This window comes from Caretta caretta, chromosome 6, assembly GCF_965140235.1.
Source record: "Caretta caretta isolate rCarCar2 chromosome 6, rCarCar1.hap1, whole genome shotgun sequence".
Taxonomy (NCBI): domain Eukaryota; kingdom Metazoa; phylum Chordata; order Testudines; family Cheloniidae; genus Caretta; species Caretta caretta.
Window position 1 is genome coordinate 102,956,205 of NC_134211.1, and position 144,179 is coordinate 103,100,383.

Below are 144,179 nucleotides of genomic sequence, written 5' to 3' on the forward strand. Positions count from 1 at the left end.
TTTTTATTAGGCAAGTTAGAGATACTTATTTGAATTTATTCACACTTCCCCCATATATGATACCACTGAGCCTAACAGACAGAAAATGCCAATAGTTTTAACCCTTTTTTGGGCAGCTGTAACATTTTACTAGTTTCATTGCTTGGCTCTACCACAAAGTTACTACTTCACCACTTTTCCCTGAAACCAAAAACGTAACAAGTTCCTGGTTCCCATTCGTAGGCATCCTGCAGCCTCCTAGTCTAAGAGCTGTTGGGGATTAGAGTGTGTAGAGTTGAAAGGTGAGGTCCAGCACAGAAGTCGCATTGTGGGTTCGTCATTAAGGCAAGAGAGGGCGGTTTCGGTACTAAGCATCTGGTATGGGGACTACAGATAGGCACATCAAGATTTTGGCTGATGCAGTGCATGTATCCATGGCTAGGAAGCACTGGTGAAGAGGACGTAACTGGAACCCCGCTAAATACAAGTTGTGGACAATAGCCACAATTTTAGAAATCATAAGGCACTATATTGTTAAACAATTGTAGTTAGTATAGGTGACATTAGAAAAGCCCTTAAAATGTACTTATTTCATTCTGTTTTTCTGTTTCCCTTTGATGCATATAGATTCTCAGCTACTCAAATGACAAGACACAGAAACTTATAATTACATTTTTATTTAAAATAAAAATTAATTATGGTGCCTTTTTAAATAGGGTACTGCACAATCTGTATATGCAACACAGTTTTTGGTACAGAACATACTTATTGAGCAATATCCTTAAATTCTAAATATACATTAATGGCTTGTTTGAGAAACATGACAACATTAATTCTGATTTTTTTCTCTTTAGTCATTTACCACCGATACAGATTTCCCATAAACAATATTTGTTTTCATCTGTACATGTGGTACACAGTCAAGAAGGCAGATCTCAGAATATTTACATTCATGCATTAATTTTAACACATTATCTTTGCAGTATAAAATCATATTTTTGTTTGTACAGATGCAGGGAGTATTGTAAATATATATATTTATAATAGGTCTGATTTTTCCATTGTCTTACACTATGCATAGTAATTTATACCTCTACAAAGTGAGTGTAAAATGCCACCAAATCAGAACAATAGGTTTCTACCCACTTTGCATAGTGTAAATGACAACACAGAGTGCAAGGCTGTGGAGAATCAGGTCTGTACATGTATATTCTATACCTTAAACCGATAGAACTGTCCATCCTTTATAGTCTGTTTTTGCAGCTTCTAAGCAGGGTCTGGGCTCTATGCTAGTCATGTGTTTGTTGTGTCTGAGTTAGCAAGGGACTAAGCACCTTCAACTCTCTTGATGTTAGTGAGGGTTGGGTGCTCAGCAGTTTGCAGGATCAGACCCTTTAGAGCTGGTCTCAGCTATGAGTCTTCTAATTGCAAATATTTATTTAAAATTAGATTTAAAAGGAAAAATCATAGTTAATTCATTTTATCGTCTCAGACATAAAATATTCAGGTAGTTTATGTGCAAGTCTGACCATGATTAGAGGTTAAAGCTATAGTCACTAAGTAAAGTCTTGTCTTAGTAACAGAGGAATGCAAATCTAGAAACTCGTAACTCTCTGAGCCAGATCCTCAGCTAGCGTAAATCACCCTGAGTTCACATCATGAGCCAGATCCTCATCTGGTGTATCTAGCTGTACAGGGCCTTTCAACACTTTATCATTCTAGAGGCTAAAAATATACTTTAAATCCTGTGAATTTCTATTTTGAATCGCCAATTCCTGCTCTACAGGGTCACTGTTTTAGCGCAACGCTTATCTCTCAAGGCTGCTCTATTCCTTTTATATTTAATTAAATGGGTAATAAGGGAACACACAAGCCCCTTTTATTGAAGCTTTGCAGTCTTAAACAAAACCCTGAACTCAACAGAAAGCTTCAGAAGTTGTCCCCCAAGGCATCACCTCACTGGCCTCTCTTTTCTGAAGATTGGAATCCACTTCCAGTATATTTCTCCCAGTGCCCCTCTCAAGATCCCCTTACATTTTGCGGCAATGTATTCAATTGCAGGTGGGAAAGTCAGGACTCTAAAAGCAGAATTATCCCTGCAGAATTTTCTACCTATTCCAAAAGCAAGATCCGTGAATGTTCAGAGTAAAGTCTCTTTGGTAAAGCAGAGAGGAGAAATTGCTTATTTTAACTGTTGCTGTCCTAACTTGGCCAGCAACCAATGAAAGAATTTTAGATGTGTTTGCTTTTTAAATGCATTGAGGTGCACATTCAGCAATAACAGATCAATATTATGGTGAACAACAATTTACAATTCATGAGCCTTAGTATGCTCATTGAAACTGTCCACAAATCTGGCTACTACTTAGCTCCTATACAGTGCTTGTCATTATATATCTCAAGACACTGTCGTAAGGAAAGCAAGTACCGTTATTCCCTCGGGGGAAACTGAGGCACAGAGAGGCAAAGTGACTTGCCAAAAATTACACTGCAGGTCCGCAGCACAACTGACAATAAAACCCAGGTCTCCAAAGTCCCTGTCCAGTGCTCTTTCCATTGAAACATGCTGCCTCTCCATTTTGTGTTCACTGTTCAGGTCACACATTCCACTATAAATAATTTAGGGAGCATGGGTTAAATTTTGATTGTATTTTAGGTCATGGGTCAGATTCTCTTTCCATTGAAATCAATGAGATTAGGATTAAGCCCATATGGCCTGTGCTTAGATTTTTTGCAAAAACATACATTTTAATAGACGTAGTGATCTGCAAACCCCTTTTTTAATCTTGGCCTTACAGAGCATGTCTTTAAAGCTTTACTAGGAAATAAAGAAAATCAGCGAGCATTAAGATAAGGTGCTAATGGGGAGTCTGGACCATGATCATACTATATACTGTCAGCTATGCATGCAACCAGTCTCAAACTATGGCACAGTTATATGATTTTTTTTAAAAAAAAATTAAAAAGACAAAACATAATTAACTACACCAAATATTCTTATGCATTGAGAAACCCTGGAAAGACAGTAACATGTTTTTATTATAGTACTTAGGGGGTGATTGCCTTAGGCAATGAATATTTGGGACCGTAGATTCAAATTGTAAATTCTGTTATTGTTGTTTCCACCTAAAAATATATCAGTGTATTTTATGCAAGCATACAATATAAATACAGCAGGGAAATATATGATCATATTCTTGGGGTGAAGGATTACTTATTTCTTTTCACTTTTGCATTTGCATTCACTCCACCTCAAGAAAGACTTGACATTTAAAAAATAATATTCATGTACCTAAATTGCTATATAGGGATGACAGGCTGAAAAAATAATCACATAACTCCATAGATTCCTCAGCAACGGTATATAGCAGCGTTTTGTTTCGTCAGTGAAAGGATACATATATTTACATATACCCTATCCATTCAGTAGGTAATAGAAAACTAGAGATGGGTCTGAAACAAAATTCTTGACCTGAGTACCCTGGAACTTTACTGGGGAAGGGCTTCAGAATCCAAATTTCACAGCGTCCCCGAAACCATGAGACATGGAAAAGCCTCAAACAATGGGGTGTTGGAAATCCAGATCCAAGTTTTGCAGCTCAGGCCCATCCTTATGTAAAACTAAAAATATCAACATGTTTCAGTACTGACATATTTTAATGCCAACGTGCAGTTACTTTATTCAGTGAGACTGCAATGGCTTGTTTTGAGTTTTTCAAAGACACAGAGACAAAGTATTATTGAAGCTTTGACAGCAAGACGAGAAGCTGGAGTGTGGTATAACTTTCTTTTCACTGCATTGATACTTTCAGCACAGTGATAAATGGAGACATACCAATTGAATGACAAAAATAATATTTCCAAACATCCTATGTCAGAAGGTCGGGGTGGGCAATACTGTAGACAAAACACTGGCCTTTACCCTAGGGGATTACTGATTAAGTCTAACCTGAGATCCTAAGTGAAATGAGTCTGATGGATTCAGCTTCACTTTTAATAATCTGCAATCCATGTCACAAAAAGGTACAACACAAAGCTATCACATAGAATTTGGCACAATTGGCAGTCTCTACTCAGGAAATGCAGAGGACTGAGCCAACAGGGGCACACCGATTTACTAGTCACTAGTAAATAGTCCTCTAAGTCAGGCCTACAAAGTCCTTGGTGGGCCAGCTCAGGAAATGCGAAACCTTCAGGAAATGACACTTGTTTTCTGCCCCAGCAGTTGATCAGCGGATAGATAAGGAGGACTTCAGTTTCCAGTGCTGCTAGTCCTTTCAACATGATCAAGCCCAAATATTCACTCCAAACTGTAAACAAAATCCTTTCTAGAGGGATTCTCTGATGGTTCTGTGTGATGCAAATATAGTAAATGTGCAGAACTTCACAGAGGAGGAGAAATTTAGAACTTGTTTAAAGCTAGGAGATAAAGGATATGTTGGGGAAAATAGAGGCTGATTATGAAGTAACTGTGTTCAAAGCACCTTTTAATATTATCTTATCTTTAATAAGCTATGCTAACTGCCAATTATCATACTTTGACTTCTTTTGTTTGAAAAGTCTTCAGCCATGGAAATTGCATAGTCACCAGACTGCAGCTGTATTTCCTGGGTTAACTCACAAGTTCATGCAATTTTTGGTTGCTCGGTGGATTAACGGAAAACCCTTTCCTTCTAATAACAAAATAATAGTTAATTGAGACTATGAAGCTTCTAGCTTGTAAAAGAAAACACTGCACAAGCTGGAGAAGCACGCAGGTGAAGACTTCCACCCTCTGAATCTCAGACCCATTTATAATAAATTGCTGCCACTCTGACATATCACCTTCACATCAAAGGACCCAATTTAAGCAGCTCTTTGTGGATAATCAAAAATAAAAGGGGGGGGGGAACAGAAGCTGGAGGCATCATGATGTTGCTTTCAACAGATGTGGCATGCAGTGATTATGCCTTTGTGAGGTCTTTTTTTCTGGGTAGCCCTGATTGGCAAGTTTATCTTCCCTTTGACAATCAGCAAGGCTGAAGAGCAGTCTGCTTTTCTTCTCTGAATAACTGATACGTGCACTGTTCCTGAAATGAAGTCCATGGCCACAGAGCTTCTTTCATTTCCTTATTTCACCCACCTTGCATACTTTGTGTGTGTGCTTTTAAAGTTTAACACCTCCCATGTCTTGTGGGGGTCCTGGAGATTATACCACTGCATTATCAACTGTTTTGTTGTTCTGGGAGGACGTCATTGCATATTCAGCTCGACTGGTTCCATTCTCTTCTTTTCTCAGTGGTTTCCTTGCGTGATCACAAGTTCAAGGACAAATGGGGAAGGGGAGAAGAAAGGACAGAGAAACATCTTCATTATGAATATAGACTGAAAACAAGGACATTTCAGAAATGTCCTAGGCTAATAATTAGAATGTTTTCTAGACAACAAAATGTTTCATTTTACCCCTTTCTGAATATAGGTCAAATCAGAAATTGTTTTCCTCCAATCTTCTGCTCACCCTAGAACGTGTTGATTCAGTTACTTATGTTGTATCATAGGCTCTTTGGCTTTTCAGTCCCAATCAGTATTTAACTATGTGAGCGAATTTGCTTGCTGGAAAGACAGCCTTTGGGAAAAGAATTCATGATTTGGCTAGCAAGCAGATACATCCTGGGCAGGGGCATTGCAAGTTTTCTCAAACCCCCGCCACCACAGTGCTTCAAATTTGTCCTGGAGAGAGTGCATCTTGGGTTGAGAAAGTAGCTCTGTCTCCATGCTTGTTCAATCCTTGGCCTCTCTCTTGAAAGCACCAAGTAATGCAAACTGTGATGATGGAGAAACAGGTCCATGAGGAACTGAGTTTCAACTCATTTAACATAACCCACTGAATAGTCATAATGTGGCAGTTTTCAGTTGGTAACTAAATGGGTTAGATTTGAACCAGCGACTTGAAGATGAAAAGTTGTGCATACTGTGAGCCATTCCATCTGGTCAGGCTCACAGTTGAACCTGCCATTCTTTTTACCACTGTCATTAGCTGGTAACAGTCTACAACCTTCAGCTCTGGTAGTGGCGCACTTCCAGAAATGTGCTGCAGGGGTAGAAATCTCTACCAATAAGTAACTGAAACAACCACAAAGGAAACGCATCACTGTTCTGTCTTTCAGAGGGTCCCTGCAGAGATAGACTTGAGCACAAGGTTCATATCTGAACATTTTCCATCATGTAGGATAACCATCTGTGAGGCATCCTACCTCCCCCACGAATCCTCTCCTCCCAAGTGGTATACCCTTCATGTAAATATGAATGTTAAAGGTACATCATACAGCAAGGGCAAAAGCACTAGTGGTTTTCATAAAGATGTTGGCTTTTAGCTTAAGGCACTTCTACTTGTGTTGTATGGCCAAGAAGACTAGAGGAGCAAACATAATATACCATTAAAGTATCTGGTATTGTTTTGAGATGGTTTTGCACCATCACCTCCCTATTTCTCTCTTCCTCCCTTTTTGCTTTCTGATCTCCTTCACTACCATCTCATGTTCACTATCCCCGCTCTTCCTTATTTTTTTAAGTGTGAAGCCTATATAGAGCTGGCCTATCTATCTTAAAACTTTCAATGGGAAATTCAGAAAGACCTACCTTCCAGTGGGTGAGACCTCTCCAACATCAGTTGAACAGAGAGGTCCACAGAGACACTTGATGACTAGCCCTAATACACACTTAAACGTGTTTCTAAGAGCTTGAAAATAATGGAATGGGATGGCATCAAAGTCATGATGGCTTTCTCCTGTGATGGCATCCTATTTTCCCTCATGACTGCTTTAGGGTTAACATTAGTTAACATTCAATAATTAGCTATATTATTGAATATCAATGATATAGCAATTTGAGGCTTGTATACAATTGTAGTTGATAAAATAATACTTGGTCAGTCATTTTGTTGTGAGAATAATATTTAAAAATAGTAACTGAAACCATGAATTCACACTACTGTGGGTCTTTTGGGTAATGTTGATTGCTAATTTAGCTCTTGAATCACAGAGGTCTGAGTATCCCTGTGCTATAGCACTGTTATTTACACACTGCCACCTCAGTACTACTTTTCACGGGGTAGGTGCTCCAGAATTAGTGAGGGTGTAAGTGGGGAACTTTTCACACCCATGATACTCACTCACTGGCAGGAGAAACAGAAGGTTCTCTAACAAGTGGTTTGCATCTCTTTTAAAGTGCAATTTACTACACACACAACGTTGATGTGTAGCAAATCAATCAGTGTACTCATCATAGGGAACAGTGTCAAATAAAATGTACATGCAGCTCCGCATAGCTTAAAGCAGGTGACTATGGCTCCCAGTACATGCGTGCAATGATGCTTCAAAGTCAGAGTCCATAATAACCTCTCCACCATGTCTGCTTTAATGTGCATATATCCTAAAATTAAGAGAGCATCAGAACAGCCATTTAATGGATACACTTCACATGTTTATAGAATCTAATGTTAAATAAAAGCTTAACATTGAATGGTAAATCATGTTTGTCAGATAAATATACATCCTCTTCTGTGCTAGTTCTCTGCAACACTGAAATGCAACCACAACAATGCAATGCAAGTGGTATTTTTATGTTCTTTCTTCAGCAAATTTCTTAAAGGAAAAGCATTTGGGACACTTGATCTTAGCGAACCAGTGAAAATAGTTTGCCTGTTTTACAAAACCCTTTAGGCCAGATCCTCAACTGGTGTGCATTTGGCATAGCTCCACTCACTGTCTTCAGCAGAGCTATCTTGATTTTATACAGTGGATAGTCTGGCCCTATTTATCTCGTTGTGACATGGTTTTGAATGGGTGTGTAAGACCTCCTGGACAAAAAGAATAAAGGATCAGTGGATTATTAATTTAAACAAGAGATTATCATGCCCTGCAATATTTGCCACAAGTAGGTTTATTAAAACTTCAAGAGGATGGGACCACCTAGAAATGGGAATAAAAGTTTAGTTCAGAATGGCAACATGTAATTAATTTACAAATTTAGGGCCCAAACTTGTGAGATGCTCAGCTGCCTGAATTCTCTGTACATTGAAGCACCTTCGGGCCCAGTGCTGAAGAGGCTCTATGTCTGGAATTCATAGCAGCTACAAGGGTCAGGCTCTAAAATTCAATATTTCCCTAATACTTCAAAAAAATTTTTTTACTGTAGAACCACAAAAATGGAGTTTTCAGGGCCTCTGTGATGTGAAAGCAGGTTTTATTTCTATTGAGTTCAGCATACAGGAGTAAAAAAAAAAAAAATGCAGTAGTATTTCAGTGTGTCACAATTCCAAAATATGGTTGCTTAAAAAACTATTTAATATGAATAGAAATATTCTCTCTCTCTTTTTTTCCCCCTTTTTTTGAGAGATGTGGATAAAAGTAAGAGCCAGCATAAGTGGCTTTCTGCTACCTTGCTTCCACCCCTCCACTCAGCCCTGGAGGCAGCTGGGGGGTCACTTCAGGCCATAGAACAAATTCAAGCAACCTCAATAATGACCCATTTAGGGTCTGTTCTGTTAGCCCAGGATAGCTGAAGAAAAGCATATTTGAACCCCCATGTGGGCTTTGGGCCAGGAACTGGTGGAGTAAACCTGGCAAGGCTTTCCCTTGCCAGTGGAATCCCAAACTGTCAGCACCATGCCCTTTGTGCTCTTGGTGCTGTACAAAGGGGGCAGAGCGAAGTCGAGGATCAGGACCTTAATGAAAACTGTTGCCATGAGGAGAGAAGGGCAAGGGATCGAACATTCCTCTGCAGTGTTAGAAAACCAAGTATAGAAGAGCACTGTGCTAACACATAGCAAGTAAACAGTGAAGTCTATAGACTCCCAAACCAGTCTGCTATCAATGGCCAAAGTGAAGTGAATGGAATGGAAAAAGTAAGCAAACAGCCCCACTAGTGAAAAGTACATATGATTTTTCATTTTCTTTCAATACTAACAATAAAGGTGTTGTAAATAACACACTAATGTGCATTGGACTTAATTCTCCTCACAGCAATTTTAGGGTGGAGCTGCTAACTTCAATGAAGACACTAGCGACAGACATTGGTATAAAGGAAAGAATCAAGTCTATAATTTGTAATTTTTGCCAGGCCTCTTTAAATAAAATGATATGCCATAGGGGGAAGAAAATGGAGTAGATAAATACAAGCATGAAGAGAACGGTTCTACAGGTAGCCCATATAAACTAGAATTGGAAATCGTAATTCTGGGTTGTCTGTTTCTCCTTTGTTCCTAGTTATACATTTCTTTCTTTCTTTAAGGAATGTGTCTCCACCTTCTCATCAGAATCTCTGTGTTACCTGTCAGGCATCAAACGGAAAAGTAAGGAAAGAGACAGTATCAGGAAATTAAATGATCATTTATATACAAGCACTTCAAATAATTAAAACTTCCTGCCTGGATCTAGAGAGAGAGAGAAAAAAATGACTTTCATAGGAATTATGCAAAATAAAAGCATTCACTACTTTGACTGCTATGCTGCAAGTCTAGAGAAGCTGACAGTTTTGTTATGGGCCTGCTTTAAAAAATCCTGATTTAGCAGAAGCAGGACAGGAACGGAGGAATAAGTATTATACTATTAGTTAATTATGTTACTTTTATTGTACAATCTCTCTCATTTCATATCAGTGACCTGTACATTTATAATAAGTTTAAAGAAAACAAAAGAGAAGCCATCTAAATTTCAGCAAAGACAAACAGTTTGAGTGCTGGATGTGAAAGCAATCATCCAATGTGCATGAACTGATAAAGACTGATGGTGAGAAGTGAATTTTCATAAAATCATAAAAATGATCTGTGAATTACAGGACCAGCTGATGAAAGAACTTTACTGACCAAAGACAGTTATTTTCTGTGACAACAGTAAAACCTAGAACCTTTAGCTGCAAAAATCTCAGATCTCTTCCATTACAGCTAAAGGAATTTGTGCCAGCTGTAGTAATATTAGGATGTACATGTAGGGCAACCATATTTCAATTTTTTTTTAAAAAAAAGACACTTTTCTGGCAACATTTTTCAAAATTATTAAATCCTCAAGTGATCAGCATTCTGGCTTCTTCTTTTGATCTGTTTCATGGGAGTCAGAAAGCTCCATCTGGAGCAAAAGAGCAGATCCAAAAAAGACTGACCTCAGCTTCTGCATCCACACTGCACTTTCTCGCTATGCTTCTGATGACAGAGAACTGGCAAGTACCTGCTCTCTATCTCCCCCACACCCCCAGGGGCTAGAGCAGGAGGTTTGCACCGACTTGGCTGGCTCACTAACTCACCACACTCATATTGCAATGTGTGAGCTTAGGCCTTGAATAATGGTTAGTGTAAAACACACACTTGCTATGTGATGAGCGTAAAAGAGGCTGCACAAAACATTTTATATCAGTACTATCATTCATTTGTAGTTTATAAAAAAATCTGAACATTCTGATTGAAGAAATTAAAAAAAACCCAGGATATTTTAGAAATTCTTGGGCCATGATATGGAAACCTGGGACTGTGGAGTAACACTGGAAGGTATGGTCTTTTTACTTACTTGCTTTTTAGGCCTCCAGCCACTAGAGGAAAACCGCCACATATATTAGAGCCGATTTGAACTTCCTTCCAGTGGAGGGCAGTGTTGATACACAAAAGCCCATACCTTACTTTTATTGAGAACTTCATAGATTCCAAGGCCAGAAGGGACCAGTGTGATAATCTAGTCTGACCTCCAATATAACACAGGCCAGGGACCCTCCCACAACTAACTCCTTTTGTAATAGAGCATATCTTTTTCTAAAAAGACAAATCCAATACCCATTTAAATATTGCCAGAGATGGAGAATCCACCATGATTCTCGGTAAATTATCTCATTCACTTCAGGATTTGGCTCTCTTATTAGTATGTTTGGTAGCTTAGAAAGCTTTGGGAAGTCAGATTTCATCTGTGCTGCTGGAATTTCTTTTACAATATATGTCTTGATCTTGGGGCTTCAGGCATTCACTGGCATTACAGGGAGTTTCTCTTCGGAGCAGCTGATGCCAAGGAATGAGAAGGGCAGATGTACTATAATTTTACCACCTCTCTGGTGACTCTAAGACATCTTCAATGCTTCAGGCTCTGTAGAACAATCCTGGAGGTGTTATACTAGGTCTTATGCCAAAAACTTGTGATTAGGTAGATGTGGCAAGGGGATAGGGTGTTTCATGCAGAGAATTATACATTAGTGAGACAGATTTACACACACAAGTCTTCCACTAATGCAGCATTTGTAAAATGCTGGAACATGAACAGTTCCACCATGTAAAAATACTGCACTGTATATACACAGGGTTGTGTTACATGAAACTGCAGACTTTGTGAAGGTCTTTGGAGAGAAATCGAGCCAAGTGTGAAGGAGATTTTATGAAACACTAACGTCTTTTTATTAAATGTTATAGTTAATGACCACTTAGGTGTCAGCAATATGCACCCACAGATCAACAACTGAGGTCTTAAGGTGTAACAGTCATACTATTAATTACGCTTAGGAAGTGGTTACCGGCTTAATCACCTCCCACTTTCAAAGAAAATGCTCTACAATTGCCATAAAAAGCACCTGCAGCTGTGCAAGTTTCAGAAGCACGCTCAGTACTGTTCAATTTTTTGTCAATGCCCAATCTTCTGAATTTCCCAAGGCTTTTGTACATATTCCAAGCAGTTCACTTGCCCAATTAGGCAAGCCAAGATGTTCTAGAGATTTAGGATTCTGTACCTAAAAAATAATGTTGTCCCAGTATTTATCATTGCAATATATCACCCTGTTAGTTTACTCTCAAATTAGAATGAAAATAGGAAAAAAAAAAAGGATGATCTATGAGGAAAGATTGAAAAAAATGGCTTTGTTTAGTCTGGAGAAGAGAAGACTGAGGGGGACATGAGAACAGTTTTCAAGTACATACAAGGTTGTTACAAGGAGGAGTTAGAAAAGTTCTTGTTAACCTCTGAGGATAGGACAAGAAGCAATGGGCTTCAATTGCAGCAAGGGAGGTTTAGATTGGACATTAAGAAAAACTTCCTAACTCGCCGGGTAGTTAAGAACTGGAACAAATTGCCTAGGGAGCTTGTGGAAACTCCATAACTGGAGATTTTAAACAGCTGGTTAGACTCACACCTGTCAAGAATGGTCTAGTTATTACATAGTCCTGCCTCGAGTGTAGGGGACTGGACTAGATGACCTACTGAGCTCCTTTCCAGTCCTACAACTTCTATGATTCTATGACATTACCTGTATGATTTAGATGGGTGTACATTTCAGCTACATTCTGTTTTGGACCATGTGGCTTGAGTTCTGAGTTACTTACATTAAGGCCCCTTTACACACTCTGGCAGTGTAAAAGGGGCTTTCAAATGGGCATAAAAGTAATATACACCCACTTTAAAGCACCTTTAAACTGCCAGAATAGGGAAAAGGGGTCTTTGTGTGTAAGAGAATTTGTTTTTAATTTTATAAATTTTATCTTGTTTAAATCTGATTTCAGACGTCACCACACTTGAGTCATTAATGACGATACATTTGGCCTGATTCTCTGGTGTAATATCAGTGGAAATCAGGAGTGACTTTACTAAAGTCAGTAGAGTTACACTGGTGTAAGAGGAGAATCAGTTCCATCAATGCAATCTTAAGGAAAATGATCACATTCTCATCCTAACTAGTAAAAATCTATTACCAAAATTGGTATATGCGGTATATTCCAGCAGGTAGTTTGTAGGTAATATTTACACTGATTCTGATCTCAATTTTACAGTGTACAGTAACACCCCTATTTTACAAACTAATTGGGGATGAAGGAATTCATAAAACTGAATATCTCATAATGATGATAGGTAGGATGCATAAATTACAGTATGGTACACTGCATCACTTAATTTTTGTTCAAACCATGGCAAATCAATTTCTAATGCATCAAAGACATCAGAATGTGAAAGGATGTTGACTTGTTCTTCGCCATCACTTTTCCTATGTGACATTTTGTTCCCTCCTAAAATGTTTCATATAACTGATTGTTCGTAAGATTGATGTTTGTAAAATTGAGGTTCTGAGGACCTTCAGAATTGCATGCCCCTATTCTATTAGGCTGTGAGGAAACACATTTTCATACCATTGCAAGTCACGTTGGTATCAATGGGCTTTGGATTAGGCCCCACCTGCCTTATTTCTTAGGGCAGGCTGTTCTACTCTGTTTGAACCCTAGAGCCTTCACACATTTTCAAATCGCCAGCATTTCACACTGACCTCTGCCCTCTCTGAAGGATGTTCTTAGATGGCCAATTTCTAGGGTAAATTTTAGCAGGCCCTGAAGGCTTCTGGGCTATTTCCACTTTTGGAGGCATCACACTCTTCAGAAGTGGCCAAATCTCCCCTTCCTGTGCAAAGACTGAATATGCACCCAGAGGCTCTCTCAGGGAACAAAATACTCTTAGCTGAGCTGAGCTGCTCTTCAGCTGTTCATCAGCATTTACAAGTTCCCTGACCTTGTGTTCAAAGGTGTCAGAGAGTATAAAATGTGATTGTCTAAGCTCTTCCTTTACAGATCTATCTAGTCCAGTCCACTGAAATCAATGGGTGTGCCTGAAGGGAAGTTCTGGCCTGTTTAAATTACAAATAACATTCTGAAACCTAAAATAAATTAAAGGGATGGGGATCTTATTCTTACTCCATTGTAAATCCAGAGTAACTCCACAGACTTCAATGGAGTTGATCAGAATGTAGTGTGGTGTGACAGCACAATCTCGACCAGCCAGCCAGAGATAATTCAATCATATTCCCTACTACCACTAAGTATTCTCCCTTTAAAACTAGTGATTTAACTTCTGTTCCTTGCTTACTGTCCACAGGATACCAGCCTTTAGAAAGAAAGGAGGCATTATCATAATACTGGATTACTTAATAAAGCCAATTTCATTAAAAAAATACTCATAGCAACCCAACCTAATCCGATCCCACTCCTTTCACCTCCTAATTAAAAAAAAGCCCCTCTAAAGAGAACTCAGAAAGGAATTTCTGACTAGAGAGATTTGATATACAGCATTATACCTCAGTTGTTTTCGGTGCAGAACACATCTTTGATAGATTTTTATGACAGTAGAGACTAACTGTATGGGCCTAAGCTAAAAAATGAACTCCGTTTGTTGACCATTCCACATGGTAAAAAGTCACTAAATAAAAAAATCAGAAGTCTCTACTAAGGGAATCTGAATGAAATAAGCTTGAGCAGTGAATTATGCTACATTATGTGCCTAAGGCAGGGCAGCCTCTCTGGAACAGAAATGAAACATAAGCTTCACAAACAACACTGAAATCTAAAGGGATCCCACATTGCAATTTTATTTATCTTTTTGGAAAAGGCTGGGCAAAACCACCACTCATCACTGGGAAGAAAGATGATCTTGTGACTAGGGCACAGGATACTTGGATTCTATTCCCAGCTCTGCTATAGACTTCTGATGTGACCATGGGCAAGTCATTATTATCGCTGTATGGTAGCACCTGAACAATCTAACAATTCAAATAGACAAGACAGACCAAGAATGCGGGAAAGTGTCCCAAATTTAATAAAGAAGGGACCGAGAGATTAAGGTACTTGCCCCAGGGTAGATAGGAAACGTGTGGTAAAGCAAAGAATTCAACCCAAATCTCCTGTGTCTCAGTGCAGTGCCTTAACCACAAGCTCATCCTTCTTTCTCAAATCCTTTACTCTGTCAGTTTCTTCAACTATTAATTAGTGATGATGGTTTTCATTCATGCTGGTGCAACATAGCTTGTGGCAAGTCTGACTGGAGCAGGAATGTAGTGAAGAAAACTCCCTGTAGCATCTTAACCTCAGTCTTACTGAAGCTGAGTCTCAGCTACCTAGGTCTCATCCGACCCCTAATCTCAGCCAGACATTGGATGAATCACTCAACTGCACCATCTGGATCTTACGAAATAGAGATGACTGACGTCTGCATACTGAAGACACCATCTCCCCAGTGGTCTTGCATACATGTTGAACAGGTAGCAGAAAAGAGTTTTTGGTGTTCCCCATGTGCGAGATCCCATGGGGCCGACAAGCACAAATTTGGTGTTTCATCTGCAATACCGGAGGCAGCATTGACAGCTGGGCTCACTAAAGTCGGAGCCATGGTGTGCATGTAGTGGTGGAAGAGGCTTTATGAGAAAACAAGCCCAACCCCAGATTCTGATTGTGTGTACTCACTGTTTTGGACCAGGCAAGACTAGTGGCCAGTATCCCGAGCCCAGGAAGGTCTCACTGCCATGCCCAAGCCTGTTGCTGGACACGGTTTGATTCTTCAAATATAAAACTTAGGCGAAACATCAAAATAAAAGCAGTTCCTCTGCCAATCTTGTTCTACAACTCCCAGAGGCTTTTCCCCTTGCTTATCTCAGTGCTGGAATGAGGACACACCAGCCTTGCTCCAGGGTATACTGCTGGAACGTATCTCTCTCCTGCAGCTCTGCTCACTGGGCTCTTGTAGCCCTTAATAGGGATCACCTTACCCCTTCTTAGCTGGGGCTGATAACGGAACAGGGATGGCTGGCCCCAGACTTCCTGCCCCTTGAAGGGCAGACCACCCTGTTACACATACTCACACAACCATAGCAGGTTCCTAACTCCCTGATCTCTGCAGGCAAATGTCGGTTTTGTGGGTGCAATTAGTTGTATGCACAACAATAGGTGCACATACACACACAAGCCAACTTGAAGGTACTGACAATTTTGCCCTACGTGTCAGTAATATGGAAACTCCATTACATTATGCGTTAGAGTGCAAGTGAGAGTGCAAAATGAGAACCCTTCTCATTCTGTTCCTGTAACATTTTCAGCCCCTTCCCTCCCGTGGTATAGATTGAACAATGGCTACTGTTATTTATTATTTAGTAATTATACAGTGCTTTTCATCTTCAAAGAGCTTTACAAACATTTACTAATTACATCTGAAAAATAAGCTTTACACAGACCATTACAACTTACCAGTATTAATTGGTGCTTTGCTCATTTCTTGGATTTATGTGGGTGGGGCACATGAAAATGTGGGTTGTACAAGCTCGGAGAACAGGCTTTTTCTGCTCAGTGAAAGTAAGCACAGTAAAGGCTATTTATAAGCACTTTGTTGTTCTTTCTTTTCTTTTTCAAAAAGGTGATTTATTTTTATTTTTGCAAGGGTGGAAACTACAGGGAATTGTGGTCACTCTGTACAGAAAATAGTCATTAGTATTTAAGTTCCGGAGCTTTGCTCCTCTTTATGGACCAAACACATCAATTAGCTTATTGCCTATGTTTCCCAGGCCCTGGTCCCTTCTCAGTGGGCAATGGAATGCCATGGGAGTTACATATGTGCATCCAGAGGCCTAGATCTCTCAGAAATACAGAACTAACTGATACCTCAAGGATCACAGTTGTGCTGGGAATGGGAACAAAGTACAGTGACCAAATGGCATTGTCTGGAAGCACTATGCCTGCCTATGCTGGAAGCACTATGCCTGTGCTGCATTCCACAATCTCAGTTAGGATTGAGCTAAGGATCAGACCTTACTGTATCTTAAAAAGTATAGCACTCTGCCTTCCCCAGTTGCTGCCATCCCAGTGCTGTCTACAGGGGCAGACTCCTTCTATATCCCCATGGCCATTCAGGACTGATGGCAATGCTATGACAACAGCCGAAATCCTGAAGCCCTTATTCAGGGTTTACTCAGTCCTTCTTCAAGCAAAAATTCCCTCTGAAGTCAATAGTTTTCTTCAGGAAGGATTTAGTACAAACCAGTGCCAATCTGCAAGGAAACTAAAAACAAAAACATGGAAGGAGAAAATTTAAGCTTGTTAAATAACTCAGCCTTTCTGACCAGGAGGAATACTTGGCATTTTGGGAGCAAACTCACTCTTACACCAGCTTTACAACAGTGGAACTCCATTGACTTCCATGGAGTTAGAATCATAGAACCATAGGGTTAGAAGGGACCCGTAAGGGTCATCTAGTCTAACCCCTTGCCAAGATGCAGAATTTGTTGTATCTAAACCATCCAAGACAGCTGGCTATCCAGCCTCCTTTTGAAAACCTCCAGTGAAGGAGCTTCCACAACCTCCCTAGGCAGTCTGATATAAATGAGTTACTTCTCATTGACATCAGTATAGGAAGAGAACTGGGCCCATGAATCTAGAGCCTGCTCTCACCCAGTCTGGTGTAAATCTGAAGTAACTCCTTTGGAGCCAGTGGTGTAACTGAGGATTTACATCACTGTGACTGGGTGCAAAATGTAGCCTGTAGTGTAGAAAGGTTATGGGGAGTTCAAAGGATTAACAGCTAGACAATCTGTGAACTTCTAGGTTACTGGTCTGAATCCAGCCCAGGTGGGTATCAAGAGTTTGGGGCTGGCAGTCTGGCAGTTGTTTGGGGGTCTGTATAAATGAGTTGCCTTTTCAGTGCTTATACGTCTACCTCAAACCTTTTCTCTCTACTTAGACCCAGCTGAGCAGAGAGGCAGAGGACTGGATAAACACGGAGGTTTTGCTTCATCTCACATACAGAGTTGGTTCTTTCAGATCAGGAGTAAAACACTTTGGCCGGGGGTAATGTGGTGAACCCTGCAGTTCCAATGCCCATTATTATTATTATTATTATTATTAATTATTTGTATAGTGTAGCATGTAGGAGCTCCAGTGTGCTAAGCACTGTACTAACACATAACAAAAACAGTCGTGGCCCCAAAGAATTTATAATCTGCCATGCTGTTTCTCTGGTTGGAGAGAGCTTCAGTCTTTAAGGGATTTCAGACCAGCATTTTTCAACAGCACAAAACCCACTTAAAATGTTTATAGACAAGCATAGTAGACAATGTGTGTGGAAGAATTTGGTTGCACTCAATCATGATGCTGTTAGAATAGATACAAGTGGGGAGGGGCACAGGGTTCTTCATGTCACAGCAAATGAACAGCAAACGGGGCTTAGCTTTTTGTTATTGTTCCCTAAGAAAATGGCCATCCTTCATACCGCTGCCTCAAAAAGCAGACATCAAAGAGGGGAACTCCATTATTTCCCTATCTGAGCCACTTCACATGATTAGTTTATTGCAAAGGCCCAGAATGGGAAATGACCTTTTCCCCATTCTTGCCTTTTTCTGGCTAACACACAGTTGGTTCCAGAGTCTTTACTCCTTTTGTTAGCACTTTACCCCATCACAGGGATTTAGCGTGAAGTGTGGCTGTTGTGTGATATAAGGACAGTGAAGCTCCACAAATGCTTTTTGACATGGCCATTTAATACTCTTCAGAGCCATTCAAAATGGAGCTGATGCTCCAGTTGAATATACCAATGTAAATCGGGAATAAATATATGTAACTCAGTGGAGTGATACTAGTCTAAAACTGATATAAGTGTATGGAGAATCACGGCAAATGTTAGCATACTCAAGCTACCTCCATCACAACTCTGCCAATACAGCATGTCTACTCGTCTTCTCCAGGATCGCTATCAGCTGTTAGCAATACACTGTAACACTGTAAAACAGTTAGCAGTACATACTGTAGAGGGGAAGGAAGATGGGGTAACAAAAATAAGATCATGTGGCTACGTAGGTAGCTACTGTACAATTTGATGGTTGTTGTGGGTTCCAAATCATCGTAATTCCACAACCCATATATTGGCCAGGCAGAACTGCAGCCTTTGTGCTTGGGGGATCACATGGGCTCCTTTTCTCTTGGTGCTCTCAAAGGAACAGTGGGCGTGAGGTGACACTCTGGCTTCACACACCTTATGCACTGGCCAGTATAACCAGTCAGCAGCGTAAGGGGGGAGTAAAGTAAGTTGATCCTATAAAGGGATGTAACAGCAGGCCTGCAGAGGCTGTGTTCCCCGTGGGGCAGTATGGCTCCATACCACCCATTACTAGGGACTATCTCTAAACAATGCCATTGGGGTCTTTATCAGCACATTTTGGTTTAAACTGGGATATGTGTAAATTAAGAGGATCCTAGTGTCCTTGCAAATATGACTCTATTCCTGCCCTTGTAAAAAGCACAGGACCTGACTGTAGTTAATAGACCTGCGCAGATGTAAAAGCAGCATCACTGAGAGGAAATTCAGGCCCATGGTATTCCACAGCATGGTCCTGATTTTCAGACCTTCTAAGCATCTACATCTTCAGTTGAAATCAGTGGGAGCTGCAGTTGCTCAGGCCCTTGAGAAATCAGGCCCCAGTGGCTTCATTCCAGATGTTCTGTACCTCTTCAGTGGCAAAAAAACCCAGCTATTAAACCAGCTTAAGTGGCTCTCTCAAGATTCCTCTGTGTAAGGGGAATCCCTGGGTGGTGGAGAACCAAAGTGGTCATTCTGTGTCATGCTCTTCCCATCTCAAGGAGTATTCCTGGGAGAAAGAAAGTATGTCTAGAGTATCCCAGCACCTCAGTGATCATTGACTGCTGGAGCAGGATGCTGCCTGTAATGAAGAGTAGCTCTGAATCTGCTGAAATTATACCAGGGACTGGACTGAACCCAGGATCAGGGAAAGATCAGGCTAAACACCATCTTGGCTCTTCCTACAAACAGTGCTGAGTGCTCAACTGTGCCAGTACTCTCAACCCCAAGTGTTCAAAAATCATTGGGGCCTCAAAACGCCTGAGATTGGCTTAAAAACGAGATTATTACAAAAATAAGATACTGGGGTCTTATTTGCCTTCTGATTTTGGAGTCTTTAGGGTACGCTCATGTCATGATATCAAGGTTTCTCCACAATCATGAGGGCTACAAACTTACTTTAAAAAAAAAAAAGAAAGACCCTATTCTCATATATTAACATGACTCCTGGAGAAACACCATTTGTGGTCCCTAGGTAAAATTATGAGAGTTGGCAACACTCCCTATTATCCTCAAAACATTACTATGATCCCGAGTCTCCACTTAACTACAGTGGTGCAAACTGGGAATACAGTGGATACCACTTAATAGCAACCCTGATATTAACAGCTTCCAATTAATAGCAACGTTTTGCATGGACCCAATCCCATCCCATTGTCCTGAATGTTCATGGGATTTTGATATTGGCATCGGCATGTGGCTTATTGAAAACTTTTGTTTAGAAAAAAGGCTGCGGCTGCAGGCAAGTTTGCAGGGCTTCAGCCAGGGAAGGACGCGCTGGAATGTAAGTGCTTGGCAGCGCTTCCTGCTATTGATGCAGCTCTGCAAATTTTCTGCGCCTGGGGACCACATAGGAGGTAAGGGTCTGGTGGCTCATATCACCGCCTCACTGGGGAGCCCCAGCTGGCGTCCCAACTCCGCCAGCTGGGAAGGGAGGCTGCAGTCAGGGCTGCAGGTGGGATGCCAGGGCTTTCCATGGCAAGCAAGGGTGCTCCCGGAGCCGCACGGTACCTCTTCTCACTGCTGCCCCACCCACAGTCTCCCCTCCCAGCTTGTAGGGAGCGGTACCAGGCAGCTTCGCAGGCTCCCAGTCCCTACTGCCCCCCTTCCCACAGCCTCCCCTCCCTGTGGAAAGCCCTGGCATCTGGGCTGCGGTCCCACTCCCCACTGCTGCCCTGACTGCAGGCAGGTTTGTGAGGTGCAGAGAAGCCATGTCCCAGCACTTCCTTTCCTGGCTGCAGCCCCACAAACCTGCCTTCTGCTTATCGGCAGCTGCTGGATAATAGCAACTTTTTACTGGCAACTGCGGCATTCATAATAAGTGGAATCTACCATGATTCCAGTGAAGCCAACATAATTACACCAGCATAGAACTAGCATAAATTGAGCATCACATCCTCATCTTGCAGTATTGGTCCTTCTGCATTTGGTCCAAGTACCATCTAGTCCTGCAGCATTTTTTATAAGGATGCTGGGTGGACACAGCGTTCTGCACATGCCTGTATTCTCATCTAATGTACAACTGCACAGTACAGTGAAAAATGTCATATTCTTTAGTGCTAATGGCACAAAGTTAATGAGCCACAGAACTGACCATAATGGTCTATAGATTTCTATTGGCTTCTCAGTCAATACGCTGTAAATTAGAAGTCAACAACTGAACAACATTTTAATGGAAAATCAATTGTACGATATGTGGGGCATTCCTCTGATGTTACAAAAACTGGGAAAGGCTTTCTGTAATTTGCTGTCATTCTGGGTTATGGGGAAACAAAGTGACATTTTCCTTTTCATGGCAGCACTCTTTCTCCTCAACCGGATGTTTGTGTAAGTTTGTGTAATCTTAAAGGAGACAAATAGAAGATGGAACCTACTCCCCCCGCCCCCTTTACAGCTGTGCAGAAATGCAGTGTTTATACAAGTTCCAGACTGACAGTCCTGGAGGACAGAGTCCAGTGCTGATCCACAGAACAAATACTGTGTGGGCATCAGCAGAGCCAACTTTCCCACACAGGACTGCTGATGTGCTTCAAACTCTACCATCTGTAGGGGTGAAAGGATTTTTCATTTCCTATGCCTATTCAATCCTTAATCTGTCCAATGAAACTGCTAACAAGTGGTAGCAGTGATTTTTGATGAGACAGTCACTTATCCACTGGGACTCAAACTCATGTCACATAGACCATTAAACAGCCATCAGATGGTACCAACTTTCAGTACGTGCAGACTAACACCCTGTTGTGCCACTGAAGTCAATAGAATGGGTCTCATGGAGTCCAGTGGGATTTGGATTAAGCCTTTAGTGCTCAGTTATGCAACACTTACTCTCGCAAGTAATCCCATGGAAGTCATTGCACAGTAGAGCCCACAGGCTGGACCTGAACTTAAAAGTTAAGAGCTAAGAAGTATTTATACCATTACCCAATGCCCTGAGATATCCAGTCCCCCTCACACACAGCTTTTATGTAAATTAAGGGTTGGATTCTGCCACTCTTATTCACAGTGGAATTAATGTGTCTACATGTGAAATATGATAAACGTAGGTTAGCTTAGCAAAGATGTGGGTCCGACGTGTTTTAATAGCCAAATTTCATGGATTGCTGGAAGTAAGGATAATTTTCCTTTTAGACAATACTCAATTTTAATTCAATTTGGTTAAATTCAGGTTCAGTAAATTTTGGTCAAAATGAAATAACACAACAAGAAGTGACCTGGGGAAGAGCTCTGAGTAGCTTGAAAGCTTGTCCCTTCTGCCAGTAGAAGTTGGTCCAATAAAAGATATTACCAAAATTACCTTGTCTTTCTCACATTTCTTCACAGGTAAAAATGACACTGCATGAGGTTTCAAGCCGAGAGTAAGACTGTTGTCCAGTTGTTCAGAATATTTAGTATGTGATCAGTGGGTCCACCACAAACCTCACTCCCAGGCGCAAGAGGAGACTAAATCCATAGTGAAGTGCTTAGAAATACAAGCCAAGCAACACATGCCTTGTCCTTTTTGCTGTGAATAAAGATGGCAGAGCACTCAGCCAATCCATTTATGATGCCCATAAAATTATAGATGAACTTTGTGTGGAAAACCCTGAGGTACTCAGGCTATAATATGTTTTCTAGGACTTACTGGTTTTTTGATTTTCTGGCCACTTCCAAATCCTTCCAAATTCCTTTTCCACTCCCTTTTCCTTCCAAATCCATCTCTGAGTCAAAGCATTACTCCCTGAGGAACTGCATTTTCTATGGGCTGACTCCCTTCCATGTTGGAGGGACCTAGTTTTGGGTTCTGGAAATGGGGTTCTGGGTGGCAGAGTACATTGAAGCTGCTTTCATAAAGGGTTTGTCTTCTGTTTGCACAATCTCCATCATCACAGTCCTATGTCCCAGTCTTCTAGCTAGATGAGTTAGCTTGAGCTTTTTCCACAGCTTGACTAATGATATTCCTGCATTGGCCACATTGTTGATTAATTGTAACCCTCTCATCAACCTACTAAAAGCTATTCTAATAGATGATACATATTTTTCCATTGCACTTTAGAATACATTCTGCCTCCAGTCTATGTCATTTACTCAGTCCAACCCATAATAAGCCGTGCTTTTCCTTTGAGTACCACTGGTTCATTTAGCTAAATGTAGAAAGGCAATTCAAGGTTCCCTTGATTATTTAGTACATCCTGAAGCCACCCTGTTAGGCCTGGGTACTGCAGCATGTAAGGTATTAAATGTCATATGTTGGATATTAGACCCTCTGGAATACCTAATTTATGAATTTTCTTGTTTGTCAGTTTAAATCTGACCAGTCACTTTATTTCAACGTAGTGTTTTCCTATATTAGAATATGATTTGAAGGTGAATGTGCCAGTTATTTAAGGAAATGCATATGTAAGTATTTACAGTATCTTTCCCCATGCTATGGAGCGTATATGTAACTGTTGTAGCTTAGCAAAGTTACAAGAATGAGCACAACAGCTGTTATGTGAATTTGTTAACCAACATGGGCCTGCTTTTTCCTGCTGACTTAGCAAGAGTATTTTTTGTCCGCAAACCCTTTGATATACAATTGAGATCAGAGTTATTCATCCTACCACAAATCCAGCAGACCCGAGAAGTCACTTCCCTGGGCAAAATGGGCTGCTGAAAGGTCATCTCAGAGAATGAGGTTGTGCTGTAGATTTTTAATACAGACTTTTCACACGCAGAAAAATAATCTGAAACATCTTCTAGAAAGTCCAATACCGGGAGCATCCAATGGCACAGAGACTTGGGATGTTCAGGTTGGCTATTCCCTTCATGTCTCAGGAGACAGCTGCTGTCTCTTAACTTTACATAAGAAGTCAACAGTACTTTTAAAAAAATTTATATAAATATCTTAGTCCTCTTATAGTGAGACAATGCCATACTAGTGAGTTACAGAATAGGATTATGTAATGCATCACCCTCCCTCCCTCATCTCATCTATTTACTTACCAAACAATATTTAATCCTCCTTACTTGTCTATTTCCCCTTTCCCCCCGCAATCTTTCTGTTGTACTATGGGCTAGGTGCTTACATTGCAAGGGAACGTAGAAATGATCTTAAGACCCAACAAGATCCTCAGATGATTTAAATGGGCATAGCTCCACTGGGTTCAATGAAGTTACATTGATTTACACCAACTGAGGATGTGGGCCACATAGTACTGCTTAGACAACAAGCTCACATTGAATATCTTGAGTTCAACCAGCAATTAGAGTAATACCAGGAGGGTCAAATGTCCATTGTCCCTCTCCCTGCATGCTAAGCTATTTACTGATTTTTCTTGGCTCATCTGCATTTACTAAACAGGATGCACCCATTCAAGGAAAAGGGAAAGAGTTACAGGACTTCCCAGAGACATACTAGAAAAATAACTACAAATGTTTTTGAATTTGAACTGTTCATTTTCTCAGATATGCTGGTACAGCTATTATAATACATTACTAATAATAACTGGCTGTGTGACTAGCTAGTCTCTTAAACGCTCCGTGCCTCAGTTTCCCCATCAGCAAAACGCATAGAATAACATCTATTACGTGTATTGTTCTGAGTTCTAACTAGTGTTCTGTACATTTTTTAGAAATTCCTGGATGAAAGATGTTACAGATTATGGCTGCTCTTGGTATGTGAGGGCCAGTCCTTAAATTTGGCCAGTTCTTAAATAATTTTCATGTGCCATTGAATAATTTCAGATGATAAATATCCTTCATTAAACAAAATATCTACCGCTCTGTCACCAAGAATATAAAAAGAAACTAATAGCAACATAACATTCCTGAGGTGTCCTTTCTGTCCAAAATATGACGGTGCTGCCACAAAATATATAACCGCATTACAAGCACGACACATCAGTGGTGCTCAGTGCATGCCAACAATACGTGCATATACAGATAGCGTACTGACAGCCAGTCATTAGGTGTTGAACATCACAATTTGCATGCACAGATATTATTTGCATGCACAAATATAAATTTCTCAGGTGCACAACTAGACTGTGAAAAACTCTGTGCAAGAAATCCAATCTGCACTCACAATTTTTGAGGCTGTTTTGAGGCCCCTTTGGAAATCTGTCGCATATATGTCCTTCTAAGCATATAATTTATCTGGCACATCTCGGTGGTGTTCTAAGCATTAAAGCTGATTGATAGATTTTGCCATTAGATCACATATGGAAATGAAAACAGAGGAACTGATTACAATCTCTGTTACGTCAAGTTTACACCGGTGTAACTCCACTGATTTTAATGGAAGCCAAGAGAGTGAGACAGCAACGTGCAGATTTGGCTCTGGCAATAAGTTTTCACGTGAAAAGCACTAATACACTGTTTTGTATGTTGTGAATTAAAAAGTTAAAACTGATGCTCTCATGAACTTCCAGCATTAAAAATAAACAAAACCAAGAGATGCAGTTTTGATCCATATTCAGTAAAAATGTTGTTGAGTTACTGCTGCACGGAGAATGGTCACTCCCCCACTTCTCCTCTCAAACACATGCAGACACCAGGCTGAGTTTGATTGAATCTGGCCCTTTGAAACTACCAAATGAGATTTAAGTCTCAATACAACAGGATTTTTCTTCTTTTTTCTGCTTTAAATATGATAATAAAGTGAGGGACTAATACAGTAGAACCAAGCGCTGTGCAAATAAATCTCTGTCCAAGCTTTCCTGCATATAACTTTTAATTCTTACTGCACCTGAGACCCATCTGACTCCTGTTATTTCATTGCTCAGCTTCCTCTTAGCACCAATACTGCTAACCATGTCAAACTGCATGGTACAGACAAACACGACATAGCAACCATTGATGGTGAAGGCTGTACAACTCACTTCACTTGTGGGCCCAACCAAATGGGAGCCCAAGATTCCAGAAGGTTCTTGCAGTAAGATTACTTGGAACAATGTCCACTGGAACTGCGACACTTGTGGGTCTGCCACTGACTTTTCCCTTTTTCACACTTTGAGAGAAATATAAATCTGTATTTTTAATTCATATTGGGCAGCACTGTGGCGACTGATCTCATGCCAGATAGGCTTTTTTATTAAGGAATCAGAGGTTAAATTGCTGTGGATGTTTTTTATGTAGACTTTTCTTTTTTTTCCCTGTAACTGATGGGCTAGCTAGAATTTTTTAATTTTGTGTTAATTGCACAAAACAAGGAACATATGGTGATGATGTAACCCACACACCTCCTGGGTGTGGTGTTCTGTCCCATCTAGTGGCACTGGGACCATTTAGAAAGAGAGTTAAATGAGTCTGCTGTACAGCCTTAGCTAACAGGAAGCTGGCTTTTAGCTCATGCTGTAGAGGCTTATGCACTAAGCTCCAGAGGTCCCCGGTTCAGTCCTCCCTGCTGACGACAGGCGTCTGTTGCCCTTACAATGGTAAGACTTATTAGTGTTTAATAGTAGTAGTAGTCCATATTTATATTGCCGTAATACCTAGATGCCCCAATCAGGACCAAGATTCTACTCTTCCTGGTGTTGTACAAACATGAAGACATGACCCGTCTCCCAAAGAGCTAACAATCTAGGAATGCTAGAGTGCCATAAGCATGTGCAAGATTTTAAAGAACATATGAAATGATAATAATACTTGACACTTGTACCCTTCAAATACTTTAATAAGCATCAGGTAATGCATCCCCATGACACCCCCGGGAAGTAGGTAAATTTTCTTATGCCTGTTCTACAGATGAGGAAATTGAGATGTTAAAGGCCAGATTGTTCCTAGTCCCAGTCCAAGTGCACAAGAGGAAGCAGTACAAGGAGCCTCTGCTCTTCCCAACTTGACTGTAGAGGGATCAGCTACACTGTGACAGGGAACAAAGGCCATGCTCTCTCTTAGCGCTAGTACAGGCTCTAGTTGCCTGAACTGGCATGAGGAGGGAAGCCCATAACAGGGTCACCCCGACATGCGCTGCTTCGGGTAACTTCTCCCGGTGTGCCTGGCTGCAGTGCATCCACTGCACAGCTACTCCCGTTCAACTCAGAGAGCCGACGGCTCACCCAAGCCTACAGAGAAAGTCAGTGTCAGAGCAAGGATTGGAACTTGAGTGGTTCTGATTTCTGTGCCTCTATCTGAAGAGAGCAGGTTCATACCCCAATGAATTCACAATCTAATTTAGCCACAGAAATATAGGATACATTGGTCAAATGAGAAAGGAAGCCATGCTGCACTACTGTTGGAAGACTTCCTGAAGACAGGTGGGTATGGGAATGAGACTGGTTGGTGCCCAAGAAGTGGGCTTCAGTTCCAGGTGTAGGCTGTGATGTTAAAGAAGGTGCCAAGTGAAGAGTAATGGAAGATGAATAATGATATATAGTGAGGAGGAAGGCTTGGAGGGACTAGCAGGTTTTGAAAGGCAAGTAGCACGTTTTTCATAACACAAAGACCAAGACAAAGCACATTTACAAAGTGTTACTAAGGACTGAAAAGACACTGCTAGGAACAGAGAACATATTAGAATGGAACCTGCCTCAGAGGGCCACCTAGGTTCATTCCCTTAAATTCCTTTTGCGTACCCAAAAATGTTGTGTTTCTCCTATCTTTCTCTGGACAGATGAGAGTAACTGAAACAGGAACAGGAAATACAGTTGGGGATTTCTCAGACTTTCCAAAAAACAAGCTGTTCAATCATAACAGATGAGTCTCCATGTTGAAAGTAATATCTTTTATTGGACCAACTTCTGTTGGTGGAAGGGACAAGCTTTCGAGCTCCACAGAGCTCTTCTTCAGCTCATATTTTGTCTCATTTCCTAGGGCTTACCAATAAATATTCCTGAAAAAGGATCAAGGCAACAACTATTGGGGAATATTGCCAACAGTTCTAGGTCATCCATTCAACATAATTTTTACTGAAAGGATTCATTACAGACGACAAATGCTCTAGTTACTCTGAAAAATATCCAATTTTGGTTAATGAGCTTCTCTTTTATAGACCTTCATCTCCCCTTTGAGCAGTTCTCAGCTTAGTGTTTGTCAATAATGTGATCATTAACATAAGACTCAGCAGCTAAACTAGCATTTGGCTCAGAGAAATGAAAACACCTGTCAGATCTTCCTGCAACAAGATGCACATAGGCTTTCCACTGACTTCTGGAGGCACGCAGCAGCTCTGAACTCAGGCTTGGTCTACACTACCAATTTATGTCAGTATAACTATGTCGCTCAGGGGTGTAGGTATGTCATCCCTGAGTGATGCAGTTATACTGACCTAACTCCCGGTGTAGATAGTGTTATGTTGATGGGAGGGCTTCTCCCATTGACATAGCTATCGCCTCTCGGGGAGGTGGAGTACCTACGCTGATGGAGAAGCTCTACAGTTGACGTAGGTAGCATCTTCACTAAGCACTACAGAGGTGTGGCTGCACCAGAACAGCACTGTAAGTGTAGCTAAGCCTTCAGTGCCGTGAACATCTTTTCTATACCCTCCCATCCACCAGGAGATAACTGCTCTGAAGAGAGATCCCTTGCTTGGTGAATGTAGAATTGGGGAGTTGCTTCTGCCTTGAGTGTATTTTACAACCGCAGCGTTTCTGCCAGTAATCATTCACAGAATATTTAGCATTATCTAGCCCAATTAAATGGGTGTTTGTGTGACACGGACACCTTATCCACTAAAATTGGACTGAGACCACCAATGCTTTTCAAATGAAGCCACTGAGCAGTCATGAGAGACCTAATAACTTTTAATCTATTGAGGTTGGGTTAGAACGATGCAAAACTTTTTACCAATTATCAATTCCATTAGCCATCCAGTCCTCTGCAAATTCTCATTCTAAAACAGTTCAGCTATTTAAACTGGAAGTTTTAAAAGTCCTTGAAATTGATAAATATACAGGTTTTGGCTGAACTATAAAAAGAAAAGTTGATTTCTGTATACTCACTAATAAAGTAAGTTAGCTACAGAACAATCCATTCTGCCCTCTGAATCCTCCCTTTGGCTGCAAGTTGTTACATTATTCTTCATTTCCTATCCTGATCTGCTGGATAGGTTTTTGTGGATGCTCTTAAAACTTGTACAACGTTCCAACACTGAGATGTCTGTACTTGGGCTGATTTTCCATCTGTTTTTTGATGGAACATTGGGTTTCTGACTAAATGAAATATCTCACAAAAGTATCTTCTTTCTGCAGAAAACTTCTATTTTTGTCAAAAAAACCCACCACTCACACACCTGAAAACTGATTTTTTTTTTCAGTTTCCATCCAAAAAAACAAAAAATTCCCATTCAGAAATGCTGCTGTAATGTTTCATGCTCCCATTATTCTCTACAGGCTGGGTCTCCCAGCCAGATCATATGTCTATGGCCAGTGACTCCACTGAGGCACCGTGATAGCTCAGTAAGAGGGAAGACTGTGGTTTTCCATGGGAGACATAATCCAGCCTGGGAGTCTAGCCCCTAGAGGAAAGCAGGAGCAGGAAGAGGAAGCACCATGAAGGCATTTCTGAATCTAAATTTTTGGTTTTAAACTGGAAGGTTTTGGCCAAAAATTTTCAACTTTTGATTTTTCACCAAAAACTCCACATTTTCCTTGGAAAATGAGACAAAAGTGATTTTTTTGGGGGTGGGTGAGGAGTGGTTTTTTTGTTTTCTAACTAGATCTAGTCTGTACCAGTGGCAGCTGGCATGGTAGAGACAGGTTGTACTAGTAGCAACTGAAATGGTTGCTGCATACAGTGTGTACATGGAATTAAATTAGGATACCCAGTTCTGCATTTGGGTCCCAAAGTGACAATTTGGAACCTAGAATTAGGGATAGTTTAAGAGCCCCAAATGAAGTATCTTAGGGTTTGAGTTGAAGGGTACTGTATCTGTCTAAGGGATTATTATTATTAGTGTTGGACAGTAACCTCAAATCTGAACACCTCTGCATTCTGGGGAAAATCTGAACAGGACTTGGATCCAGATTTGAACATGACAGCTGGCTCCTACCTCTGTGCTGGGCCAGACCAAAACCTAGATACATATCCCAGCACTCAAACTATGGACAAAGTTCCCATTCAAATCTGAACTTCACAGATTTTAATCATCCTCAGGACTGAATAGTTGTGCTTTGAACTTCATCGGTTACATAGGAAAAGAGTCAGGTTATAAAAACTTTATAATGAAAACACAGACAGGCTATTAATGGCAGTGATGTTACAGGATGAATTAGGGAAAGAAAACCAGGACACAAGATGACAGCCAAATATCTAAAAGCACTTTGAGGAGTAGGCTCAATCAGGGTGCTCACAGACTTACCTTTTTATGGCTTTGTAGCAAATGATGACAACTACAAAGAGGAACACTAGTGTGGTGCAGCATACTGCAATGATTATAACCAGGCCTGGCCACCAGGTTTCTTCAGTGGGGCAAAAGGTAGACTTGGGAGCTGTAAAAGATAATGTGAAAAACATACATGAGTTCCCCCGATAAGTAGTTTGTAATCAGATAGGCTTCATTCACCCTGAATATATAACTGCACCAGGACCTGAGACATGTACATAGAGGTTATTTCACATCTGGGACCAGTTTTCTGAGCAGTAAACTCTACTTGCTGTGTACTGGATGAATATTGCTTGAGAACCACATGGTGCAGCAAGTCATCAAGTGCTGGCCACAGTTCTTTGTGTTGCTCCATCATCGACCACATAGCATTCAGATACAAGGGGAAAGGCACAGCTCTGCTGCCAGACAGCAATGTCTTTTCTCTTGGTGATTGCCCATCTATGGCAGGATCAGTTTTAGTTTTATAGAGAAACATCATGCTGATAAGTTCAGGCTTTTAAACAAAATTAGGAAAGGTTTATCTGGGAGAAGTAGCAATACCTACAATCAGGGATGGAGCTGCTATCATATTAACCTTGGATGGAGGATGGTGAATTCGTTTAAAAGAACGCAGGAATTGTATTACAGTTACTAATAGCTTTTGGAGGACTTTACTCAATTTTTTTTCTACTGTACTGTCACTTTTTTAATACATTTAATTAATATCCATTAATTGATGTAGTGCTTATGAAAATGTAAATTAAAAGAAGAAAAGTGTATTGATTTCCAAGGGCTAGATTGTGCCCGTAGGCACTGCCCACAGCAAGGAGTAAACTGCACCAGGAGTAATCATGGGAGACATTTAACTCAGAGATAAAGCTCTGCGGTACATTCATTTCCCTTGTGGCTGGAGAGGATAGCAACATGCTGAAGGTCTATAGATGGGCTTGGCAGAATTTGATTTTTTTTTAAAAATAATTTTGTCAGACATCAGTGTTTATTTTTAAGCATTTTTTTTTCAATTTTTATCAATGTAAATTTTCACAATGGCACAAAATTGTGGGTTTTAATCATTGTTTCTGATTTTTATCAATTTAAATTGTTCACGGGAAATTATGGGCATGTTAGACAATAACTGTTTAATTATAGTAGATGTTGAGATTCAAAAAATCAAAACATTGTGGTCATTAAAACACAAATTGTCAACATCACATGTCAAAATATCCAAGTAAATATCCTTAAAACAAACTCTAAATTCTCAAATAGCCTTTTTCTTATTTTTCCAATCTGAAAATTTCAACCATTATCAATGGAAATATTTTTCCGACGGTTGGTGATATGTTGAAATCTGTTTTTACTGACATCTACTGATAAAAGTGTAATCCTTCAAACTATCTATAGGGCAGCAAATTATGAAATTAGGATTGGATATTTTTCTAAATGATCTGCTCTAGAAATTATTTTGGGGAAGTTTTATGGCTTGTGCTAGACAGGAGGTCAGACAAGATGTTCACAGTTGTCCTTTCTGGCTTTGGAAGCTATGTATCTATGACATCACCTGTGCCAACACAGCTGGGACTAGGAAGAGACCAGTGAACTCCTTGCACGTGTGACCTGACCAAGATATTTATTTATGTCTCCATAAATAAATATTAGCAGTACATCAGTCAATGGGAACATCTAGGTTTCCATTGTTCAGTTAAATAATAAAACGTAGCACCAGACACTTCTTAATGTCTTTTGAACGTGCTGATTTGATCTGGTGCATTTCACTCTCTGAGCCTAATATTGTATCAGCCACTGACATTTTACAAATGTGACTCAAACTCTTCCCTCAAAACTGTTGTGATCAGATTCTTTTGTAATGACATGATCTGTAGGACAGCTGGGCACATTCATCCTAAGAGGGCTGCAGAGAGATTCATAAGAAAGCCACTATGTGTAACAGAGAAATCAAAATGATAAAGTCAGCCTGGAAATCAAAGAAATGGTAAATCAAAGAAATCAAAATAATAAAGTCAGGCTGGTAACTCTACTGGTCAGTTCATCAACTGGTGCCACTGAGGAAGTGCTACCCTTACCACAGACAACAGATCTCCATTAATATTAATGCATAAAATTAATGGAGATCTGTTGTCTGTGGTAAGGGTAGCACTTCCTCAGTGGCATCAGTTGATGAAATACTTCACAAACATTAACTGTGAGATAAGTGAATATCATCTCTGTTTAACAGAAGAGAAAACTCAGATTTTTCTCCTCAGTTTAAGTAACTTGAAGAGCCCAGGGTTCCCAGCTCCCAGCCCAGCACTGAGTCTACTATATCATGCATCTTTCAATTTATGTCCTCAGCAGTTGAATTTATATTTTATTACCATAAATTCTATGGAACTAGTTCTCACTAAGCAGTGAACATGGGAGTTGTTGTGTCATGAGATGGGGTGGAAGTAAGCTTAAAATATTTTAAAACTATTTTTAATATTATTTATTATTTTATTGCACACCAAAGTGGACTGGGCATTTCAAAGGAGACATTGCAAGGTCTCAGCCTGAAGGAGCTTACAATCTAAGGGCCCCATTCTGCCACCACTGTGCAGTGCTTGCTGACGTGAGTAGCCCCACAAAACTCAGTAAATGCTACACAACATGAAAAAGGGGGGCAGGATTTGGTTTTTAGACGTGACATGATGAGTGAGAGTAACAAATAATATGGAGAGGGGATCCAGCAATATGAAAATGTGGTAACAAGGCTTAGCCAAGTGCCCATCCAACACACACATCTTGGTGGTTCCACTCTAGTATTATTAATATAGAAAAATACAGAAGATGAGATGAGATAGTGAATATTACTGCCAACACTGTGAATCATCATCTTCATATATTTATCAATGATAAGAACCATAGGAATTGCCATAATGGAGAAGACCGCTGGTTCATCTAGTCAGATTCCCTTTCTATGACAGTGGCCAGCCCCAGATGATTCAGAGCAACATGCAAGAAACCCTGCAGGACATCCACAAAAGAAAGCTTCTTCCTAGTCTCTATTAGTTAGAGGTCAATTTATGCCCTGAGGCATGAGAGTTTATATCCCTTCCAAAATTCTTTGGATTTTATTTTTTTAATCCTTACTATTACAATTCTGTTTCTCTTTAGAAATGACCAATCTTTTTCTGCTAAGCTCTTGGCCACAATGGTATTGTCTGTCTAGATTAGGTATTTATATGACTCCTGTTACTGTAGCATCTAAGCACCTCACAATCTTTAATGTATTTATCCTCACTACAACCTTGTAAGGTAGAGCAGTACTCTGATCCCCAAGTAACTTGCCCAAGATCACACAAAGTCTCTGGTGGAGCAGGGAATTGAATCCAGGTCTCCAGGGTCCAAGACTAGTGTCCTACTCATCATTCCTCAGGCTGTCACAGGCTAACTGCATGTTGTTGTGTGAAAAAGTATTTAATCAGTTTTGAATTTGCCACCTTTCAATTTCATTGAATGTCTCATTCCCTTCTCTTATTATGAGGAATGCTGAATAGAAATTCCTGATCTACCTTCTCACCTAAGTTTCCTCCAGGCGATCAAAGGCTGTGCAGATGAGGAGAGGCGTCTCTCCCTCAGCCCCAGTTCTAGCCCTGGAGCTGCGGCGGCCTGAGAGAGGCATCTCTCCCCGGCCCTGGGCTGCTGCTGTGAGACACGGCTGGCAGGAGTCTTCTCTCCCTGCTGCAGCCCTGGGGCAGCCTGCACCCCAAACCTCTCATCCCCAGCCCCACCCCAGAGCCCACACCTCCTCCCACACCCCAAACCCTCATTCCTGGCCCCACCCCAGAACCTGCACCCCCAGCCAGAGCCCTCACCCCCCTCACCTCAACCCACTGCCTAGCCCTGAGCCCCATCCCACACTCCCAACCCCTTGGCCCCACCCCCACCCCCACCCCCACCCCACATCACCTGCATATTGGTGCACATAACAAAATTCATTCTGCACATGGATGTAAAAAATGAGAGAGAACATTCATTATTTTGTATCTCTTTATCATGGCGCCCTCTTATTTGTCTCCTTCCTAAGGTAAGCAGTCCCAATCTTTACAGTGTCTCTTCATGACAGAGTTATTATGTTGGATCATATTAAAGAAGTTCTGTATTAAAATCACAAATGAGTTTGATTCCCCATAGTTTAAATTCCAGGGTATTACTAATTAAGAAGTCTCTTGGTTTTTGGTACTGTTTCTCTCCCTCTATGTGTGAAACTTGCAAGCTGCTAATTGTGTTAGTACTTTCTAAGACAGAGTCTGTTCTCAAAGCAATTCACAGAGAGAGAGACTCAAAGCAATACTCTAACAACAGAAACAACACCCAGAGACTCCCCACCCTTTTGTTGTATTAACAATTGTGATTAAAATAGAGATAGAGGATGTATGTGGATGGATGCTTGGTGTGGATAATAACTGAATGATCAGGGAGGTGCCAGCCTAAGAATCCAGTGTCCATCGGCTGAAGAAGGCGTCAAGTGGAAATAACCAGAGGACCCCCCGGAGGGCAGACTGGAATCCACCCAACAGCCTCAAGAATGGGAGAACCAAAGAACAAGATAACATCTTGGAGCCGTCAGGAATGTGCTATCTGCTGATTGATTCAGCAACAGCATGATGAAGCAATTCCCATAGACTGGCATAGGAAGAAATTCCTATAAAAATAGACTCTAAAAAGTGAGAACTTTGGGGGGGTCTGATTCTGCAAACCAACTTCCAGGAGCATCAGATGAGCATCTGACAAGGCCCTGCTCCCTCCTCATGTCCAGGCCACCTGGCCAGTGGCTTCGCATGAGCAACTCTAAGGCTGGTAACTATGATAACAACCTTGCAGAACCTGTGTGTGTATGTGTGTGTGTGTGTGTGTGTGTGTTTGTATGAATGAATGTGTGAATAAATATGAGATTGAATGGAATGTTATAACTAGAACTAACTGCTTACTATGATTCTTTCTGTATTCACAATAAATGTGGTATTTTGCCTTTTTCCCTTTAATAAGATCCTGCTGGTTTTTATTTTATTGGTACAACAATTTTCCATGTCTCTAAACATTCTCATTGTTCATTTCTGAATGGCCTTTGCTGTTTGTGCTATATCCTTTTTGAGATGGGGTGAACAGAACTGAACGCAGCATTCCAGATGAGAACATGCTTATTGATTCATGTAATTACACTGTACTGTTTTCACTATTATTCTGCATCTCATTCCTTATGTGTTTGAGGTTTTTGTTTGAGGAAAGGTCTTCATTGAGCAAAGGTCTTTTTTCTGAGCTGTTACAGTTAGTTTAGAACCCAGTAAGGTATATGATTACTTCAAATTATTGCTACCTAATTCCTACCAGCACTTTCAAATTAATCATAAAAATAAGCAATGGCTATTATTTGAACTCACATATGTTTTATTTTGTCATTAAAAGAATCAGTGAGCCAGATGCTATTCTCACACTGGTGCATATGTGAAAAGACTCCGTGGGACTCAGTACAGTCTCTTCACATTTACACCGCTCTAACTGGGAGCTGAATCTGGCCAAATATTCGAGGTAGTCTGAACAAAAACTTGGAGCCAAATACCCTAAAACTGTGAGAAAGGTGCCTGAGTAGGATCCCATAGGGCACGTCTACACAGTGAGCTGCAGCCCGCAGCAGTGAGTCTCGGAGCCCGGGTCAACAGACTTGGGCTTCTGCTACCACGCTAACAATAGCTGCAAAGATGTTGAGGCTCTGGCTGGAGCTCAGGCACTGAAACCGAGGGAGAGGGGTGAGCTCCAGCCTGAGTTGCAGCACCTACACAGCTATCTTTAGTGCAGCAGCTTGAGCCCCCATGAGCCCAAGTTGGGCCGCCTGGACTCTGTGACTTGCTGCCATGGCTTGACACTCGTTGTGTAGACGTACCCATACTGGTCTCACGCTGATGGAACCCCATTAACTACAGGGGAATTTATGGGCCTGATTCTCCTCTCATATCATTTTACATTAAATCAGAATCAGGATCCTAACTTTGTTGGTCCCAAAAGCTCAGGTCCAAAGACCTGAAAGTTTGGAACTGAATCTGCATCTGGACTTTGTGGCTCAGGCTCATCTCTAATTAATATTACACTCAAAATCTCCGCAGTATCCTTGATTCTTAAGTGGACAGAGAATCACTTTCAATTATATAAAGTGGCTCAGTCCTATTATCCAGAATTAGCTAAAACACACATTGCGGTAGGTCTTGCCATTCACCAATGCAAAATAAGTCAAGAAACTTGTGATACTCTCCCAAGTTGTATTCAATCATTCTGCACATTGGACCTGATTCTCCTCATAGTCCCAACAGTGTGAATTAGTCATTGGAGTCATACTGGTGTGAAAGAGGAACCAGACCCATCATCTGTGGGTTGGATCATCAGCTGTGAATGACAACTGCCTTAGTCATTCAAACCACAAATCATCAGTTGGAAAGTGCCCACCCAGCACTCTGGGGTGGGGTGGGGTGCTGCATGCTGCGCACCTGGCACTATGGGGTTGCGGGGGGTGGGGGAGGGGTGTGCACTGCCCGCTCAGGGCTGTGTGGCTGGAGGCGCTCAGGCAGCCCAGGTTGGGGGGAGGGGGACCTCTGGGCTTCGGCGGGGGAGGGAAGAGGGAGGGGAGGGGCCTCAGGTGGAAGTGGCGGGCTGGGCCGGGGGCTAGCCTCCCCGTGCCCGTGGTTCACCCAGGGGTACAGGCAAACAAGTTGTGTTTCAATATAGTCAATTGTAAAGTCACACATCTAGGAACAAAGAATATAAGTCATACCTACAGGATGGCGGGCTCTACCTTGGGAAGCAGTGACTACAAGAAGGATGTGGAAAAATTGGAAAGCGTCCAGTGGAGGGCAACAAAAATGATTAGGGGACTGGAACACATGACTTATGAGGAGAGACTGAGGGAACTGGGACTGTTTAGTCTGTGGAAGAGAAGAATGAGGGGGGATTTGATAGCTGCTTTCAACTACCTGAAAGGGGGTTCCAAAGAGGATGGATCTAGACTGTTCTCAGTGGTAGCAGATGACAGGACAAGGAGTAATGGTCTCAAGTTGCAGTGGGGGAGGTTTAGGTTGGATATTAGGAAAACCTTTTTTACTAGGAGGGTGGTGAAACACTGGAATGCGTTACCTAGGGAGGTGGTGGAATCTCTTTCCTTAGAAGTTTTTAAGGTCAGGCTTGACAAAGCCCTGGCTGGGATGATTTAGTTGGGGATTGGTCCTGCTTTGAGCAGGGGGTTGGACTAAATGAGCTCCTGAGGTCCCTTCCAACCCTGATATTCTATGATTCTACGATTCTATGACTCTTGACTTGGGGGTCAGGATGGATAATCATCTGAACATGAGATCCCAGTGCAAAGCTGTGGCTAAAAGGATTAACATGATCCCTAGATGGATAAACAGGAATATCGAGTAGGAATAGGGAGGTTATATTACCTCTGTATCTGGCACGGATGTAATGGCTACTGGAATACTATGTCCAGTTGCGTGACCACAATTCAAGAAAGATATTGAAAACTTAGAGAGGGTTCAGAGAAGAATCTTGAGAATTATTAAAGGAATAGAAAACATGCCTTATAGGGAGAGATTCAAGGAATTCCATCTGTTTAGCTTAGCAAAGAGAAGATTAAGGAGTAATTTGATCACAGTCTATAAGTACCTACATTGGAACAAGACATTTTTAAGAGGACATGTCCAATTTATCAGATGAAGGTATAATAAAATCCAGTGGGTGGACGGTGAAGCTAGATGAACTCAGACTAGAAATAAGACAGAAATGTTTAACAGTGAGGGTAGTTAACCTTTGGAACAACTTGCCATGGCTTCTCCGTCACTGGAGATTTTTAAACCAAGATTGGGTGTTTTTCTAAAATATATGCTTTAGTTCAACCATAGCTATAGGACTTGAAGCAGGAATTAATTCAATGAAGTCCTGTGGCCTGTGGTCACACTAGCTCAAGGGTGGGCAAACTTTTTGGCCCGAGAGCCACATCTGGGTATGGAAATTGTATGGTGGGCCATGAATGCTCATGAGATTGGGGTTTGGGGGGGGCGGGAGGGCTCCAGCTGGGGGGGCAGCCTCCGAGGTGGGCCTGGGGATGAGGGTTTGGGAGTGCAGGAGGGTGCTCCGGGCTGGGACCAAAGGGTTCGAGGGGGGGGAATCAGGGCTGGGGCAGGGGGTTGGGGCATGGGAGGGGGTCAGGCTCCAGGTGGCACTTATCTTAAGCAGCTCCCAGAAACAGTGGCATGTGCCCCAACTCCAGCTCCTACATGGAGGTGCGGCCAGGCGGGTCTGCGCACTGCCCTGTCCGTAGGCACCACCCCTGCGGTTCCCAGCCAATGGGAGCTGTGGAGGGCGGCGCTTGGGGTGGGGGCAGCGTGTAGAGCCCCCTGGCCGCCCCTATGCATAGGAGCTGGAGGAGGCGATGTGCTGCTGCTTCCAGGAGCCACGCGGAGTGGGGCAAGACCCCGACCCAACTCCCCGGCTGGAGCGGGGCCAACCCCAGACCCTGCTTCCTGGTGGGAGCTTGAGAGCCAGATTAAAACGTCTGGAGGGCCGGATGTGGCCCTTGGGCCATAGTTTGCCAACCTCTTCACTAGATGATAACAAAGGTCCCTTATGGCTTTAAAATCTATGAATCTATGAAATACAAAGTATTATTAGGTTTATTCTTCATGGCCAAATTCTGTTCTCAGTTACAGCAGCATAAATCCAAAGTAAACACACTGACTCAGTGGTATTACCTCAGATTTACATTGGTGTAACTGGATCGGGCCTTATGAAAACAAGCTTATAAAAATAAGTATAATTAGATCAAAGGAACTGTGCAAAATAGTTCACTGTCAGAAAAAGCACACACAAGTTCTTTGCTTGACCAAATTATCCTTGCAACTCCTTTTGTAGATCACTGCAAGGAAATGTTCCAAGCCTCAGCTCCAGTTCTAATTTTATACTCCCAGCCAGTGAGTAATTGTATTCATTTGGCTGCCACCAAAAATTAACACACCATGGAAGAATAACCCAGCTACAAAATGTTAGTATGAATGGTCAGTCTCAAACTCTTCTGTGATTATTAGAAGTTGCAGGTTGTCTTTGGAAAGGAAATTTCCACAGAATCACCATGAAGTTTCAATTTTTACTTAACAAACCTCAGAGTTGATTTATGACCTCAAATCCTTCCTAAACAGCTAGGAGCAGAAAGTCCCACCACAGCGTTGGAACAGTTTGTAGACGTGTCTTCTGGGTCAGAGTTAAAGTCATAGTATATGAGGTAAATTGTTACATGCCAATACTGTCCCTAATGGAATGTAGGTAGTTGTGAGGCTAACGGAATATTTATAAAAATTACCCTGACTGGTCATTACTATGCTTTATAATGCTTAGATTTTGTAACTCTAATGCTCCTGTTATTTGTTTTGCATGAGGGTTATACTGTATTCACTGTTACAACACTGACTATAAGCTAATTATGTTTGAGTGTGGGAATGTGCACTAAATGTGAATGTAATGTAATCAAACTTTAAGGAGGGAAGGAATACTATGTTCCCTGCGATGCAGAGGAGTACATGACTTTGAAGCTGTGCTCCATTCCAGGACTGCACAACTGTCATCAGTCTACTCATACACAAGACTAATGGAGGCAGTCACAGAATCAGAACACTGCTTATTCTCTGCCTGTCCGTTCTATTGCTCATGTTCTGAGGACACACCTATCCCAATAAAACAAAAGATGGGTCTGATCCTGAAAACAGATCCATATACCCAAACATCATGCCCACACAGAGTCCCATGAGATGCTCTCAGGACTACAGGTGTGAGCATATGGATCTTTTTACAGGATCAGACCCAAACAACTGGCAGGTGTGCACTGACATGATGTATAAAGGATGAATGTAGCCTCTTTTACCTCTTTACAACAAAAATGACTCCATGCCTTAAAGAGGAAGAATGCTTTCAGTGTAAATCAGAACTGATTGTTGTTTTAGTCTTGCTTTTATTTTGCTCTTACAGAAAAGTCAAGAGTGCTAGAATAGTCATCTCCAAGGAACATTTGCATATTTTTAGCAGTGTACATTCACTATGGGCTGAATCAGACAGTCTTTATGCCTGCAGAACTTCTATTGCCTGAGTAAGGATGGCCAGGTTTGGTCATATGCTTTCAATTAATATGCTTTGAATTATACTGTGTATATTTTGTTTAAAAGGCACTTTCATTTGCCTCTAAGGAACTGGAACATTTTCTTAGGCAGGTTGGAACTGAAAGGACCTGGTGTGGGATGATTTAGTTGGGGATTGGTCCTGCTTTGAGCAGGGGGTTGGACTAGATGACCTCCTGAGGTCCCTTCCAACCCTGATATTCTATGATATTCTATGATTCTATGATTTCCCCATTGCCAATACAGAGCAGGGGTTTGAAATCCCTTGTTGGTTTTTCTGCCGTATTGCCAAATAGCCTTGGTCAATTCACATAATCTGTCTGTTCCTTGGTATCCCTGTCTGTGAAGTGGGGATAAACAGTACCTTACAACAGGGATTGTCTGAATGTGATGGACTGAAGGTCAGATAACTGATGAATGCGATAATTGAGGGAGTTTTAAATATGACTGACAGATCCTGACGTGTCAGAATCTATGAGCCTGAGTCAAATCACAGGGATGTTAGGAGAAGTGATGTACAGAAAGGTGGATTTTGAACACTGAAATTCGGGACTGTTCTGAGTGGGGGGGGGAAGGGAGTTGGTTCATCTCATGATAGTGAAACGGAACAACTGTGAAAGTGGAATCCTGGTTTGAATTCAGAACGCCCTTTCCCAACCTAAAATTTGGGGAGGGGAAGGGAGTTTGTGTCCTTAGATTTAGCTCTGACTCGTCATACCCCCCTCTTGTATTCCACAGGGGTGTTCGAACTAAAGATATGACAGAGCCACAACATTCAGATCTGATGTTTGGGGAAGTTTAAGAGGTCAGGGACAAAGGGTCCAGGGTTCTAGTTTAGACTTCTCTCTAATTGTGAGAGTTATTTATAAAGCACAACTTCGATTCGGACAAAATGAGCCATATGAGTGCAAAATAACGTGTATAAATACATAGACACCAACAACAATACCCGTCCCTTGAAATACAATGATGAGTTTAGCCCATACTGTACATGGTCAAAGCCTTAAACTCTGTATCATCTTGACCTCAGATTTACTAATAGATATGCATTGTGGTTCCATCACTAATGCAGCTCTCTACATAATTTACAAAATATTGGCAGGCTGACACTGCTGCTCAGTAAGAACAATTTAGAATCCAAGTGAGTGTCCGTATCTTCTCAAGTCTGAATTACTGTCATTTTTTTACTTTGTGTATCTTCTGATCATATTAGCTCAAGGATTCTGTTTATCTAGAATGTCACAATTCATATCTTTACAGGTGTGCCAGGCTGGCTCAGTGAATCAGTCTCTCTCTAAACTCCTTACACTGGCTTCCTATAAAGTTTAGTCTTGAACAGGCTGGAAGAACTTCCACTGACTTTCAGATCCTTGAATAGACATAGGCCAGCATATATAAATGATGCCTTCTCATCATACACTCTTATGTACTCAGTAAAACTATGGTCAATTGGTTATTTAATCTGACCGGATTATAATCTCATGACAGTGGATGCCATACTTCTCTGTTAAATTGCTCTTTGTTGCACTTTTCTGTTAATTTGCACTTCCTATTACCTTTCAAAATGTTCAAGCCATGCTGGCATTTAAAACTAGTTTAAAGGAACAACATTTGCTAATGTTTATACCTGTTTAATTGCTGATCATTTTATAGGGTTGCACTCTTAACCAGCTGCATGGTGATTGGGTGGTCCCATTTGTATACGTGCAGCAGACTGCACCAACCAAATGTGTGCACACCATTTTGCATGTGTGCAAATCCCACATATCTGCATACAAATTGTTCATTTGTCTACCCAGCTGTCCTGTTGGCAGAGGTATGAAAGTTGCATACACAAAACTGGTCTCATGAAATCAGAAACCAGAGCAGCAAATGTCAGCCTTAGTGTTTATCCTATGGTTTCCTGACACACTTTCCAAATTTCTGCTCCCAGTTTGTTTGTTTTTAGCTACACTGCACATCTGCTGTAATTCCGTATATGTGAATGGGATTACTTTGATGTATGCTGATGTGAATGAATACCGAATTTGCCCTGGTGGTGTTATATTTAATAAAACTGGGGTGAGATCAGGATTAAATTGTAAGAGCCTGAACCATGGAGTGCAATGGAAAGACTCCCATTGATTTAAGTGGGCTTTGGGATCTAGGTCCTATAAATGTAATTTGTTGATGTAAGAAAGCACAAAAGAGAAGGAGAACTCCCCTGGTTAAGTGTTTACAATTCAAATTCTGCTGTTAAAAAGGCTGAATTCAGGACCAAGTCCGATTCTCATTTATACTTATGGTATAAAGTGATACAGAGGCACTGTTTCCAGGGGCAACACATGGGGCGGGCATGCAGGGTCACGTGGCTCCCCAGATTTCTACCAGGGTTTGCCGGCTGGGCTCCCTCCCTATGTGGCAGCTGCTGGAGCTGGCAAGCTGCATGCTGTGGTGGTGGGGAGAGGCAGCAGCAAACAGCTGGGAGCTGCAGGGAGGGGCTACTGAGGGTAAGGGGAAGGGCATTCCTGGGGTGTGTGACTCAAGCTGTTGGGGGGGCAAACCTTTAAATCGTGCCCCACCACTATCAGCAGGTACCAGTCATCTCTGGCTGCTGCTCCAGTGCAGCTGTGCTGCAGTAGCGTTTCCCTGTAGACACTCCCTATGCCAAAAGGAGGGGTTCTCCTGTTGGTGTTGATAATCTACCTCCCTGAGAGGTGGTAGCTAGCACTGTCTACATTGCGGTTAGATTGGTATAGCTATGTCTCTCGCTCCCCTGAGAGAAGTAGTTATACTGATGTAAATTCCTAGTGTCGACGAGGCCTTAGACTGCTGCATAACACTCGAGCAGTATAAAATAGCCTTAAGTAGGCCTCGGTAAATTAGCCTAGGTATAAATGAGAGTTAGGCCCCGAGTGTCTAAGAATAAAAGGCCTGATCCTCAGCTGGTGTAAACTGGCATAGCTCCATTAAGCCATACTGACTTATATCAGCTGAGGATCAGACCCAGAATATTTCATATTTCCATCTGTGGTATATAAACATTTGCAGAACTGTTTCCAAGGTGCAAAGTTCAGCTCTGGATCTAAACCTGAACTTACTCGAAGTTCTGGGCTGTTCAGATTCAGGTTTTTTATTTGGGTTTATTTAACCTCTTGTAATAATGGCAATGTTATAATATGTTCTGTGACTCAATGTTAGCTCAAGAGTCCTTGAGTTGTTTATTGTATTTTGTTATATGGAAACATTTAGAAATGTGGTTGGAAAGTTAATGTAATAAGAACATGTAGTATGTATCCAAATTTGCTGTTACAGAGAAAGTCAGCCAACACGGGGGAAAAAAAAGTTTCACAAAGTGCACTGGAATGAAATTTGTTGCAATTATAGATCTTCAAGTGTTACTTTTTAAAATAATGTGTGACAGCAGGAATATTACCCATGTTTTGCTTTGGAACCCATGAGCCTAAACTGTTTAGTTCATAAAATCTCACATTCCTTTCAAAGAAGGATTATACTGGGCTAAATCAAAGCTCAAGTAAACATTCACTTCCAAACCGAAAGCAGGCCATGGAAAACAATGCTAAAACTTTTCAAAATATACATATATATCTATATGTTTTAAGGCTAACCTCCTCCAAACACACACAAACAGAGTGGACTCCATTGTTCCTTCAACAAACAAATAAAAAGCCTATTAATCTTAGAGTTAAGTGTGCTCATTGAGGGGAACATCCCCCCCCCCCATTGTGTGTGTGTGTATCCAACTACTGTCAATAGTTTTGTAGCTTCTGTGTCATTCTGAATGACTCCAGAGGATTTAGTAAGGTTTTGTCCTACCTACAGTATATTTGAGAGGTACTTTCTCTTTCTCCTTTTTTTAATTTTTCTTTTCTTGCCAAAAGTGTTTTTATGTGGGCTGAAAAGTTGAAGAAAAATATTTCAAATATAAGCATTTAAATATACGTTTAAGATTATCCATTTTTAAGATACGAGTAATAAAATATTAATGGTTGTGCTTCAGTGTCTCTCTGGCAGGTCCAGGATGTCACCTCATCAACTTCGCTTCACAGTTCTTTCCCCCTTAGAATTCATCAGGCGACACTTGATCTGCTGAGAGAGACATGCAGAATCACCTCAGACTGAATACTAAAGGTGATGCTGATAATGGCACAAAGTTCTCAGCCAGGTTTGTTAGATTCCAATCCTCTTCACAGCCTGGCAGGTGACTGCCCTTGGATACAATTTGCAAATGGCAATAATAACCCATAGTATTTCTCTTCAAACCATTTTGAAAACACTGGCTAATTAATCCTAATGATATCAGTATGAGGCAGATAGTATCAATCCCCATTTTACATATGGGGAAACTGAGGGAAGAGATATTTAAATGACAAGTCTGAGTTCAAAAGGGGAGTGAGTGGAAGTCAGGACTATGGGGTGTCAAGAGTCAGGATTAGATCTCTTCTGTTCCTAGTGTTCAGCTTACTGTTCTCACTCTAAGAAACAGAATCATAGCAAAAGACAGCTCTGAATACTACAATAATATTAAGGGATGCCTCAAGGGCAATGAAATATGAATTTTTGAAAGACCTTTGACTGCAAGAGAATCTGCTCCCCTGCATCAAATGATAAAATATCCCCAATACAGAGAGATGGGCAAGTTGTGCAGACAAAAGACAGAATTCAAACAAAAAGCCATTCTTGAGTGTCTGTCATTATTAACATGAAGGACTGATTTGATGCGCCTGGCACAGGAATATAAAGTAGGTTTGGATGTAAGGGTGAATAAAAGACAATAAAATAAAAGTCCACACCAGACAGGTTCATATCCACTGAACCATGTCCAAACATCATGGCAAGGATTTCGGCAATTGTGAATCCTCAACATCATAGTGTCATAACTCTGCTCCCCAAGATTATATGATCAAGAACGTAGCAGTTGGGGAAGCAGCCAGCCCAGAGGAATCCTGCAAACCAGAAATATCACCATGCCATCAACATCCTGCCAGCTGTGCTCATCTCTGGGGTATGGATGCTACTGGGTGAGCTTAGCAACAAACAGGTTCAGATAAAATAAGAAGCAAACTACACTTGTCCCAAAATTAGAACCCAACCAAAGCCAAACTGTTGTGAGATTCAAAAAAGTTCATTTTTCTTTCTTTACTTTATCACACACCTCTGAACTTTCTGTAGATTTGGACTGAAGCCAAATCAGAAATCCCATGAGATAGACTATTCATACTATATATCCAACCCAACCATAGCCAGGAAGTAGCGGCAAGTTCACCAGAAAGTCTGCCCTGGTGAGATTTACAGCCTGATTTCTTGACCAGGAAATGTCCTGGTAATGCTTGTTTAAATACAACTGGTGGAAATTTGCAGGAGATACTTCTGTTTGTTACACTGTGCTTAGAGTTGCCACTTTTCTAATTGCTGGTAACTGGACGCCCAATGCCCTGCCCTTTCCCCGCCTCTTCCCCCAAGGGCCTTGCCCCTGTCCCATCTCTTTCCGTAAGGCCCCCGCTCCACCTTTTCCCTTGAGGCTCTCCCACTCCTCTGCCTCTTCCCCCAGTCCCTGCCCCATTCTCCACCTCTTCCCCCCAGGTCCCACCCATGTCGCTCGCTCCTCTCCCCCCTTCCCTGTTGCTTGCTGGACTGCCTTAAGGAGCCTGCCTGCAGGTAGGAGGCATCCCTGGATGAGCAGGGGCCAGCGTGGGTTAGTGACCCGGTGCCTCCACCCACCCAGCGGTAACCAGACTTTTGGTCTGGGTGCCATTTAGGGTTGCCAGGTTCCCTTTTAGACTGGACTTTCTGGTAAAAAACAGGCACTTGGCAACCCTAAATGGCACCCGGACACAGAAGCCAAAAACGAGACTGTCTGGGTAAAACCCTGATGGGTGGCAACCCTAACTGTGCTGTAGAGACCTCTATACCCTGCAAGTGCTGCTACTGTTTTAAAGGGATACTGCAATCACTAAGCAGTGGGATCTTCTGCTGTAATGAAAACATGTATGGGATGATGCTTGAGAAAGTCCTGTCCCCAGACTTTGAACTGTAGATGTTTTTCTACATGGTCCATTTTCCCTTTTTTCTTTTTCTTTTATTTTTCCTTTCTAAAAGTATGTTCAGATGAGGAACATGCTTGGAGCTTGCAAGCGGAGTCTGAAAGGAGTGGTTCTGCAGGAGTATTGCAAACAGCAAGGAAGGGGGTGAATGGTTCAGCATAAGATTGGAAGAAGTGGGACTGTAAGTGTTGGGTGAAGAGTGGCAGATGCATGTAGTAGCTGGAATGTGGGGAGTGCAGACATGGAAAGTAGTAAAAACTGTATTCTAGAGGTTGACGAATCCCAAAGATGTTTGGGTTCAGGTTTAACCACAAATTTCAGTAAACCCTCATTATGCTGTGATATATGGTTAGCTCTTGTATAGTGCTTTTCATCTGTAGATCTGAAAGCCCTCTACAAACGAAGGTTAAGGATTATTAGCCCCATTTTACAGAGGAGATAACTGAGGCACAGAGAGGTGAAGTGACTTGCCCAAAGTCATACAGCAGGTTAGAAGCAAAACAAGGAAACAGATCCAATGTCTTCTGACTCACAGCCAGTGTCCTATATTCTGAACCTCGCTGCATCCCCTTGTCCTTGAGATGCAAACATTGTATTTATCCATAATTACATTACAGGAGTGGAGGCAGAAAACTTCTACTGACCTGGGGCTTAGATGCCAGTTTCTGATCCAAATAGGGACTCTGATACCATGACAGTGATCACAGTATAAATGCCTAGACCAGACAGAAAGAAATAATGTGTTGTCTTGCCTCGTGCAGGGTGGGTCTGGTGCTAGGCAATTATGGTGACTATTTAATCTGGTTTAGAATTACTGGAGAGTTTTATTTCAGTTCAGATTATTTTTTGTCCTTAACTTTCGCCTCCAAGTTTGAAAATGCAAATTTTAATCTCTCTTTACTTAGGCAGCATGGCCTAATGGATAGAGTACTGGACTCAAGTTACCTGGGTTCTATTTCCAGTGCTGCCTCTCTGTGTCTCAGTCTCCCCATCTGTAAAATGGAGATAATGACACTTATCTCTGCTGTAGACTGCTTTGAGAGCTACTGATCAAAGGTACGATAGACAAGGTAGGTATTGTTATTATTTTCCTCATTTGTAAAATGAGGATAAATGATGTTCACCCCACTGTGTAAGTGTTTTCTATTGATCTATGTACCTGCCTCAGTTAAGTATTATTACTCTTAATAAACTCTTTTTTCCTTATTTTTCTGACTTTTCTGGCACTTAACTATTAGGTAAGCACAACAGTTGGGTAACAGTATTAATGCAGAAGAACAGTTACACACTGCTGACCCAGGGACAGTAATTCTCAGTGCTTTAGATCAGTAAAGCAGCTGAGATGTAGTTCATGAGGTAGCACATACAGTGCCATCCACTTCATTGCACGCATACACATTCTCACATTTAAATGGCAAGTCACATACTAGGAAAATGCATATACCCCTCTTCACAACTGAGAATCAATGGATGGTATTATCCTGTGATCCCATCAAACTATGGGCATTGTTCATGCCACAGAAGTGAGAAGAGCATACTGAAAAAGAGCCATTAAGACACAAGACCTTCTAACTAAGCATGCTATTGTAATTTTGTCTCTTTGCTTCCTAAAAATGTATTAAACATGTTACCAGAAGTCACTGTTCAGCAAACAGTTGCATTTCTATATTTTCCCAGTTCTATTTTTGTCAGCACAAGTCCCCTAGGCAGGATCTAAAAATAAACACAACGATACATGGAGGTGCACTCACAATTTTTTAAAGGATAAATTTAATGCATGTGAAAGGTGCCAGACTGACAGCCTGGGAGGCTGATCCTCACTGTTCACAGAACCAGTACTGCATGGATAGCTGTAGTTCAAGTTTCCTACGTTGTCCTGACAGTGCGCTCCAGCTCTGCCTGGGGATCGCCTCTGTGAGAGGATAGTTCAATCTCCCTGCTATTTCAGTCCTTGGCCTCTCTGGTGAGACTAACAAGGGTAAAAATTAGTGCCAGCTGTTTTGGTCGTTTCCACTGCATGCCGCCTGCTCACTGTGAATTGAACTGAGACCTCACACAACTCATTATAGACAGGAACAATTTTAAGACAGGAAGTGGCTTTTTAGAAGTAGGCTTACGGAAACAAATCAATTGTGTGGAGACATATTTTTAGACTGCAGGTAAGCTCCTTGGGGAAGGGTCTCTGTCTTCTGCACAGCACTAGACACAGTGGCACTTAACAAATATGAAAGAATAAGAACAAGGATGGAAGAGACAGAGCTCTATCTCCAAATTAGAGATCACTGCTGCTCTGAAAGCTGACACGAAAGGTGCTTTCCTAGAGATCTTTCCCACTTCAGCACGTATCCGTATTACCCCCCACATATCCATTTACATCTATACATAGACTAGAGATTAGACCTCTGGAAGTTTTTAAAGACCTGCATCACTTGCTGTAATTCAATGATGTCTTTGTTTTTCTTACACTGTATAGCGGTACCAGAAATCAGCACTCTACACTACAGACCCAATTCAGTGCCCAATTATGATGCAAAAGCAATTGCATAACCAGGACGCTGGGGCTTTGTGTACAATGTACTGTAGCAAAACAGCAGGAAGGTCTGAAGTGGAGCTCTGCATTCCCTCTTCAGGGGCAACTGAGCTTTGCTGTGCAGATAGCAAAAGGCCTGGGTGAAGATAGTAGGCCTCTTGCTCCCGGTATCATGCAATCAGGTGTTCACAATGGCTACTCTAGCCCAGAACACTTACTTCAGACTCTGCATTGCAGTAACAGGCATTGCTCAGTAATGAACAACCTCCAAAACACATTGCTGTATTCAAGTGGTTTACACGCTAGCCTGGGACTTTGAAAACCCAGGTCTCTGTGTTGCCACAGACCTCCTGTATGACCTTGGACAAATCATGTAGGGCCAGCTTTTAAGTTTATTAGTTGCCTAAAGATTCACTTAGGCACTTAGTGTGATTTTCAAAAGCACCTGAGGTCCTCACTCCCATTGGTTTCAAAATCCCTTTGAAAATCCCACTATCTGCATTGTTAGGTGTCTAAATACCTTTAAAAGTTGGCCTTAGTTTCTCTATGCCTCAATTCCCTATCTATAAAATGGGGAGAATAGCACTTTCCTACCTCACAGGCTTGTTGTAAGGATAAATACCAGATGCCCCCCGATGTACATTAAAGATTATGAGGTGCTCAAATACTATGGTAATTGGGGCTATATAAGTATCTTAGATAAATAGTGACATCCCTTCCAGTCTTCTAATCCCCATGCCCTCTGATGCACGCTCCTCTCCCTGCCAGGTGCTATGGGAAGATGTGACCTCCGGTTGCCTTGACACTACACATCATTATTGCAATTGTCTGTACAAAGTGTTCCTGTACAAACTACCAGCAGGTGATTGGCTGTCTCTGCATCGTATGTAGAAGGAACTGACCATAACCACAAGCTGAAGGTCTCCTTCCCCAGGAAGTCCAAATGCCACATCCTCTTTCTTGCTACATGTCTATGTGACCTGCATTTTGATACTAAATATTAGTCTGAATAGTCAGTGCATTGTGTGCCAGCTACTCCTTGCTTTTGGCAAAAGCGCTGGATTGAGCCCTATAATACCAATCTTTAGTCCTTGTCATCCATATGTCTCAGAACAAAAGTGGATAAATATCCCTGTTTTACAGATGGGAAAGCAGTCACAGAGAGGTTAAATAACTTGCCCAGGATCATACAGCAAGGCAGTGGCAGAACCAAATACAGGACCCAAGTCTCCTGACTCCTAGTGTACTACACTGCCTCTCCTTTATATGAGTCATCATAAATCACAGTGAATTATTTAGAAAGCCTATCAGTCTTTGGGCTCTGCCTCAGAACTGTAGAGAAGTCAACAGCCTTTCAAAAGAGGGATGACATAAGCTGAAAGGGAAACAACTAAAAATGACATTGTGAGCCCCTATACCCATCCTCTGATGTTCAGAACTTTTCGCACTGAATGATTAATTAACCCCTCCTAAGGGGAGTTTAGCCTTGTTGAATCAGACATCTCTGTATTTTGTTGGGATAGTTTTCAATATAAAGAACACTGAGGGCCCAATTCAGCAACCCATACTCAGGTTGAGTAACATTCACATGTATTGTTCCATCAAAGTCACTGGGACTACTGAATGTAAGGATTTCAGGGATTTCAATGATACTAACCTGATTAAGATGTTACCTCTGAAATATTAAACAACTTCTTTTGGGAACATACAGAATCCCCAGCTACTACCAAAGATGAGCCAAGCTTCATAATTTGAAATATAATTTTTCTCAAAAGTCAGGTGCTCAGCGGTGTTCAGATCTGGGACTTGGTTCAGCCAATTTTAAACTAAGAACTAAGAAGCTCATAACTTTCTAACATTTGGGAATACTTGGATCTGGGATTTTGGTTTGGGTGCATCTCTAGCAAAGGAATTGTTTATATTATAGGGCATTTAGAGACTATGGGTGATGATGGGCTTAGTATAAAATAGCAGATGGATTAGATTGATAATCACAGGCAATTTTAAAGTGTTAATTTTAGAAAGAAAAACCTGGAAATCTATTTACTTAAAATTGCTTAGCAAAAATTGACACACAATATATCAGGAAATATGTCTGTAATTCACAATATTGCCAGTTAATGGTGTAGCATCTATCTCTGTTAGTTTACAGCAACTACATAAAATAATCCTTTTTAATAGTATTTATCATTATCCTCTAAAAATATAATAGGTCAATATTTGCTGAAAGTAAGACCTCCATTTGTCATCTTAAAGTATCTCTAAAACTGGCCAATTCACAACGCCAATGCATAGCACATTCAAGATACTTTTTTAAAGTGCATTCAGGTACCAACTAAAGTAATTTTTCTATACCTTAGCTACAGAAGAGAAGTACAGCTAAATGAGAAACCAGCTGCAGTGAAATGTAGGTGAAACCTGAAATGTTCAGTGAACCAGAGATGTAATTAAGCCTAATAGTATTACATTGTATTTCCATGGCACTGTCTACTAATGGTTTCATATGCAAAGTCCATAAAACCCAGTATAGTTAAAACAGCAATTGAATCATATTAAAATATCAAGCTATTGCACCAGGCCAAAAGCCCCGATATAAAGTCTTTATTCTCCATTTAAAAGTAGCTACCGTCATGAACATTTTAAGGTTGAGAAACTGAGTACTGCATAGCCCCAGGGTTGCCGAAGAAAGAATATAGGCAGTGACTGCTCTATCTCTGCATACCCCCAGGACTCCCACCAACCATTCTTATCTAAAAACCAGAGCATCTTCAAGCATCTGAGAGCTTTCTTAGAGGTGCTGGTCACCCTTACCTCCCACTGAAATCAATAGGATTTGAATAGAATCAGCACATTGCAGGATCAAGCCCTAAAAGGCTGAGCTATTGTACAGTGTCCAAAGCCTGCCAAGATAAACTAAGAGTCTGACCTTTGCTTTGCTCCACTGATAAAGTCATTTCCTTAAATATGGGCTATAAAATAAGATTAAATATTGCTTCTGGACTGAAAGGAAGGTGTCCAATGTAACCCCAGTGGCAGTACAATAGAATTTACTCCACTGACTCCCTGGTAAATGCCCTGCTTAATAGCGGTGTTTTCCAAGGAATAGATTCAGTGTAAAGCATTTCTAACCCATGGATTGATGAAACACTAGTTCATTTTAAAGCTGCACTTCAGAGATGGTAAAATACTGCACTGTTTAATGGCTCATTATTACTTGCCAGGATTTATATTTAATTATAACGTGATATTTACTAGTATAAATACTAAGTTAATAGTGACAGCAATAATTGTAACAGTCATAAATTATTGTTATTGGATATATTGTTATTGGAGATATTAAGTTGATATTATTATTAGAGCTTCCCTGCTCTACGATAGCTGCTTAAAAATTACCCTTATCTAGTTATTTTAAATACATGCTCTTTAGCATTTTTTAAAAAAATAATGCTTTCCGGAGGGCGGTGGTCCTGTGAACAGAACAGTTGCTTCTTTTCTTTTTCCACAGGGGTTGGTGCCAATTAAGAAGTGTCTCATGAATTGTCAAAATGAGGCACTCCATTGCTGGCCTTGTTAGATAACCTAGGGATTACTCATCAATAACTTCACTGAAGAGTTTTAATTTCTTAATCAGTAGAGTGAAATATGTGCACAAATGGACTGTCATTCATACAGGGGAACAAACAGCTTCCGCTTAGCTAGCTTTAATAAAAAGAGAGGCATTCGATCCAAGCCACTGAAATATATACCTCAAAGCAGAAAGAGGAGTATTCCAGTATAGAATCAGTTTAATACTTGAGATGCCCTCTGTCAGAGTTATTCAATCTCAAAATGGTGTAAGACTGCACCTTCTGCCATTGATAAGAGAACTCCCATTGACTTAGTGGTGCACAATCAGGCCCTATGTTCTTACCTCCAAAATAAAGTAAAATTTATAAAAAGCTGCATTTTCAAGATAAAAGAAGTTTTAAGAATATGGATTTAGCAGCTACCAAAGATTTTAAAAAATCATCTGTAAGATCCTGATAACTGTAATGGAGGGGGCAACTTATCACTTGACTAATTGTAAACTGGACTGGACAAAACACTTCAAAATCTACTGTACCAAACAATCCTGAACAGGGAAGGTGATGGGCAACATGACCTAACAAGGCTTTTAGACAGATAGACAGTTAGATCGGATTACACACACCCCATAAATGTGGAAATGTTTGCCACATGATCAATTGCAGAACCACATGATAAATGTATTGTCATGTACCTTTCATGGCCTCATCTGCTGCCTGCCCACTAATCCATCTCCCTAGGGTTCAGTAGACAATCCCAAACTCCTGAACAGTTCAAGCTGCTGCCTTTTATTCTGAATCCACCTGCCTGAGAAATCTTTCCTCTTTCCCCACCAACTATGGAATTTCCTCCTGCTGTGGTGAGGATTAGTCGCATTCAGTCCTGGGCCTGACCACTGTTCTATACATAAAATGTCATGATTTTTAAAGTCTAATATCTTATAGCCCTGCAAGGATAGAAAGGGAGCCTTACGCTACGGAGGGGAAAACTTCGCATCTTCCAAATGAGACCCAACTTCTAGCCCTGGAAGATCCTCACATAAAGGACTTTGAATTCATGGCATTTTTATGTATGAAAAAGCCGTTATGGGTCAACTTTAGAGGTTTTTATAACTTCTTCTGTGTTCTATACAATTGGACTCACAGTAACTAAGGCACCTGCCTTTACAGGTGGAAGGATACCAAAGTCTGATGCTAATAACATTTTTTAAAACTCTAAAACACTTGTAAAATAGTTTTTTTCTGTAATACATGAGACCCAAATACATGGTGGTGCCCAGGTTTTATTTAAAATGCCATTTTTGGTTGACATTCTCAGGCCTCTGTACCAGACTTTCCATAGACTGATCTGTATCACTGCCTGTTTGCAGTAAAGAGCAACCTTCAGCCTAGTAAAAAGAAAAGGAGTACTTGTGGCACCTTAGCGACTAACCAATTTATTTGAGCATGAGCTTTCGTGAGCTACAGCTCACTTCATCGGATGCATACCGTGGAAACTGCAGCAGACTTTATATACACACAGAGAACATGAAACAATACCTCCTCCCACCCCACTGTCCTGCTGGTAATAGCTTATCTAAAGTGATCATCAAGTTGGGCCATTTCCAGCACAAATCCAGGTTTTCTCACCCTCCACCCCCCCACATACAAACTCACTCTCCTGCTGGTAATAGCCCATCCAAAGTGACAACTCTCTACACAATGTGCATGATAATCAAGTTGGGCCATTTCCTGCACAAATCCAGGTTCTCTCACCCCCTCACCCCCCTCCAAAAAACACACACACAAACTCACTATCCTACCAATTTATTTGAGCATGAGCTTTCATGAGCTACAGCTCACTTCATCGGATGCATACCAATTTATTTGAGCATGAGCTTTCATGAGCAGTGTTTCCAGTTTTAGGCTGAACCCAAAGAAAAGCCTGAAGACAAAAGTTTCCACTCTGTTTATACCAGTGTAAATCCACACCAAATCTACTCCAACTTCAGTGATGTGATTCTGAGTGTATTCCAGTACGAGATATTCTGCATTCACACCCCTGTAAGTGAGAGAAGAATTTGAATCTGAACATTCTGAGGGCTTTTGTATGGAAAAAGAATTCCCACTATCCTTTGCTATTTTAAAGGCACACTCCATATTTTTAATACTGTTCACCTGGGATTTTTTCAAATTATATAGTTGTATTCTCTGCTTTTTCTATCATCCACCATGCTCCTAAGATCAATAATGCTGTAAATAATGATGTTTTTTTCACCCAAGTAAAAAAATTGACAAGTTTTTGACCCAGGGCTTGTCTATATGAACAAGTAATACATGGGAAACTGGGGTATAAACCTACCCTGTGCTAGCCTACTGTACACTAACTGTCCATGTGGATCCTGCTGCCACGCACTAGAAGGTCCCCTGGTGTGCTTTGATCTACGCTGCTTTGAAACAGAAGTAGATCAAGGCATACTAGGGAACCTTCAGTGCATTGCAGCAGGATCCACACAGGCAGTTAGTGTGTGACAGGCTAGTACAAGGTGGATTTATACCCCAGTTTGTCGCGCACTAATTGTTCACCTAGACAAACTCACAACTGAATCTAAAGCTGAACCGTAACATGTGTCAACCAAACTTCAATCACTAGCCTAAACCTGAACCAGATCTAGAACCAGATGCCAATGCAATCACCTAGGACCATCTCTAGCTATAAGTATAATTTACAAAAGACAATATTCAGTGTTAAGTGAATTTAGTGCTGGTGGAAGCGGACAGGTTGAAAGCCCTAGAGACCAAAGTATTCCACACTCATAACAGTTATAGCGTGCAAGTTGCCTCACAAAGTGCCTTGTCAGTATGTCCTGGAGAGATCATCTCTAGGAAGTCAGAGACTAGGGGCCAGACTTCATGGGAGTTATGCACCTAACCTGCTTAGGTGCTTTTGAAAATCTCACTGCATGCCTATTTTCATCTTTCAGGATCTAAATTAGCTTTACAAATCTGGCCCTAGGACCTTACACAGGGAGTAAGGCTCCCCTGTTGTGGCATCTTCATGTCAGGTGCTTGAACCCTTCATGACGGTGCAAAGAAATAACTGCTGAATTACACTAGCAGCTGGCTCTTATTTGCTCCAACCAGGATATCAGCAGGCCTAGAGCCTCTCTCTCTCTCTCTCTCTGTAGGAAGAGAAAAGTAGGGTCTGGGACAGAGAGGTCTCATACAGAAAACCACAGAAAAAAACCCCCAAGTTTAGGAATAAATCTTAACGTGAAGCTTATGTTTGGTTGTAATCTGAATTTCCAATAATACCAAACATCAGGAAGGGGGTCAGTCTGGGCTAAATACTGGGGGGTTAGATTCTGTTTAGAATTGGGATAGAACCACACATGGTTACAAGGAGTTTGGCCTCTTTTGCCTATTCAATCTTTATCATCTCTGCTGGCTCTGCCAGCAAGGGCAGAACTCAGTGCCAATGGACATGGTGGTTTCTGTCATATGGAAACCTGATCCACGGCTCCTGGTTTAAGGTCACCAAGCTAATTGCACCATATTCTGTGAGTGCTGTTTCCTGGGCTGGGTTTTAGCTAGATGTTAAAGTCTCTGAATCCTGTTACCATTTCCTGGAGCTGTCAATCCCCAGAATAAAGAAAATATATTCTGGAGAAAATAGGATGTTAATTTTGTTTTGTAAAATACAAACACCACTCATCAACACAAGTCTATAATTCACAGCTGTGTTACCCAAAGTGAAATGGCTTTTTGAGTTCAGCATTCTGCTTGTACTTAAAAATCTTAATCTTCTCATTAGAGCAGCCTTTGGCAAAATATATTCTGTCAATTTAATTATCCCTACCAGGACTTTCTAGTGGCATGAGTTTATGTTGACCCACCCATCCTTCCTGCTATGCCACAGTTCTCCACCATGAAGTCTCACTTCAGAAGTCTTATCAGATGGTAGATGTGTTCATCCCTGCAATGCCGGGCGCAAGGTGAAAGAATAACATCATCATCCCTCTATTAAAGTAACAATGTATTTGCTTGAAATTCTTGTGGAGGTCAGTCTCTGCTAAAATGTAAATCTGAGATTTCCCTGATACATGCTCTTATATCAAATTAGCTTCTAGCTCAAAACTGCTTAAAATTGTTCATTAAAATCCGAATTTTGCTGGGCAAGGTTTCCTATTTTAATGACACTACTCAAAACAATATCGTTATGGTCAGAATAGCTATGGAGTCAGATTCACCCAAGCTGCGTAGGGAGATGCAATTCCCCTGCATCCCAGAGGGATTCTCCCTAAGAGATGATGGACAGTGGGACCTTGGTGTTTTACTGGGCAAAGGAAGCTTTAGTTGAAAGTCAAGGCTCTGTAGGTGGCTGCTCAGGGCATATGCTGGAGCATTATTTACTTGACTGCCTAAGCAGGCCTTTTCACTCCGCAGCCAGAGGTGGCAGGTTTGGATAATTTTTGGTGGTGCCCAGAATGGGTCCAAGTCCTGCCCCCCTGTGACGCAGCAGGGAGGGGGGAGTGTTGACCTGGGAATGTGGCAGGGGAGTTTCAATGGGAGACCTGAGAGCCTGTAACCTGAGCCAGGAGGGGGAGGGAGAGGTGACACCTCTGCCCAGGAATGTGAACAGAGGCTGCAGAAGGGAGCCTGCAGGGGAGGGTTTAGTTTCAGTTTTGGGCTGGGTGATGGAACGCAGGGAACCCCAAGGCTGGGGTCTAAGCTCCCTGCTCCCCCGGAAAGGACTTGACTGAGGGGTTCTGGTTGTACCCACAAGCTCTGTTTGAGACTGTGTTCCTGTGGTCCAATAAACCTTCCATTTTACTGGCTGGCTGAGAGTCTCAGTGAATCCCAGGAAGAGGGGTGCAGGGCCTGGACTCCCCCACACTCCGTGACACCCCCCCCCACATCCCGTCTAAGGCTCTGGGAGGGTGTTTGGGTGCGGGAGAGGGTTTGAGCTCTGGGAGGGAGTTAGGGTGCTAGGTGCAGGCTCTGGCCGGGGCAGGGGTTTGGGGTACGGGGGGGGGTGCGGGCTCTGGGAGGGAGTTTGGGTGCAGGAGGCGTGAGGGGTTGGGCTCTGGGAGGGAGTTTGGGTGCGGGCTCTGGGATGAGGCGGGGGCTGGGGTGCAAGAGGGGGTTGGGGGGGGGTCGGTGCTTACCTCAGGTGGTGCCAGCTTCCGAAAGTGACCCGCACACCCCTCTGGCAACTGCTCGGTGCTCGGGCAGTGCATGGAGGCACCCCCCCGGGGCCGCAGGGACGTGCCAGCCGCTTCTTGGAGCGGCGCGGAGCGGGCGAGCAGGAAGCCGCCTTAGGCTGTGTCTACACTGCCACTTTCAGCCCTAAAACTGTGGTCATTGGGGGGGTGTGAAAAACACCTCCCTGAGCAACAAAAGTTTTAGCGCTGAAAAGCGCCAGGATAGGCAGCGCTTTATCGCCGGGCGCGCAACTACCACTCCTCGTTTGGAGTGGTTATTTTTTATCGCCGGGAGAGCTCTCCCGCAGCGATAAAGCGTGACTACACTGCCCACGTTACAGTGCTGCTGCGGCCATGCTGTAACGTGAGCAGTCCCACTGCGCTGCTGGTGGTGGCAGTTGCGGGCCCCTGGCCCTTTCAAATAGCCCCGGGGCAGCAGGAGGGGCCAGGAACACGCGGGGGTGGCAGGCAGAGCCGGGGGAGAGACCCGGCCCGAAACATTGGTGTAGCTGGGCCCCCGGACCCTGAATATTCATGAAGCCCAGGCACCACCGGCCCATACAACTCGCCGCCCTGGTCCACAGCACCTCCTGCTTTGTAGATGGAGGAGTCCACACTGGGTCCTCCAGCAGGGAGGAGATTGAACTTGTTTCTGCAACTGCAATATCCCTCCCACCGCACAGAGGACTATCTCCCATCAGAGGCCTTTGCGAGGACTTAGGTAGGTGGAAAAGCATAAACCCAAACTGTTCCTCAGTCTTTTGCCTCACAGTAATTTAGATTTCATCTTGCAGTTTTTTTCTACAGGAAAAGACTCGTAAGAAGGATTATCCTATAAATGACTGAACAGCCCAAACGACAACATTTAGCTGTAGCTCTGAATTGAAACTTCCCCCCACGCTGGAGGGGGTTCAGCCTGAGTTGCCCTTCAGATCCACCTTGGCTACAAATCCATACTGTGACAATCTATACTGATGTGGCCAAATCTATTTAGCCTTCCCAAAGGCCCACTGAACAAACCATGCAAGCTTTCACAAACTGAACTATACGTTTGGCCTGACACACACGCAAAAATGCTGCTCCATTTCTAGAAGGGTTTGTGGTTGGTTTGGGGTTTTTTTTTTTAGCATTTTCACTAGCTCAGCTCATTAGTAAATTAGGCCCATTACTGTGGCCGAAATTCAACTCCAGGAGTTTCAGAGAGAAAGGAAAAGATTTCCTGTTGAAAAACAAAATAGTGCAATTATAGCCTAGAGATGTGGAGTCCCCTGCAATGATGTAATTCATTTTGGCTTTGCACTGAATTGATGGTATTGTTATCTCAACTGAGAGCTTGGGACAGACTTTTCATGAGTTGTAAAGAGCTAACCATTTATGCACATGCAAGTGTCAACAAATCAATCGCTGGTATACATGGCTTCAGTTCACACACTAGCAATTATTTCAGCTAATTGTAAACTAGTGAGTGTTTAACTAACTGAATGTCAGCCAAACCAATACACTCCCCTATAGGGCCGTCTGGCTCTACTGCTGGGGCAGGTGTGGTGGTGACACCATGCCAGGCCTTTTGGGAGTAGCTAGAGGAGAGACAGCAGATGTTGCTGATGCTGAATAAGGGGTGCAAGCAGAACAAACAGCCTTTTTGCCCCCTTTCTCCTCCTTGCACGCTCTTGCAGGAGTCAATCACAATGTGAACCTTGCTTTTTAGAGAAACAAGGTGGGTGAGGTAATATCTTTTATTGGACCAACTTCTGTTGTGAGAGAAACAAGCTTCCAAGCTACACAGAGCTCTTCTCCAAACATGAACACAAGCTCTGTGTAAGCTCGAAAGCGTATCTCTCTCACCAACAGAAGTTGGTCCAATAAAAGATATCTCTCTCATCCACCTTGTCTCCCTAATATCCTGGGACCACCCTGACTACTACAACAACCTTGTTTTTTAGTCAGTTTTACTCAAGAAAAACTCCCATTGACTTCACTGAGCATATTGTAGCAGCTGGGACTTAAAGCCTTGATTCCCGATTTCTGAATTCTTCCCCCAGCATCTCAAATGAAGTGTTATCTTTGCAGCAATGCATCACTGAGAATCGTCCATGCTCCCACAATATTCAAGGACTGCCGAAAGGTGTGTTTTAGTTTCTGCTCAGTGAACATTATCTGAATTATCTTAACTCTTTGGGTCTATAAAGCTGTGCTAGAAACCTTGCCCTGATTTTCTGTAGAGGGAATTAGCTGATCATTACTCCATCAGAGAAAATACAACATTTGCCTGTAATTATGTCTGACATGTGGTCACTATGTTTAACTATAGGTTTTGTGCAGTCGATTTGTAATGTAATTATTCAATAAGAAAATAGCAGATGGAGCTCAACGTTTGCCACATTGATCTGATACCCAAATGTCTCAACAGACACTAAATGCAATCTAATGCTCACATCATCCCCTCAAATACTCCTATTATTAACCATAATAAGGACATTCAAGGCCCACAATAACTGGATGTACAAAGAACTTAGTACTTACTGAACTTTCACAATTAGTCTCAAACCACAACAGCAATTTTGGAATGATCTGGGAGTTATTTAAACCTCTAGCAACTAATAGTTCTACAGCAAAGTGCTTTTAAGAATTGTATCTAGCAGTTTGTGGCCTTTGCTTGGGAAGCTTGACAAAGAGTTTTGAGAATCAGGACTTAAATCTTTTCAAAGTGCCTCAGGGTTCAGACTCGTTATCTTGTAAACATAAAGATCTTGTAATCTCCCTAGGCTGATGCTTCTTGCTGAGGCCTCTCTAGTCTTTCAACTTTAATGATTTCACAGTGATTGCACAGTTTGCAATTCTAGCATCAACCATTTAATAACAACCTGTCCTGTCCCTACACTGGTCTCTCCCCCTGAATGCAGTTTAGAGGAAATATCCATAACACGGATATTTAACAAGAATATTTGCACACTGTTGCAGAAGAGGGATTGCTGGAAACTCACATTAATTCGTGGCACTTACGGTTTTGCTAGTCTAAAATTTACTAGGGAATGGGACGTGCAATTTATTTTTTTGATACATTTAAAACACAATAACTTGTTAAAAAATTAGTCATTTGGGGTTAGGTCACTTGGCTGTGTAAGGCTGGACTAGAATCTTGCCATCCAGTCTGAATAAGGCTATCCCAGCAGCAGGCCTGGGAGTCACAATTTGTTTTAAGAACAGGAGTGTTTGTGGCACCTTAGAGACTAACAACTTTATTTGAGGATAAGCTTTCATGGGCTACAGCCCACTTCATCGGATGCATAGAATGGAACATATAGTAAGATAGATAGATAGATAGATAGATACATACAGATAAGTTGGAAGTTGCCATACGAACTGTGAGAGGCTAATTAATTAAGATGAGCTATTATCAGCAGGAGAAAAAAACTTTTGTAGTGATAATCAAGATGACCCATTTAGACAGTTGACAAGAAGGTGAGAAGATACTTAACATAGGGAAATAGATTCAATATATGTAATGACCCAGCCACACCCAGTCTCTATTCAAACCCAAGTTAATGGTATCTAGTTTGCATATTAATTCAAGATCAGCAGTTTCTCCGTGGAGTTTGTTTGTGAAGGACTTTTCTGTTGCAAAATTGCCACCCTTAAATCTTTTACTGAGTGGCCAGAGAGGTTTAAATGTTCTTCTACTGGTTTTTGAATAAAGAAAAGGAGTACTTGTGGCACCTTAGAGACTAACCAATTTATTTGAGCATAAGCTTTCGTGAGCTACAGCTCACTTCATCGGATGTAGCTCACGAAAGCTTATGCTCAAATAAATTGGTTAGTCTCTAAGGTGCCACAAGTACTCCTTTTCTTTTTGCGAATACAGACTAACACGGCTGTTACTCTGAAACCTGGTTTTTGAACGTTATGTCAGATTTGTGTCCATTTATTCTTTTGCGTAGTCACTGTCCGTTTTGGCCAATGTGCATGGCAGAGGGGCATATATCTGGCTGGTAGCTGGCACATGATGGCATATATCACATTGGTAGATGTGCAGGTGAACGAGCCCCTGATGGTGTGGCTAATGTGATTAGGTCCTATGATGGTGTCACTTGAATAAATATGTGGACAATTTGTTTTCTGCTTCCCCCTTGTAATCTGTACCAGCCTCTTTCCTGGCACAGTTCAGTCCCACTTTGCACCAGCTCAGCTGTATTGGCCAATATGTTGACAGGTGGAACCACAATTCCACCTACTCCTACCCACCCGTGTGGGAAGGGGCGTAGCAACACAACAGCAGCTGTTTGCTCTCCTGTGCAGTTTGGCAATGCAGGTAGCCCACACAGGAGAGCTCCTTACATCCCTCCCTCCTTTGTGCAAGTATGCAGCCATGCTCATGGTTGAGGCCTTGGTGTACAAACCTATCAGGTCAGGGTTCAAATCTCAATTAAGGTCACAACATGATCAAAAATGAGTTTGCTCGTATGATTCTCCTCTGAAGAGATCACCACCAACCACCTCCATCTCTCTTCAAGAGAGGCCTGAGAGTAGAAAGCAGGGTTGCTACAAGTCAGGAATGAGGTACAGTTTACAAAGCTGTGTGGGGAGGCTCACTTGGCTCTACCATGTGTTTATCCCTCTTTTTCAAGAGCACCAAGTTCATCAACACAATTTAATATAAAGAAATGTAAACGTGTGCTTTAGCGTGTTACACCAGCAATGCTCTGGACTAGTAGTTCTGTGGCATAATATATTGTGCTTAAAGGTCCTTATTCCTATACCATTGATGCACAACAATCTTATTAACTTCAATGAAATGATTCATGTGAGTGAAGACTACTGATGTGATTAGGTGCAAAGTTAGTAGCTCAGGTATAAGAAAAGGGAAGGCTGAGCGAAGTGATGTACTTTGTCTTTTGGGGTGGGGGTGGGGAATCAGGGGAAACAGGCTCAATATAAATGTATGCAATGTCTTCTCAAATGCTGAAAAAGATTTTTCCTTATATTTAGAACCTTTAGGACCTTGGGGTTGCCCACTGATGAAGTTCACTGTAATGCTTGTAATCTCTTTTGGCTTATTCTAGGTAGGTTTTTGGTTCTTCCTGGATGCAGTGAAGGTGTTTGAGAAGGTTGGAAACTGCAAGTACATAGGAGGCTTGTGGCATGGATGGGTGAAACCAAGGGTGGAAACTGTATTTGTCATAAAAAGGACTCTGGCAGGTTGATCAATGGTCAAAATTATTGTGTGTGAATTTGGTGAAGGGAAGGAGGGCATCGGCAGTGGAATCAGAGCACCAATAGGTTAGTGTGGGGGAATCTTCATCTGAGCACAAACATCATGGGAGTCAATGTAGGACTTAATGTACACATGTAGTTTTGGCCACCAGAAATATCGAGAGAACAGCCTCAATATTTTCCAATGGTTAGCCAGGGGCAAATTGTAGCAGAGCTGGAGTATTGCTGAACGTGGTTCATCATCAGGGACATAGATCCAGTCCCTAAACATGAGAAACCCATTCTTGGCAGAGAATTTTGAGTCAGGAGCTAAGTCTTTACAGGTTGACATAAAAGATTGACATTTACTACAAATGGATCATGAGCTAGGAAGGGCTTCACAAGAGAAAGCAAGTCAATGTTCACCATCACATGGGTGAAATGGCAGGGTTTCAGTACTCTGGCAGGTTCAGAACCCTTATTTTTCTTGTCCAAGTACTCACCCTTTCAGGACAAGCAGCAAAGAGTCCTGTGGCACCTTATAGACTAACAGACATATTGGAGCATAAGCTTTTGTGGGTGAATACCCACTTAGTCGGATGCATGTTGTGGAAGTTCCCAGAGGCAGGTATAAATATGCAAGCAAGAATCATGCTAGGGATAATGAGGTTAGTTCAATCAGGGAGGATGAGGCCCTTTTCTAGCAGTTGAGCTGTGAACACCAAGGGAGGAGAAACTGCTTTTGTAGTTGGCTAGCCTTTCACAGTCTTTGTTTAATCCTTTCAGGACAGTTTATCTGGTTTACCATTCTGGGTATATGGGTGACAGGTCAGGGTTAATCTGAACCTGAATTAAAAAAAGGAACCATTGGATGCTGGTTGAGAGCCCTTGAAGTTCACAGGTACTCCAAGTTCTTGTGGTCTGTATATATCTGGACCAGGAAATGTGAATCTTCCAGGTGGTGATGCCATTCCTCAAAAGCAACCTTGATGGCCACTAGTTCTTTGTCACAGAATTCATAGTTTTCTTCCATGGCCATCAGTTTCTGGGAATAAAATGCACAAGAGAGGAGCACATTCTGGTGCCTGTGCTGTTGTGACAACACTGCTCTGATCACATAATCGGAGGTGTCTGCTTCAACAATGAAGGGTTTTGCCAGGTCCAAATGTACCAAGATTAGTGCTGATGTAAATGCTTCCTTTGATCTATTAAAGGCAAATTGGGCTTCATGAATCCAAGTAAATGAGGTATTCTTCTGGAGCAGCAGGGTAATTGGGGTCACCGCCTTCAAAATGTCCTTGATAACTTTTTGGTAAAAATTGGCAAACCCCAGGAAGCACAGGACATCACAGTCATTCCTTGGGGCTGCCCAATCCACAATTGTGAACATGTGGCAGGGATCCATACCTATTCCATCAGAGGAAATTACATAGCCTAAGAAGTCAAGAGAAGAGCTGTCCAACTCACACTTCTTGGGTTTTCCATGCAGGCTGTCCACTTGTTGTTGGTCATGAAGGGTTTGACTTTCCAAGAAGATGAAGAAGTCATTTAGGTAGATCCCACGGTCTAAAACATTCCTGAAAATATCATTGACAAAGTGCAGGAATGTGGCTAGGGCATTGGAGAGACCGAAAGGCATAACTAGATATTCAAAATGACCATCATGGGTGCGAAATGCTGTTTTTCATTTGTTGCTCTCCCAGATATAGACTAGGTTGTAAACCCATGAAGAGTGAGTTTGTTAAATATCTTGGTGGAACTGATCCTTTCTAACAGCTCGTAGATCAATGGCAAAGCCTACTTGTTCAAGTCATGATAGTCCACATAAAGGTACAAGGAGCCATCCTTTTTCACAAACAAAACTGGGGCCTCAGCAGGAGATGTGGTTGGACAGATGAAGTTCTTTACAGAATTCTTGTCAAGGTATTCTCATAGGGCCCTGAGTTCTGGTTCTGATAAGGAGTAAATCCAGCCAAATGGAATTTTAGCCCCTCGGTGGAGATAGATGGGACAATCGTAGGGAGTGGGCAGGGCCAAAATATCAGCATTCCTTGAATCAAATATGTCAGCAAACTCTTGATATTTCACAGGGATTAATGAGCTGTTGGTTCCTTGAATCTGCTGGGCACAGAAGGCAGTTGGCTTCTCAGCACTTGTTCTTGTTTCATTGGCCCCTGACTCACCTAGACATGATTGTCCACAGTAGCTCAACTCAACTCATATCTTAAGCTTCTTCCATGAGATGTGTGGATCATGCACTGAGAACTAAGGAATACTAACCATGATCAGAAAGCATGGTGACATAATTAAATTGAACTGCAGAGTTTCTTCGTGATCTCAGATTTCAACCTAGATCCAGAGTGGGCTGAGCCACACAGAAATTTGAAGTTATGTATGTTTCTGGTGATTCCATTTCCCTCTGCCACTGTTCTCTCACGAACAGTTCCTGTCATAGCATTATCCTCCATAATGGCAACTATGGCATCATCTATCTTCCCAATTTGGTGTTTGATAGGTTTTATCGCCTCCACTTGACTTTCCCATCGTGTGGCACTCAGTGGTTTCAGTGTCAGAGAGGATGTTCTCAGATGTTCCTTCAAAATTTGCCATCGATGAGTTGATGCAGAAAAAAAAACAGATGCTTTGAATTACATAAAAAAATGTAAGCAGCCTCACTAGAAGCTGATGCTGCATCACTGACCACCAAGTTCAGTGAATGAGAACTGCATGGGACAAAAAAAGCTTGAGGGTTTAACTCTTGGATCCGTGTCTGCACTCCTCTGCTCTTTCCTCTCATGTTGGCGCCATTATGGTAGCCCTGACCTCTCATGTCATCTATCGCAATTCCCATATCTTCCAGCTTTTTAAGAAGCACATTTGTAATGCCAGCTCCTGTAGTATCATCAATGTCAATAAATTCTAGAAAATGCTCTCTGACAGTCACCATTAAAGAGACATTTTCACTAGGTTCTGTTGTTGTTACAAAATACACTTTTAAAGTCATTTGTTCCATGTGGCTAATGTCAGGTGTGCAGTCCAGAATAACAGAGTAATATCTTGCTGACTTCAGATCTGCCACATCTTCCACTTCACATCTGCCACAAACAAATCTTCTGTTTGACTTTTGTTGCCAGTAACTGCATGATCTCATTTTGACTTGTTTTTCCAAGGTAGTGGTGTGTGTACATTTCTTTGGTGGTGACTCTTCTTAGATGCTCCTGCAGTACAGCATCAAACTCAGCCATCAGCTCTGCAATTTTAAGGATGTTTCCATTGTTTGGCACATACAGCTGATCTGAAGTGCCATGCAGTGCTAGCTTTTGGGTAGCAAGCATTCTCACAACGGCAATGAGCCTTTTCAGAACATTTTGCCAGTAAAGAGACTCTGATGCAATCTTCTCTTGATGCTGATCATCTATGGTGGCCTTTAACCTTAGTCTCATCTCAAGCTCTTTCCACCTATGGAATGCTCTCTGGTGATTTGCTGCCTTCTCATGACATGCCAGATTTCTAGCCAGATTTTTTCAGTCCTTTGTTCCTGTAGAACCCAATGTGGCTGGAACATTAGACTGGAAGAGTTGGCAACAAAAACAGCATGCAGCATTCTGGGTTTGAGTACATAAGCCATGGCCTCTTCACTTTGTCACCACTGGGGATTTCACGCCAGTAATGTGTTGGATAGAAACTTCTATTTTCATTGTCTTTGGGGAACATGAAGTTTTTCACTTGCTGTGGTCCATGCAGTACAAGGAAGTCCCTCAGGCTACTGCTCAAGTGGGTCCACAGTCCTGGATCATATAGACTTAAGGAACTAAACTCAGCAGCAGCTGTTTCTTGCGCCTCCACCACACTCTTCTCTGATCTACACTTTTCTTCAGGAATGTGCATGGTTACATCCATTTGAGATGAGATACGGATGCTGCAGTAGTTGCCAGGTCACCTGCACACTGATTAACTGGAAGATCAGGCATCTCCTCACCACTCCATCCTCACTGGGGCCAGAAGGTTCACCATGAACATTTGTGTCTATGTATTTCAGGAGAGCTCCTTCCTGCTTAGATAGAAAAACTTTCTTTGCTTTCTTTTTTTCCTGAATGCTGCCCCAGAGGGGCGTTTTCTTCTTTCACTCATGACGGCTGTTCTGTGCCAGCTATAGTGGCTCTCAACACTCAGTTGAAGGGGACAAATAAGCAGGCTGGTAGCAGGGCCTGAGTGAGGGAAGATATCAAAGTCTTAAGGGCCTAACTGGTTCCTACTACTTCAGTTGACTGCCTGTTCTCCTCAAGTGGGTTCAGGGAAGCAGCAGGAAACAGGAAGCTCCCTGAGAAGCTGGTGTTAATCAGTCCAGGCTCCTGGGGGTGCTAGAGAGGTACATAAGAGGCTCCTCCTTGTCTCTCTCCCTGCAGCTCCTGCTGCTTTCTGTTATTCCCTCTCACCTTTTCTCCTGCCTGCCTGTTATGTCTCTTGTGCCCTCCTTCCTCCAGCATAGCACTCCACCATCTCTGTGCATCTAGAGCAGAGAGAATACATATGCACCAGCAGCGGACACAATTTTGTACACTCTGGGTCCTGGTTGTGCTCCCCCCACAGTCTGGCACCTTAGGCAGCCGCCTCAGTTCACCTCATAGTAAGGCCAGCCCTGAGGGCTTCAGCAGTCAATAAACTGATAATAAGCCCCAGCTTGGTCTGATCATCGGGATAGATTGCAGGATGCATCAGGAACAAAAGGCAGAAATGGTTCTGAAAACCACAGAACTTTTGGTGGTTCCAGTCAAATCTTTCTGGCAGTGGAACCTTCAGGTACCATAGCTGGCTGTACTAGGGTTACTGTGGCTGCCAGGATCTGTGAACAGAGGGAGGCATTCTCCAGATGCAACTGGGCAACTTGACCCCGAAGGCTCTGGACCAACTCTGTCATCTCTGGAGCATTGTCAGCAGATGGAGGGAAGTGATTATTCCCCTCTATTCTGCATTGGTGAGGCTGCATCTGGAGTATTGTGTCCAGTTTTGGGCCCTCCACTATAGAAAGGATGTGGACAAAATGGAGAAAGTCCAGCAGAGGGCAATGAAAATGATTAGAGTGCTGGGGCACATGACTTACGAGGAGAGGCTGAGGGAACTGGGCTTATTTGGTCTGCAGAAGAGAAGAGTGAGGGGAGATTTGATAGCAGCCTTCAACTACCTGAAGGGGGGTTCCAAAGAGGATGGAGCTCGGCTGTTCTCAGTGGTTAAAGATGACAGAACAAGGAGCAATGGTCTTAAGTTGCAATGGGGGAGGTCTAGGTTGGATATTAGGAAAAACTGTTTTACTAGGAGGGTGGTAAAGCACTGGAATGGGTTACCTAGGGAGGTGGTGGAAACTCCATCCTTAGAGGTTTTTAAGGTCCACTTGACAAAGCCCTGGCTGGGATGATTTAGTTGGAGTTAGTCATGCTTTGAGCAAGAGGTTGGACTAGATGACCTCCTGAGGTCTCTTGCAACCCTAATCTTCTATGATTCTATCTCAGTGATGAGCATTCCAGGGGTCTCCATCTCAGCTTCTGGAGGCAGGCACAAAAGGAAGCAGTCTGCACAAACTGTCAGAAACTGAGAAGTGGATGGTTATGTCTAGTGGTTGAGGCAACAGTGATCAGGTCTAGTGGTTGGAGCAGCAGCTGTCAGGCCTAGTGGTCAGGCTCTGGACTGGAGCCAAGGGTCAGAGCAGAAATCAAGAACCAAGAGATGGGTTGCAACAAGGCTGGAGCAGGAGCAGACACAGGCTGGGACTGAGCCAGACTGTCAGAACCACCAAGCAGCTGCTCAATGGTAGCGACGTTGAGCAGACTTGGAATGGCTTCTCTCATTGGAAGCCTGTATCCCTAGCCTTGAGATCACCAGGTTAGACCTTCATCTATTGGCTGAGCTCTGGTTGATTGATGTGGAGCCCTCACGTAATCAGGCTGAGGGATGACTCGTTACATGAGGGTGTGTGAGGGGAGTTCCGCAGCACAGAAATGATTCATCCAAAAATTAAACTCAGTTAAAAGTTAGATTCAATTCCTATTAAATATTATTGTGGAACCTTTGCAGGGTTAGTAGAGGTGCCCCAGCCTTAGGTATGCCATCACCTGCCCTACCCTCTCGCTCAACCTCATGTTGTCTGGAGATCAGGAGTTCACAGAGGCAGCACTCTCCATTTTCACACCTCCTGGCTGGAGATCCGCATTGTTTTCATTCCCTCTGCCTGACCACCTTATTCCTGGCAATGTAAGACTCCCAAAACAGTGGAAACAACACATTTCTACTGTCCTATGGCGCAAGCTGTAGAGACCATTTCAGAGATTCACACTCCATACTCTAGAAAAATCTCTTTGTGGGAGTGCAGAAGCAATTTGGTATGGGTGGGCTGAGCTATTGTGTTCTTTCACGGTATGGGCCCAGCGGTCCACAAACCTGTATGTGATGGGAGAAGTGGCCTCCAACTACTACGCCTGCCTAAAGGTTGTGATAGCAATGGCATAATGGGCGTGCATGAGCAAAATTTCACTGGGCCTAGGGCAAACTCATAACACAAGCCTCCATCCCAGCCCACACAGATAAAAAAAAGGCACAAACATACTCACCGAGATTATATAAATAACATTTAGTCGAACTCAAACATCCAAAATTTAGTCTGATTTTTCCCCTCTCACAGTGATGGCCTTTTGACCGGGGCCTAGTAAATTGTACCCATTTCCCCCCATTTACTTGGAGTTTGTGTGCACCAGTTGGGTGGTGTTGGGAATATGCATTTTGTGCCTCCACGCTTCATATATATATGGCTGAAAGCACAGTCTGCTTGCTTGGGCTTTTCACTCCTGACATGTCTCTCACCGTTACTGTACTTTTAAATAATCAAGTTACAAATAACAGACCAGGCCGACAACTGGCATAGCTCTATTGACTTCAACTGAGCAAAAACTAACTCCAGTCATATTGTTTATCTTTTAGGTTATTCATGGAGACTGGTTTGTTTGTGGTGTACATAAGGGAAGGTACATAAAGATCTCTAAGCTGCAGACCCAGTAACGAGTGAGTCGTAAAATATTTTAAAATGATCAAGCAAATCAGGGAAAAATATAGAAGACAAGGTGGGGAATACATTCCCTGAGGCTAGGTCATTAGTGAGTCATTTAGCGCAAGGGAACACAAAGCTTAATGAGGGGAAGGATTTTCTCTGGCTCCTCTACAAAAACAGAACATTATTAATTGATCAGCAAATATGTTTCTACCTTTACCAAGAACTTTTTTTCCCCATTCACTAAGTGAAAAATTACAACCAAGTTTAATTGTGCCCTCTCTTGCACTTTTTCACTTTTCATCTGTCCAAATGCCCCCTGTTGTCCACCCCTCCCTCTGATATATGGCAGTAGTACCAATCTTTACTTACTTGGGACCACAAGCAACCTAGGAGGTGGTGGGGGTGGTGGAGGTGGGGGTAATGGAGGAGGTGGTCTACACTGGCAGATTTGCTGGCAACTCTCCGTAACCTTCTCTGCTACAGACTTGGAACATGACTTCTGGGGTTCACCTTGAATGATCTGTAAAGAAAAATATGAATTATTTCCTAGAAACTTATCTCAAGTTAAAGAGAGCTAATAAACATTACAAGATGCTTAGGGCCAAATTCTGCCCTCAGGTACACACATACAACTCCATTAACTTCTGTGGGCAGAATTAGGGTCCTTTTCCTTACGGCAGAAGTAGGTAAAAAAAAGTACAAGCAAATTTGTGAGATCTGATGAGGTGATTTAGCATCTGTGGGAAGAGAATGTCATTGATAGAAGAGCTCTGTAATGGAACGGAAAACTGCATTCAAGTTAATGGCATGCACATTGCATGGTTTCCTATCTCCTCGGGAGTTCGGCAAGGCTGCAGTCTGTCACCATTGTTGTTCAATATCGATACCGAGTGATTGATGGAAAGCTTCAGATGACAGCTGTCTGTGGCATTGAGCTGAACGCCATTCTGCTTCAATTGTCTTGTTGGTTTAGTTTGGTGAGATCACTGCAGCTGATGGCTGATCTGGTTGGTTATTAATCCAGATAAAACTAAGTCCCTGGCTATTACCATCAAGAAGCCTATATCTCCATTACAATCATCTCAGTATTAACCTGTTCGGCTGGGACTTTGAACAGATGGCAACTGTCAAATATTTGGGCAGCATCACAGACAGTGCTAGAGAATGCTTGAAATATTTGGACACTTGTATATCAGCAGCTGCTGCCATGTGTAAGCGGGGGAATAGTCCCGCTATTGTGGGGAACTTTCCTGGCTTCTGCACTACCCCGGTGAAGTGGGCTAGCAAAAGGATCTGAGTCCTCGCTCCCACTTTTCCTTTACCCAGTTGCCTCCCTGCCCTTGAGGACTCCCCTTCCACTCTCCTGTCTGGCAGAGTCCTTGTAACCCCAACAAGGCTGGGCCCAGGATTCCTGGGGGGCTCGACCCCCAACCCTGCTGTGGTCACCTAGGACAGGGGCTAGGGTGTCCCCATTCCAGGGTACTCTCTCTGCACTGGGCGCTTCTCTGACCCACTGGCCATTACATACAATTTAAAGCAAATGCAAGTTATTTAATCAACAATTAATTTTAAAAACAATAAGGAAAATGGGAAAGGTTAAAGGACACACATCAACCCACTCTGAGGCAGGGAACATCACAAACAGTGTCTCTGGAATGTCAGGGCAGTTCACAGTCTGTTCATTGTAAGTCCCAGGCCTCCTTCTCAGGCTCTGGCTGTGCTGCAGGGATGCTGTGGGTTGGACACTTGCTCTGGTGGTGACCACATGCTTTCAGGCTCAAAGTGGTAGTACCTTTCTTCCCAGTGTTGGCCCCGCCCTGTCAGGGTTATGATCCAAGCCTGGCCTACAGAGCCTCTTGGCTGAGGTGTCTCCCTGTGCTGGGCCAGCTGCCCAGGGTCCCCCTCGCTCTCCCCAGCTGCTCACTACACCCAGCTCCGGACTGCTCCAGCCCCAGCTCCACCACTCTGACTCTGCTGCTCTGCCTCCAGCTCCCTGGGCTGCTTCTTTGGCCCCTCTGCCTCTGGTTGCTACAGCTCTGCTCCCAGGACAGGTCTGCTCTGCAGGCTGCTTCTCTGACTCTGCTCCCAGCACTGACCAGCTTTGTGGGCTGCTTTTCTGGCCCCTCTGGCTCTGGTTGCTGCAGCTCTCCTCCCAGGGCAAGTCTGCTCTCTCTGGGCTGTGCCTCTGGCTTTGGGGCTGCAGCTCTGCTCCCAGGACAGGGTTTGCTCTCTCTGGATCTGGCACAGCTCTGCTCCCCAGCTCAGCTTGGGCCCCTGCTTTCTCCCTAGCTGGGCCCCACTCTATCTGACCCAGGCAATTCCAGCTCACATGGAGGATGGGACCTCCCTGGCCTCCTGACTCCCTGATTAGCCTGCCCACCCTGTCATGCAGGCTGACCTGGAGCATTGGCCTCTCCCCATTGTTGCTGGGGGCTGTCAGTCTCAGGGTCCTGATTCCCCATCGACCCTTCCGCCTTTTTATTACTGGGAGCTAAAACATCCCCACTGAATGTTAGTAAGGGGGCAACAGTCCCCGTATACATGTTTTGGGCCCTTCTGCGTTCTCTGTGGGTACATCATGATAGCAAGCTGGCTATGGTGCTGCGGACCTATAGAACCACAGTTATAACAACTCTATTGTAGAGAAGTGAAATATGGGTGCTGAAGAAGGCTGAAGAACAATGGTTTGAGGTTTTCTATTCTCATTGTCTTTGTCAGCTGCATCGTATCAAGTTGCTGGACAAGATCAGAAATGAGGCTATTCCAAGCCAAACCCAGCAACTGCCTCCATCAGCACTGTTTCAGTTTTGGCAGCTTTCTTGGTATGGGCATATTATAAGAATGGAAAACCAAAGCATTCGTAAGTGTGTATACCAAGGAACGCTGCTACTCAGCCAGCAAACACATGGGCATCTAAAGCTTTGGTGGCATGACAAGACATTGCCAGTGGTGGACATAGCAGGTAATTTGAATATACAATCACACCACCTTAGGCACCTTGCCAAAGATTGATCCAGATGGTGGTCAATTTGCCAGGAGGCCAAGTCCCGTTGGGATTTGCCAGGATGGTGATGATGGTGATTTATGGGAGAACTGAGGGCCAAATTAGATCTCTTTTCTATACTATGAAAACTACCTTTTCTTTATGTCCAGAATCTATTGAGTGATCCCTTTCACTTCTGGCTATTGTAAACATAAGACAAAAGGGCCCAAACTTTGTCCATCTGACGACCACATGAATCACACACTCATTTCAATCAAAGGTGGAATACCACATGCTGTGACCTATAGCCTGTGTGACATGCACTCTGTGCTAATGATAAAGGTGGCTATGGGCCTTTGTAGGATCCTGTAGGCACCATTTGCCTCATGTTTTTAATTTGGTGACCCCTGGTATAAAATATACTCAGCATCTTCATACAGTCAGGACAACTAGTTGTTACTCACATTTTTAGCATTACAATAGGAGTATAATATTTACACAATTATCAACTTTAAAAATATCGAAGAACCCTAAAATGACTCACCTGAGACCACAGAAAATGTAGAAAGATTAAGCAAGAGAGGTGAACCTCTGGGAAAAGTGAAATTATGCAAGCATCCCAATAGCTTTCAATGAGTATTTAGTTCTAGAGGTCAACTTCTTTTGCAATTAATTTAAACTCATATTTAAAATAAGAATCTATGCAAGTTCCTATTTTGAGGAAATAAGACTCAGAAATTAAGAAAAAGAATGTCTAACATGCATTTTTAGACCTTGATTTGGGAGAGCACTTAAGTACATACTCAAGTCCCTGTGAAGAAAATGGGACATAAGCATGTACATAAGTGTAGTCTTGAATAGGAGTGCTTTATTTAACCGGGGCTTTATAGAGGATACTGTGTGGCAGTAATATTAGTCTATCTAGTAATTTTTGATTAACGGTCATTTGATTATAATAAAATGCATTGATCCTTCCAAAGGGAAAGTGTAGTTTATGCCATCTTCTGGCCATATTAAAGTTACATTATATTCACATATTTCTGGCCAAATAAAAAACTGCAGTTTTAACAAATGTACCACTGGTGCACCCAGTACAGTTCACATGCATTGTATACCTAAATACACCTTGTGGCTTTGGTTGTTTGGAAATAGTATTTTGTAGCTCAAACAGCAGAGAGTGCAAAGGGGAAAAGAAAAAGTGATGAGTTGGAGAGAGGCTCCAAACAGCATGCCTCAGAAGATTCAGTATCTTAAACAGTTTATCAAAATCTATTACCAAATATAGGAAAACCCAAATTTAATCACAAATACTTTCCACCTGTCTCCCTTACAATCAGGTAATAATGAACAGACTATAGACCATCCCAAAAAGTTTCCAGGAACTTACATGGACTCTTTGAATACTCTAATGAATCAAAGTGACTCAACTGTATAATCCTCCAGAGCTGCTGATAAATCTGATTGATAAGCAGGCTTCTTTTTCTCTTTAAATTGAGCTCCCAGAGCTCACAAGCCTCAGAAGAATCTATGTGTCATGTTCATTATTCTTACACTGCTTATATATAGTGTGACAAAGCTCTGTCCTTGCCTCCGTGGGTCCCAGTTTCCTGGCAGATTTCACTAGCCTCAGAGGCTCACTGTGACCCTCCACGTAACCCTTGTCTCTCTAGAGACAAGGGTCACAGTCTACTGAGCCATTTTCATCATAAGCCAGCAAGGGAGGTGAGGAGAAATTATCCTTCCTTGCACAGTCTCTGTTGTCTCCCAGTCTCAGTGATTAATCAGGGAGCAAAGGTGGGGGTGGGCCCACCCTCTACTCCAGGCTCCAGCCCAGGGACCCTAATAGTATCAGCTATGGTAGCTGACCTTTTAGAAACATGACATGTACAATTCCCTGGGCTGCTTCCCACACAGCAGCCCTCACTTCCCCAAGCTCCACTTCACCCTTACCTCAGGGTCTTCTTCCTTGTGCCTGATATGGTGTGTACTACTCAGTCTCTCCAACAGCACAACTTCCTCCCACAGCTCCTGACATGCACACCCACCTGACTGACTGGGAGGCTTTTAACTAGTTTCAGCCAGTCCCTGATTGGCTTCAGGTGTCCCAATCAACCTAGCATTCTCCCTGCCTTCTGGAAAGTTCTTAATTGGCCCGAGGTGTCTTAATTGACCTGGAGCAGCTTCCATTTCACTTAACCTGGTACCAGAGATTTGTTTAGCCTGGAGCTAATATATCTATCTCCCACTACTTTTCTATAGCCATCTGGCCTTGCCCCGTCACAATAGTATTGTTGTGTTAATGATTGTTTCAGTGATAGCTCAATAGTTAAAACACTAGCTTGCTATAATGCTGAACTCTAGTGACCTGTGCTGGGCTGTGACCTGGGGTCTTTCATGGCTTTGGTTGGTAGTGATAAAATTTATACTCATCACGGTGGTTGTGGGGCAATATCATTCCAATGCACACTGGCAACTAACTAAGGAAGCTATCAACTCATAGCTTGTCCTGGTATTCAATTTGGTGGTTACTTTAGGTCACTAAAATTACTTGGGAGCCAGGGTAAATGGAGATGACTAGTCATGGGATGGAATAACACTGGAGGGATTTGGAGCAAACTCTTCATTTACAGCCTAGAATAAGTTTTGTGTATAAACATACAATGATAGTGATGGTATGGGAAGGCTAGATTGACTTATTACTCTAATTTAATATCAGCCAAGACCAAAAGGCTCTGTCTATTTTTAGAACTATTGACTGCCTTTTAAATCCTCAGAGGCTGTCTTACCGTGGACTGGTAATAGCATGTCCTCAGAATCCAGTGGACATTTTTCTCAATTATTTTGCAGACAAGATTAACCCTATATGTGTGTCCAGCCATACTCCAGTGGTGCATCCTATTTATGTTTTGTTTTGGGGGTATTTTTTTGATGCCTTAGTCCACATTGGCAATATTTCCTCACACTGATTTATTCTCAGCAAATGGCTGAGATTCAAAACTGTGGGCTTTCACTCCCTTGCCTGCTTTGTCACACAGCAGAGCATCTGGACATTTTCAGTAATTATGAACATTGTAGATTTCATCCTTACTCAAGGGGTTGTCTTAAAGGGAAAGATTTTTAAAAACACTAAAGATGTATAGGTTAACTGAAAGAGGACTAACGTGGGACTGGAATGAAGGCCTCATAGAGGGAGAGGATTAGTTAAATATTGTTACAAGGGGATTAACTAGGAGTAATGAGATAGAATTAGGAAAAGGAATATGAAAAATGTTGGCTTATTCTCAGGAAAATCATTCCTTCTGATGATGTCTATTAGTCTTCTGATGAAAGGCCATTACTTGAGTCTTTTAAACCTAAATGTACTGTAGGGAGCAATCCTGCACTGGCAGAGACTGATGAAACACATGACTTAATAGATCTTTTTCTATATCTAATGTGTATAATTCAAGGTCAGCTGCCTTTACAGAAGATGACAGGAGTGAAAGGTATGTTGAAAAAGTCTAGACCTTTTATGGAAGATTACTGCTAATTATGGATCTGTCTCAAACTTTACTGTTTGTTCATTTTGTCAAATGTTAACTTAGCTACAGAAAAACTTCAGAAGCACTTCATAAACAAGGAATTATCAGACTATATCAGTATGGCTTCCATTCAGTTTATTGCCCAAAGATTGTCTTTGCAAGGGGTCACTAGTGATCTGTAGATAACTTTTGACCAGGATTTGTTTCCTTGACTTTTGAGCTTTCAGTGACACTTTCTATTGTTGGACATGGCTGTGAAGTTTTGTCTCATTGGCCTGCCTAAAAAAATTAACTCTTTGTTTTGAATCTGGTTTTCTCAATACATTCAGTAATTTGTCAGGTCAGCCTCTCAGGTTGCCTGGACTTAGAGCTAGGTGAACTATCAGTAGCAAAGAATTTATCCTTTTCTCTGTTCTCAAATTACCTATGGACAGAGCTGATTTTTATTAATGTTTTCATTATTCATAATTGTTTGAACAATTTATGTGAATGTATTTTGCATAAAGGTCAGACATTTCCTAATACTCAGGCAAAGAAAAATCTGTTTGCACAAACGTTCATAGAAAAGCAAACAAAAAGTGGTATAAATATATTCAAATTGGAAAGCAATCGCTTGCTTGTGTAGTCAGTTATATAAAGTCCATGTCTGTGAGGTTGTTTCTTTTTAATCAAGGATTTTCTACAGAAAGTCTGTCCGAAGTCCTCCATTACATAGCACGTGGGTGCAAAGGTGCACCTGTGCAAAGCCCCACTGACTTCAGTGGGACAACACGTGATCGCAGCAGTTCATCTGCATGCTACATGACACAGGATGGATTCCACGTTTGAGAATAGAGGATTACATGCAGTCCCCAATTGATGGTCTCTATGAGACATTCTGAATCAAGTGCAAGGATGATAGTGTGACCAAAAAAAAAGGGCTATCGACTAATAGAGAATCAAGAACTCTTACTGCCTACTTGATGTGACAATAACTTTCTGTCATGACAGTTGTCTAGCGGTCTGATATCATTTCCATTGGTGTAAATCCAAAATAACTCCACTGAAGTCACAACAGAGTCACTCCAGATTTACATCAGTGAAACTGAGATAAGATTTCCCCCCCATTAATTTATGATGCCATTTATTATTTTTAATTATTTGTATATGGTGGCCCTCAAAGGCCTCAAGCAGAACTGGGGCCCAATGGCGCTAGGTTCTATACAAATACATAGAACAATATGGTCACTGCCCTGACAAGCTTATAATCTGATTTAAGACCAGTCCCAACAACTGAGCAAAGCGAACAACAGGAAGCTAAGGGGAGAGAGGACGAGGGCAGCAGTAATAATTAATGCAAATAGATGGGCCAGCAAAGTGTACAGCTTGATGCTTCCAAATCATTTAATAGTATTGTGAGATTTGGTGGTTTTTGTTTTATTTTGTTTTTTAAAATAAGTTAACATCAACTGCTCCTCACCTAGCCACCCTTATCTGGCTCATTTCTTGAAATAGGTCTTGGGGAGGGAATGAGAAGAGGTAATACCCTGACAGATTAGTTTAGGTAAAGTAGTCCAGGTGCAAGGAGCAGCATGCAAGGAAGAGCAAAGAGAGTGGTGGGAACAGAAGATAAATGAGAAAGTCAGGTGGGTATCATTTACAGAACGGAGAGGGTAAGGGGGCACGACAGTGAGAGAACAGAGGTTAAGTAGGGTGAGAGATAGCTTTGAAGGGCCTTGAAGATAAGGACAAGGAGTTTGAACCTGATGTGATGGAAAAAGAGACAATGAAGAGATTCAGATTCAAAGGTGACGCAGTTACAGAGACAGGCAAGGAAGTTCATTTTAGCAGCTGTGTTTTACATGGCTCTGAGGAGGGCAATGTGGGGGTCAGGAAGGCCAGAGAGGTGGACGATACAGTAATCAACATAGGACCTGGTGAGGGCCTGGAAAAGATTTTTAGCTGTGTAGATCGCATAAAAAGGTTAAGTTTGGAAAATACTATAGGGGAAAAAGAAGCTGCATTTGGACTTGGACTGGACCTGAACCACTGCAATTCACTATTTCTGGCAACTCTGCCACTTTCCTCAGTTGTGGGTAACCTAACTGGAACAGTATTGACAACATGCTCATGGAACCCAGGGTCTCTGGGCATGTCCTACTTTTTTCCCTGAGAGTGCGTCATAAACTTCCTGAAAAACAGAAAAGTCACTAGAGAATTATTCTGGTTAGTCTGGGCAAAGTTATGAGGCTTGGCTTATTTAGCTAAAGATTATGGATCAAATTCATCCCTTCTTAGTAAATGAAGTTACAGCAGGGTTGAATATAACCCAAAATCTTGGCCCATTTACTTCTAAGAACTTGCACCTGGGATGATTTTCCCTTTGAGTCTAATCTGTGATGGAAGGGAATTCTTATTGGTAAAAGAGCTAGGATCATATATGGATAAATGCACGGCTCAGTTTAAGGATACAAAGAATACATACAAAGAATGTTCAAACTTCATGCCTCATTAAGGACACTCTTGGCTATTCCACACATGACCTTTGCATTATTATATGCATATGCAATCCGTATATTTTTATCATGGGGCGGGGAGGGCAAATAAAAACTCTAATATGAGCAGATTGATTGAGCGGACTCACACAAGACACTAAAGATGTTGCAGTTATAAATCAAGAATCAGGAGAACTTCTAAACTATTGCAGAGGGAGGCTGAGCAACTCTGGTTTGCCTTTTTCACAACCTATTTAAATTATTATTGATTTATTTTTAATTAAATCACCTGAGTGACTTGTGTGAAGGGTGCTTATGCAAATTTTGTCGACTGCCTGATCTTTTGAAGGAGATGGTTTTCAAAATGTTGCTCTTTTCACATCATTGCATTTTCCTTAAAGGTGCATGCTTTCACTTACAGAAACTAGTTTAGCCATCTCAATTCTAGAGCAGGACAGTCAGCAGAATGAATACATGATTTATTGCAGTTGGAGAGCTCACAAATCTTATAAGAGAGGTTAAATGTTAAAACAAATAAAAAAATCTCAGTGTAATCTTTCGGAGTCCACTAAGTTTAGAACAGAGAGTAAAGGACATTAAGTCTTTGCTATGTTTTCTCCAAAAAAGAAACTGCAGTTGCTCTGTGCTGAAACAGTACTCAACTAGCTCATCAATTACTGCTTTGAAGACATATATTATAAATAAAGTGTAAAATATCAAAGGGATGTATTTTAGTTAGCTTTGCTGGTTTCCTGGTTGCCTGAATTGGAAGATCACTGTCCATTTTAGTCTGCTGTTTTTTCCGAGTCCATCTGCAGAAAGGTCACTGGTCACCCCACATTACAATCAAGGTCACACCACATAACAGTCAGAGGCTGAGAGTGGACAAAGCTGATTCAGCTTTTATTCAGTGAATTCTCAGTTCAGAGACACTTCAGACACCATGCCAAAACGTTACCAGAATGAAGCTTTCAGCACTTCCCCAATGTGTTCCTTGTTTTGTACATATTGCCACCTATAATAATTACACTCTAAACCCTCTCACTGTCAACATGTTTAAAAAGGTCAACCACATCTTGCTCAGAAAGAACAACTTGAGTTCTACAGACACAAGGCTCACTAGGGTGTTGATCACTTAGACTCCCTAGAAAAGCCTCTATGTCTCTGTAATCAGCAGTAATCAAAAGGAATTGAAATTATATCCAGGCAAGCAAAAGCTACATATATTGGGCTATTCCTCCCTGCTTCGTGGACAACTGTCAGTTTTCAAAGTCAACAATTTGCAAAAATTAAAATCTGAACAATTCCCTGTGTGTACATACCTAGTCTATTTTATACACACAGAAATCCTGGCCCCGTGGAAATGAGTGTGAGTTGTTCCCATTGACTTAACTGGGGCCAGGATTTCACCCATCATATAAAATACATGCACATGTGCATTTTAGCGCTCTCTCTCTCTATATATATGTATATCATTTTAATATTTATTATTAAGATAGCTCCAACAGTGTGATAGTTTCTTTGCAGACAGAGATGGACACAAGGTATGTCCCTGGATGAGTTTACACATCGCAGTAAGTAACGAATGACAGTATTGGTTTTTGCAGTGTTGCTGTAGCCGTGTTGGTCCCAGGGTATTAGAGAGACAAGGTGGGTGAGGCAATATCTTGTATTGGAGCAACTTCTGTCTGTGAGGTGAGCTGAAGAGCTCTGTGTAAGCTCAAAAGCATGTCTCTTTCAACAACAGAAGTTGATCCAATAAAAGATATTACCTCACCACCTTGTCTCTCTAGTATTGTTATTTAACATTTGTACATATCACCATGTGCATGCTGTGCAAGTCCATCTGAACTGTTTGAGAGGTCACTGAAGTTCTCTGTAGCACATTCAAATATTCAGAAGTATATGAAAATAAGGAAACAATTTAAAAGTGGGTACCTCTGAGATGCCAAAAATATAAAAAGCCATTTAAAACCACACACTTTGGAGTCAAACCCATGCAATTAGAAGTTGTTCTAAATGCACCATTTTGATCTGTAAACTAAAAACCATCTTCAGCAGTGATGACAGACTTTAAAGGTGTCAGGAGTGCAGCATTCGGAGATCTAAATGGCACTCTGGATTTCACAGGAAGTCTCAGAGTCTCTTTCTCGGGCTCTGTGTGACAGTGATCTCCAATTTCATCTTTTTTCACTGTAAGGGAATATGTATCTGTCTCTAAACACTCTCCTAAGCCAGGAGATGAAGCTATCAAACGCCACTTCTTCCCACACCCCACCAGGAGAGTATGGGGCAGGAAGCCCCAGGACCCCAACCAGCAATGATTATTTTCAGCTCAAGAGAGTCCTCTCCCTTCTCCCACTCCAGGCTAGGGCCACAGGGCATCAGTAACTGACGCCAGATGTTCATTTGTGCTGCCTGCCCCCTCCGACCCAGCTTCCGAGTTAGAAGTGCCTGGGGCAAGGTTGGGGTTACCTGAATGAAGCCCCAGAGGGGGTGGAGGGCACAGGGCAGCAGCAGGGAAGGCCAGCAGCAGGGGAGGAGCAGCAGCAGCTCTCTGATCAGCATCACTCCTCTGGGCCAAGGGGCTCGTCAGCTCACGACCTGTGTACCTGAACGGGGAGAGCGCACAGCAAAGGCGTTTGATCGCACTCCCATCCCCAAAGCGCGGTGCCTCCCCTCCCCGAGATCTTCCCAACTTTATTTCTGAAGGGGTGGGTGGGGAAGGGGCTTTTGGAAAGCTTCGCAGCTACAGGCAAGTCCTGGCTTCCCCGGTCACCAACTCCGCGCCGCCCCCCGGCCCTCCCGCCCTCGCTTCCCCTTCTCCCCTCCCCTTCGGACATGCCAGCGGCGGGGACCCCCCCCCCCAAGAGAACGGGGGTTGGTGATGCTCTTAGCGCAGCTCCTGCCATTCAGGGCAAGCACCCAGATCGCTCGCTGTTGTTTTCCTTCTTACCCTGGGGGTGGGCGGGGGGCTGGGCTCTGGGTCTCAGGTGAAGCAGGACGCTGCTGGCGCTTCCTTTACATGCTCTGGCGGGGCACTGGGTGCGGGTAGAAAAGTTTGCAGCAGGATCAGTAGCAGCTGCTGCACCGCCTGGCTCCCCCTTGGCTCTGCCTCCGCTCGCTGCTGAGCCGGATCCCTGGCGCCCAGCAGCCTTTCATCGGGGTGCGCGGGGGGAGGAGGTGAGGGGCTTCTTGCTCAGAACAGGAGCTTGCCCAGCAAAAGAAAAAAAAGAAAAAAAGAAAACGCCCGGCCAGTCCTGTGTGTGTCTCTCGGGCTCCGAGGAGGGAGGGCAAGGGAGGAAATAAAACAGCCCACCCCACACCCCAGAGGTCCAGGCTGCAAAATGCCACTTGCTCTCAATGGCTGTAGGTAGGATGCGAAGCCCCAGAGGATAGTCCAAGTCTCGGAGCAATCCCTCCCTCTTTCTCTCTGCAGTTGCAACCGAACCGCAGGCTCCCCCAAGAAAAAGTGCCAGACAAGGTGCCCAGGAGCCCCAGCGAAATCAGCTGTGAAATCCGCTCCCCTCAGTCCCTCTGCTCTCCAAAAGCGAAGAGATCAGCTGCTCCCGTCCGCACAGCGCTCCCTTCCTGCAAGTAGCAGGCTTGGTGTCTAGTGCCTTGCCAGTTCCTTTGGGTACCAGATCCTCAGCTGTCCATCATCAGAGCCCCAAGAACCAGCAGAACAGAGAGAGAGAGAGGTGGGCTATGCGGAGCCCATGGGGAGGGAGCAGGGAGGACAACAGGGCTAGAGAGGCGCTGCACATGCAAAAAGGAAGGGTGTGTGTGTGTGTGTGTGTGTGTGTGTGTGTGTGTGTGTGTGTGTGTGTGTGTGTGTGTGTGTGTGTGTGTGTGTGTGTGTGTGTGTGGAGAATATGAGAGCAAAGCCAGAGGCTCCTGGCTCGCCTGTGAATTTAATCTCTCCCCTGCCTGCTGCTGCTGCAGTGATTTTTCATGCCCATCTAGCGAGCCCATTGTGTGTCTGGCACTTGGCTCGGTGCTTTTTCTTCCCTCCCTGATGACACTCGATCGGGGATTTCTTCTTGGGAGGCTCAGGGGTTTTCTCCCACACTCATTAAAAGATCATTGCAGGTTGGAAACTGACAAGCTTCCCCTCTCCTCCCTCCCCCCCTCCCGCCCCCATTGCTGCTCGAGGCGAGTGTGGTTTTGCAAAGAAACCCCCCCTCCCTCCCATGGGGCACCTCAGTGGAATAAGTGAAGCCCAGGAACAGTTGCAGGTTTAATTGTTTTACTCATTTCTATGCAAGTGGCTACTATAGGAGACACAGTTATAGAAAATACAATCAATTAGTATGAATGTTTCTACAGCACCTACCATCTGAGGATCTCAAAGCACTTTACAGTATTAATGGATTTAGCCCCAGCAGGGTCAGGAAAGTATCATCATCCCTGTTTTAAAGAGAGGGAAACAGGACGAGAGAGGTTTATGGCCTGATTTTCAAAGGCGCTAAGCACTTGCTGCTCCTGTTGCAATCAAAGGGAGCTATTGGGTGCTCAGCATATCTGAAAGTCAGGCCCTAAGTGACATGTTGATGGTCCCACAGCAAGTGTGTGACAACTGTGGTTGTAGAACCCCAGGTTTCCTGACTCCCAGGGCTGGGCCTTCCCTATCAGAGATTAAAGCACATTAATAAAACCAAATATCGTAACAAAGACAACCAAGAGGGATAAAAAAAAAGCCACTCAAACCTTAAACATAGTCAGCGGGCCTCAATGCGTGCCCTCATGACCATGCGACTTGGAGCCCTGAAGGTTTGATGGGCCACAAAGGGTACAAATGTCAGTCAGATGCCTTCTGCTGGGAAGCGACATTTCTTTCAACCTGGCATGTGGGATTATCCTGTCATGTGAGTGAATTATTTGCTGTATGGGTTTTTTTTTTTTTTTTTTTTGGTGTTTCGTGAGATGTAATAATGAAAGACGCTTTGAGACATTCATTTCTATTGTGTTTCTATGTGATAATGAAGCACACTGGAACATTTAAGAGCGCGTGCAGGGAAGTGAATAAAGATTCCTTTATTGTAAGGGTGGCACAGTCTTGCCTCTTTACAAAGAAGAAATAGAGTGGAAAGATCAAAAAGCAAAATGGGTTTAGTTTTTTAGTGAGCCTGTTAATGAGCAAAGCTGCGGGAGGGCCTGTGAATAGTGGCTGTTTCTGTAAGTTAAATTTATCATATGTCAACATGCTAATAAATATTTTTGCTGCGTCGAGAGCTTGAGTCAATTTTTAGTGTCACACTCTGTTTCTAATTACGTAGAGAGATGGGCCTAAATCAAAATGTCTTATCTGGACACCTCCCAGACTGTGGGGGTGTTTGAAATCCAAATCTGGATCCAGAGCCAAATTTTTCAAATGGTCACTGTCTTTTGAAGGGACAAAGCAAAATCCTGGAGCTGAACATCTCAAATATTGCAGTGTTTGGGCTCCAGATGTGAAGTCTTAAGCCCAGCTCTAGTTATATATTTTATATACAGGTTTGAATGAGGGAGCGCGGAGATGCTAGATTAATTTTTTTCTCTACGTTTCTGGCACAAATTCAGCCTAGTTAAGCAAAATTACTGTTTCATGACTCTGCTTTGAGAAGCAAGGATAAAAATATGTCAATGTGTTGCAAATAAGGGCTAGAATTTTTCTCTTACATCACTATTACATTGATGTAATGCCGCTGATTTCAGTGAACTTACCCCTGATTTACACTAGTGTAAGTGTGAAGGGAATCAAGCTCAGCAATGTCTTATAAATGTAAACAATCCAGGTGAACTTAGTGGACCAGGATGAATTTGTTCCAATAGAACTATGTATTTATTTGTAAGTGTGTGTGTGTGTGTGTGTGTGTGTGTGTGTGTGTGTGTGTGTGTGTGTGAGAGAGAGAGAGAGAGAGAGAGAGGGCAGAATAGAGAGAGATGCATAGCTGATGACCTTGGATGCAGTCAGTAATTGTACAATAAATATATTTTCTGTAATGATGCTGAAAAAGCTGCACTCCTTTTCCATAGGTCTACTGTGTAACATACAGTGCTTAATATATTGTCCTTGTTCAATTACAGTTTTACCGAACTGGAGTCTCAAGAGACTGCAAGCTTTTCAGGCTTTCTGGTGATTTCCTGAAGGTATTTCAGCACTTGATCGCAGTACAGAAGATAATAAATTGCATCATCTGTATACATAGTTCTTGGTTCCTGACAGAATGAGAGATAAGGCTTAAGGCATTGTAAGCCAAAAAATACAACACAGATTTCTTTTCTTTCCGTGTTTACAGTGACTTAATGTCAAAAGAACTGTGGATTCTCCTGCCCTTAGCAATTCTTCAAGTACGAGCTCTAAGTGTTGTTCCTTTGCCCCAAAGACACACCAGGGAACTAAGGGCACAGTGGACCAAACTCTACTCCCAGTTCCATGAGAGCAGCCACAGCTGATGTTGCAGCACTGGTGTAACTAAGAGCCAACTTTGGCCTACCTGACTGGCACCTTTTCTGCTTTGGGGTGGTAATCTGGCATTAATGAAACCACTGGACTGTAAATATTTTAAATCAAATGTTGAACTGTGGGTCAAATCCTGCAGTCTATATTCAGGCAAATCTCCCATTAAAGAGAAAGGGAGTTTAGCATGTGTAAGTGCTGAGTATGGACCCTTTGCTCCTCCACATATGATACCAGTGTCCTCCATTAACTCCAGGGGGATTTACTGGTTTTCTACAGAGGGAGAATAGGGCCCCAGAATTTTAATCTCTGTGAGAAAGATAAATGATATGATTGGGTCATTAAATAATTATAGGCCCTGATTTAGCAGAGCTTAAGAAAATGCTTAACTTTAAGTGTGTAAAGTTAAGTACATGCTTAAGTGCTTTTCTGAATTGTGACCTCATCAAAGGACAAAAGCACATGTTTAAAGTTAAGTTAAATTAATTTTAAGCACATGCTTAAACCCTTTTGTTTAATGTTAAGCACATATTTAAGTGTTTTGTTGAATCAGAGCCAAAATTAAAAAGGACCGCATGATTTTCTGTGGTAGAGATACTATACGTATACTGAGAGACAGGCATAGCTGAGTGGTTTGATCCCAGGACCAGAAACCCAAGAATTCTTGAATTGTAATCTCAGTTCTAACAATGACATCTTCTGTGCCCTTGGTCAAATAACTTAAACTCCCTGCCTCAGTCTTCTTATCTGTTAAATGGCGGTGTAAAAACCCAGCTACCTGAGAGTGGTGTTTTGAGGTTGAATTAGTTAATGAGTCCTGTCCTGTAAGGTGTGCTTAGCACAGTGCAATGTTGGGCATTATGAACCTATAAAACAACATTGCTCCAGATTCTGGCTCGGTGTGGGCAAAGTGAGCCTGAAAAGTGCCATGGAAATGCGGTTTGAATTCTAAACAAGATTTGTTTGAAAAAAGTTTAATCTCTTTCAGGAAAATGCTGTTTGCACTGTATTACTCAAATGATCTAGCAAAAGTAACACACAAACCAACACCAATATTTTACTCTTGGGGTACACCCAAGTAAATTGGCAACAACTTCAGGTAAACAGTTACTCCAGATTTACACCAGAGTAAGAGAAGAATGTGACCCTGAATGCCTGTTTTGTGGGATATTTACTTAGGTCCTTGGTTTGATTAGCATTGATCAGACTAGTTTATCTTGTTGGGGTTTTTTAAACATTTAGTGATAAACAATACAGTCATGATAATATTCTGCTTTTCTGACTATTCAGGGAACATTACAATAACTGGAACACTGATTAGCAATAAGAATAATGATTGCTATTCTTATATTCCAGGTAACCATTCTGGTTATGATGATCCATAAGAATACATTTATTTTTTCAGTATAGACTGATTTTATGATATTATTAAAGTGATTTGGAGACTTGGACCAAGAGTCTTGTTCACAGTTGCAATGCTCTAAATCTGGAGTAATATCATGGAAATCATGAAAGTTACTATGGATTTACCCCCATGTGACTTTGTCCCCACCTCTTCTGACATAGCAAGCAGGCTTTTAGCTGGAGTGGAGACTGAATCAAAGAAAATGAAGGTTACCACATCTCAAGGAAGGGCTTTGTGGTCAGTCAAGGCTTGGAAGCTGCCATTTAACATTCTACTGCTTGCTAATGATATTTCTGGACATATGCCAATGAACTTAAGAAGAATTTAGTTAGCTTCTTCCTGAACCAACTGAGATACCTAATCTTCTACCTGGGGAAAAAAATTAAAGAATACACAAGCAAACAAAGAAAATTATGATTGATATTTCAAAGCCTTGTCATGCCCAATAGCATATTCTCTCCATCAGTCTTACTTTGTCTTCTCCTTTTTCAAGAATATCATTGCCCCCTTTCAAGCCAAGAAGCTAGTTCTGCACTCATGGGAGGTACACAAAGGGGGGCACTAGCTAAAGGGGGGACATGTGACCTCCCCACGTGATCTCCCATGTGACTCCATCCCCAGCCCGGGGCCCACATGTTCTCCCCATTCCCTTCCCATGATCTATCCCACACTACCTGAGGGGCGGAGGCTTTGTTCTCCTCCCCCTGTGCCGGAGGCTTCTGAACTACAGGGCTCTCCAGAACCACCTTGGCGAAAGAGCAGAACATGAGGCCGCGAGGTGGCCCCACCCTGGCAGCTCCTCCGGCACAGCTGTATTGCCACCAGCCCTGTCCCGTCCTCCGGCGGGGCTGCTGTACACATCCGAGGCAGGAGATGCAGCTGCGTGGAAGGGCTAGAGACAGGTCTGGGGGTGATGCAACTGCACCGGAGGAGCTGCCAGCATGGGGCCACCCAGCGGCCCCATGTTCTGCTCCTCCTGTGTCTTTCTGGCATGGAGTACCGGCGATAAATATCTTACCGGTACGACATACCGGATTGTCCTACCATACTTACACCACTACCTCTCTCAAACACACACACCTCAATACTCAGCAAAAGCCTCCATCCACTCTGTCCAAACGCCTGTGGGGGTACACAACCGCTTTTGTCTTAGGTGGACTTTCACCTAAAGGATCCCAAAGTATTTTACTGCCTGTGTCCAAAAATATAGATAAAAGGACGCCTAAAGTTAGACTCCTGAGTCATATTTAGGCAGCTAAATAAATGGCCTGTTTTTTTCAAAAGTTCTGAGCATTCAGTAGCTCCCCTTGGCTCAGATGTATAGGGATAAGATCCCCAAAGTTGTAAGGATCTTTATTAAAATTTTAAAACAGCTGATTGTTGTATTTTCATAGTTTTAAATTAATAGTTAATGGAATATTTGAACTGGAGTTTGATTTTTAACACAAGGGGTTTCAATTAAACCTCTCATGGGTTTCCCCCTACATAAGTCCTGGGGCATCATGATGTTAATGGAAATCAAAGAAGCTACACTGGTTTGAGTCAGAATAAAAACAGGACCTATGTATGAAGCTACATGACATAATCTATAGCTTGTGTTCATATGTGTGTTCTTTTCTGTGTGGGTATGTTAAATCAAAGACACTGCAAGTGTATGTTCACGGTGAAAAATGTACTGTACGATGACTACACTGCATGTAAGTGTGGGCTTGCATTTTCAGATTTCTTGTTATGAAATGCTGCTTGGTTAAGTGCAAAAACACGCATCCTGCTTGTCCTCTTTCTGTAGTTTGTCATGATTTGTTGTCTTCAGCAAATGGATCCGATTAGAGCATCATTGCTCTTTATTTATTAAAGGGAAAATATTGTGCCATTAATTATTAAAAGCACCCAAAGAAGTCCCGATATCTTGAATTACTTCCAAACCAGAGGATAATGTATAGTGCAATACTGTCTTTCTTTTCCGTGTGTTAGTTACTACCCAACTTGTGCCTGTTTTTACTTTCTAGGATTTAATACCCCCCATTTGCACTTGTAAACGATTGTACACATATACTGCTTACACACACCACACTCTCTACCTGCAGTTCCCTTGCTAAGATCTGACTTCAGATAAAAGTAACATAGGGCTAGACCATGTCATTAATTTTCAGGCAGAACTCCTAATCAATTACATTGCAGACTTCTGCTTTAAAAATTGATAGTACATAATGGCCCGTACATATTCCTCTGGGATATGAACATTCTGTAATTAGCAGATAACTTACTAAACATCAGTTAGCTAAATCTTTCCCAACCCTAAGTAAAAATACCTATTTTTTTTATTTTGCATCACGCTGTTAAAGCTTTCATTTGTCTATTATATTTAAGGCTTTTATAAGTGAAAAATAAAAATAGGATGGTTATTGGCTATATTATTATTGAAACTGATAGGGTCTAAGACTGAGTAAGCTTAATCATGTGACAGTGCTAATAGAACTGTCCAGACATTGAGCATGAACAGGGAATCACCTTTCCCAGAGGAATGGATAATGATCTATGCGGCTCCTTTTTGAGAGACAAAGTGGGTGAGGTCATATCTTTTATTGGACCAACTTCTGTTGGTGAGAGAGAGAGAAGCTTTCAAGCTACACTGAGCTCTTCCTCAGGTCTGGGAAAGGTTCGACCTTGTATTTAGCTGTGATGCTCTGAGTACCTTTCGCAGACCCGAGGAAGAGCTGTGTGTAGCTCGAAAGCTTGTCTCTCTCACCAACAGCAGTTGGTCCAATAAAAGATATGACCTCACCCACCTTGTCGCTTTAGGGACCGACACAGCCCAGCAACACTGGCTCCTTTTTATTTGGTTTCACTTGCACGCATCACGTATGAAGCTCTGCACATTTGATTGAGGATGCTGCAGGTGTAGAACTCGTTAAAAGGAAATGAAAATCTCTAGTTTTACTTTTCAATAAAATCCTTTTCCTGGCTGTCTCTTCAATGAACCCCTAGGAGTCAGAATCCTCTCTAAAACAAGCCAGGGGGATTTCTATCAACAGCATGTATATGATTGAGCTACTTGAGATGGTTCCTTTCATATTGCTATGAGTGGTTTTTCTAGAATCTAGTGGAGAATTCAGCCTAAAGGCTGTTAATGTGACATGACAGCAGCACTGAGGGCCTAATCCAATTCTTATTGAAGGAATGTGGCTCAGGCCCTAAATTCTTAGGATCTAACTCTCTCAACTGGAGCTCAACATGCATTGGATGAAAAAGTGAAAGTGATGCCCTGTCCTCTCAAAAGACAGCAAATTACCTGGTACTCTATGTTCCTGCCATTAGCTAGAGGGGAGATTACTTGGCTTGATCACTTTTCAGCTGTGTTGCAGAAATAATGGCCATGGCCTTTGAAAAAGTAGGAGTAGCAAGGCCAAAGCCCTCCTCCCATGATGAGCTGCCCTCTAAAGACAATGGAGGAACCAAAAGGGGAACAAGTTAAACACATCTGTCCCTTGCACATTCATATACTTCCAGGAAATAGAACAACATTTCCTCATTACTATGTTTTAAAGACAATCCATTTCATAATTCAGTTCTTTCCCTTTCTGTCCACGTCTTCTTTACACGTTACTTCTATTTTTATTAGACCTGGGGCCCAACCTGTAAAGTTAGAACCCAGATTTTAAATATCCTACCCTTCTGCAAAGCTCAGGGATAAATAGTTCAGCCCATCATTGTGATTGGGGCCAGCTAAACATCTGGCTTCATAGCCAGATTCCAAAATGTATTGGGGTATTTGGCTCTGGGTGCTCAGATAAAATGATGAGGGTCCTGGAATAAAATCCTGTAAAGATACAGAGAGAGAGAGTGAGGAGGGGTTTTGTTTGTATCTATGTATGTCTGATTTATACTGCATTTTATTATATACCATTCTGCTAAGCAAAGTTAGGAGAACTATTGGGAATAACCCAGGAAGAGTTGTTCAGACAGGAGTGGGCCAAACACAAATAAACAAGAAAAATAATAGCCAGTGAAATAGAGGTTCAACACACAAAAGAAAGACTCCCTTTCTGCCTACATACATCCATACCATTTATAGAGGTGGCAGGAACACACTGTGGTGGCTGATTGATTCCAGGTTTGGGGTTTTTTTGATGATACCATAAACTATAGGAAAAGCTTGAATAATGTATGAAATTATTCAATAATTAATAAAAGTAATCAGAAACACTCAACTGAAAGGAAGCTTTGCAAATTATTTCTCACCATTCTTCGTTTGTTTCATTTCACAGCATATGCTTGAAACCAGGGGACAGCAATCCTTGCATTTTGATACCTAGTTCTGTGTATCTCTGTGTGTTAGAGAAGAGATGGGAGGACTCCACTTATTGCTGGGGAATTGTTACTTCTGTTACAGGTGTGCAGAAAGCTGCTGAAATCTATTCCAGAAAACCAAACAGACTGCTTCGAGAGGAAGTAATTTGCTACAGGATGGAAGAAGAAAAGGACTATTGTGTTCCGTAAGGCTCTGGCTACACTAGAGAGCTTACAGCGGCACAGCTGCATTGGTGCACTTAAATTGGCATAAATTATGTGGCGCAAGGTGGTGGCTAATTTATACCTCTGAGGGACATAATATATGTCGACTTAAGCTGTAGTGTAGCCTAAGACAGTGGTCCCCAAACTTTTCATGATCGCAACCCCCTTACCCATGTCCGCGCCCCTCCCCTGTGGGAATTGGGGGCTGGGAGCTGGGGCCATGGCTGGGGGCAGGGGCTAGAGCAGAACTGGGGCGGAGTGGGGCTGGGTGGTGTTCCCACCCTGCCCCCAGTGGGGACTGGCCTGGGTCCTGCTATGCCCCGCTGCACGTACCTCCGCACCCCAGCAGTGTTGTTTCCTCGAACACATTCTTGTCTGCTGTGTCCCACTTAGTTCTAAAAGTCTCAAGTGAAGGATTCTGGCTATTAGAGCTCACAGCCAAGATGTTTGCCCTGCCATTAACTCTAGTTTTTACTTTTCTGACTCTCATCCCATTACTGCACTCCTTGTTACTACCCAAAACTGACTCTTTCTTCTTACGACTCAGTTTTACCATTCTTCCTCCTACTGAGTAGTATCTTGTGAAACAATTCTTCCCACTGACTTCACTAGAGCTGGATATGGAGGAAGGTGCTATGCAGGGAGATTAGGACTGTAGCCTTTTCTATACAGGGAATTTTATCAAATAGTTCCCCCTGTTGTTAATACCAGCCTACTGTAGACATGGCTTTTGTCTCTACTCTACTTTAGGCAACTATCACGTCTCCATCACTTCCTCATTTGTCACTTAGCCCAGATGTACACATCAAAGGCCAAATTCTGCCACTCTTACCCACACTGAGTAGTATCTTGCTTTGTGACTATCCTCACTGATTCCAATGGGACTACTCATGGAGTAAGGTACTATTCACTGTGAGAAAGGGTGGCAGAATCAAGCCCTAAGTTAGTCTCTCTTCATATAGCCACAGAATCCACAGTGTATTTTTGTTTAGACAGTGGCATCAGCTCCCATTATGTTGCTTCCATTATGACCAACCAAAATTACATCTGATGTAGTCAATGATGACATTATATACAGCTTGATATTAGTTAATGGCAGAAAAATAAATACAAGTTTGATCCTGTCTCCGAGCTAGAACTATGGTTAATACTTTACATGGATCAAAGGTGAGAGTTAAGAGCTACATATCCAAACGGCTGGAGTCATATGTCATTACAAGCTTATAAAAGGCTATTGATCTGTTATTACTGCATAGCTAACAGGAAGATATTACAAAGCTAATGCTAGGCCACTGTTGGCAGCACAGCTCATTACCAAGCCATGCTGCAAGGGGGTAGAGGTGGGAGAAGTGTGGAGGAGACCAGCACAATATTTGGAATTCCAAGATCCTAAGCAACTGTCCTGTGTATTTTTGGTCTGTATGTGGTTAGCAGGCCAAAGACACAAACCTACCTACTGCTCTGTTCCCTCCATCCACATGGCTGCTAGTCCCTTCCTCAAGGAGATAAATGCATCAGGAACCACACTGAGTTTACTGAGTCACTTTTCCCCCTTCCACAAATTTTGGCGTGGAAGGGGATATTTCTCTATAATCTGATATCATCAATCTCTTAGCACCAAATTCAGCTCTATGTAACCAGACACAACTTCCACTGATTTCAGAGGCAATTGTGCCAACTTGCTGTAGCCAGGCTGCATTTGATCCTTAGAGCTGGCATTCCCTTTGTCTTTTGTCTCAGAAATATCTAGCACTTCTGTTCCATTCAGAAAATATATTACAGCTCTGGCTGCATTCTGGAAGGGAGACCCATCTGTTTTCCAGCTGTTAGTAATGGAAGCTGTCACAAGGTGTTACCTCTCTATAAGTCATTACATGATATATGATTGAAGGTGCTGATGTCAACACAACAGAATGTTTTTCAATACAGTTGGCCACTATCAACATTTCAAGGGTATTTTCTCAGAGTCTGTGTGTTTATCTCAAGAGAAAGGAGAGAGATACCAAAGATTTTCCAGCACACAGAAGGCTATATTTGGCCATATCTCAGTGTTTCCCTTTTGTCCTGCCCCTTCTCTCAGTATATAAACTATCTTTCATGCCTGTCTAATCTGTTACATTTCTGTTAGTAGCGAGAACCCAATCACTACTGCTTCACTCAGGGGAAGTCATGCCAGTAGCATTTCAGAAATAAAATTCTTTATGGACTAATCTGACTTTTATAAAATCATGCGGATGCACACACGCACACACTGAGTCACCTGACCTCTTTCTCCACGTTTCTCTGTCTGTGACATGGATCTAAATAATTACCTACCTCAGGTGTGATTTCCTTCATCAGTGTTTGTAAAGCACTTTGAGGTCCCTGGATGAAAGCTGCTACAGAAGTTCAAAGCATTGTTATGTTATAAAATATTATAAATATTTAACTAGTGGTGGAGAAGTGAAAGGTTCTTTCTCCCACTGCCAAATGCCTGAGCAATCTGGGTCCCCAGACCTGATCCAAAGCCCATTGAATGTATGTGAGTTCTATGCTTACTCTAACAGATGGGCACAGAGGCTGAAAGTTAAGACAAACAGCCAGCCTTATATAAGGATTCCATTGCTTTTGTTATTTTTGTTCAAGCCAGATGTTTCATATAGTTTTTAGGTTCACCTCTCACCCATCAGATAAATTGCACTTGCACTCCCCAGTGTATATTGTACACGATACAGTGTGCCCATCACCAATTACGTTCTCGACTAGGCTTGACGACAGTGTGTTTGGAAATGTAGAAGTGTAAGAAAAAAAGCAAAGATACTGAAATGCTTTACACTGGATCCCTGTTACGGATGTTCTCATGCACCAAGACATAAATTACACAGACTGAAACATCATTTGTATCACACGTTGTCACAGTATCTCAAAATCACTTTCAGGACTGTACTTCATGGAAGTAGGTATGTAAATAGTAGGATCTTCCCACTTCAAGTCTCTCTCCATCAATGAGAATTCATCATCCCACAGTTTTGACACACCATTGGCTTTGATCCCTGCACCAGCCATTGGAGTCGTCTGCATGTTAAAAATATATCTTCTGCTAGAAGAAGCTAAGCCTCCAATCTTCAACGTTTTAAAGCAGTTCAGTTCAATCTGCTCCCTATTGTGGTATTAATTTTTTGAACGTTCAGATCCTGCTCTGTTCCTTTCCCTGTGTTATCTTAACAAATTAGTATGTTTGGTGGAAGAGAGAAACAACTTATATAGGGATAGACTGAGCTTTTTGGATAAGCCCTGAATAGGTAATTGTGTGTAACAGCTCCACCCCAGGACCAGACACCTCAGAGAATCACAGTTCCTCCTTATACACTGTGAGAAAGAGGGGAAGGCAAATACTGCAGCTCTTAAAAGGGTGCAGCTTCCTTCCCTCCTCACACATGGGCATCTTCACCCACACTACCCCCTACCTGCCCACTTGCTCAGAGTGGTGAGTATGCAGAGAGTCAGGGCTGTGCTTTGCTATAGTCTCGGACTGAAGATGTGGGTAGGCGGAGCAACGGGATTACCTGTGGAGTAAGGTACTCACTCCTCAGTGTGAGTGAAGGTGTCAGAATCTAGCTCTTACATTGTAAGATCTTTGGGCAGGGATTGTCTTTTACTCGGGGCAAGATTGTGCACCCCTTATTCACAGGGCTGAGCATCACAGAAATAGTCACAAGTGAGGTCAGCAGGACTACCCATAGGAATAACTGCTCATCAGTGTAAAAGGTTCACAGTCCAGCTCAATGTGTTTGTACAATGCCTAACTCTAGGGGTTACTGTGATACAAATACATAAAATAAAATAATAATAATTAATAAGGGTAAAGGTAGCAGAATCTGGTCCTATAATTACTCAGGGATTAAGGTGCTACTAAATGAGAGTAAAAGCAGCAGCATCTGGGCCTTATTAAGGAGAATCTATTATATTTTACATATGCCACCCAAAAACACACAAACTTTGAAGTGTAATCTTGGAATGTTCTCTAGCACAGAGATAATGATCTAGCGGATTGCTCATCTTTATATTGCTTACTTTCCCTCACAGAGAGTTTAAACTGTTCCCATCTTTCAAAATCCAATTTTATTTTATTGATCACCAGACCTAGCTTTACTTTTATCATGCCCCTTAGGTTATTTCTTCTTTTAATTCCCAGATGCGTCACCCAACCCTCAGCTGCTGATTTGAGGTTGATGCTGTACAATACACCTTGAAGCACCCTTCTGAAACTGCCATTATTCTGAATTCATCCCAGTATGTGCTAAGCACTTGGAGAGCCTCTGATGAAAAGGTGTTAAATAAATGCAAAGCATTATATTGTCAGCACTTTAAATCATGACAGATTTATCAGGTTTGGAATGTGAATACATGTTTTTGTGACTCAGCCATGAATAATCTACATTTGCATATAATATTTCTCTGTAGTCAACACACCTTCCTTCTGGTTTAATCCTTTTGACTTTTGCTGCTGTAATGGAATCTAAAACTAAATTATAGAAGTGATTATGGACTAGTTTGCTGAGTACTTGGTGAGGATATACATAGATTCATCTATAGACATGGATGCATACCCTTGGGATATACATGGATGCATCTATAGACATGGATGGCCCCTAGTCATTTTTAGCAAGTTGGCACAAAAACCGTTCACCAAAGCTAATCTTTCCCCCATCTACAAACAGATGCTTCCAATTTGCTTTCTCGGAATCCAGAGTTAACATGGCAACTTTATGTGCCCTTCTAATATTGTTAATTGCGTTTATTACAATAGTGCTGAGGGACCAAACAAGATTGGAGCCTCATTCTGCTTGGCACTGTACAAACAGAAAATAATAGATAGTCTCTGCCCCAAGAGCCTACAGTCTAAACAGACAAGACAGACAATAGGAGAGGAAAGGGATATAACATACCAGCAGTAATTAGTATTAATAAGATCTATAAGTTGTCATAAATATAAAGGGAAGGGGAAACACCTTTAAAATCCCTCCTGGCCAGAGGAAAAACCCTTTCACCTGTAAAGGGTTAAGAAGCTAGGATAACCTCGCTGGCACCTGACCAAAATGACCAATGAGGAGACAAGATACTTTCAAAAGCTAGGGGGAGAGAGAAACAAAGCCTCTCTCTTGGTCTTTGTGATGCTTTTGCCGGGGACAGAACAGGAATAGAGTCTTAGAACTTAGTAAGTAATCTAGCTAGATATGCGTTAGATTCTGATTCCTTTAAATGGCTGAGAAAATAAGCTGTGCTGAATGGAATGTAGATTCCTGTTTTTGTGTCTTTTTGTAACTTAAGGTTTTGCCTAGAGGGATTCTCTATGTTTTGAATCTAATTACCCTGTAAGGTATTTACCATCCTGATTTTACAGAGGTGATTCTTTTTACTTTTTCTTCTATTAAAATTCTTCTTTTAAGAATCTGAATGCTTTTTTCATTGTTCTTAAGATCCAAGGGTTTGGGTCTGTGTTCACCTATGCAAATTGGTGAGGATTTTTATCAAACCTTCCCCAGGAAAGGGGGTGTAACGTTCGGGAGAATTTTTGGGGGAAAGACGTTTCCAAACGTACTCTTTCCCAGTAATATATTGGTTAGACGTTTGGTGGTGGCAGCGATAAAGTCCCAGGGCAAAAGGTAAAATAGTTGTACCGTGGGGAAGTTTTAACCTAAGCTGGTAAAAGTAAGCTTAGGAGGTTTTCATGCAGGTCTCCACATCTGTACCCTAGAGTTCAGGATGGGGAAGGAACCTTGACATAAGTAATCTTATGTCAGAATAGCTTTCCTTGGAAAAGTCAGCCTAATTTGGCTCGGAGATTATGCTGCTTGTCTAAACGTTACTTGAGCAATTATTTTACAGTTCACATTAAGTAAACAGAATGATAATGACAGCAACACAGCATCTAGGTTTTGAAATGACTGACATAAATGTATTTCTTTATGCCTATAGAAACTTTACTGAGTATATTAGAAATCCTGGGCTTGATTCTCCACTGTTGCACCAGTTTTTCAACAGGATGAATCCATTATTGTAAATCTGGCATAGCGGAGTGGAGACAACTGGTTCCCTGAATGCCTTTTTAAACTAGATCTGTGAACCTGACCATAGCTGGGACCTGATATTGGAATGAACTCTCCCAAGGCAGACCCTTGCACACAAGCACAGTCCCATTTCTTTCAGTGGGACTCCATGGAAGCACTTGGGGCTGCCACATTGAGCTGTTTGCAGGGTCTCTTCCCTTTGGGAGGGTATCTTAGACTAATAGCCATTCTAGTGCACAGTGTTCCCTGTGCTTCATTTTCATTGTGGGAGGTCTTAGTCACACAAAGAGTGGTTAATTTCCTGCTTTGTGGGTGATTACTTTCAGAGCATATAACTGAATAGAATAATCACAGTAACTCAGAGATGTCCTTACCAGAACACCAATGTCCTTACTGTATCCTGATCCTGCACTTGAATACTGTAAATGCTGTTTTTGTGTTGTTTTGAGTTGGCAAAACTTCGCAGTAAATCTGCTCAGAAACTCAGAGGAAACTAATGTTCAGAATGCATGTTACTCCTGCCTAACCATATCATGTTAATACTACACTTTCCTATATGTCCTGGAGAAGAAGTGGACAGAGAGAGAGCTGCACTGTTTTCTGTATATAAAGATCTTGTTCTTTCATTTTATACTTTTGAACCATGATTACAGATCAGATAAATTTAGCCACTAGAGTCCTCAACCCTCGCCGCTCTTCAAAAGTATTTTAATGATCATGATTCACTGGTTTCAATGAGGCAATTCATGTGTGATAGGTTACATTTATGTATAGGTGTTTGCAGGACGCAGTGTTTTCGCTTTCCCTTAATGATTAATTTAAGCAGTTCATCACATTTTAAACTCATTTCTATAACCACCTAAAAATTGACTCAACGTATACCAGTTTTACACTCATGTGACTTCGCTGACTTCAATTAAATTGCTCCAGATTTACACCAATGTGAAAGGAGATCTCCATCATTGTGACATGAGGTCCTATACTCTATCATTTGTATAGCACAGATCTTTTCTGTCAGTAATTTGAATTTCATCCAATCTTCCAGACAGGCGGAACTTTTGTGTTTAAAACCCATCTCCCATTCCTCTGTAATAATATGCTTTAATGCACATTTCTTATATCAACCTGCACCACTGTAAGATCTCTTGTGTAGCTGCTCTATGCCAATGGGAGAGAGCTCTCCCATCAACATAATTAATCCATCCCAACGAGGGGCAGTAGCTATAGTGGCAGAAGCTCTCCCACCAACATGGCGCTGTCCACACCGGTGCTTGTGTCAGTGTAATTTATGTCACTCAGAGGGGTGCAAAGGATCGGTTCCCACAACCACCAATAAAAATGAATAGCCCACTGAATTTGGCCACACCTGATTTGATTGTGTTGGCCTCGTTCCTTTGTCTGTAGAAAATCTGTTTATCAACGTCCCCTGACATGCCTGGTTTAAACACATTTTAGTTATAATTTCAGCACAACTGCATACTCCTTTGTGGGTTGTCCGTACATCCATCACACCATAATTTTTCCTATGATACCTTTTTGACACACATGTGATGGAGTAGGGAGTTTTAACCTGGTAATCTTGCATGGGAGTTTTACTAGTTTACTGTCTGCATTGATACTAGATGGTTATGGGAAATAAGGGTGTGACTTCACTGAGGGATGACACTTGATGGCCAGCACATAAAGGATTGCAGCTGCCCTTCGTAACCTAGGCCCAGGAGGGGGTTGGGGCCAGGTGACACCTTCTGCCTGGGAAACTGGACAAAGGCTGGAGGAAGAGCTGGGGGGTGTGGCTAGATGAGGCTGCTGGAGGGAGTTTCAGTTTGGAGCTCGCTGGGGAGACCAGGGAGAAGGGGGCAGAACCTGGGTCTGGGCTCCCCACCCCCCAGGAGGGACCTGACTTGAGGGGTCCTGTTTTCTGTACCTACAAGCTCTGTTTTAGACTGTGTTCCTGTTGTCTAATAAACCTTCTGTTTTACTGGCTGGCTGAGAGTCACAGTGAATTGCAGGAAGTGGGGCGTGCAGGGCCCTGACTCCCTCACACTCCTTGACAACAGATTACAACAATAGTGAGTTGGGGTACACTGAGCGGGTCAGGCTAGCCCAAACTCACTGCTACATACCAGGGACCCCCTTGTCTTCTGGCATAGGGATGCTCTTAGGGTCATAACATACTTATGTACTTTGCTGAAAGGGGGACTCATTCAATAAATACTTTTGAGTTAAGTACAGCAAGGTGATGTCACCATGTTTTATAATCGAATATAAAAATAATTACTAAAGAGCTCTAGAATATCAGTGTATTCTCCATTCCTTCTCCTTCCTATCTTTGCCTCCCCCCCTCCCAATCTTAGAGCTAAATTGGGCTTTTGCTTATACCAATGCAAATCCATCAACTACACTGGGGTTGTGCTGGTTTTAAAGAAAGTCAGATTTAGCCCTACCTGTCTAGCTATGCTGGAGGTTCTTTGGGCTAAACAGAAGATTCATCCTCAGCAGAACAATATTGACCTTTTACCCAAAGGAGGAGACTTAGTGCCAGTTATTTATAGAAGACTTAAATCATGTAATTCTCCCAAAAGGCTGACTGCATAAAGCTAGAGCTAGCATAACTCATACATACCATAAACATATCCATGACTCATTACAGCAGACAGTGGATGAACTTACTGGGTTTTATTGAACTGTAAGGACTTAGAGTAAATCCACTGCTCCTTTCTCCATGTTCCACTTCCCTCCCTGCAGTGACTTACTTTTTTGCCCCACGGTGACAAAAGGGTTGAGTTTTACTACAGATCTCCTCAGAGTGGAAGATGTTGATAGTTATTCTCCACAGTTGCTTCCCAGCAGGCACTGCCAGCAGAACCCTGAAGTTTTATGTCGTACCAGTTAAATGTGACCTAACTGAGAATATTCTCCAGGGCTTTTTAATTTCTGAACATGAACAATGTTGTGACAGTTGGCCAAGTGCATGTCCTTTGTGATGGAGTGGTTGTTTTCAAAGTCTCTCAGCTCTGATTCACTTTTGTTCAATTTATTGTTGTCTCTAGTAGTTGAGATTAATGTGGATTTTATTTTATAAGTGAATATGAAGTTCATTTGCAGTTCATATCTCTAGCAACACAGCAGAGATAAATCTTTTAGAAACAAAATGTCCTACTGCTTGCTCTGGGTTCATTAAGTTTGTCTAAACACTTAAGAAGTTCACTTTTAGTCTCTGCCTAGCATCAATTCCCGTGAAGTTAGGACTTAAAAAGTAAAGTGCATTGAGCACAGTATGTTGAGATGTGATATCCCCAGAAACCTGGTCATGTAGTCTCCTCACCTATTATTAACAAAAGAAGCTTGTATCTGTGCAGGGCCTTGTGCACTTTTTCATTCAATACCACCAACATTTTAGGTGGAAGGGTAGGTATATGTAAGCAGGTACTTTTCCCAACATGCTCTGCAGCCATTGTCACAATATGTCAAGTTCAAAATCACTGAGGTTATTTTCCTGAGGTTTGGCATTATTACAAAGAATAACAACAATAAAATAATATAAGAAACAGTTTAAAGTTCTCCCCAAGACTGGTTGCTCCTACAGGTCCTCCTTTAGGAGTGCTCACCCCACACCTAAAATCTTCTCACTACTGAAAGCCACTTCACCTTCCCTATATCAAGATATGGTAATGAATCACTTATGCCAGTGAGTCAGCAGAAACAACTTAACCCTTTCCCCGCAGGATCAACAGGGTAAACACAGAATGGCTACAGTTCTCTAGTGTAAGAAACTTGGAATGCTGGTCACACTGCTCTAAGAGTGATCTTCCATATGTCTGTGTCTGATACATTAGGGCCAATTTTTTCAAAAGCAACTAGTGATTTGGGGTTCCTCCATTTTTGAGTGCCCAACCGGAGACAACTTAAAAGTGCCTGATTTTCAGAAAGTGCGGAGAACCTGCCCTCTGAAAATTAGGCTCAGGTTGAAAACCCAAAAATGGAGGAACTAGTCACTTGGGAAAATCTTAGCCTATCTGTATAGAATTTTACTTGACATTTTATGTCCTGTGTGTAATCTGCAGAGTTGAAACTAGAAAGATAATTCTGAACATATAACTAGACCTACAGCACAGTCATGCCAGTTTCAAAATGCCATGTGACCGGGGGCTATCTATAACACCCAGGTCACTGAGGTTGCTGCAGCACTGGGAGATTTGCAGGTTTAACTGAAGTCAATTAATCAGTTTCTGTTGGGATCACTGATACTTGGGTGGCAATTGCTGGGCTAATGAGGCAATTGGCTCAATAATTGGGAGGAACTGGGAGGTAAAGAGTGGTCTTAGAGAGAGAACGGGGAAGAGGAGAGAGAGAGTTGTGTGGAAGTCTCTGTCTGCTGTATACCTAGGGTTCCTTCTTTACAGTGTTGTAGCCGTGTTGGTCCCAGGATATTAGAGAGACAAGGTGGGTGTGGTTCTTTCTTTTGTGCTTGGAAACCGAAGATTAAAAGCACACTTTATGAAAGGGAAATGGCCTGTGTGTGTTGGTGGCTAGGAGACCACAAGAACAGGCTAGTCAGCGGCCCTATGGCATGCAAATATTTAGGACTACCTTTATTTTTCATTAGTAATAATATATTTGTTCTGAGGCTCCTGAAATTTTACCTTGTGCCATTGTGTTCTCACAAAACACAAGCTCTTGGAGTATGTAGTTTTATAAAAGACTTTAATACAAATACTTAGGCCTTGTCTACACTATGGGGGGAGATTGATCTAAGTTACGCAACTTCAGCTATGTGAATAATGTAGCTGAATTTAACGTACTTAGATCTACTTACCGCAGGGTCCACACTATGCTATGTTGATGGGAGATGCTCTCCCACCATCTCCCCTTGTGCTTCCCATGCAGGTGGAGTACAGGAGTCAACAGGAGAGTGATCTGCGGTCGATTTAGTGGGTCTTCACTAGACCCGCTCAATCGACCACCAATGCATCAATTGCCACAAATCGTTCCCCCAGTAAGTGTAGACAAGCCCTTATTTTTAAGTTAATAAATTATTCGCTCTAACTCTACAGTATGAGAGATGCTCAGGCACTCAGGTTCTATGTGGATGGGTGTGGTAAAACACCACCACCACCCTACTGGCTATATGTCTTAATGTATAGATAATATTTAAGGCCCCAATCCTGAAAAGACACATGCTTAATTTGATGCATTATGAGTGGTCTCATTGAAGTTAATGGGATCTATATCAGGGTGAGGTATTATCCTTAATGCATCTTATTCCATTAAACCCTACATAAAGTTATTTTAGGATATCCTTTATGTCCTGTTTAGTAGACAAGTTATACACCTGTTTGATCATGTGCATTTGCAGACTTTTCTGTAACCCAAGCACATATGGAGCTTCCCATTCCACTATTTCACTGTGTGCTGTGTGGTATCTGTCCTTAAACACACATGCCAGTCTGGCTTTGCTACATGAATAATCTTAATATTTTTTACTTACTATTAGACAGTCACTAATAGTATTGCATATGTTTATTATGGTTATGTTACATTCACCTCTAGTATCTGTTTTGAAATTCACTCTGTGCTAACTTATTTCTATTGCCACAAACTAATCTGTTGTAGAAACTGCATTCTCATCAGAGTTTTGTCCTCTAGCTGCATGTTTATGAATGTATTTTGCTTTTGCATTTTTTTCTGGTTTGAACAGCTAGGGACTTGCTTTTGCAAAATGGCTGCTTTTAGTGTATGTGTGACATTCACCAACTCCAGGGGCTGCTGTTATATCTAATGTGCAAGTCTTTCTACCAGTGGTTCTTAACCTGTGGTCTGTGGGCCACTTGCAGCCCATTCAGCACAGAGCTGCAGCCCATGTGACATCCTCAGGGCCTTAAATGTGGACTGCATCCAATAGTATTGGATGCAGTCCACAATGGTAAATAGGTTGAGAACCACTGCTTTAAGAACATAAGAATGGCCATACTGGGTAAGGCCAAAGATCCATCTAACCCAGTATCCTGTCTTCCGACAGTGGCCAATGCCAGGTGCCCCAGAGGGAATGAACAGAACAGGTAATCATCAAGTGATCCATCCCCTGTCGCTCATTCCCAGCTTCTGGCAAACAGAGGCTAGGGACACCATCCCTGCCCATCCTGGCTAATAGCCATTGATGTGCCTATCCGCCATGAATTTATCTAGTTCTTTTTGAACCCTGTTGTAATCTTTACACAAAAGCTGAAGGGATCAAAGGGATCTGCAATATACTATGTTGCTTCCTATTAGACTGCTACATATAAACAAGTTTTCAATACAACTTAACTGATCACTTCCACTTGGAGGCAGGATATGATGGAAACCTGCTGGCTTGTAACTTCCTAAACTTGCCATGTCTCCCGTCTTGACTATTGAAATACTGAAGACATATTGGTTTTATCCTTAGACATACATTTTATTCAACTGCTTTTGATGAATATTCCAAAATGGTATGTTTCATTTTGTTTTAAGACACTTACATAGAAAGCTGTCTAGTCCTGGAGACCTGTTGGGATTAAGTTAATTAGCCATTACATGAAAGATTTGTTTCACTGCAAGTTAGCAAATCTTCTCTTCTCTTGCAGAGACTCCTCTTGCAGCTTGTCAGGAAAGAATTAGCCTGTGTGCTAGGGTTGTGTGTACGTGTACATATACACAGAGGTGCTGAAACAGTTTTTATAGTGGGGTTGCTGAGAGCCATTGAACTAAACTGTAAACCCTGTATATAATGGAAACCATGTCAAGACAGTGGGTGCAGCAGCATTCCCAGCACCCCTAGTTCCAGCACTTATGCATATACATATTATACACACACAGAGAATAGGAGCCTGTAGCCTTAGTTGTTCATCACCTAAGTATTTGTGATTTCAGCTCATTTTTATTCAGCAGAATGATTGGAAATGTCTCCTGGATCATCAGATGGCAAAAAGACACTGATAAACATATGATCTGATAAACATGGGTTCAGGTTGGTTCCAGCTCCAAGATGTGCTTAGGGTAAAAGCAAGAAGATAAAGGCCTCCCTCTAAAATAAAACTACCAGGAAAACAGAATAAGCATGAGCTGAAGTGATAAATTAGTGGCGAAATCAAATAAATCTCTCCAAATATTTTTAGCTTGCTCAGTTTCCATTAGCTCAACAGGAGGTTCTGCAGTCTCACCTGGCAGCTTATTAATACTCTACTGATTGGTAAAAATGTAGGAAGTTAACTACATGGGCATTTTGGTTAATCAGATCCTTTAGAAAGTTATGAAAAGTGACACAGGAGACACTACATGAAATTGGGGTTTATATACTGCTACAAAATAGGATCTCTTTTTTCAGGCTCAGTAGTCTGAAAGACTAGGGGACCATAAATCCAGCACTGTTACATGAGAAGAGAGTCCGCTCACAAAGGGTTCCAATGATACACATTGTATTTCCGCATCTAGGTTCACATTACAAATCACCCTTGCTGCAAAAGGAAAGATGGACTCTTTCCTGTACTCGAGTGTATGGGATTGGGGGGGTGTTGTTTTTTGTTTTTTTGAGAAAATCTTGTCTTGCTTTTATTTCATTAATGACTCTTACCTGAACTTTTGTTTGGATCCAACTATTTTAGAAGAATATTTTTGATCAATATTATCTTTTTCAACTTTTAGCATTTTCTTGACTTTTGAACAAAAAGTCTATTTCATATGTAACTCCCATGGCAAATTTCCTTTTAGTGAACAATTTGGATTTTTCTTTGCTGATGGTACTTTATTTTTCCTTTCCAATTCTCTTTAAACTGTTGACACTAATGCTCTATAAAACTTGTTGAAGGCCCTGCTCTATGTCTAGTATATATTCAGGATTAGGGAGAATTTATTACCATGTGGCAGGAAAGCAGCTTTCTTATTAATCTTGAGTGTACTATCTAATCAGGTGAGCTCTGACTATATATCATAGGCAAAAAAAAAAAAAGTTAAAATAGAACTAAGGATGGAAAAAAGGCCATCACTCTGTATATACTCTTAAAAGAACTCTGTAGCTCTTTTCAAAAGCACAAATATTGGCCTGCACATCCAAAGTGGAATCTTAACTGAAAGGGCCCAATTGTCTGTTATGTTATGGCAGTGGAAAGGGGCTGTATTCTGGCAAACTTGGCCACCAGTGAATGCTTCTGTCATAGAAGGTAGCACAGAGCTGACATAATTCGTGTATGCCATCATACCTTTCATGGCACCTTGTGGGCAGTGTGACTACAGTAAAAGGTATGTGTCCAGACTGGTCCCTTGGAACCATAAACAATCAAGTTTTAAGAGAAATCATACCTGAGGCTGCTGTAATTTATGCTAGATGCCAGATCTAGACTAGGAAATGCACAAAGGTGATAAACGTCCCTCTGCAACACCCTCCCCCCACCCCCAAGATCCTATGCTGTGTTTAGTTTGGATGGAACTGAGAGTTGAGCTCAAGTTCATCTTAACAGCCTTATCTCTGTGCCCATGTCACCTCCCAGCTAGCCGCAAAGCATGAAGGGACACTGGAATCTTCTAAGAACACACAATGTTAATGATTCAAATAATGGAAAGATCTCTTAGTTATACAGTGAACATATACACAGTTTGCAGCAGTGTCATCTTCTGCTGTGATGTGATCCTTGTATACCTCACAGATTAAGCAGGGATGCAAGGTTGGGCTTTGTTAGTATTTGGATGAACGACCTGCCTGGAAAAACCAGGCTGCTGCAGAAAATGCTCCTGGTATTCAATAGGTAACTCTCTTCCCCCTGAATCATCTGAGGACCAATGCCCCAGGAAATCAGTAGGGGAGCTGGAGGTTTAACAACTCTCAGATACATGTAAATCTAAATACTATCCGTCACCAGAGTTTAGGGGTGTTCAATCTGGTGTTTTGGTTCAGTTCAAGATAAGAAGGAAAGAGATGTGATATTTAGGTCAGGATCCAGATTCCTATTCTTGAATCCCACACAGTTCAGGAGTGTTTGGTTCTGGGGTTTCAGTTCAGGCCCAGCTCTAGTCTGAGTGTGAGTGTATTTTTATAACTTCTATACAGTGTATATGCAGACTGTCCACATAAATACATACATTATAATTGGAGAGCCCAACTTGTTGAGCACCCATTCTCTGAAAATCAGACCCCTCTAAGGCACCAACAAGTGAGGCACCCAGAATTACTTATCAAATCTTGGCCATGGAATTTGTGCTGTTTCCAGAAGAAGGATTACAGAAGAGAACTCCCCTGATACTAAGGGGTCTTTCATACCGTACAGTTAAAGTGATTTCAAAATCATTCTTTTCAGAAAATGAATACACCAGTTACACAATCTCTTAATGAGCTATAAAATATGTGTGCCATGAAGGCTGAATCTCACAGATTAAAGTGGCAGGGTCCTGGGAACAGATAAATTCATTACCAGTAAAAAACAGAAGGATCATCCTAAGTATTGACATTTTGAAATTGGTATGGCTGTGCTGAAGGTCTAGCTATTTGTTCAGAATTTATAACCTGTATAACTCCAATGCCAGCAAAATGTATGTAAGTAGATCAATTTTTTTAATATGTGTAACTGCAAATCTGACAGAGAGAAACGCTCCGATGAATCACAGGTTAAACCTCTTGTTTGATGTTGACAGTCATTTAATTAGATTTGACTTTGAAAAAAATCTCGCAATGACGTAACATTATAAATTATGAACTCCCATTTAAATTTCTCACTGAAAACATGTAATTAAATACAAGAGCAGTCAGATGCATATGGCCTGTATATTTTACAAGTTACACTGGATTACCAAGAGATGCTTTCATACTGGGAAATATCACAATTACATGTTGGTGTGATCTAGTGGTTAAAGCAGGAGATAGAACCTAGGAGTAACCACTCATTCCAAAGCCTGGATGGTTGGACACTGAGCAAAACAAAGTCTTTGCTTTGTTTCTTCCCTTATAAAATGGGGTTAATACTTAGTCATCATCTCTCTTATGGGGGTTGAATTTATTAAAGTTTGCAAAGCACTTTGACAGCCTCAGATGAATAGGTGCCAGAGAAGTGTGAAGTGTTATTACTTTACAGATGTTCTTTGCAATTCTCTTTAAAATAAGGGTCCAGAGCCACAGCCTAGATGCGGTCCTTTTGTGCTACTTCTGTGGTGCAAAAGGACTATAAATCTGCCCTTCTAGGCCAGCTTGGAGGAATTCTTGTGCAGTGTAAAGCTGACAATTTTTTTTGTTTGTTTCTGCTCCCGTCAGGTCCACACAGACATATTCAACTCACTTTTTTCCCTTAAACTTCAGAAGAAGAGACATGTAACGAAAGGAGTTAAGAATAAAACAGCAGTAGGAAAACTACAGTCTCACCTTCCTTGTATAAATCAACCTCCATGTGTATCATCACACTAACTGTTTTAACCAACACTTTGTCAGTAGCTTGGCTCACTCCTATTCCATTATGAAAGCACAGACTTGTTAATTTTCTGGGTGCTTTCTTAAGTCTTTAAATTTAGTAACTGGCATTAATGACTCTGCCACTGGCTGTCTTGTTAGCTGACTTTCACTTTCTGCTTATGCTGACAACCTTGAAAAGCCTTTCAACGTTTTTAACATGTTCCCCCTTCCCAGCCTTTCAGACACCAGCTGTAATTCCCTTTCCTGATTGTGCTCAGCAAAATTTCCACCTTAAATGTTGTTTCTCTGAAGCCAAATTCCTGTAGATGTCATCTGCTGGCAGTGGAAAGCCTTGTGTAGTATTTAGCTTCACTTAAAAAAAAATTAGCATTGGGTTATCTTTGCACATCTCTAAACATGAGGCTCAGAGTACCAACCTGCAAACACGTGTTACCAGACGTGCTTATTATCCAGAGTAATCTCACTGACAGTACTGGGCTTACTCACAGCTCTATGCCTAGCAGTAAATCTTTGCACAATGCATAGGGCTGGATTCACCACTGACTTAAATATAGTTATATTGGAGTAAAATCATGGTGGGTCAAGCCTATTGATTTCAATGGACTCTTCAAGGTAGGAAGAGTTTGGGGATTAGGCCCTTAATTTGTACATCTTTGAGTTCATTAGAGAGAAGTTGTTTTTAAAGAGGGATGGGTCCGGTCGCACAGGCAAGCGTATATGATTTTTAAATAACAGGTACTTGATTCTGCTCTCACCCATGTACACTGGTGAAAATCCAGAGTAGCACTACTGTTATAAATGGAGTTTAAAACTCATACAAGTGAGTGACAGGACAGTGCAGACTCATGTGTGCCTCTCTCATGCAACCCAGCTTGCATTCCTCTGGAAAAGAGTCACAATAAACATTAGCACAGCCTGCTAATACAGGTTTCACTGTGGGTTTGGTTTTTAGATCCCTGGGTTGGTCTTTGCAAGTGCTTCAGGGTAACGGACTATTGCAATCACAGTGGCATTTCCACATGTATGTATGACAGCTGACTCATCCTTTTCACCCCCCAGTCCCATTTCTATATCCAGTTATGTTCCGAGGAAGGTTCATGTCTCTGGGAAGCAGTCTTTCTCCTTCGCAGGCCTCTGAGAACTCGAACCTCTGTAATGGGAGCTTAGACTCCTGTTTTAGTGTTGACAAGGAAGAGATCAAATCAGTCTTAGGAAGCTTGGTGCTCCCAGACATTCCGTGGTAGATTCATTGTGACTTCAGGCACGTCCCTGAGAAAGGAGTGGTTCAATTGCATTGGGGGCATTGTGACAGAGTCATAATCCTTGCCCTGATTCCTCCTTGCTTCAGGTAAGAGGCTGGGGTGTGGGTGGGCAGGGTGGGGGAGGGAAGAATTAGTAATTTTCTGCTGGTGTATACCAGCAAAAAAATTACAACACCCCCTCACACCGGCTCGTTTGTACTGGCCAGGGAATAGGGAGATGATGCCAAGGCTCCGTCCATTCCCTTCCCCTCCCTGCCCACCTGTTTCAGAGGTGGGAGCAGGGAATGTAAGCGTGTATGCAGCTATTGCTTACCCCTGGGCTCCCAGGCCCAAGGTCTGGCTGGCCCGTGTGAAAGGGGAGTTCTCAGTCCTTACTTCCTTGTGTGATCCAAGTTTCACTCTAGTCCTTTGAACTTTGCTAGGTTTCAGGAAACTTTTTGCACTATCTATAGCCTGTACTTTGTCATTTATTTTTTTCAGAGAATTAGCAGAACGTTATAAATAAGAAATCCTGCTGTGCTTAGTCAGTGCTGACCTTAATGAAGCAATCTGGTAGGTCTTATGCTTTCATTCTGTCACCTCTTTTCTTTTTCCAATCATAAAAGACCTTTCAGCAAGGAAAAATTAATGGCAAGTCATCGCTGAAATGTAGGCTAACTCCCATTACATAATTGTAACCTCTATCTCGGGGAGTTATTAGCTGCGATGACACGCTTTGCATTTATTTATCTTTCCAGTGGCAGTTAGAACTTCAAAGAGCACAGATCCTTATGGGACCACCCTATCTAATTCTTAATTGGTGTAGTTATTAGTTGCTACCACAGGCCTCTTACAGCTGACTGTAAAAATGTGCCTTGTTTAGTGTGATTCTGGAATTCAGCAAAGTGACTGGCAAAAACTTATCTTTAACTCATTGTCCCAAGGGTTCTGGGATAAGATATATAACATAAACATGGCTTAGTACCCACTCTAACCACCTCTTACAGAGCTGCAATGCCAATAAGGCCTAGGATCTGGATCTAAGTGTCAGATTAGGATGAAGTTTTGTATTGTATATACAAAAGAGCAACCAAAATTAGGTCTCCTCTTATAGAAATGAATGCTCCTTCTTCCACTCTTGCTTGAGACATACTGTCAGCACGTTCTATGGATCTATTTCAGCATAATCCTGCATGGAAAATATCTATGACAGAAATCTCTTACCAAAATACGATGTGTCTCTAGGGGCTTTCATCACTCTTGCAATGAAACAAGTCATGCTTTGTAGCCTCTGAGCTTCAGGCTCCCTCTCATTTCAATGAACTGTCAGACTCTTAGCAATGTAAATACATTCTCTGAGCAGAATGTGGTGTCGGCATTTGAGATGGTGGCTTTATAGTCTAGGGTTAAAAACATGTCTGAAGAAAGTGGAGAGAAAGGGTCCAAATTCTTTGAACTCCTCCAAACACTACTGAAGACAGGAACAAATATTGCCCATTGAATATCTAAGACTTTTAAAAGATCAGAGTGAACAAGGCTTTCATCATAAGTTCCAGATGCTTTTATTGAAAGGTGACCTGCAGCGGGAATAAAAACATTGGGCTTGTGCTCTTTTTTCCTTCTTTATGCTCTAGGAAGGGGTTTTATTTTTATTATTTCTAATTATAAAAAAAGCTTTATTTCTTGTTGCACCACTGTGATTATGAAACATTCTCCATGCAGGTTAATATGTGGAGTGATCGGCTGAGACATTAAAGTCCGCACACAGCTAGGGTGAGCATATTTCCCAAAGGGAAAACAGGATACTGTGTGGGGCTAGCCCGAGTCCCCCCTTCCGCCACTTGCAGGCCTAGCGTCTCTGCTTGCCTGAGCCTTGCCTGCCCCCTGCGCAAGGCTGGAGCTGGTATCGCTGCTCGCCCGAGCCCTGCCTCCCCCTGCGTGGGGCTGGCGTTGCCGCTCGCCCCCCAAAACGTTCCTCTGCATCCCACTGTTTTGACAAAAGTGGGCATTTGTTCCATTTGCCCCAACTGTTCAAGTTGACAAGAGCAAACGGGACAAATGCCCACCTTTGCCAAAAAAGTTGGGACGGCCAGGACCGGGCTTAAAAAAGGGACTGTCTGGGCCAAAACGGGATGTATGGTCACCCTACACACAGCAGAAAGATTTTTTAAAGTATCCATCACATTTTGTGAAAAATGCCTATGTCCTTACCCAAAGTTGCCCCTCTGCAACATGCTGTGTGTTGGCTGATAGCTGCACCCCGGTGGTCCCTGCATTTCAACAGCCTTGTATTATTGCAACTAAAGTGCTCTGGGAAAAGCAATGTACAAATATAAGGAACTGCTATTAAAAATATCGGGGGTGATCCCAGGTTGCTTTAAATATACTAGCTTTGTATTGTTCTGTTTCCCTTTTCAATGATGCTTATGTCCGCGTCTTCATCCCTTCTCCTTCCCTGATCTCTACAAGAGCCACAGTTGAGGTGTTAAGTATTCTAACTGGTCACTTTCATCTCAGGTCACTGTTCTGTCCTCTCCTAGATGCCATGCCAGGTTTTCCTAGAGTGCAACTGAAATCTGAGCCCAGATCAGAGACAATTTAATGAAACAATGAGGTCAGGTGGGAAGTCCAAGTTAATAATTTTAAAAGAAAAATATGTGCAGCATTAACAGTATAACAAGCCTCACTGTCTCCGTGCTGTTGATTGTCTGAGGGAAGGAGAGCAAATTAAGGGCTAAATCCTGACGGCAACAGGCAAGAAATCCCCATAAGGCTGTGTAAATCAGCTGCACACTGACCCAAAGATAGCTAAACTGAAGCCATGATTCAAACCACATTGAAGTCAATGGGAGTTCTTCTGTTAACTTCAACTGGCTTTGGATTGGGTCCTAAATATGAAAGAAGGAGCTGAGACCCATGCTTCTCTGGAGCTGCTCAGGTGCCACAAGTACCCCTTTTCTTTTTGCGGATACAGACTAACACGGCTCCTACTCTGAAACCTGTCAGATGGTAGGAAATTCATAAATGAGCTCGCTTAAGCATCCCTGCATGCACCCTCTCTCTGCAGCCTCTGCTGAGATCACAGAAGAGTTACTGCATGCCTGCTGTTTTCTGTAGCACCTTGTCTATTGTGACATTACCCAGGGGACAATCTGGACCACTGAACAGCTGTGACCTGTCCGTTCTCCACCCTGGGGTACCTTTTACACTGCTTTGCTGTGAGAGCTACCACTCCTGGTCTGCTCTCACACAGCCTCCAGCATGTAAGTTACTCCCCGTTATATTGTACGAGTCCTGTAGCTAGCCACTCATGAATTGCGCTGCAGAGTAACACCAGCAAATTCCCAGTCCCAGACTTTCCCCAAGAAATGTATGTCTTGTACTACCCGGCTCTCTCCTGGACAATACAAGCTCATATGAAGTCTGTCATTTTATTAATAGAAAATGATATGCACAAATCCTGTTATCTCAAATGGAGTTCCCCAAACACTTCAGTCCAAACACACTGTTTTAGATAAAACAATAAACAAGTTTATTAACTATGGAAGGATAGTTTTTTTTTTAAGTCACTACAAGTAATGAGACATAAGAATCCAAATTGGTTACAAGAAAATAAAAATAAAATGCAACTAATGCCTATCTTAACAAGCTAAGTGAAATCAAAGCGAAGGTCTCTCTCACCACATGTTACAGGCAATCATATTGGCTGAATTTCTTTCAGTCAGGATCCCTCCCGTAGTCTAAAAATGCTTCCTTTGTTCATCAAGTGTTGATGTCATGAGTAGAGAGAAAGGGGGAGATAATTTGGGAGTCTGCTTCCCCTTTTTGTAGTTAATCTCAAAGAAGAGAAAGCATCTCCAGCTGAGGTTCAGGAGACAAAGTCTGTGTGGACTGGAACCCCGAGCTGTATTTCTCAATATGTGCATTTATCCCTCACACCCTCTTTCCTGCCAAAGAATGGCCACTTAACCAGATGATGGTCTATTTGATTTTGTTGACACCTGGCTGAGGCGTTGGCTAGCCTTTTGTCCTGGGAACTGGTTTGTGACTGCTCCCCAGATTTGGAACATGTCTTAGGCTATGGCTCCACTTGCAGCTGTAGAGCGCTTTGGGTTAAACCAGCCTTCGGAGCGCGCACTAGGGAAAGCGCTGCAGTCTGTCCACACTGACAGCTTCAAGCGCACTGGCGTGGCCACATTTGCTGCACTTGCAGTGGCATTGGGAATGGTGCATTATGGGCGGCTAGCCCAGTGTTTAAGTGGCTGCAACGTGCTTTTCAAATGAGGGAGGTGGGGTGGAGTGTGTTGTGTGTATGTGGGGGGAGAGAGAGTGGGTTTTTGGGGTGCTCAGAGTGTGTCAGCATGGTGTCTGTTAAGTTCAGATCCCCCAATCCCCTCTGCCTCTCACTCACTCACTCACTCACTCAAAGCAAACAGTAAATGTTTGTCCGATCAGATAAGCAGATAAGCAGCCGCTGTCTGAAACAGAGCTTTGAAATGCAATTCTGCATTTCTGCAGTGATTTCACAACAAAGGGAAGAGTGACCACTTGTCTTAAGGGGATTATGGGATGTTTCCGGAGATCAATCACAGCCCAGTAACTTAACTCCTCGTTCACACTGACCCTGGGGCGTCTCAGCCAATACGCAACAGCCGTTATCCCTCTCGCCAAGGTGGAGTACCAGGAGCGCTCCAGCCAGGGAGTCAGAGCATTCTACGGGCCTTGCCTGTGTGGACGGGGAGTAAGGTAGAGCGCTCTGGGCAGCTTTATTGTGGTATAAAGTACAAGTGTAGCCAAGCCCCAAGTAACATCATAGAGTGGAATCTTATAACTTTACACACAATGATGCCACACATTTTACCAGGACAATAATGATCAGCAAGTTATGAGTTTTCAGATGATCCCTCACAAGGCATATTTTGTATGAAATTTATCATAGTCCTGTAAAAGGGATGAACATAGGGGTACAGGCAGTCACATATGTAATCATCCTTTCTTGAGCAGGAGAATAAGGTGAAGCAGCCTCAGTGCTAATTAGCATTCTCTGTGTCCCACAATCCCTTCAGCCTGGCTTTGGATCTGGGTGTAGCCAGATCAATGATCCCTCTGACAATGGACAAAGATCAAGTGTCCATATTGATTCTGCTACATGTATCAGCTGCCTTTGGTGCTTTACCCTTTGAGGTGGGTCTGATAAAGTTTTGGACTCTTACAGAGATAGATATTTGAAATGGGTCCACTGATTTCTCTCTGTAAACACTCAGAATGGCAGAAAAAGGATGATTGCTCATCTGTCCAGAATGCTCTATCACTTGTCATTATTATTAAGACTGCAGTAGCACCCTCAGTGGGTTCGTGCAGAGTTCTTCTGTCACTCCTCAATGCCTCTGTGACATGGCTAGAGGAGATAGTGAGATGTCTTGGGGGGTACAGAGCTACCAGTATGCTGATAACACTCAGCTCTACATCAGTCCCTGACCATGTGTCTGGCATGCTTTCTCAGTGTTAGGCTAAGATCAGGATTTGCATGGGAATGGCCAAATTGGTCCATCCAGCCCAGTATCCTGTCTTTTGACAGTGACCAGTGCCAAATACTTCAGAGGAAATGAATAGAAAGGGCAATTAATGAGTGATGCATCCCTGTTCTTCAGTCCCAGCTTCTGGTAGTTGACAATTCAGGGACACCCAGAGCAAAGGGTTGCATCCCTGACCATCTTGGCTAATAGCCATTGATGGTCTGATCCTCCATGGACTTATATGGATTTTTCTTGGAACTCAGTTGTACTGTTGGCCTTCACAACATCCCATGGCAATGAGTTCCACAGATTGACTGTGCATTGTGTGAAGATATACTTCGCTATGTATGTTTTAAACCTGCTGTCTAATTTAATTGGGTGACCCTTCATTCTTGTCTTATGTAAAGAGATAAATAACACTTCCCTATTCACTTTCTCCACACCATTCATGATTTTTATAAACCTCTGTCATATCCCCCCCATCTCTTTTCTAAGCTGAAAAGTCCCAGTCTTTTTCATCCCTCCTTATATTCAAGCCATTCCATAGCCCTTTCCCTTCTCTGCACATTTTCCAATTCAAATACATCTTTTTTCAACCACAACTGCACAAAGTATTTAAGGTGAGGGCCTACCATGGATTTATATAGAAGCATTATGATATTTTCTGTTTTATTATCTATCCCTTTCCTAATAGTTCCTACCATTCTGTTTGCTTTTTTGACTGCCGCTGCTATTGAGTGGATATTTTCAGGGAACTATGACTCCAACTATGATCTTTCTTGAGTGGTAACAACTAATTTAGACCTCATGATTGTGTATGTATAGATGGGATTATGTTTTCCCGTGCGTATTACTTTGCACTTATCAACTTTGACTTTCATCTACCACTCTGTCACCCAGTCACCCAGTTTAATGAGATCCTTTTGCAACTCTTCACAGTCAGCTTTGGACTTAACTATCTGGAGTAATGTTGTATAGTTGGCAAATTTTTGCCTCCTTGCTGTTCACCCCCTTTTCCAGACAATTTATCAATATATTGGACAACACAGGTCCCAGTACAGATCCTGGGGAGGGGGAGGGATTCCTGCTATTTACCCTTCTTTTGTGAAAACCGACCATTTCTTCCTACCCTTTGTTTCCTAACCTCTAACCAGTTACTGATCCATGAGAGGACCTTCCCTCTTATCCCATGACTGCTTAGTTTGCTCAAGATTCTTTGAGGGACCTTGTGAAATGCTTTCTGAAAGTCCAAGTACACTGATGACTGAATCACCCTTGTTCACATGTATATTGACCCCCTCAAAGAATTCTAGTAGATTATTGAAGCATGATTTCCCTTTACAAAAGCTGTGTTGACTCTCCCTAAAATATCATGTTCATCTATGTTTCTGATAACTTGCTTCTTTACTTTAAACCAATTTACCTGGTACTGAAATGAGGCTTACTGTCTGTAATTGCCAGGGTCACCTTTAGAACCTCTTTAAAAGAGTCATTACAATAGCTGTCCTCCAGTCATCTGGTACAGAGGCTGATTTAAGTGGTAGGTTACATACCACAGTTAGTAATTCTGCTCTTTCATATCTGAGTTCCTTCAGAACTCTTGGGTGAATACCATCTGTCCTGGGGACTTACTACCAGGGGGCGGAGAGAGGCACAAGTGGCGGGTGGGGAGGTTCCTTGTGGGAGGGGGAGAGAGGTGCAAGCGGTGAGTTGGGGGCCCCTTTGAAAGAGGCGGGAGAGAGGCACGGGTGAGCAGAGGGGCTCCCTGGGGGGCCAAGTGGGACCAGGGCCTCAGGGCAGAGTGGGGGTGGAGTATGGGCGTGGCCTTGGGGGAGGAGGCTGCGCGTGGGCAGGTGTTGGGGTGGAGCAGGGGGTGGAGCCATGGTCCAGGCACAGCTGCCCCCTCCCACTTCTAGAGAGCTTCTGACACTCAGGCCCAGCCTCCCCAAATGTGGGAGACACGCGACACTCCTGGGCACCACTGATTGATTGCTTGGCAGGCGTCCTGCTTCTAATGTAATTAAAAAAAAAGTCTTGTCTTTTTTGCTAGTTGCTTTTCAAATTCTTTCTTAAATAAGCTCTCACTGGCTGAGGTTTAACCCGGACACACTACTTCCTTTCCTCCAAATGATCTCTACTCTATCTGGTGTGTCCACCTTTTGATGAGAAAGTTTGCAATCTAGGGGTCACGTTAGATCCATGACACCTTCTTGCTGCCCTAACAGCAGCAGTAGCCAAGAGTGCTTTTTTCCATCTCCACCTGGCTGGGAGGTTGCAGCTGTTCTCTGTGAGGCAGACCTAGCCTTTGTCACCTCTAGATTAGATCACAGCTGTGCACTCTGCTTGGAACTGCATTTGAATACCTTTCAGAAACCTCCACATAGGATAAAATGTCCACAGCTGCCCACTTACTTAGGAGGGTCCCAAACATGGGGTAAGCCTTCTGTTTTAATCAGATGACCCCTATATGTTACCATCCCTGACCATTTCTAAAAAGTGGTGCCACATTTTTCTGTGTTTTGATTTGTTTTGTTGTTTAACTGAAATGTATTCTGCATTGCTGTGGAGCACCACAAGGGCTAGCCAGTGGTGATGGGGAGTTACTTTTTAATGATGAAGATGATTATTAAATGTCACATTGTACAACAATAGCCCTTTAATTTGACTTCATTAAGCATCCTGTATTATAAATCTTTAATTCATTAACCTCAGCATTGTCAGCATGTTGCCAATCAGATTCAAAGTGTTCTGAAATGATAGATAAGGACACACTTCACACTGGGTTGTCTTCTAATGCACCTTTTAACCGCCTGTTAAATGCAATAACCTGCTTTTCCAAATCTTATTTAGCAAAGAAAGGACACTTCACATGCTGAAAAAAGAAACACACACATGTGTAAATACATAATACATTGCACACTGCTCCTGATCCTGCAAGGCGCTTTGGATGGGTGAAAGGAAGCCAACTGCATGAAGCCCACTGCAGATTCAGGCCTAATACAGATAACTGTGCATACATTATTGTGTGCTTAAAAAGATGAGGAGCAGTGTTAACCCTGGACTGTTATCAATAATTCATTGTCTATCTGTGGACTAATCTAATGCCCTTTGAAGTCAGTGGAAAGCCTCCCATTAACTTCTTTGGGCTTTGGATCAAGCCAACACTCTTAGAGGAAGGAGGATTTGATTTTCTTAAAGGTCCATTTCATCTCTAGCTACTATGATCCTATTTTCTCAGAAGAGGAGATAATTTATAACCCCGTTTGTTACAAGCCCTACTGTACTCTTCAAACTCAAACTTTTCAAATAATTATTGGACAATGAAAAGAGGTATAAATAGCATCAGAACAGGAATCCATAAAGCCTCTTACGTTTCTTAGGTAGCACATTTTAGCCCTTTGATATGTAAAAGTTCCAACTACTTCAGGGCAACAAAAGAAAACAAAGGAATGAATTCTGCATTGTGGACAAGCTTTGGCAAAGTTTGTCAGTAACATAACTCAGATACCCATTGCCATCATCATTCTTGACCCTCTAAAGAGTAGCCAACCCAAAGAGATCCCTGTGACACGGAGTGTGGCATGCTATGGAAGCTAGCTGCCAGGAGAACAGCTGCCCAAGAAATGAGGAGGGAGTCAAAATAATTACAGCAACCAAACATGCTTCCTCGCACTACAAAGGGAAAGTGGGGGATTAAGGGTGTCTTTGGTGAATTTACAGTATTTTCAAACAGGGTAATAGAAAAGGAATGAGTTATCCAGACCTCCTCTTAGCAAGCTGCCTTTGTTTATAATGCATGTATTACTTACAACAAGCAGGCCTGATGCTAGTGTAACCCTTCTGCCCGTCAGAGTTGGCAGCAACAAGGGCCGGGTTCAGTATCTTGGGGTTCCATTCCAATAACACAATGCAAAACCGGCTCGAGCCCCCACTCAGTGACCTGGGACAAATATATACCACCCCCGCTGGGCGCCTCCAAGAGGCAATACTTCCCCTCCCGCAAGCACAGAGCTTAAGTGTAGCAAAAAGCCTTTTAATAAAAGAGAGAAACAATGTGGCTGTAGAACGACCGTGCCTAATAGGGTACAGAATGTGAGCGAGGCCAAAGAGCAAAAATTAAGATGTTTGTACACCAATGCGAGGAGCCTAGGTAACAAAATGGAGGAACTAGAGCTACTGGTGCAGGAAGTGAAACCAGATATTATAGGGATAACAGAAACATGGTGGAATAGTAGTCATGACTGGACTACAGGTATTGAAGGGTCTGTGCTGTTTAGGAAAGACAGAAATAAAGGTAAAGGTGGTGGAGTAGCATTGTATATCAATGATGAGGTAGAATGTAAAGAAATAAGAAGCGATGGAATGGATAAGACAGAGTCCGTCTGGGCAAAAATTATATTGGGGAAGAAAACTACTAGAGCCTCCCCTGGGATAGTGCTTGGGGTGTGCTACACACCGCCGGGATCTAATTTGGATATGGATAGAGCCCTCTTTAATGTTTTTAATAAAGTAAATACTAATGGAAACTGTGTGATCATGGGACACTTTAACTTCCCAGATATAGACTGGAGGACGAGTGCTAGTAATAATAATAGGGCTCAGATTTTCCTAGATGCGATGGTTGATGGATTCCTTCATCAAGTAGTTGCTGAACCAACTAGAGGGGATGCCATTTTAGATTTGGTTTTGGTGAGTAGTGAGGACCTCATAGAAGAAATGGTTGTAGGGGACAATCTTGGTTCCAGTGATCATGAGCTAATTCAGTTCAAACTGAACGGAAGGATAAACAAAAATAAATCTGCAACTAGGGTTTTTGATTTCAAAAGGGCTGACTTTCAAAAATTAAGGAAATTAGTTAGGGAAGTGGATTGGACTGAAGAATTTATGGATCTAAAGGCAGAGGAGGCCTGGGATTATTTTAAATCAAAGCTGCAGAAGCTATCGGAAGCCTGCATCCCAAGAAAGGGGAAAAAATTCATAGGCAGGAGCTGTAGACCAAGCTGGATGAGCAGGCATCTCAGAGAGGTGATTAAGAAAAAGCAGAAAGCATACAGGGAGTGGAAGATGGGAGGGATCAGCAAGGAAAGCTACCTTATTGAGGTCAGAACATGTAGGGATAAAGTGAGACAGGCTAAAAGCCAAGTAGAGTTGGACCTTGCAAAGGGAATTAAAACCAATGGTAAAAGGTTCTATAGCCATATAAATAAGAAGAAAACAAAGAAAGAAGTGGGACCGCTAAACACTGAGGATGGAGTGGAGGTCAAGGATAATCTAGGCATGGCCCAATATCTAAACAAATACTTTGCCTCAGTCTTTAATGAGGCTAATGAGGATCTTAGGGATAATGGTAGCATGACGAATAGGAATGAGGATATGGAGGTAGATATTACCATATCTGAGGTAGAAGCGAAACTCAAACAGCTTAATGGCACTAAATCGGGGGGCCCAGATAATTTTTATCCAAGAATATTAAAGGAATTGGCATCTGAAATTGCAAGCCCATTAGCAAGAATTTTTAATGAATCTGTAAACTCAGGGGTTGTATCATATGATTGGAGAATTGCTAACATAGTTCCTATTTTTAAGAAAAGGAAAAAGTGTGATCCGGGTAACTACAGGCCTGTTAGTTTGACATCTGAAGTATGCAAGGTCTTGGAAAAAATTTTGAAGGAGAAAGTAGTTAAGGACATTGAGGTCAATGGTAAATGGGACAAAATACAACAAGGTTTTACAAAAGGTAGATCGTGCCAAACCAACCTGATCTCCTTCTTTGAGAAAGTAACAGATTTTTTAGACAAAGGAGACGCAGTGGATCTAATTTACCTAGATTTCAGTAAGGTGTTTGATACCGTGCCACATGGGGAATTATTAGTTAAATTGGAAAAGATGGGGATCAATATGAAAATTGAAAGGTGGATAAGGAATTGGTTAAAGGGGAGACTACAACAGGTCCTACTGAAATGTGAACTGTCAGGCTGGAGGGAGGATACCAGTGGAGTTCCTCGAGGATTGGTTTTGGCACCAATCTTATTTAATCTTTTTATTACTGACCTCAGCACAAAAAGTGGGAGTGTGCTAATAAAGTTTGCGGATGATACAAAACTGGGAGGTATTGCCAATTTAGAGAAGGACAGGGATATCATAAAGGAGGATCTGGATGACCTTGTAAACTGGAGTAATAGTAATAGGATGAAATTTAATAGTGGGAAGTGTAAGGTCATGCATTTAGGGATTAATAACAAGAATTTTAGTTATAAGCTGGGGATGAATCAATTAGAAGTAACGGAGGAGGAGAAGAACTTTGGAGTATTGGTTGATCACAGTATCACAGGATGACTATGAGCTGCCAATGTGATATGGCCATGAAAAAAGCTAATGCGGTCTTGGGATGCATCAGACAAGGTATTTCCAGTAGAGATAAGGAGGTTTTAGTACCATTATACAAGGCACTGGTGAGACCTCACCTGGAATACTGTGTGCAGTTCTGGTCTCCCATGTTTAAGAAGGATGAATTCAAACTGGAACAGGTACAGAGAAGGGCTACTAGGATGCTCCAAGGAATGGAAAACTTGTCTTATGAAAGGAGACTCAAGGAGCTGGAGCTTGGCTTGTTTAGCCTAACTAAAAGATGGTTGAGGGGAGATATGATTGCTCTCTATAAATATATCAGAGGGATAAATATTGGAGCCGGAAGGAATTATTTAAGCTCAGTACCAATGTGGACACAAGAACAAATGGATATAAACTGGCCACCAGGAAGTTTAGACTTGAAATTAGATGAAGGTTTCTAACCATCAGAGGAGTGAAGTTTTGCAATAGCCTTCCAAGGGAAGCAGTGGGGGCAAAAGATCTATCTGGCTTTAAGATTAAACTCGATACGTTTATGGAGGAGATGGTATGATGGGATAACATGGTTTTGATAATTAAATATTCATGGTAAATAGCCTAATGGCCTGTGATGGGATGTTAGATGGGGTGGGATCTGAGTTACCCAAGAAAGAATTTTCTGTAGCATCTGGCTGGCGAATCTTGCTCATATGCTCAGGGTTTAGCTGATCGCCATATTTGGGGTCGGGAAGGAATTTTCCTCCAGGGCAGATTGGAAGAGGCCCTGGAGGTTTTTTGCCTTCCTCTGTAGCATGGGGCGCGGGTCACTTGCTGGAGGAGTCTCTGCTCCTTGAAGTCTTTAAACCACGATTTGAGGATTTCAATAGCTCAGACAGAGGTGAGAGGTTTTTCGCAGGAGTGGGTGGGTGAAATTCTGTGGCCTGCGTTGTGCAGGAGGTCAGACTAGATGATCATAATGGTCCCTTCTGACCTTCATATCTATGAATCTATGAATCTATGTTGGGGAAACACCACCAACAGGATTCATAACTCAACCCATGAGCAAAAAACCCACCCCAAGCAAATTGGGGCATGTCCTTTCTCTTTGGTTCTTGAGTCCAGCAACCCAAAATCACCCAAAGTCCCAAAAGTCCAATGACCCAAAAGTCTCTGTCCCTGGTCAGGGCAGCCCCAGAGTTCAAAAGTTCATCTGCAGAGTTTTACCTCCCAATCTGGGTGGAGATGGGGGGGGGGGTTTAAGGGGCACCTTACATGGTCCAAAGCTGATTGCCCCACCTCTCTATGGGGCTCCGCTCTGCCAGCCACCCCCATGAGCTGTTCCAGGCATCCAACAAGCCGCTCTGCTCTGCCAGCCGTCCCGCAAATTGCTCTGCTCCACCAGCTGCTCTGCCAGCCGTCCCGCAAACTGCTCCGCAATAGATCTTCAGGCTCCCCCACTACTTAACACAACACTCACTGATTTCAGCTCTTAGTAAGTTTAGCTCTTTTGTGATTTCAGTTTGTAGTAGTGGAGTCCCATTAGCCCAAAATGAATTCAGCTTAGCAGCCTGTAACTAGACTCCTAATAGAATCAAAATTAGTTCTGATATTCAACACTAGAGAGAGGAGGAAGTGCAACTAGCATGTAAGCCCCTCACGAGGGGGCCTATGCCACGAAGTATTAATACCTGTCCCCAGCCTCTCTCTATTCACTGGGTTTTGGAACCCATGACCCTTGCCTAGCGAGTGCTGCTTAGCTGATGGTGAGTCCCTCCATCATAACAAAAGGCCAAGTACAGTTCCACTGTCCTTGATTCACATAATCAGGATAATAACAGTTTATTCCTGCCCCAATAACAGAGAAACTGGGGCTCCTACAGCAGCCAAAGTGACCATTTAGGCAGGAAGAACTTGTGGCACCTTAGAGACTAACAATGAAGTGAGCTGTAGCTCACGAAAGCTTATGCTCAAATAAATTTGTTAGTCTCTAAGGTGCCACAAGTCCTCCTTTTCTTTTTGCGAATACAGACTAACATGGCTGCTACTCTGAAACCTGTCATCTAGGCAGGGTGGGTGTGCCTATGCAAATGAGATCAGCCGCTGAAGTTCTTTTCCACAACCCACCATGACTTGCCACCAGATGTCAGGGTAGAGCTCATCCTGACTCTGCTTACACTAGTAGAAGATGAGCACCAGCCAGTCCCATTGCACTCAGTAGGAGCTGTGAGTCCTTGGTGCCTCTCATGATGAGGCTCAATTAAATGTCCCATGACAATTTAGCAGTGATCATGTTTTACGTGTTACGTTGTGTGTTTCTTTAGGTACTTCTCCATTCATGTCAAGGGGATTGAGTGTGTGGTTCTGTGTGATTGAGTGTGTGGTTCCAGGTCACATCAGTTTGAACCTGATAGCAGTACATCTTTTATGAAGATGTATGCTGGGGTCATACCTGATTTTTCTACCAGCTTTGGGCTAAGTGAACACAAGGTGTCACAGTGTTCAGTGTTAATCAATCTCTCTTGACAGCCAATACCTTCCGTGCAGGTGGGAACACTGCATGCTTGGGAGCATGTCAGAGTGGGGTGGAACTACTCTAAGTGGAAACAGCCTGGTCTTGTCTATAGGTTGGGATGTACTAATGAGAGAAAAAACGGGGAGTCCTTGTGGCACCTTAGAGGCTAACACATTTATTTGGGCATAAGATTTCGTGGGCTAGAACCCACTTCATCGGCTGAGAGAGAAAGTCAATTACAACCTGGGCATGTGAAGGCGAGAAAAGGCTGTGAATAATATTCCGCACTTGCACCCCCAAGCATTTTGTGGGTGTGATTTCAGCCCCTTTCACCCCACCGCCTGACAAGCCAAGAAGGGTATGCGGAGCAGGTCGATGCTTAAAGAGCTGCAGTGGTGCAGCTGTGCAGTTGTAGTGCTTCAGTGAAGACACGACTATGCCCACGGGAGAGCTTCTCCGAGAGCCCTCCCTTTGACCTAGTGCTGTCTACACTGGGTGACGGGCTGGATTTTCCCCACCTCTGAGTGAGTTACAGATGTAAGTTTGTAGTGTACACCTGGCCTTAGTTTATGCCTTTACTGACAGGGGATTAATTGTGTTTAATTAGTAAAAAGTTGGTTTCAGAAGTCCTTGCCTCTCCAGAAGTGATGATTTTTGTCAGCAGTACGTAACAGACATGAAGACATCAGTACCCCCCGCACCCACCCACACTTACATTTTGATCCCAAAACTGTTCTCTATCCAAGATACACACAGAGAAATGAATAGCTGCCTGTTGACAATATCATGTTAAAAGAGGATCAACAAGTTAAAAAAACAATGACTTTACTGGTTGGTGCTAAGAGGCATCCATTGGGATGCCCACTCAACAGATTTCATTAACTCTAATCACTGCCAGGCAAGAAATGTGTGAAGGGCTCTCCTTCTAAGTATGCATTAACTCTTAATTCTAATTTAAAATTATGCCCTATTGCAGCTATCAAGGTATTAAATGATGGTCCAATGATTTAATATAAATTTGCACAATATGAATTATAAAACTGTAACATATCAATGATAAACAGCTCAAGTATTGGGCCAATAGAGGATTGGGCCAAAAAAAATCTGATGAGATTCAACAAGGACAAGTGCAGAGTCCTGCACTTAGGACGGAAGAATCCCATTCACCGCTACAGACTAGGGACCGAATGGCTAGGCAGCAGTCTTGCAGAAAAGGACCGAGGGGTTACAGTGGACGAGAAGCTGGATATGAGTCAAACCTGTGCCCTTGTTGCCAAGAAGGCTAACGGCATTTTGGGCTGCATAAGTAGGGGCATTGCCAGCAGATCAAGGATGATCATTCCCCTCTATTCGACATTGGTGAGGCCTCATCTGGAGTACTGCGTCCAGTTTTGGGGCCCACACTACAAGAAAGATGTGGAAAAATTGGAAAGACTCCAGCGGAGGGCAACAAAAATGATTAGGGGACTGGAACACATGACTTATGAGGAGAGGCTGAGGGAGCTGGGATTGTTTAGTCTGCAGAAGAGAAGAATGAGGGGGGATTTGAGAGCTGCTTTCAACTACCTGAAAGGGGGTTCCAAAGAAGATGGATCTAGATTGTTCTCAGTAGTGGCAGATGACAGAACAAGGAGTAATGGTCTCAAGTTGCAGTGGGGGAGGTTTAGGTTGGATATTAGGAAAAACTTTTTCACTGAGAGGGTGGTGAAGCACTGGAATGCGTTACCTAGGGAGGTGGTGGAATCTCCTTCCTTTGAGGTTTTTAAGGTCAGGCTTGACAAAGCCCTGGCTGGGATGATTTAGTCGGGGATTGGTCCTGCTTTGAGCAGGGGGTTGGACTAGATGACCTCCTGAGGTCCCTTCCAACCCTGATATTCTATGATTCTATCAAGTATTTACAGCTATCAGTAATGCGCCTGACTCTGACCTTACTCCCTGTAGTGTAACTCCGCTGGCTTAAGCAGAATAACTCTAGAATATATAAGATCAGAACCACACACTCAATCCCCCTGCACCACTTACCTACAGCCCCATTGATTGACTCCAGGTTAAATCAGCTGAAGCTCTGGCTTAAGTGTTTTTTAGGTGAATAAAAGGTTGCCCCTGCTCCCCTGAAATCACTAGCAAAACACTCATTAAATCAATGGGAACAGGATTAGGCCATTTGGGGACTCTCTAGTTATACAGGGCCTGATTCTTTTCTCCCTTACTCCAGTTTTACACCAACATAGCACATTTAGTTCAAAAAAGTCACTTCAAATTTACAACCACGTAAACAAGAGGAAAACCAGACTCTAGAGTAGGAAGTAGAGGGTTACTGAGGGGGTTTCTTTGAGGAAGGGTATGGAAGGCAGAGAGCTTTCTAAGGTGACAAGTTTTTATTCTAATCCTTGTTTGGCAGCTTCACATCTCGGCTTCTCATCAGCTTCTTCCCTGGTGTTTAAATATACCTCTTTCTAATATTCCTAATACCAGTAAAAACAAACAAAAACCCCTCAAGCTAAAGCCCAAGATAAATAGCAAATACACAAGGGCATCTTGGGAAGAATGAATGATGTGAGCAGAGCAATCATGAATGGGACTCTGGGAGACAATAGGAGACGGAGTAATGAGTGCCATATGCAACTCAACCAGTATTGGAGGTGGGGCTCTGTTGCTATTGCCAACAACTAGACCTAGCAATCCCAGAAAGAATATCTAACCTTTTCCTTATTTTTCCCACAAACAGATGACATTGGTCTTGATAAATCTGTTTTCCTCTAAAATGTATCAAGCCAAAAATGTATCCCCGGTTGTAACAGACTCTATGCCAGTGGTTCTCAACCCATGTCCCACGGGCCGCTTGTGGCCCAATCAGCACGTAGCTGCAGCCCATGTGACATCCTCAGGGCCATATGGGTAGCATATATATTGTGTGGATGCAGCCTATATAACACACAGAGAGCTGCATATGCAGCCAATAATGGTAAATAGTTTGAGAGCCACTGCCTCGATACTGTGGCATCCTCAGTAACTCCTTTTTTAAACTGGCTCATCTGACATATATCCTCAAAATCCATTTCCCACAACAATTGTAAAAAATTTCTATATAGCTATAGAAAACACTTATTACTGAGAGTGTTTATGAACAAGTGATTAGGATTGTATAACCTAAGGCATCAAATGCTTTGTTTCAAACAAACAGAATAACACTGTTGCAAAAAAAGCAAACATTTCCTGGGATGTATTAGCAGGAGTGTTGTAAGCAAGACACGAGAAGTAATTCTTCCACTCTACTCTGCAGTGATTAGGCCTCAACTGGAGTATTGTGTCCAGTTCTGGGTGCCACATTTCAGGAAGGATGTGGACAAATTGGAGAAAGTCCAGAGAAGAGCAACAAAAACGATTAAAGGTCTAGACCTGTGCTTCTCAAGCTTTCTGATGTGGGGGACTGGCAATTTTTTTTCCAATGTGCGTGCAGACCGGCAGCCAATGGCTCGTGGACTGGCACTGGTCCGCGGACCACCACTTTGAGTAGCACTGGTCTAGAAAACATGACCTATGAGGGAAGATTGAAAAAATTGGCCTTGTTTAGCGTGGAGAAGAGAAGACTGAGGGGGGATATGATAACAGTTTTCAAGTACATAAAAGGTTGTTACAGGGAGAAGGGAGAAAAACTTGTTCTCCTTAACCTCTGAGGAAAGGACAAGAAGCAATGAGCTTATATTATACCAAGGGCAGTTTAGGTTGGACATGAGGAAAAAATTCCTAACCGTTCAGGGTAGTTAAGCACTGGAATAAATTGCCTAGGGAGGTTGTGGAATCTCCATCATTGGATATTTTTAAAAGCAGATTAGACAAACACCTGTCAGGGATGGTCTAGATAATACTTAGTCCTGCCATGAGTGCAGGGGCCTGGACTAGATGAGCTCTGGAGGTCCCTTCCAGTCTGACAATTCTATGATACAAACAGCCTTGTATAGGAAGAACTGTAGAGAGAAAGCATAGACTAGTGGTTGTGGCAAGACTGGTAACCATGTGGTTTGATATGTTTGTTGCTCTTCCATACACTAATTGTGGTACCTTGTACTAATTACTTCTTTCTGTGCCCCAGTCTTCCCATCTGCACAATATGGATACTAATATATGCAGAAGAATCCATTAAAAAGTCAGCACTTGGCAGCCAATATCCCCTGTTATTAACATAGCAATAACACTGCATGGAAATTGTTGACAAATGTTTACTCCCTAATAGGGATGACTGTACCTAGTTCACAGGGGTGTTGAGTCTGGATCTGTTAAATGTCAAAGCACTAGGCCGACATTTCATCTGGAAAGTGCTTCTGAAATGGAGAGTACTGGTATTTTTTAGCAATTCAGCTCATGTGCCTTGGTGTCTTTTTGCTGACTTAGCTCTCATGAAACATTACAATCTGATTTCAATCTAGGGATCTGGGTAGTGTATGTTGAATTATCTTGATGGAGCTCTGAGGCATGTGCTTTTAGTTCTTCTAACAAAATTTATTTTTCTTGCATTAGCTCTGTTATTGATAATATTGGATCAGACGTTCAGCTGTTGTAAATCAGTGAGGTGCCATTCGCTTCAATGGAGCTATGCCAATTTACACCAGCCACCTAATTACCATAATAAAATGTGTAACATAATAAGCAAAGTGTTTAGAAACCATATGAGTTAAACCAGTGTGAGAGGAGAATGAGGTCTCCTACTGCTCAACAATGCTTGGTATCTAGCTCAGCAATTCCCTAGCCACATCTGCAGCTGTGATCTTGTTCTGAGAATTGAGTATTGCAGATGTTCTCCGAAAATCTCATAAATGAGACTTCTGCATGACTTTGAAAAAGGAAGCTTGTATTATGGTCTGCATCTGTTTCTGCTGATAGGCTCTGTGGATTCAAAGGGCCTGATTCTCTCCTGTGGTGCATTTTGGGTAGTCATTTACATCTGTGGAAAGGGAGTGCCAAGTGGCTGGAAATCACTAAAAAATCAGAGTGGTTGCATTTTACATCTAATTTGCACAGGTGTGACTCCAGAAAATGCAAAGCAGTGAAGAATCAGGTCCAAGATACCTTTCTAGTGTCTTCTCTCCCACCATCCCCCTCCTGAGAGGTTATGGTATCAAGACGACTGGTGCATCCCCATACTGGGGGAGCACATGCTAAAGGGGAGGACATGTGACCTCCCCACCGTCTCTCCGCCCCAGATTACCTGTGTGGGATGGGGCTCTGTTCTCCTGCTGCACTGCCCCTCCCCCACCCCCTCCCCGGCACATTCAGCTACTCTCCCTGGCAGCCAGACCCAGGCGGGGAGCGGGATGGAGCTGCTCTGAGTTGCTGCTCTGTGCAGCGCAGCCAGCTGCATTGGAGAGAGCCTGATTGGGGAGGGGCAGACAGTGGCAGGGGGAGGGAGGGCTCTGACTCACTTGGCCACTGTCCCTGGAAGCCAAGCCTGGGCAGGAGTCAGCCCACTGCTGCGGCAACCAGGCTCTCTCCTAGGCAGCTACTGCACTGGACTGAGCAGCATCACAGCTGGTGGAAGAGGCTCTGTCCCTGTCCCTTATGCTTGACTCTGGCTACGCCTCTTCTGCTCCCTGGCTGCTGGGAGGGGCATTTGTCCCTGCATGCCCCCCCCTGCAATGCGTTGCCATACTATCATAGAATCATAGAAGATTAGGGTTGGAAGAGACCTCAGGAGGTCATCTAGTCCAACCCCCTGCTCAAAGCAGGACCAATCCCCAACTAAATCATCCCAGCCAGGGCTTTGTCATGCCTGGCCTTAAAAACCTCTAAGGATGGAAATCCCACCACTTCCCTAGGTAACCCATTCCAGTGCTTCACCACCCTCCTAGTGAAATAGTTTTTCCTAATATCCAACCTAGACCTTCCCCCTGCAATTTGAGACCATTGCTCCTTGTTCTGTCATCTGCCACCACTGAGAACAGCCAAGCTCCACCCTCTTTGGAACCCCCCTTCAGGTAGTTGAAGGCTGCTATCAAATCTCCCCTCACTCTTCTCTTCTGCAGACTAAATAACCCCAGTTCCCTCAGCCTCTCATTGTAAGTCATGTGCCCCAGCCCCTTAATCAATTTTGTTGCTCTCTGCTGGACTCCCTCCAATTTGTCCACAATCCTTTCTGTAGTGGGGGCCCCAAAACTGGAGGCAATACTCCAGATGTGGCCTCACCAGTGCTAAATAGAGGGGAATAATCACTTTCCTCGATCTGCTGGCAATGCTCCTACTAATGCAGCCCAATATGCCGTTAGCCTTCTTGGCAACAAGGGCAAACTGCTGACTCATATCCAGCTTATCATCCACTGTAATCCTCAGGTCCTTTTCTGCAGAACTGCAGTTTAGCCAGTCGGTCCCCAGCAGGTAGCAGTGCATGAGATTCTTCTGTCCTAAGTGCAGGACTCTGTACTTGTCCTTGTTGAACCTCATCAGATTTATTTTGGCCCAATCCTCCAATTTGTCTAGGTCACTCTGGACCCTATTCCTATCCTCCAGCATATCTACCTCTCCCCCGAAATTTGTGTCATCTGCAAATTTACTGAGGGTGCAATCCATCCCATCATCCAGATCATTAATGAAGATGTGGAACAAAATAGGCCCCAGGACCGACCCTTGGGGCACTCCACTTGATACCAGCTGCCAACTAGACATTGAGCCGTTGACCACTACATGTTGAGCCTGATGATCTAGCCAGCTTTCTGTCCACCTTATAGTCCATGCATCCAATCCATATTTTTTTAACTTGCTGGCAACAATACTGTAGGAGACCATATCTAAAGGTTTGCTAAAGTCAAGATATATCATGTCCACCTCTTTCCCCATATCCACAGAGCCCGTTATCTCATCATAGAAGGCAATTAGGTTGGTCAGGCATGACTTTTCCTTGGTGAATCCATGTTGACTGTTCCTGATCACCTTCCTCTCCTCCAAGTACTTCAAAATGGATTCCTTGAGGACCTGCTCCATGATTTTTCCAGGGACTGAGTTGAGGCTGACTGGTCTGTAGTTCCCCGGATTCTCCTTCTTCCCTTTTTAAAAGATGGGCACTATATTTGCCTTTTTCCAATTGTCTGGGACCTCCCCTGATCACCACAAGTTTTCAAAGATAATGGCCAATGGCTCTGCACTCACATCAGCCAACTCCCTCAGCACCCTCAGATGCATTGCATCCAGCCCCATGGACTTGTGCATGTCCAGCTTTTGTAAATAGTCCTTACCCTGTTCTTTCACCACTGAGGGCTTCTCACCTCCTCTCTATACTGTGCTACCCAGTACAGCAGTCTAGGAGCTGACCTTGTCTGTGAAGACCAAGGCAAAAAAAGCATTGAGTACTTCAGCTTTTTCCACATCATCTGTCACTAGGTTGCCTCCCCCATTCAGTAAGGATCCCACACTTTCCCTGACCTTCTTCTTGTTGATAACATACCTGTAGAAACCCTTCTTGTTACACTTCACATCCCTTGCTAGCTGCAGCTTCAATTGTGCTTTGGCCTTCCTAATTACACCCCTGCATGCTTGAGCAATATTTTTATACTCCTTCCTAGTCATCCGTCCAAGTTTCCACTCCTTGTAAGCTTTCTTTTTGTGTTTAAGCTCACTGAAGATTTCTCTGTTAAGCCAAGCTGGTCACCTGCCATATTTGCTATTCTTTCTCCACATCAGGATGGTTTGTTCCATCAATATTTGCATCATCAATAAGGCTTCTTTAAAATACAGCCAGCTATCCTAGACTCCTTTCCTCCTGATGTTCGCCTCCCAGGGGATCCAGCCCATCAGTTCCCTGAGGGAGTCAAAGTCTGCTTTTCTGAAGTCCAGGGTCTGTATTCTGCTGCTCTCCTTTCTTCCTTTTGTCAGGATCCTGAACTCAACCATCTCATGGTCACTGCTTCCCAGGTTGCCACCCACTTCTACTTCCTCTACCAATTCTTCCCTAACTCTTCTAACATGTTGTTCTGCTGATTGTTAATCCCCACCCAGTGCAGTTGGCCAAATACACCCAGTTACACCAATTGGCAGAAATTGGCCCTGTGTGTTTAAGCATTTAGTGGTGGCTGTACATTGCATTGTACTCTGGTTGCAAACACAGTCCTATTAATAATTATGTAAAATGGCTGAACAAAGTTAAATAAGCACACTCCATATTAAGTAGTGCAACTCTTAAGAATTCTCTAAACAACTGTGCTAAAAATAGCTTAAACAAGCTTCCTTTGCCCTACGCAATGTATTTATTATTATAATAGTATCAGATGTATACTAGGCACTTCACAGATGAGGTCTGTTCTGAGTAGGTTACAGTGTAAGACCCCACTTCCTGCAACTGGATCCTCACAAGTTGACCCTTGTACCTAGAACTGGTTGGAAACTGAGCCAGAATTCTTTTTCATTGAAAAATGCAACTTGTAAAAGCCAAAACCTTTTGTGAAAACATATTGATTTTGACAAATCAGTCAACAGGAAGGATTTTCATGTTCAGGGTGGACTGTCAGAGAGGGCGCAAAAACCTGAGCTTTCTGATCCAAAAGGGGATGTTTGGCACAATTCAGTTTCATGAAAATATTCTGATGTGGAACAAAAACATTTCATTACCTCAAAAGTGGTCACGCAATGGAATTGTTCTCCAGCCAGCTCTACTTGTACACACATAGAGCCTCACTGATCCAATCTGGGACCTTGTTTGGGGAGGGGGGACGTGTAGTTCAAATCTGGCTACACTGCCCAGTGGCAAGTCAACAGCAATGTTGCCCAGTGGTGAGGGACAATGGTTGAGGGTAGGGGAACCCAGGCCCTCCCTGCTCCGCTGAATTCCAAACCAGGGCCCTGTGAGTAATAGTTCAACAGTGCAGCCAGGGAGAGGGTGCCCCTACGCCAGCTGCCTGGGCCACGTTCTATCCCAGCTTCAGTTTCTACACTGGCACCACTGGTCTGCATCTGGATTCCCCCTGGAATCCCATGATCATGCTCCAGAGGGTTTTCCTCTCTGTTGTAGCTCGTTGCTCCCAGCCCCCATGGGTGAAGAGCCTGTGGTGGCATTGTGGTGGGGCCTGTTCCGGCCACATGAAGCCTCAGTGGTTTCTCTACGAGAGCTTGCAGCACATGACTGCTCCCCTGCTCGGTCCACTTAGACTTCGCTGAGCTGCTGCGTTTTGAACTCAGCCTCCACTGTGAGCATGCCCAGCAGGTGTGGCATGCTTTCTGGGCCCAGAGCTGCTCACTGACCCTTAGTTCACCAGTGTGGGGCTTGTGCACCCCATCATACCTTCTCCCTCAGGCTAGGACCTGGCACTGCCTCTTCCTCCTGCTCTCCTTCTCCAACCTGAGGGGGAAAAGTTGGTGTTTACCTGTGCCCTTCCTGGGGGTACCTGGAAGTCGAAAGGCTGCAGGGAGAGGTTCCATTTCATGATCCAGGCATTGGTGTCCTTCATAGAGTTTAGCCAATGAAGGGGGGGGCATGGTCTGTGATGAGTAAGAAGGAGTTGTCTATTAGACAATAGTGTAGGGCCTCTATGCCCCATTTTATAGCCAGGGCTGCCTTCTCTATTGTTGAGTAATTCACCTCCCATGGGAACAGCTTTCTACTCAGAAAATATCAGATGTTCCTCACCTTCTACCTCTTGGGATAACGTGGTCTTGAGACCCACTGTTCCAACACGTTTGTCTGAAGAATGAAAGGCTTTGAAAAGTCAGAGTGGAAGAGAACTGACCCAACTTAGCTGGTTCTTCAGTGTTCTGAAGGCCTTGTCACTTGCCTTAGCCCTTTGCACCTTCCTGGGACAAGTGCCTTTCTCCAGGTTGGTAAGGTGGGATGGCTATTGTGACAGTCAGGTACAAACTGCCTGTCATAGCTGGCAAGTCCCAGGGAACATAGCAGCTACTTCTTGGTTGATGGGATCGGGCAATTGATTAGTGCCTGGACCTTATTCACAAGGGGGTGTAGTTGGCCTAGTCCTATGTGTACCCAAGGTACATCACTTCTCTCTGCCCAAAGTGGCAGTTGGCAGGATTTCCGGTAAGCCGCTCCTCCTCCTCTTGGATTTGGACGACTGTGGTGACATGCTGTATATGGTCTTCGAAGCTGTGGCTATAGATGATTGTCATCAATGTCGGTGGCTCCATACTGGTCATGGGGCTGCAGCTACTGCTCCATCACTTGCTGAAAGGTGGGCCCATGTAGGCTGACAGGCATGGTTACAAACTAAAAGGCTGAAAAAGTAGGGAAGGTTGTCTTTTCCCAGGATACCCTCGTCAGGGTGATTTGCCAGTATTCTTTGGTTAAATCCAGTATGGAAATATACTCAGTGTTCCCTAGTCTCTCTAATAGCTCATCCACCCAGGGCATCGGGTATGTGTTGAACCTCAACATAGTGTTGACCCTTCTAAAGTCTATGCAGAACCTCATTGAACCATCTGTTTTTGTCACCAGCATGATAGGACTCCTCCACTCACTGTGGGACTCTTTGACACCCCTCTCCCCTGGTTCAACATAGTTTGGACCATCTCACATGCCTTTTTTTTTTTGTGGCAGGGTCAGTGATTCTTGTGTATCCTCTGTCCAGGCATCGTTGCAATGTGGTGGTAGGTGAGGTGTGTCCTCTCTGGAAGAGCCAAGAACACTGTGGGGAAGGCTGAGTCAGCTGCAATATTTGAATTTTCTGCATCAGGCTGAGCTCTGACCTCATTGACATGGGGGCCAGGTCCAGAGGTGTCATGCCTTGAGGGTACAGGACGGTCAGAAGGCCCTTCTGAACCTTCTTGGCCTTCAGGAAGTTGACATGACAAATTTGCATCTTCTTTTGTTTCCTGGGCTGAAAGATCTCATACTCAACAGGCCCAATCCTTCTTACCACTTCAAACAGCACCTGCCACCAGGCCAATAGTTTTGACTTGGATATCAGGAGTATTGGCAACATCCAGTAACCTGGTTCAAAAGTTTGCAACAGTACCCCTTTGCTGTGCATATGTTCTTGGACTTGCTGGGCTTTCAAAAGGTTTTCCTTAGCTAAACCCCTTGGCGTTTTCAGCCGTTCCCATAGTTGGAGAACATAGGGCACTGAGCCTATGAGCTGGGGTTCCTGAAATATCCAGGAAGCCTGGGAAGAGGTTTGAAATCCCCTGGGGCTGTCTCCCATATAGAAGCTCAAAGCTGAGAACCCTGTGGAGGCTTCGGGGACCTCCAGTATAGTGAATAGCAATGATAGCAGCACTTGGTCCCAAAGCTGTGGGTCTGTGTTGATAAATTTCCTCAGCACGGCCTTCAGGGTCCCATTGAACCACTCCACCAATACCTCTGTCAATGGATGGTAAATGGGGGTCTTGAGGGCTTTGATCATCAGCAATTTGCAAAATTCTTGCATTAGTTTGGATGAGAACTTGGATCTCCAGTCTGTCAGTATTTCCCTTGGTATTCTGACCCCTGCAAAGACCTTCATGAGTTCATTGCTATGGTGGGTGCATTTGTTATGCACAGCAGGACGGCTTTGGGGTACCATGGCATATTTCACTGTCACCAATATGTGATGATACTCCAATGCGCTCTTCTTGAGGGGCCCCACTAGATCCATTCCTCCCTGTTCTACAGGTTTGCCCACCACTGGGAGTGGAAGCAGGGGGGCCTTTGGCATCCCTTTGGGCCCTGCTAACTGGCATTCTGGGCAAGAGGCACAGAAATCACACACCTATTTGTGGTTCCCTGGCCAAAAGAACTTTTCCAGCATCTTTTCTTTCCCCAAGTGCCTGGCATTTAGCACCAAGTGGGCTAGGTGGAGAAGCCTCCAATGGAACTTTCTTGGACTTGGAGTCAAGGCACCTGTGGTTCTGTTCTTAGCTCTGCTGCAGACTTCCTGTGTGACTTTTGTCAAGTCACATAATCACTCTGTGCTTCATTTTCCCATCTTTATATTGCGATGATTGTTGAATATTTGCCTTGATTTCAATACAATTACTCCTGATGGACACTAGAATAAATGAGGGGAAGGACACTCAAGCTCATAAAGCCTCCAGGAGAGACCATCGTGTCTGTACACAGGAAAATCGTATAGCTACATACACCACATTTTTGAAACTAGGAGTGAATCTGCAATGAGGGAGGACTAGAAAGGGACGTCCTTCTCAAACTTTGGATCCAGTCTTAGAAATGAACTTTCCCAAAGTTCAAGGGTGTTTGGATTCAATGTTGAATGCATCTGTATCAGAACTCCTCCACAGTTTAGGGGTTGAATCCATTGTTCCAGACTGGAACAAAACTCTAAGCCTAATAAAAGGGTGAGCAAGTCTCCAAGAACAGCAAACCAAAATGGCAGGACACTTGCAGCATTTTCTAACACAGATTTGAGTACAGGAAATGTTAAATTTCTCACTTAGGGTCTACTCAATTGCATAATTGAGCTCTGCTTGGTTTTGAGCCAGCTTTTAATTCACCGTGGTCTTGTTTAAAACTGACAACATTTTACTGAGAATGGATAAGCCAGACATTTTTATAGGTATTTGAAAGCCATTGAATTGGTTATGCTGGTTGCAAAATGGCTCTTCACTACATTATAGAGCAAGATATATTTTTGTAAATGCTCAGTGCTTGCTGCTGCTGTTTCTGAAAGCCTTATGGTTCAGCAAGACTAATGCCTGATAAATACATTGTCCCTAAACTTTGGCCAGACCCCAAAGATCTCTGCACTTGAAGGCTTTTAATGCAGTTTTCTCCAGTTCTTGATCACTTTACTTTCCACTGTCTAGTATTCTTGGACTTGTTCCCCCTGCAGTTCATTCTGGCATTGAAATTCTCCCATGCGGGGCTTTTTGTTTTTTGTTTTTTTCCAAGCAGTAATGCTTAAAAATCATGGCAAGGAGTGTGATCAAGAGGTAATCACCCCCCTGTGGAGATATGAAATACAAGGTGCAGATGAATATCTCAGATTCCTGGCGTGGTGTTATCCGGCAATAACCACTCTCCCGGAGACATCTCAGAGTTATTGTGAAATGTCTTATTTAGAAAAATAAATTACCATGACGGCTGGAAACCACCAGTTGATTTTCTGTATAACTTAAATGAATGGTACAGGGAGAGCGAGAGCATTTCAGCATTTCCCATCAAGCCATGTTCCATTAGTGTGGGCTGATATAAAATTGTATTAATTATATGAAGGATTTTTTTGTTGGGGAGGGGCAAGGATTGAGAAAAGGACATTGAAATCCTTAGAGCAGGGCCAGAGCTATCCCAAGTGCCATAGCTAGGCCACTGGACAACAATGCTACCGGCAGCCACATCCTACATACTAAATGCTTTGTCTTGATCGGAGTGTTCTCTGAGATGGGCTGTCACATGCTGGGTTCCAAGGTCCCTGCATTAATGATCATGGTGATGGCAATCTGATCTATTTTTAAGCAATGTGTGTGTAGCCCTCCAACTTCCAGTATATTGGTAATGCAGAACATTCCCACCCCCACCTCCCCTAGGTGAGAGTTGCCACCACTGTATTTTTAAAATACAGGGCAGACTTCAGAAGTCCCCAAGCTTCTCTCTGTCTCCAGCTCTGAGCACTGCATGCCAGATGGAGCAGTGACCTGGCCAAAGCTGAGTGGTATTGTGACCCAGTGCAAGGAAGAGGGATGACTGGGCCAAATTTGAATGGTGTTTTGACCCCATGCACCAGGTTGCAATGCCGCTCAAATTTGGCCCAGCCACCTCTCTGGCCCAGATGCTCCTCCATTGTGCCAGACAAACTTGAGTGGCATTGTGATGCGTTGGCCAGGCCAAGTGGCCAACCAGTAGCACTTTGTCAAATGAAGTGCTAGAGCACGATTCAGTCCCGGACTTCAGGTGCTGGAGCAATGGTCTGGAAACTCCTGGCCGAAACTAGGCATAAAAGGCAACCCGGACTGATTTAGTGTGGGACTGGGCATTTTTTAATTAAATAAGGACCATCCCTTATAATACTGGACTGTTGGCAACAGATGCCTCTGTGGTTGGGCAAAGTTTTAAAGCAGGGGGCCGTTTTAGGTTAAAGAGCCTTTGTTGCCAAATTTGGTTGGAATTAAAGGTTTTAGGTTTGTGTTTGTTAGGAGTAGGTTGTAGTATCTCTGTCCGGGCCAGCATTATTTCTTTTGTCAGTCCCTAGCATCGGAGCTTAGAGTCCACATTTAGCTTTGAATAAGAAGCACTGGAGATTGATTTATGACTGATCTCTTTGCCTTTCTGTAAACTTTGTGCTACCAGTCTGTGCACTCCTGTTAGCATTTGTAATGTACAAAAAGAATGTACAAAGTTGACAAAAAGACAGAGAATTATTTTGATACTATTTTAGTTTAAAGAACTGAAAGATTTAAGTCTCATCAGTTGAGGCTGGAGAGAGATTCACTGTGTTTGAGCTCAACTTTTTCTCCAGGTTATTTAGAGATAGGCACAAGTCACAAACGTTGGATATGGTACTGGATTCTGAATGCCTCAGAGTTCAGGGGCGTTTAGAGCTGAGGATTAGATCTAGGCGTATAGTCTCTAATACTAGTACCTAAATATTTAGTACTTATGAACATGACTCATGATTTATGGCTGCTATGAATCATATTTCATTCCATTTTTCTGTAACTGTTATTAGTGGGTCTCTACAAAATCCATGCTTCATTCTTATGAAATAAAGGAGGGATTTATGTAACCAGAAATGCCTCTGGAAAGACAGTGTTGTTAATAAACATTGCAGTGAACCTGCTGGCTCATTCCTGGGCAATCTGTTACCACTCAATATGACATCCATCCAATAGAGGGTGTCAAAAATCCCTTCAGCATAGGAAAGGGAGATACTGCTGGAGACCAGGAGGAATCCTGGCTCAGGCAGGGGTTAAAAAGAGGCTCTGTGTAAGCTGGAGCAGCAGGCTGGAAGCAGCTAGATAGCTGGGGCTACAGGGCCTGAGAGCTCAGCTGAGACATACCTTGTTACAGGCAGGGGACAGCAGTAGCCACAGCAGGAGGACACAGGGCTGCAGCCTATAGGCAGGAGGACAATGCAAAAGGGCCTAATATGCAGTAGAACAGGTTTTATTCTGTTCAGCAGGGTGTAGTGTTACACATTGGCCCACTCATTACAGTACATGAATCTGACAGAATGATTTAATACAAGATATCAAACCAATTTATAGTTATAAGTATCAGTAAGTATCATGAGCTTACCTTATCATGAGTACCTGTGAGCTATTAGCATGTAAAACATCATGGCACTTACCACTGACATGCAGACACCTCTGGGGAGGAACAAAGAAGCTATTTAGCAATGCATAGCAATAGCACCCAAGATTTTGGGGGCAAGAAATAAGGAGGACTGAATCCAGCTAGGAAATAATACTGTGCCGAATAAATTCCTGAGTTGGACAAGCCACCAGGGCTAATACACCTGCCCTTGTCAAAAGAGTGTGGGGACCACAAATGAACAGGATGTTTTATTGTACACCTCATCGGAAAGAGATCCCTTCCAGCAGCACATTGTTTTCTAACACCGTAGCGAGACGCTGGTAAATTATTGACTCAGAGGGAAGAGTGTCACAGATTAAACTACGAACATTATGCCTGGAACACATACTTGTTTGTCGGCAGTCTCCCACTAAAATGCTAATAAAGCAAAAAGCAAAATTCAAAACAAAGCACAAGCTACTATTAGCCACATTTCATAGAATGGCTGTTTTCAAGCCATTAGGAACTTAAGAGTTGCCATGGAAGAGACCAATGGTCCCTTTCATCCTGTAACTTGCCTGTGTGCTGCAGGGGAATAACTACTGCTGGATTTGCTATGTCTCACTAAGGAATCTGTAGTCCTGGGGGCTCTTCTAGTTAAATGGGAATTTAGTTATAAAAACTCTTGGTCCGATTCCCTCTTATTTACCCTGCTGTAAATCAAGAGTAACTCCAGGGAGGTCAGTGAAGTTCAGAATCAGGCCCATGATGTTTACACATTGAGCTTGAGATCTAACCAGCTAGTTTTGATGATCCTGGGCTATAAACTGTGCTACAAACTGGCATTTGTGGATATAATTTTCGATTGTCAATGCCTGAGAAACACTGCATTTGTGAACTCAGCAGGATACTAATTTTAAATGATTAGGGTGGTCTTGGTGAGGGGAATTCATTGTTTGTGCCGGGAGCGATCCCCACCCGACTGAACTCTCCTGGAGCGCAAACATGAGTTTTCATAACACGAGCTGATTGAGATTTCATGTTCTGATTCACTGCTCTGGGGGTATAAGAAAGGCTTGTGTTGGACCTGCTGTGGCCACAACCTTCCTGTGTTTGGTTTCCATTTGTAAAGAAAGGAGAGTCAGAAGCAGAGCCTGAATCTCCTCTCACCCCAGTTTTAGGTCCCTTGGCTTGGGTGGCAGAGACTCATGGGTTTGGTAGCTGAAGGTTCAGGGTAGTAGCCCCAGTTTTCCAGGGGCAAGTGTAAGTCTTTGTGCCATTAAGAATAATGGTGTTTGTGCTTCGCAGATCACAGTTCTTTACGGAAGGGTGTGTCCACTGAGACTTCAGCTGATTTGAGCCTAAGGGCTGGGCCTTGTTCTTGGTAAAAGAAAACCCTTTTTGAGTGACAGATTTTGTTTACTTTTTGTTACGTTAATAAACTATTCTTATTTGAGACAGAACAACTGTGATCTCAGGACTCTGTTAATGACCAGGGCAGTCTACACATGTTCTCCGAGAACCATTCTTTTGTTAGCAAGCTGCCAATTTAGTACTTTAGTACACAGCCACAGATGTTTTTGTTGGGTTTGGATTATGCACTTAGCAAACACCTCTGTGCCTTTTGGCCCTATTACCTTTTCATTGGCAATTAGAACAAAAGGTTATTAGAGCATAGAGAGCCTTATGTACTATAGTGCTCTGGGGAGCATTAAACTGATCCATCAAGCTATAGTCATAGTAGAGGTAACCAGTCTGTTGCCAAAGACTGTGCACAAAGGGAGCACAGATCATACCATACTTACAAATGTGTTCTTATTTGAAATAAGATTTGATGAAGATCTTAAGTTGAGATGTTCAGAAAAGTAAGGGTAAGAGGTAGAGATACTCTGGTTGTTTACTGGCTGGCTGTTTATATTTCTGTGCGGTAGGAGTTGAGGTTGATCTGTTTTTGGAGGTACTGTGCTTTTGCTAATTGTCATGGTACCCAGAGCTTGGGATATATTTAAAAATCAAAAGAAATAGCAACAGTAAATAAAAATGAATGGAAACAGTCTGCATATACAGCCTGATTCTCCAGAGGTTCCTGCCAGAGTGCTGGCTACAATAGTGCACACATATACTTTTCATACATACTAGTGATAATGTGTGTGTGTGTATACATGCAACATGCAAGTAAAATTCTATTGCCCGTGCATGCGGGTGATGTATGCATATTTCTTTGTGCACCAGCAAGGAAAGACCAGGTTGCAGCCCCATGGAAAATCAGGTCCATTGTCCACAACTATCACTGGTGACTGTTTGTTTGTTTTTACATTTCTCATAGCTCAGTGTACCAAAGACACCTTCCATCCATAGGTGCTGACTCCCTGGGTGCCCCAGGGCTGGAGCACCCCCAGGGAAAAAAATAGTGGGTGCTCAGCACCCACCGGTGGCCCTGCCAATCAGCGCCTCTCCACTCCCCTCAGCGCCTCCCAGAGCGAGGGCAGGGTGTGCTCAGGGGAGGGGTCAGAATGGGGCGGAAAGAGACAGGGTGGGTGGGGGTGGGGCCCTGGGGAAGGGGTGGAGTGGGGGCCGGCCCTGGGGAGGAGTGGGGATCGAGCACCCTCCGGGGAAATTAGAAAGTCGGCGCCATCAGCCAAAGTGAACCATATATTGTTCTGTTCTCGTTCTATGGGGATCCATCGATAGATGGATGAATACATGGATTGAGATGTGGTGCGAAGAAGCCTTTTTTCTCTCCTGTTTTAGAACATACTGTAGATTATCTGGGTGGAAAAGCCCCAAGGCTGAAGGAGTGTAAAGGTTGCTTAGTCAGCAGTCTTGCTGAGAGCACAGTTTAGAAAGCCATATCCTTCTGTCCTGCCAAAGACGAGTGAGAAAATTACATTAAAAAAGAGAATGAAAGTGAAAAATAAAATCTTGTTCTCCATTCTGTGTTGCACCTCTTTGTCTGCACACTGTGTTTTTAGACTGGACTAAGTGCTTCAGAGGAGGAAAAACCTACATTATTTGAATTTTATTTTTAATATATTTTGGGTCAAGATTATGCCTTGTTTGATTATCTCACAGGGAATTAAGAGGGCTTAAGGTATCTCCTTTCTCTTCTGCATGGGCTAGGTGCCTGGCAGTCCCAGCATGGGGCAGGTGGAAGCAACCTCTGTGTAGCCCCTACTTCCCTTCCTCCACAGATAGGTGGGGAGTGGGCTGGTAGGGGCAAGGAATAGGCAAAGCCTTGGCTATTGCCCAACAATGCACCAGCCTACACAGCTGAGCCAGCCTGGTGGGGATGTAACATTACTGGTATAGAATCATAGAAATGTAGGGCGGAAAGGGACCTAGAAAAGTCAAGTCCAGCCCCCTGCACTGAGGCAGAACAAAATAAGCCTAGATCATCCCTGACAGGTGTTTCTCCAACCTGTTCTTAAAAACCATCTTTTTTAACCAGGTAACAAGCCTTGTGGATGGAATGGAAGCAGTAGATGTGATATATCTCAACTTTAGTAAGACATTTGATACTGTCTCACGTGAACTTTTCATAAGCAAACTAGGGAAATATATCCTAGACAAACCTAGTATAAAGTGGGTGAACAACTGTTTGGAAAAGTGTACTCAGTAGTTATCAGTGGCTCACAATCAAGCTGGAAGAGCATATTGAGTGGAGTCCTGCAGAGATCTGTCCTGCATCTGGTTCTATTCTATATATTTCAAAATGATTTGGATAATGGCAGAGAGTACACTTATAAATAAGGCCCTACCAAATTCACAGCTGTGAAATCTGGTCTCACCTATGAAATCTGGCTAGTTTAGGGGAGGAGCAGGCCTGGGGGCTCTTACCATGCACTGGTCTCCAGATGTTCATCCTGGCTGGGCTTGGGAGGGACAGGACTTATTCTTCTCCTGCCGGGGCTGCTTCTGGGGCCAGGTCAGACCCATCTCTAAGAACCTCCCCTGGCTGCAGGTAGCTCCATGGCTGCTGCCTGGGAGCCTAGGTCTGAAGGCAACACAGTAGCCAGCAACAGCACAGAAGTAAGGGTGGCAATACCACAATCCCCCTATGATAGACTTGCGACATCCCCACAGCCCATTTTTGAGTTGGGACCCCCCACAGTTACAATGCGGTGAAATTTCAGATTTTAATATCTGAAACTGTGAAATTTATGATTTTTAAAATCCTATGACCAAATTGATCAAAATGGACTATGAATTTGGTGGGCCCATACTTATAAAATTTGTAGACAATACCAAGTGCTTTGGAGGACACGATTAAATTCAAAATGATCTTGGCAAACTGGAGAAATGGTCTGAAATAAACAGGGTGAAATTCAGCAAGGATAAATGAAAAGTACAAAGCAAGAAATAATCAATTGCACATACAAAACGGGAAATGACTGCCTAGGAAAGAGTACTGCAGAAAAGGATCTGGGGGTTTCAGTAGATCACAAAATAAATGACAGGTTTCAGAGTAACAGCCGTGTTAGTCTATTCGCAAAAAGAAAAGGAGTACTTGTGGCACCTTAGAGACTAACCAATTTATTTGAGCATGAGCTTTCGTGAGCTACAGCTCACTTCATTGGATGTATACAGTGGAAAATATAGTGGGGAGATTTTATATACACAGAGAACACAAACTCACTTTCCTGCTGGTAATAGCTCATCCACACAAACTCACTCTCCTGCTGGTAATAGCTCATCCAAGGATGAGCTATTACCAGCAGGAGAGTGAGTTTGTGTGTGTATGGGGGTGGGGGAGATGGGAGAAAACCTGGATTTGTGCAGGAAATCTAAGGTGCCACAAGTACTCCTTTTCTTTTCACAAAATAAATGTGAGTCAACAATGTAATACTCTTGGGGGTGAGGACAGAAGCAAACATCATTCTGGGATGTATTAGTAGGACTCTTGTAAGGAAGACATGAGAGGTTATTGCGGGCACCATGCTTCAGAAAAGATGTGGACAAATTGAAGAAAGTCCAGAGTAGAGCAACAAAAATGACTGAACGTCTGAAAAACATGACTTATGAGGAAAGATTAAAAAGAACTGGGCACAGTTAGTCTTGAGAAGAGAAAAGGGGGGTGAGGAGGGACATAAGTCTTGAAGTATGTAAAAGATTGTCATAAAGAAGAGAGTGACATATTCTTCTCCTTACCTTCTGAGGACCGGACAAGAAGCAATGGGCTTAAACTTCAGCAAGGAAGATTTAGGTTGGACCTTAGAAAAAACTTTCTAACTGTAAGGGTAGTTAAGCACTGGAACAAATTACCTAGGAAGGCTGTGGAATTTCTGTCACTGGAGGTTTTTTAAGAACTAGTTAGACAAATACTTGTCAGGGATGTATAGATAATACTTAGGCCTGCCTCAATACAGGGGACTGGACTAGATGACATAACAAGGTCCCTTCTAGTCCTACATTACCACGAGTCTATGATGGGGATTCCACCCCCTCAAGCCTATTTCAGAGCTTAACAGTTAGAGAGTTTTGTCCTAATATCTAACCTACATCTCCCTTGCTGCAGATGAAGCCCACTACTTATTGTCCTACCTTCAGTGACCATGGAGAACAATAGATCACCATCTTCTTTATAACGGCCCTCAACATATTAGAAGACTTATCAGGTCTTTTCTCAAGTCTAACAGGCCCAGGGTTGTTGTTGTTGTTTTTTTTAAACCTTTCCTCCCAGGTCAGATTTTTCTAAACCTTTTATCACTTTTGTTGCTCTCCTCTGGACCCTCCAGTTTGTCTACTTCTTTCTTAAAGTGTGGCACTCAGAAATGGACA

General features: G+C 42.7%; 1 protein-coding gene across 2 annotated transcripts; it reads right to left on the minus strand.

Moving 5' to 3' along the window:
• Positions 1–640: 640 nt before the first annotated feature.
• On the minus strand, positions 641–82,836 carry PRIMA1 (proline rich membrane anchor 1). Of its 2 annotated transcripts, none has more exons than XM_048854894.2 (5): positions 81,782–82,824; positions 81,301–81,437; positions 70,217–70,367; positions 30,109–30,238; positions 641–5,264 (listed from the first exon to the last, which is right to left on the minus strand). In XM_048854894.2, the coding sequence occupies exons 2-5, from the start codon at positions 81,391–81,393 to the stop codon at positions 5,168–5,170; spliced, it is 471 nt and encodes a 156-aa protein (XP_048710851.1). In that variant the 5' UTR covers positions 81,394–81,437; positions 81,782–82,824; the 3' UTR covers positions 641–5,167. The 2 variants fall into 2 exon arrangements, with proteins under 2 accessions (XP_048710851.1, XP_074985943.1); XM_075129842.1 differs by lacking the exon at positions 641–5,264 and adding an exon at positions 5,271–9,288 and having other exon boundaries at positions 81,782–82,836.
• Between the last annotated feature and the right edge of the window lie 61,343 nt (positions 82,837–144,179).

Bases quoted from the DNA above. Each gene is read 5' to 3' on its own strand.
- PRIMA1 (XM_048854894.2), bottom strand. From the start codon at position 81,393: ATGCTGATCAGAGAGCTGCTGCTGCTCCTCCCCTGCTGCTGGCCTTCC. The intron at 30,239-70,216 runs GTAAGTAAAGAT...TATCTTTTACAG, and splicing joins TAGGTTGCTTGTGGTCCCAA to CTCCCAAGTCTACCTTTTGC. The intron at 5,265-30,108 runs GTAAGTCTGTGA...TGATCACGCAAG, and splicing joins TGCTACAAAGCCATAAAAAG to GAAACCACTGAGAAAAGAAG.